Below are 144,179 nucleotides of genomic sequence, written 5' to 3'. Positions count from 1 at the left end.
AGTCAGGTACAATGGCCAGTGAATCCACTTTTCTGTTAAAAATCTATAACTTGAAGTGTCCTCAAGAGTGATGTTTATGTAAAGTTAAAGCAAATGAACAGTCAGTGATAAAACAGGTAGCACTATAAATCAAATCACAGCACTCTCTTTCATGCACTTTGTGTATATAAATGCTGGGTTGGGGAAAGGAAGGCAAAATGGTATTATGGTAGAATTGGTTCAGAACATTTTTCTTGATTAGCACTCACGTGTAAGTAGCATTTAGGTAAAACAGTAACTTGCCCTCTAAAAGCAACATGCACTCTTTTAATACATTTATCAGCAATACTGAAGCGCAGTGTGTTTGCTAGAAGCCATGAAAACAGCCCCAGCTCTGAACTGAATGGCTGCTTTTGTCTCCTTTAGAAGCAGAAAGATTTTCCTTATCCAGGGAAAGAAAGAAGCCTTTTCAGAGAGCAAGACTTTGTGCCAGGTTCTCCGCCAGGCATCTTGGGGTGTTTTGAATGACCTGGAGAGGCCACGTCGCATCGGTAAGCCTAGCAGGTGGCGAGGGCCGAGGGGACAGAGCACCTCTCTGCGGCTCCCGGCGCTGGCATCCACACTGCCATGCCAGGCAAGCACACCCTGTGCAACAGCTTGTCTCCTCCGGGGACGCAGCGTCCTCTTTTCTTCCCCAGCCCTCCGTTCACTTTCATCACCCGCTCTAAACGTCTCTGACAGTCCCGGTTTAACACCCCTGTCCTAATAAAGTCCCTCACTGCAGGTGAGAGAAGCAAACCTGAACTCTCTCCCGGGTCCAGCAACACTGGTTATTAATCAACCAGACAGTTCATGTCTGAGAGACTTAAGGGCATCCCTCTCGGGGGAGAACATGCTGCTTCCAGTGAGCTCTCTTCCACCATCTGCCTCTGTGAAATCTAGGAAACGGGATATTGGGAAGCAAATTCAGCACAGATGTATAACACGTGAAGGTCTGTTGACTTCGGGGTATGTTTGTATTGCATTGAGCCTCAGGAATTTAAACCACAGTCTTTCCCCCCCTTCCCATTACCGTTCTGATATAGATATCAGTAGACACAGACCATGCTACCTAATTCAGATTTCAGCATGATCGTCAGTGGAGTTGCATTATGTTTTGTCATTTGTTATTTGGTTGTTTGCTTCTGCAAGGAAATCATTTACATGGCACACGAGACAGGCAACCATTACATAAACTATGTTATTTTACCAGATTGAAATTTCCAGCCAACTGTGTGACTTGGGAGGGTCACTAAGCTCTACCTGACCAGAAAATACTCTTGATGGTACTGTGGGCTACAGGTGGGAGAGGCTGAAGGGACTGAAACAACACAAAAAGCTCATTAATATATAACTTCTGTAAAATGTGTTTGGAAGAGTATTTCTAAATGACTTCTTAATCCATGCATAAAAGGGCCAGAAAACATCACCCATGGCAATGTCATGCTATCATGGTTGGTGTATCTCTGGGTTTGATGTATAGAGTGTAACAGATCTTTGTTAGCTAATGCTAGTTTGGAAGAAGAAAGAAGGAAACTGCAGAACCTTCCCTCTCTCAGGCTGTCTATACAAGTCGTAAGAAGCATCCACCAGACAGTCCCTTTTTAGACAGTACTGAAGGAATGCCTCCAGGGCTGTGCTCATTTAGTCTACCACATCTGAGTCTGCACTCATTTACCTAGTGCAGAATGTTCCTCTTTTACCTCCCCTTCTCTCAGGCAGAGCTATATTTTTAAAACAAATAAAGGAGCAAATAACATATTCTTCCACATACACCGGCCCTGAAAAGGACAAAAAACCAAACAGCATGTGGAAATGTTAATCGTGTTGTTCGATGCACTTCTGGAAGAAGCTCAGATATGACAGTGCTGAGTATGGTAAAAGCACTTGAATAAATTGTACCATGAAGACTAAATCTAAGCAAATGTGAAGGGAAGGGGTTTTTTTGAAACATCCTGAACATGCTGGGTTTTCTTTGGTTAGCACCCACTGAATTAAAATACGTTGAAACTAACAGAGAAGTACTAGCTTTCTATTATAGATTAAGCCCCCTTATCCCTGCAATTAAATAAAGTAGTTTTTCCACTTCACCAGTCCTTCAGCAAAAACAAAGATAGAACTCAATATTTGCAATAGAACTTGGGTAAAATGAAGGCAGGAAAGAAAACCTTTCAGACTGATTTTATGGGTGGGAAACAAGTAGGACTGCATACCTTGTCTTTTTTCAACTCTTAATGGCACAGAGTGACTTCTGGTGAAGTCTGCTGAAGCCGATGGAGTAGTACCAGGGATCATTCTGGCTCATGCTCTGAAATGGCCAGTAAATAAAAGGCCAGATCCATATTTCTTCACTGTTTTATGTTAAACACCTTCTTGCATGTGACAATAGGAGAGGGAAGGAATCTTCCTCTTATGCATTTTCACATAGCTTCCTATGAGCAGAGAAACATCAGGGTTTAGCAGATGTTCAGCCTGGTGTCTCGGAACAGGAGAGGTGCAGGGCTGTGAGTAACCTCCGCCAGGCAAAGCAACTCACTCCATTTGTCTCTTTCTCACCCAGGAGTAGATGGGAGCCAGGAACCAGGCTGCCTGTCTCGCCGTCTGCAGATGGAGCGCATGCACCCCTTTCAGTGCCCGTGACAATTTAGCTCATACTGAGTATACACCAGGTGTACACGCTGTCTCTTGTTCTAAAATAAGGATTCACAGAAGCACAAGATTAATGGATGCCATCTATTCGCCTAGGACATATAGTACCCCTATCTCTAAAATGTTTTTTTTTTATATGACTTCTGACTGACTGGCAAGCAAAGTGGCACCTGATCTTCAAAAAAAGAATCAAGAAGCAACAAAAGGAGTTTAACTTTCAAAGTTTGTGTGATAGTAATCTTATGGGCTTTTTGGGGGGAACAGTGTCATTACAGTTCCAGAAACATTGGGAGTGGCACATTGCCTGAAATAACTGTAAGAAGCAGCAGAACAAGAGTGAACTTTCAGCACCTGAGATTTATGTGTCAAAAATGCCTCAGCCCTCGTACATGTTTTATGAGCGTTAAAATAGAAAGTACAGTCCCTATGTCTCAGGTGGTGAACGAGCAATGCTTCTATAAGATTTAGCTCTTTCCAGGCAATTCTTGAAATTCCTTAAACCCCTGAAATTATGAGCGATTGTTCCGGAGGGGTGTGAAGTCTATATCTGGACTTCAAGCTGAGTTACCGTTGTTGGCTGTAATTGCAGTGGAATTTTTGGTGCCAGAGAGATCCTAGGAAGCCATGGGGAAAAAGGAGAGAAAAGAAAAAAGCAGTTGTATTTTGAAGCATAGTTGTTTAATAAACATGCTTCTTTGATAAATAAGTCTGGGAACCTCTTCTGCTATACTGTGCCAGTGTGGGTAGGCCTGCATTTACACACGGAGGTTTGGCAGCATGGATGCTTGACTCACCAAATATACAGTATAAAATCTGCGATCTGCTGAACGTGCCAAGCTGAGAGGCAGATTTTGTCAGCTTTGCTCCTGATGAGTAGGACTGCGCTCTGTAGGCAGCACCTGACTACTTGAGAAGGAAACTACTACACAACAGAGGAACGTTGTCAGTGTTGACCAAAATGAGCATGTTTTTCTTTTTAAACTGCTAATGTGGGCAGAATTTCCTTAGAAGGAGGAGGTTTTTCAATGGTCTTTGAAGACTCTTTCATCTTCATTTGTTTCCCACGTCTATCTGATTTTAAGCAAACACCTGCTTGCTGCTAATCTTTTGCAGCCATATTCTTAAATACCCCGTATACAACGCTTGTTACAAGCATGCTGCTCTGGCTATCATAGAGCGCATGACCATGCGGAGATTCATTTTTAGAACAGGATGGTACTCCAGGAGCTGTTCTTTCAGCTGCACGCATAGGCTTAACCAGAGAACATGCAGGCTAAAAGAGGAGGGAGGGCTCAATTAACTGTCTCCAGAGAGCCTAATGTACTCCATTGCACCCATTTACGGCTAGTTTCTCTGCAGTTAAACAGGAAATCTTGTCCACTGTTTTATTCAAGCTCTTCAGTAGAATTTTATGGAGAATTAGATCTGTGGTTCAGCATTTTAAATACTAATTTAAGTTATAAGTTTAAGAATACAGTGTTGGGTTTAGTTCTATTAAGATCTATAGTACCTTTCCTTAGGACTCCTTATTCCTGGAAAATGTGAGGGCATGGGGATTCCTAGCTAAAAAATGCTTGTGTTGCTGGTTCACCTGAGGGGTAGAGGTGGAGGGGGCAGGGGTTCACGCAGTCTGACTGAATTCATCACAACTGAGTGATCCTTGCTTAGGATGTTAGGATGGCTTTCTGGGCATATTTCAGAAAGGATGAAAAGACAGTTAATGAACAGCATTTATTTTTCCTTAATGGGATACATAAAAAGAAACCAAGTTCAGGCTTCATCTCCCTGGGTCCCAGGTGGAGGAGAGAAGACATCTGCCCTGCCTACTTCATCTCTCCTCATTCCCTGGGAAACCAAAGTCCAGTTAAAGTCAGTTCTGCAGCAAATGGTGTTGACTGACCAGCGAGCACTTACTTTTTGCCTGATGTGCACACCAGGTTTCTTCATCTATGCTGTTTCAGATAGTAACAGTTTCTCAAGTGTCTTTGCAAACGTGATGGCATGTCCTTTTGTTTGTATGAGGTGATCAGCAGAGGAGGTGATACCTCAATTAATGATCATCCACTCACTCCTGTACACAGGGGCACTCACATGTTTGGGCCCTTTCCTGACTGGGACTCTTACTATGGAAAAAAGGAGGCTTTTCTTGCATGTTGAAGCGTAAGTTATTCTTAGATTTAAGGGCCTGGTATATTCTTTATATTCAAAGAGCAAACACCGCCACTATCATTATGAATCACTATTCCTGATGAGTCTAATTCTTTTTACTGCCATTACAGCAGATGCTCACATATCTATCCTCAGTGGCCAAATCAATCTTCCCAAACTCCTCATAAATATTCCAGGAAGAATACTAGATATTATAACAGCATCTCCTGGCCTTGGCAGGAGAAGATAGAGCTTCTCCTTCAAGTCGGCTTTTCAGACAGCTTACCTGCAAAGCCTAGGGGGACACCAGATATGGATCCCTTGCTGAATATTGCTGTTATACAGGCAGATATTCACAGTGACAGCATATTTCCCTGTTAACAGCCTTCAGTACAATATTTATCTCTCTGTGGCTATGTCTCTTCTTTCAGCTTCATCCATCTTCAAGTGTGTGAGCTCTGTTGTGGTCAATTATAAACTTTGGGGACTTTTAACATGGGGAATTTCTCAGGCCACAAAGCAAGTGAACAAACAGACATCCCCTGACAGACCCTGGAAAATAGAAAGCTTAGTGAAATAAAACATATGGGTTGCTCAAAACAGTAGATCTTTAAAAGAAGTCAGATTCATAATCTCCCAAACTAAGTGGATTATCTGCAAATAGATTTCTCCTTACCTGATAATTTCTTTCTCCCTGTCATCTGTCTCTTCCCTTCAGTTGCTATCCATCACGTAGCATGGCCATTCCTGTTTTCCTGTCTCCTCCTAGAAATCCTGTCTCCTATGGTCTCATTCTGTACATAGTAAGTCACAGAAAACTAGAAAAAAATTATTTCCCATAAACTTGTGGGTTCCTGGCCTTAGCTTCTACCCTTCCTGTAACTCTGCTGGATGCCTATTTGGTCTCATGTTTCCTTTGCTCTTGCATTGGCTCCTTTTTTCCATAGCCATGAGTTACAAGAGGTCTTACAGGAACTAAGGGTTGAGACTTATCTAGGAATGAACCTATGGACAGAGGGCAGGTACATGCGAATAGACAGTTCCATGCCCAGAAGGTTGTCAGCCTGTGCTGGTGAGGCTGGCAAAGGGTGTGACAGGAAAAACCATGGAGTCATTTGGCTAGGGCAAGGCAGCTGCCAAGTGGCTGAGTCTGTTCTTAAGTCAGTTTATTGTTTCCTATGTACTAGACAGAACTGCCTCTGAAATGCTTGGGGATAAAATAGATGGATGAAATGTTGCCATTCAGATCAATTTTTGCTTAGTATCTTCCATGTTCTTGTGTTTTTAAGTGTTTTTCAAGGCTGCCTGAAGCCTTCAATTGGGTGCTTTTTGGCATGGAGTTTGAATAAGATTGAAATCTAGTTAAATAAATATAACGGGATTCTGAACCAGTTGAGTTATTCTTAAGATTTGCTCAGGTTTAGCTATAATTCCATCTATAGAATACTTGTAAGTATTAGCACACAGCAGCCCAAGAGAAGCATATATGTCGTAAGATAGCAGTATGCTTTAAGTCCCATAGTTGCCGCTGGGAGATTTCCTCCCTCAGTATCTTTTTGTTTTGCTGTGTTTTCTTTCGGTCAAAAGGGGGCCTTTGCTGATGCCAATACAGTTTTCAGAAAGTAATCTTACCCAGTGTCCTCCTACAGCATGAAAGAACAGCACACATAACAGGTGGGGTTTGAAAGGGCATGACACTATGTGCAGCAAAAAGCATTTGATTTCTCTCTTTATATATCTTTAATAAAAAGAAACATAATTGGAAAGCAGAGCATCGATTCAAAGGAGATTGACTACTGCCCGCTGTTTAACTCGGTGTGTACCAAGGCCTATGCATTCAGAAAGTCCATCCAGTTTAGGATGTGGCACAGCTGGATGAATACGAGCACATAATGTATATCCAGTGGGTCTCATAAGGGCCACTCGAAGCCCCAGTGATCTCAATCAAATCTCCCTCTGCCACAGCCAAATGGATTTGAATCTTCATGGCTTAACGACATTGCACTTGGGCAGACAGTTGATTCACTGGAGTTCAGATAATGATGAATCAGCATTGGACCTTTTCAAGGCAAAGGTAATATTTTCATTTTGTTAAACCAGGGTGCTCATCATTAACTGAATAACTTTCTTGATTGTGTCACCCCATAGTGCCACAATAGCCTGGTTGTGGAGAGCAGAGGACCCAATATGTTTGGGTTTGTTTTTTCTCATACTGCTGCATACATGTCCCTTCCTCCCCATCCTACTGCCACGCAGCCTGACTCATTTTGCAGACCTATTGTCTTCCTTGGAAAGTGAATCCCTTCTTCTTCCTGTGATTCTTGTGTTTCCAAGTGTGTCTCTAGGATTGGATGGACAAAGTTGTAAGGAGTGTCAGGTGGGACACTAAAACTATAGCCCAGCAAGTTGTACCTACAACCAAGGGGAAGACTAAGGCTCATCTTTACCTGATACTGGGTGTGAATACCACACTTTCCATGCCTACACTAGTCTTTCAAAATAGGTTAATTGAAATATTCTCATAATACCTTTTAAAAACATACCTAGTTAAAACCACCCCTGTTTAGAAATTCTTTCCACTCATCACAAACATCATGGTTAGGGGGCAGGAGCTTCCAATGAGGATTTTCCATCTATTACTTTGGACATCTGAAATAATTTTTTGCCATTGACAGTACGGAATCTTTACTGTTGCAGTACAATACGATTTTAGGAATACTTTTACGTTCCTGGTGGTCTGAAAAGATTCACGGCTCCAAGTTAAATATGTAGGCTTCTTATGAGGTATAAAGAGTCTGTTGTCTAAGAATTAGATCCACAAAAGGCAGCATACTGTGGGGGGAGCAGGACTTATAACAGGAAAAGCCAGAAATGAGGTAGAGGAGGTAATGGTGCTGCCTTTCTTCTCGTAAAAATGCTCTAACCACCAGCACATCCTGAGCTAGGCGTACTTTCATTCTTGGGTGTTTCCTGACTTGGGCCACACACATGAGAGCGATGGAGGCAGGCCCCCGCCTGCCTGCACATATGCATGTGCAACTGCATGAAGTGTCAAAATTAAGGCAGACGAGCTCATAACTGTTTATCGGGGGCTACAGTAACTTTGTTGTAAAGATTGGAGAAACCTCCCATGGAATCTCTAGGCAGCTGAGGTTTTAAGGATTTCACATTTAGACTGAGACACACACAACTCTGTGTTGGGCTCCTAAGCCTTATCCAAATCTCTTTATGAATGCAGATCAAAGGCTTTCCCTGATCTACAACATAAACCTACTTCCTCTCAAGGGGACCAACTCATGGCATGCAGTGTGGGTCAATCAGCATGACTGAGACATTTCAGATGGCATTACCAGTCACAGCATATAGCCACATGAGCTCAAGCAGGATGGCAGAATGTCCATTTCAAGGAAACAATCTGTCAATCATAACAAGGCTGGGATTACAAATCAATATTTCTCTATTAATTTCTCGAGCAGGAGAGCTGAATTAAGACTGCAGATCCTGGAAATTAGTCTGTGGAAACTCTTTTCAGTTACCATCAGCATTATGAAATGGTGTAGTTATACTCCAAGTTACAGAAGGTAATGTAATTCAAACAAGTAAATATTCCACAGTCTATTTGTACCTCATCTTTCTAAGGAAGGCCAAACCAAGCGAATGTTCTTCACCAGGTGTGTAACCAATTTCACGGTATGTATGCAAGTAGGACCCCTTCCTCATTACTGTGGCAACCTTCTAATGTCCTAAAGCTTAGAGCTTTACAGCTCTAAGCTGTCTACAATTACAGCTGTCTACAAAACCAGTTGACCATCCCTTCTTCAGTGAGTTTATGAAATATTACCTTGGGACGATATTAATAATAGACTCAGTGAAACACGTAGAATTTGCCAACACCTCACAAATAGTTTCCATAGGAAATCCACAGCAATGAAGTTGATATATATTTATATTTACAGGTGAGATGGCATACACCATTCAGTACTTCTTGTTAAAGGTCCTCCTTTTTTCATTCTGTTTTTCCTAGCCTTCATTAAAAACTGCAATTCATAAAAAGGAGCAAAAAGCCAGTCTGAAAATAGCATAAACCAACAACATGCTACTCATGAATTTCAAAACATTCTCACCATCCAAAGCCATTGGGGACCATTTTGAGTCTTTACTGTCTCAGTCTGTTGCTAAACATAATCCTCTGTCCTGGTATTCATTTCCCAAGAGCGACACTCCTGTTCTGTAAATCAGAGAGTTTGGACCCTAAGTGGCCATACTGCCAAATCTTGTGGGGCAAGAACCCTCTTTCTTTGCAGAAGCACAGCTCCTCGTACTCCTCAGTAAAGTTCCAAAGGTCAGTGGAATAAACCCTAGGCCGCCAGTGGCTCCCTGGGACCAGAGTAAGACCCACAGCCTGCAAAAGACCTTTTCCGTTTAAGCATTCTGATGAGGAAGATAAGTTATATATTCATGAAATGTCCTATCTAAACAGAGAATTAAATAAAAAACCCATAGTAACAATAACAATACGTCTATATTTTTAAACCAAGAGCTTGTGTGTGGTTTCAAAATTTTTTCATTCAGTTATTCATGGCAAAAGAACTCCTTTTAATAATGTTTAGAGAACAGATAAAGGCAAGCAGGAGGCTGTAAGTAATGGATGTCTAGGAAAGCTGTCTTAAAAACAAGTACACCTGTGAGGAACAATTGGCAGACTGTTGGGACTTTTATGGATAATTACATTACACAGGCTCTCATAATGTCAGATGTAATATAATAAATAGGCTGCTCACTTTGGTGTTCTCTATAGTCAGAGCTATCTGGAAGACAACTCTTCATTTTTCTGGTTTGTGTGAAAATTATATCTTTTTGTCAGGAGCTCTTTACTTTGCAGAACACCACACAGCCCAGCAGTTGCTCATCGCAGTTGTAATTAGATTATATCAAACTGGCAGTGTTGAAACACTGGTGCCCGTGCTGTCTCACTCAGCTCTAATTCCTGAGCTCCTCCAAAGCACTGAGCTTGCCACAGTGATGCCTGCTGAGGATGATGGCGGTGATGGGAGGCAGGTGAGGATGGACCCCTCCCCTTGGAGGTGTTAAATACACCAGTCATCTCACCTTGAGGCTGATCTCTGTAGTTGGAGGCATTCTACGCTTTGCAGAGGGTATTTAGGATCTGGTAAGACTGGCTATCTAACCTGTTATTTTCCTACAGAACCAATGAAATGCTGCTGAGAATTTATTTTTTTTATAGCAGTATACAGATATCAGTCACAAAAAAACCCATTGGGAAATGCATATGGAGCCTATTTGCATTTTGCCCTACCCTGTGCACAGACAGGTCATTAGGTCTTTCAGGAAAGCATCGAAGGAAAAGAAGTGGCAGCTTTTGAGCTGCTGAGAATTGTGTTGGAGAAGCAAATCTCAGGCCTATGGGTCTCACTTTATTCTCCCTTGCATGCCCCAGTGGTGGGCATCCATGATAAAAAGGCATTGCTGGTCAGCCCTGCATTCACCTGGGCTCTCCTTCTCATCTGGGTGCTAAAGGCAGGCTCCTGGAGAGCTGCCTATCCCTGCAGGAAGGAAAGTGCAGCATCCAGCTTCAGCTGGAGGTCTGTCAGGGCATGCTGGTGCTTGAACTACTGCCCAGACATGCACACACAAAAGACAGACTTTGGGAGCAGAGGAGCAGATTTCCTCTACAGTGCTTCCTGCTCACACAAGACAGTGCTGGCAAAATGACGAGCAGTACCTGCATGGTCTTTTTCTCCCAGCTTCTCCAACACAGTCAAAATGGTCATGCTACCATAAGGTGGAGGATGAGCTCTTTCCTATCAAGTGTCTCTATCTCTTTGAAATGATGGTGCCGAGTCTGGTGGGTTAGAAATAACCTGGACACTTAAGCATGCAGTACTTCACTGCATTTATGGATACAGCTTGAAGCAAGTGCATTTTTCAAGCAGTGGGGTGAGGAGAGTTCTGGTGAGGTCTTATTGGTTGGGGTGGTTTTTGGTTTGGTTTTTTTTTTTTTTTTTGCTTGTGTGTTTTTTATCCCTCCCCCTCAACTAAATCTACAAGCCAAGTGCCAGTGAATGGGGTAGGTCTGCAAAAGGAGAAAGCTCCCAGTTTGCCCAATATTTACTAGGAATGGAATCTTGCTCTAGGCTTTTCTGGTAGTCATCTGAGGAAGAGAGCAAAATAAATGTAGCCATCTTTCAGAGTCTGCTTGAGGAGCTGATCTTTTTATGTTGTAATGACATGTGCATTTAATAAAGATATAGAGTATTCTGAGGAGAGTAAATCTACACCCTTATCTTAGAGACATTTAGAATGAAGATTTCATTTAATTGTGGCTCACTGCTGAGCACAATTTACCAAAATGGCAGTAAACTGCTATTGAACTGTAACATCTAAAGATGTCTAAGTGCTTGGATAATTTGTGGGTTTTTCCTCCTTTGGAAGATAGTAATAAAATAGATAAAATAGGAGGGAAAGATAGCAGCATGGCCTTCAAAGCAAAGAAAGAAGTGATCACATACTCAGGGGCTCTACTACAAGTACCACCCCCAAAAGTGGTACACCTTGACCCCCTTACCTCTGTTCACAGAGCCATTGTAACATAACGACCATTACAAATAAATAAAATAATGGGCTTGTATCCCAGAGAGATGCAATCCAGCACTACTAATGCTTTTGTCAATTTGAGAGCCCTTTAATAAATTTCCCATAGGTAAGTTACGGGCTTAGCTTTCCTTAATTGGGTTTCACAGACCCCTCAAAAGAAGCGTGTGACCCCCTCCTCTCCCTCCCCACCTTGTTCCACAGCCAGAGGTAAAAACCAATGGCTGTAGTTGCACAGGACTTGTGTCCACAGCTGAACCCTTTTATTGTCCTTCAGTGCAACTCTGAGTGTCTTGATTCTGCACTGGTGGCCCCGAGAGCTCCCTTTGATCCCTGTCCATTAGTGGAATCCCTGGGGAATCAGACCAGCACTTGGTCTGTGACTATTATTTGCCTATAATAACTGAGCCTTGTGGGACTGACAGAATCATTTTCATGTCCTAAGTGTCCCCAGTGGAGCGTTTGGTTCAAAATGACTCAGAAAAGATGTAAGTTGATGGAGCTGACAAGGTCCTGTTTAAGTATAAAATGCAAAGAGGCACTCCGCGCTTAGGCCTAGCAGAGTGGGCCTCAGCTTTGAGGTGCAACGACGAGGAAATGTGGCATCCAAGTGACCAAAAAGCATCAGCCTCCTCAGTAACAGAAGTGGTAGCTCCAACAGGAGAGTGGGAGAAGGTCCCAACAGGCAACCAGGAGCGGAGTTCAGGAACAGCACAGGCAGCAGGAAAGAAGTGGGAGAAACCAAAAGGAAGATGCTGGGAAGGAAAAAGAGTCCTGAGTTTTATCCAGGCTTTTCCTTTTTATAACAGCCTTGCTGGTTTAGATTTGGTTTGGGGTTTATGGTTTGTTTGGTGTGGGGTTATTGTGTTGTAGTTTTGGTTTGTTGTTTTTTTTTTTACAGTATAATCTAGACATCATGATGCAAGCTGTGATCTTTGTGTCCACTGGGCATGGCAAGCTGCAAAGATTTTGTTAGGCTAAGCAATAGGCTCCTCTTCCTCTGCGTGGGTAAATGAAGGATTCCCAGCAGTTGCTGCTCCACAGGGATGAAGCTCAGCGAGCAGAGATTTGATAGACTACAGTGTTACAGCACCAGTGCTGAGCTACCTGCTTACAGTGACTAACTAAATCGGCACCTGGGTAATGTCTATCAAGGGTATTATGTTGAAGCACAATTCCAGAACTGTGGATCTTTTCGTATTCTTATTAATAGAAAGTGTAATCTACCTCTAGGAGATAACAAATAAGTAAAGTTCATAGCTGTTATTAGCTTCAGATACATTCAGTGTGAATATTGCATGCTGGAAGTTATCTCACATTCATATAAATTACATTACTAGAAAATACTAATTCTCTCCCCAAGATAACAAATATATATGTAAAATATTCTAATCTAGTGATGCTAGAGTGTCTAGGGAGGGTTATTACAATATGAAACTTAGAAGAATCACAGAAGTTGAATGTTGGATGAACTTTCCAGGTAGTGGTGTCTTCGGCTGTGTGCCCAGGCAGGTGAATGGCATGCTGCAGAAATGAGGAACTCGCTCTGTCATAAGAATCCCTCTTTCAACCATCATCTAAAGGTAGAACTGTCTACTTTCCTCTGGATTTGCCAGCAGGATCAAGGAAACACAATAACATCTTTCTTTTTTTTCCCTTTTCCTTTAGAATTTCATTTTGTACATTTGTTTTGCTGTACATATTGAGTTGTTCATCTCTGCCACTTCTGTTAGCAAGGAATGAATAAATAGTCAAATGAGCTGAATGAGTTGTCTGAAGAATAGCATGAAATTTACTTGAAAAATCATTCAGCAGTTGTTTGAGACAATGAAGAAAACTGAGAGAGAAGTCAGTTGCATATTTATAGAGGTGGTGTCAGCAGCTTTCAGGTCAGTCTGCTGCTCCTCTCCTGTTCTGCACACATGCAAGCAGGAGAGCTTGCGATTTTTGCCAGGCAGCTGTGCAGCCAACCATTACGCTGAGGCTGTGCCGGCCCCAGGAAGACTGCTTCAGAGCTCAGGGGAAAGATTTACAAATGCATTTTCTTAGTTTAATGTGCTACTTTCTAAAATGAGTTTTTCACTTAATTTACCCCCGGGGCTGAGAGTTCAGAGCTCACGCCCACTAGCCAGGTTGTGAAGTAAAATAATGCCTAACCAAACTGCTGGGACAATGAGGAGAAATTATTCTCCTCCATTTCTTTGTGTGCAACTCGCTATATTTCTAGTGGAGATGAAAGGTACTGGGCTGGCATCCTTGGAGAATAAAATCCTTCACTGGTTTGTGTTAGTTCAGTGCAAGATTTCACACCAGATTCACCAATGAGCCGCCTTTCTGGCCAAAAGGGGCTACCCCAAACGTGCCAGAGTAATTCCATCATCTGCAGCTTACTCAGTCCTTGGCTGCCTGGAAACTCCCAGAGCTGTTAATTAATGTCATTTCTGGTCGTACTTTTTGTAATGTAGACAGCAGCTCCCCGGGACTGCACTGAACTCATCAGGCATTTCACACAGACCCCAAAAAGCTGTCACATGGTGACAGTGTTCAGTCACTGCTGAGCCCCGGTGCACAGGAGACAAAAATATTGAGAGCAAGAGAAGAAAGCTACTTTCAGCTAATAATGAAAGGCAAGTGCTATGAAAAATGCCCGAAAACATTGATTTCATTTCTAAATGCTTGCTTAGTTAACAAATGTAGTTGTTCATTCTTATTTGATGTTCACAAATTTGTGATGTTCTGAGATTGGCTTTGTACCAAAAGATACAGACATTTGAGTTTTCATATCAGCAAAATGGTAAAGGACTGAAGTCTTGGCCTGTTGAGGTCAACGGAGTTTTGCCATTAACATTTAAGTCAGGCAATTTTCTTCCCTGGGCACATTGCGAATTGAGACGAAGGCATTAATCCTCCGATTTAATTTTTTTTTTAGTCATCTGCTGTTCAGAAAAGATACTTATCAATCTGGGCCTTTAACCAAAAGGAAGCGGTTTACGAGCAACTGAAGCATGTTTCTCCAAGATTTACAAAAAGAATAAACTAGCAAAACTGGTATTTATCCTTGAATAATTTTGGCCAGACAAAAAGATGAAACAGAAAAACAGAACTCCCATTATTTAAAGGATGTATTGGAAATCTCCCCAAATTTCTTTAAATGCTAGAGCAGAACTTGCTTTAACAGCAATAATGTTTGCTGGGTTATTTATATGTTATTTCTGAAAAAGCTGACTCCATACAGCAGACATACATAAAAGGAATAAAAAACTTTTTAGTTCTATATCTTTTATGCTTTATATTACTTTTTGTCATGAATCATCAGTCTATCCTCTAAACTTTTCTGATGTCATTAATAGTGGAGAAGAATTAAAACATGGTTCTTGAATAGTATGTCCTACTCTTAAGAGAATGTTTTTTCAAATATATATTGTGTGACTTTTTTTTTTTTTTTTTCAATCTCAGGCTATTCACTGGTGCCATTTACTTTGAAGAAGCCTCCAATTCTTCCTTCTCTCATTTTTCTGGTTCTCTTAATGTTTTGACTACAGAGAGGGAAAGAGTTTTCTTCTTTCACATCTTTCTTGACTGACCCATGAAAATGATGTCTAATTAGAAGCATTAAAAAGAAATCTGTCTGTTATCCTTGCCTTTGAAAATTAGTCTCTTTGTTCTTACAGCTGACATTTTGGTTCCAGATCCGTGATCTGTTATGAGTGTTTATTTTAAAGATTGAATTGCCTTCCTTTATTCCCCTGCAATTCCCAAAGTCTGGAGTAGGACCACCAAGCACAGATGCAGGGCCCTGGCCAAAGATCAGTGATATCATGGGAACTATAAACAGTGTGTGCATGTGTACTCAGGCACACATTGACAAAGGAATGGTAACTTATTCTAGGGGCTTGGGCCAATGAAGAAAGCAGAGGATGCTGGAGAATGATGGCAGGAGCCAGCAGGGTGTTTATAAAGGTCTGGGAGTGAAAAGCCTGTGGAAATAATACTTCCCCCCCCCCACCTTGGACTGTCTTAAGCACTTGTTAACAGTTACACCCCTTCAAGGTGGTCAGCATGAAAAGATTGGTCTTCGGTAAGTATTTTCACCAACAATAACACTTGTGGTCAGGAACCCAGGCTCAGGATAAATTGCTGTAGAGTAGTCAGTAACTGCTTATCAGCTGAGTTGCAGCAACCATTTACCTTTGTGCTCATGGCCTGTGAGAAAGTGCAATGCAGCAGAAACTGGGGTTAGAGGTTTGTTGTAGAAATGGTTGTGTCATTTTTATATGTAACCACTGGCCCTTCTTTCACCTGACTGCTACCAAGTCTCTGCTGGATGTTACTGCTCTCAGGGCAGCACTTACTGCGCTGCTTGTGTGAGCACGCCTCATCCGCTCCAGTGCGAAGTCAAACGGTTTGCCTTAATCCATCAGTGACAGCACTGACTAGAGGAAAAACGCTCATGTAACATGTTCTCACTTTGCAGAAGGATAGAGACAGTGAACTTGAGCCATAATGCAATAATGCTATCTGTCTTCAACTGATTTTTAATTATTTGTATGTCCACTGCCAGTGCCTTTACACTAATTTAGCTGAATCAGTACAAAACGCTACCCAAGACATTTATTATTTTTAGGGTAAGCCAAAGGCAAATTTATCTAAAACAAGAGTGCTACAATGGCTTGCACATTAAATTAATTAAAATGTATTTTAAAATTTTCAGTTTTGTACATGATGAGGAGTTGAAGAAGAGTAAGAGAAATAAGAGAAGCAATGGAGAATTTTTTAAATTTGCCATTCTGGCTTTGAAGGTACCTCTCTGTTGCACCACGCAGTATGATACAGTGTTAACAAAAGTGGTCCTAGGATACAAGAGCCATTGCAGCTAATGAAATGAAATTTTGCCACTGTATTGCCGGAAACAGTGAAGACATCTTTAAACAACACAGCCAGACACAGAAGGCAGCACTTCTCAGCCCTCCAGGGGAAATGAGATGCACAATTACCTGTAAATTTTTAAATAGGAACAAATAGGCAAAGTAGAGTAGACAATTTCACACCTGACTGCAGTATGCATAAATTCAAGCAATTTTCCAATGCACAGATGGTTTTGGGCACCTCAGAATATTTATGAAGGTTTTTGGCCATTCAAAAGTCTGGTTGGTCTTCTCAGGGCAGTTAGCAAAAACCTCTTTGGTCCACCACAAAGCCTGAATTACTTACAGGAATTCTATGAATACATGTAATATATCTGGATTTGCCCTTTTGAGTCATCTTCAAATCACCACCAGCTGATAGTTCAAAAAGGATGCTACCGAGTCATGTTTACTTACAGTCAATTTAATTTTAGTAGAACCCATACATTTCAATGAATCTGCTTTTATTGCGGTTAGGCATTTGAAACCTGTCTATCCTGAGAAGCATCTATACTATTGGTCTCAAGAAATCCTTTGATATCGGCAGGATTCAGGACCAACAGAGAGCCAATACATGAAATTCATAGGCACTGATGCCTTTCAAACTTGATAGGCTTCTATACCTGTTGGTCTTGAGACTGATTTTTATATTGGTAGACATTGAGACCTATTAATAGCAAGACCTTTGGATATCAATAGGTGTTGAGGCCTATAAATTCAGACACCTATTTTTAGGCATGGACACCAATAGCTATTGATGGATAAATATATATCAGAAGGCATAGATACCTTCTGATATCAATAGGTAACTATACCTATTGGTCTCAAGACCGATTTTGATACCAGTAGACATCAAGACCTATAGAAAGTGAGACCTTTTGATATTGACAGGCACCGATGCCTATCAATTTCAAGACCTATCTGTCAGCATCAGTATCAATACCTGCTGATAAGCATTGATACCTTTTGATCTCAATAGGCATCTACATTTATCAGTCTCAAGAAATTTCTTGATATCACTAGACACCATGACCTATCAGTAGTGAGACCTTTCAATATCTGTGGGCATCAATGCCTATCAGTTTGGACACCTATAGATTGATATCTATAGGTATTGGCCAATAGCGGTAGGCATAGACAACTTTCTATCTCAACTGGTGTCTGTTCCTATCAGTCTTGAGACCAATTTTGATAGAGTTAGCACCAACATATATCAACAGTGAGACCTTTCAGTACTATTAGTCATTCATGCCTATCAATTTCAACACTTGCAGATGGACATCTATGTCTATTGATAGATATCAATATCTTTTGAGCTCGATAGGCATCTACACCTGTCTATATAGAGACTGCTTTTGATATGAGTAAGTATTGAGATCTATAGATAGCAAGACTTTTTGATGTTCATAGGCATCAATACCTTTCAATCTCAATAAGAATCCAAACACTTTGGTCTCAAGAAACTTTTCAATACCGGTAGGAATCAAGACCTGTAGATAGGGATACCTTTTGATGTAGATAGGCATTGAGGCCTATCTATTTTGACACCTTTCTAAAGGTGTTCTGAGGTGTTCTCATCTCAATAGACATTTATTTCTTTCTGCCTCAAAAAATGTTTTTATATCGGTACTAATCAAGACCTAGAGATAGCAAGACATTTCGATACTGATAGGCTTCAATACCTATTGATTGCTGACTTCATATTAGTTAAAGGATATTACATTTTCTACGAAATTTTAACTATCATCTTGTAATGTACCAAAAGTTAAAAGTAATACTGAATGCTCCCCAGCTAAATATGGCTGCAAATAGGTGTTGCCCCAAAACTTCAGGGCTTAATAAGAAATTATGTGAAATAATGAAAGTTATTCTTAAAATAAGAAAATTACAGAATATAGTCTGTAATGATCAAGTTAATGATCAATTTTTCTTGAAAAATTATTATCTAAGTGCACATGAATTTCCTGATAAGTATCAGTATAATTGTAAAAGATTAAATCATTTAACAGGTAAAAGTAATTGTAATGTAATTAACCACTGATCATTTCATTTCTTTTCCTCTGTTATGCATGTGTATAGGTAGACAGAACAATTAACAAGTTATAAAACAGTTCACATTGATTTGTACAGCTTTGGTTCAAAGCAGAGCAAAATCCCAGATGGGCAGCAAAATTAAAATTGCACTGTGGCAAAAAAATGAATTAACTTTGTTCCATTTTTTTGCCCTACTTTTTCTGAAAGCCTGTAAATTAGCTCCTACTTAGGGTTCTAATACAGAGCAAAGCATTTGTTATCCACTTAGCAGTGCTACTCATCTCTGCTATAGAAAATATCAATGTTAGTGCACTTCCACTAAAAAGCACTCAAGTATTTAAAAAATCCAGAAACAATTAGCTTTGATATAAAATCCAGCACTTATGTATACAAGAAATATAACTTGAAGCTTACTAATGCATTTTCTGTGTCCCTTTTATTTGTATTGAAATAAAAATAAAGTCACTTCATAGCAAATGCATTTATTAGTTTCTCTTGTAGCTGTGTTCTTTCCAGGAGGACCTTCATTTCTTGCTATTTTTGTCATGTTTGTTAAGGTTTGCATTTGCTGGGCTCCACTGACAATGTTTCAGTGAAATAATACTGAAATACTTTAACTCACTAGTTGTTCTGTAGGCAGTGATATTGTTCTTTCATACATCATTACAACTTGTTATTGAGATGTTGAAAAATCTAGAAAGTCTCCAGTACCTACACAAGAGGGTGAGAGAATTAGGTTGGATCCTGAAAAGTTGGGAGTGTCTACAACTGGCAGGGCTTTGCAGGGGCTCAGCTCCTTCAGGCACTAGGGCACTAGTCAGCTCACAACCCACCTGTGGGAATGCAAATAAATTATTAATTTAAACAACTGTTTTGGTTTCAAATAAACACTGACTTTTGGAGGTGCTTTCTTTCTCTCTCTCTCTCTCTCTCTCTCTCTTTTTTTTTTTTTTTAGTTCAAGCTATTTTTTGAACTGTGATGGAAGAGAGAGGGCCGAAATCATCTCTTACTCTCAAAATCCTAAATCTTGAGCTGCGTTTGTACTTGGGTAGATTTTCTTCACCATTTCTTTTTATTTCTCTCTCTATATCTTTTAATTAAATTAGGTGCTTGCTAGAGCTGCTCAGCTTGAAGGTTTTGACCCTAATATGTTACAGAAAATGGAACTTCCAGCTTATTGTCTCCTCAAATCAGTGAGCCTCAGCGCTGACTGGGAGAGATCACGTGCGGTGACCGTGGTTTATGGACCGCAAAGGCACGCTTCGCTCCCCGGTCTCGGCTGCGGCGGCTCGCCAGAGGCACGCCGGCAGGCAGCAGTGCCGGGCGCTGTATTCGCACGGGCTCTACAGGGATTTCCAGGGCACTTCCATGAATGCGGTCAGTCATCAGATGTCAGCCTTGAGCCACCGTGAACTCAGCAATTCAGATCAGGACAAGGTCTGCAGTCATCTATCATCCTCTCACAAAACTGCTTCCTAAGGATCCCGTTTGTGTCGGGGTACTGTGGAGGGAACGTGCATGCCGGTAGCTAACTATGTTTCCAAACAGAGGACTTGTTCTCTGCAGTTATAACAAGTTCACCAGGCCTGCTCTCTGCAAGCTCAGCTAACAGATCTGCCTACACGCTTAAATCAAGTGTGGTTTGGGGTTTTTTCCCCCCAGTCCCATGTGCCGACTGTGAATAGCACATCATCCTTACTCACAGTCTGTATGAACAGTATAAAGCACTTGTACATCAGTTTGAATCCTGAGTGGCCTGCTCCTCTGAGGATGTTACCTAATCCTCTGAGCCTTCCCATATTACTCATTTTATCACTTGCTAATTTTGACTCACTATCTCAATGCTCCAAGAGCATGGGTAGTCAGGCTGTATGCATATTCTTTATTTTATTTGAACTACTAAAACATTATCTATTCTTTCTCTCTGGATACATTACATGACAAAGCATAAGCAAATCATAGGTAATAAGTTGAGTATGGTATCTGAATGCCTTCTGCAAGGTTTCCTCACCATGTCAAGAAGGTCTCTCCACTTCATTTGCCCAGGGCATTTAGAGTTGCTCTAGGTTTATTTGTTAGGAGCTGTGGCAAAGTCTGTACAGCAGAAAGGTATACAGACTCCAGCACTTTGGGATGACTGAAGGAGAAACTGTTGCCTTCAATGGCCTGTTACTGAATGTGCACATGTAACAAGTCCCTTCAATTATAAAGAAGGTCATAAATAATGCAGATCTCTCAGGAGAACCTTCTCTGCCTTGCTTAACATTGCAGAGTGAGACACACATACACGTAAGAAAAAACACATTATGAAAAGCCAGTCTCTAGCTGACAGAAACATGGGTGGCTGTAGTGTGGTCAGCATCAGAAAGCCAAGTCCAAGCCTTTCTGTTCAGACACGTATGCAGGCACCACTCAGTCTGGACCTGTTTTCTTCAGCTGGTCATACAGACACATCCAAATGAACACATGGCAAGTCTAGCACTGCACATGGGCATGAACTTCCTAACTGGATAAGTTCCCCCAGCCTTCTGGAAGTGTGATAGGTCACACACATCCCACTTCCCTTGGCATATGAAGGTGTGATGGCTCTGAGCTCAGCAGGACACAGCCCTCAAGGAAGAGGAGCAATTCCTCGAGTTCATCCTCTAGGATCTCCCAGCAAGAAAGCCAGCAGGCAGTGATTCCCTTTCCTTCAGCCTGTTTGCAAGGGAGTCAAAATACATACCTACTCATTCAGGACTAATACTGAAGAATCCATGTGGCTGTGGATGCGTGACCTTTGCTTGTTGCTCCAATGAGGTAATCGTGGAGTCTTAATGTGCCAGATTGTGAACCGCTGTGAATTATGGTTACTTAACTGGTGCACCAGAGAAGCAGCTACTGTCCTCTGTCGAGCTGGGGAACCAGCAGGTGTTAGGTGTTGTATAAACACCTCAGGAAACAAAGTTCCTGCAACAACTATCTCATTCAGTGAGGACAAGTCATGTTATGCCTGCAGCTGAAAGCTACAGCAGCAGTTTCCAGCTTTTAGTGCTTCAAAATTTTTATTGCTAGTTAAATAAAAGCAAACCGAAGTTTTTATCTAAATGAAGCCTGTAATTTTGTGGGACCCAGTGGCTACATTTTTCACATGGTTGTAGGAAGGGAATGAAATCTCTGGACAGCACTTATTATCCATTCTCCTAGGCATTCATTCCATATTCTGATAAAGATCAGCCTTGGGCTTTCTGGTTATTGATCTCAGCCAAAAGGCAGATCTCTCAGCTCCAGCAAGTGTTTCTGCTAATATATTTTCCTTCCAACATTAATACTCTTTCTAATTTCAATCTCAAGAAGCAGCAATAAATTGCAGTCTGTGGCTTTAGCTTGTAAAAGCAGAGTGGACCATATGAATATGTGTTGGACAGCTTGTCACAGCCTGCTGGAAAATCCAATTAATTCTGAGGTTATTATGCCTGCCTTTACTACAGTTATTCTAACTGGGGGGGGGAATAAGGTTGAATGTCCACCCCAGTGTTAGAAAAACACTAAATCTCAATTAATTAGCTGAGATCCCATCAAACTTGCCTATAGTATCTGCTAAAATGCATTGGGGAATTTGAGCTTGTTATCTAAACTTAGAGGCAGAAAATGGTCAGTATTCCTCCCTAAGTCAATGAAAGCTACCTTTAAATATAACTGAGTATCTTAAGTGCCTTGACTGGGCCAAGTGCTGGCTACCATGTTGGTTGGGACTGTTATGAACTTGTGTTTCTTCTGGTGGGCTATTTCCTTACAGGCAGGGTGCCCTACCCACATGAGCTGTTTGTGCCGCAGGTGTTACAGGTCTGGCTGGGAAGGCAGCACAACTGGGAGTGTTGGCCCAACCTCCCCACACAGCCCTGCAAGGAGAAAAGGGTCAGTACCCTGCAAAGGGAAGGTGCACCCTTGCACCAGAGGTAGGGCAGAGGTGGTGTTGGCTGGAGACCAGGATACCAAATCAAGATATTATTGTTGGTCTTCTCCTGGCGCAGTGGTCCCTTTGTTGGGGTCCTGTCCAGATACATGGGGTTTTACTCCATCTCAAGTCTTAAGCAAATCGACTGAAAGCACATGAAGACAGGATGGAAAAGGAAAGAGCACCGGGCCTGCTGTTCAGTGAGTCTGATATAAAAAAGTACAAGCTCTTTTTCTGTTTTTAACATACAGCTTTCTGAATTACTTCTTAAATATCTGGAGGAATGTGTAGTACTTCCTACAGACAGATTTAAGGAGCAAATCACACCTTCCCAGCATACATAGTTTATTATGTGCACTACTATTATAAAATCTCAGTTAATTACTGTGAATTATTTGCTTATTGTTGCTCCTTGGAATTTATGGGACAAAGATCAAGTCTAAACAAATCTTTTTGATCTTTTAATGGATTTTGTAAAGGCAAGGGTAAGAAAACCCCATCTGTATTGCTACATACTTGAACATTATTAGAGTTGAGTTTTTCTTAAGCTGTTGATGTAGAAAAAAGGAAATTTCATTTCCATAAGCTACAGAGCAAGTATCAAACCTAGCATTAAATGTAGCTACACAACTCTGTGAATGATAATAACCTTTTGTTTCATTATAGAGCTGACATTGGTTTTTCTAAAAGATACTAACAGAAATGTTTCGGAAGCAGTTACTGTTAAACAAATGGTCTGGCTCTTGGGTGACATTAGCTAATCAGATATAAACGAGGGCTTGAAAAATAGGATAAAAACAACTTAATTTGTAAACTGAATATAAGTCAAATGGCTTTTGCTTGCCCTTTATATTCTGGAGGAGTTTTCTCAGAAACAAGCTAGCTAGATGAAGAAAGAAGACAATGACATTTGTCTGGAGCTGTTCATATTCACCTGAATCTGTACACACCATGTTTAATTTTTATTATGCAGTTCAAGTTCACAGTCTTGAAGCAATTGAAAGGCTGGAGCTAGCTTCTGGCCATGGGCTACCAGGTTAGCTCAGGGCCATGCAGACAACCTTGAATTAGCCACCTCACAATTGAAGGGCCAAGACCAGACCAGGCCTGGACAACTTCTGGTGTGGAAGAGAAGAGGCAATGGGCACAAAATAAAACATCGGAGGCTCTGTCTGAACATCAAGAAACACTTTTTTTACTGTGAGGGTGACCAAGCACTGGCATAGGTTGCCCAGGAATGTTGTGGAGTCTCCTTCCTTGGAGATACTCAAAAGCCATCTGGACACAGTCGTGGGTAACTGGCTCTAGGTGGCCCTGCTTGAGCAAGGGGGTTGGACCAGATGACCTCCACAAGACCCTTCCAACGTCAACAAATCTGTGATTCTGTGAAAAGGGGTAAGGACTCGGGCAAAGAGCCTGCCTCAGTTGCTGCTACCTTGGAGCTAGAGATACAAAATGCCATAGCTTGGCAGGGCGACTCTGCCAAGAGTCACTGTGCTGCCTCCAAGCCCGTAGTCCAACCCCCTCCTCAGCAGGAGAAGCCAGCCTCGTTATCAACGGCTCTGACAGAGGAGCCATTGGCAGAGACAAAAAAGTAGGCATAGGCAAAATCCCAGCAGTCTGCCACCCTAAGCAGCTTCCTACCCTGCCCATGGCCCAAGATGGTCCAGTCTACGGCTCATTCAGATTATGGTCTTATGCATCCAAATGCTGTTTCTTCTTGATTGCATGCCTTTTCACAGCCCACAGAAGACCTTCTCCAATCGCAATTTTTTTTTTACTAGCTTCAGAGTGTACTGCCTTAAAGACCTTCAAAATCCACTCCTGGATAATGTTTTTTTAACAGAATTATAACTAGAAACATATTATTATGAGGAGTGGCACATTTTTAAAACTGGAGTAACTAGAGCGAATGCTTATCCTGACAAGGTTCAAAGGGTTACTAACGCTTTTCTATAACCTGTAATTGGGTATCATATTTTCCACAAACTCATTATACCGTATCTGTGAAAAATTATTTTGCAGCAGATAACATGAGTCCTCTTCATGCTGAGTCCATGCATAATACAATGACCCCAGTCACAGCACAAGGTGCTGCAACTGTACTGAATTTGTTGCTGACAATTCGTGGCAAGCTGAGTTCAGATTTGTTGTGCAATGCAAGGAACTGATAAAAAGTGATCACTGGGCAGATGTGACCTTAAATTGAGCTTATTAATGTTCACATTTGAGAAGTTTTTCCACATAAGTATTTACAATTCTAAGGAGAAAGAAAGAGTGTAATCTATGGAGTGCTGCCAAATTGCTCAGTAGGCTGTTAGTGATTGAATGATATCTCCAGCCCAACTTCTTCATCATTTAGACCCTGTGCAGCTCTGAAGCCAGCCCTGCTTAGGCTGGATTCCTGACAGTTAGTCCTGTCTGTTGATGATAACCATGATAAGAAATATCCTTAATCTGGCCACATCCAAAAACTTCATGGGCTGTAGGTGGCATTTGATCCATGCACTTAATCAGCTTGGGACCTTCAACGTAGGCATCTACTTCAGGGACGTTTCCGTGTTGCTCTCAGCATGTCTGCCATGCAGCAAAAGGATGTGAGTGCATCTCGGTAGCAGGAAAAGGGCTAAAGAAATCTTGTTCTGCTTGCACTGTGCTCTGGTTTCCAAGTTCACTCATGTCTCCCACAGCTGCCTGCAGTTTCACAGTGATCTCCCATGAAAGTACTCATGTAGTTAAATATCATAAATCCTGGCCTTAGATATTGTAGACACTGAATACTCACCTGGGTTCAAAGACAGAGTGGCAAATTAATGGGCTCTCTAAATTCATACAAACCACAGACACATCAGGAACTCCGTGTGATATATATATATACTGGTGATGGGTGAAAAAGTACCTGAGGAAGAAGATTTATATATGAATGTCCTACTCTTTGGCTCTTCCCTAAACATCTGCTGTTGGCTGTATCAAAGACAGAGTGGTGGCTTAGCTGTCTCTTTGGTCTGACCCAGTATATCTGTGTTGGTGCTAAAGAAAGACCTTTGTTTTACTCAAGGGAAAGACAGATGTTCCTTATTTATGCACTTTCATTTTTTCCCCGGTGAATACACAGAGGACCTGGGTGCCGGTATTAGATGACTGAATTTGAAAGTGTGCCTCTACTGCAGGAGCCTTGGGGAATGAAGAGATGTCATAGCAGAGGAATGGATCTGCTCAGTTTGGCCTGGCAGTCTGATGAAGGTCTGCAGGAAATGATTTATCCTGGATTTTAATTGGTGGGATGAGACGTTCCTTCACTTTGTAAGCCACCTCATCCTTCTCACTTTAGACCTGCTGTCAAGGAGTTTGAGGTGAGCCCTGAGCTCTGGGTCTGTTTCTGTGGCTCCAAGCTGCAGGAACACCATTCATCAGAGCATCACCCATACCAGGGACTGAGAAGCCTCTTGCCTCTAGCCAGTGTGTCAGCTCACACACCCAGGTCAGGAACATGTTCCCCCAGTGATGTGTTTTAAATAAAAAATCTCATCTCCCCTCTTTAAGGCCATGCAGCAAGGTTTTTCACCACGGAAAGTTCAGATTTAGATATCTAAATTTGAATGTTTGTGACTTGGTCCTTTATAGGAACTATCTGTAAGTAAATTAATTTAATTTTTATAAAAAGTTAACATCCCGAGACAATGAATATAAAAGATTTAACCAAGATGACTTAGATGACATTATTTTGGGAATAAAATTCAGCTTAATTGTGATTTGTGGGTTTAAATAGAAAGACCTTTAAATCCTGGTTAATCTGATATAAACTTGTATTGCCATTCCCAAGCACTGTAAAATGTCGAAGCAGGCTCCAAACATCCCTGATGTAGTTTCAAACATTGCCAGCTCTTTGTTTCCTTAAATAACGGTTTATTTTTTAATTCGCTTTCCCTTTGATTGTTTTTACCTACAGAGATCATATTTTCATGCTCTTCTCTGATATCAAGAAAGTGAAAGAAAAAAAGGCCTAACTCTCATATTGGCAGCTGAGGTTTCTTGGGGGGAAAAGCAAGCTTTCCATGCTCCTCCTCCAAACTAGAAAATATGGCAAGATTTGTCACGAGCACTGAAAAGGATTAAATGTTAATGGAAATCTGACAGTACAGTTCTCCTCTGAAATGGAAAATTTCATTTTCTAGCGCTAGCATAAGTTCTCCTAGGGAGTGTGAGGTTTGCCCTTACACTAAGAAAACTATTCACAAAGTAGTCAACAGAGTAAAAGGAAGGAAGGAAGGGAGGAAGGAAGGACGGACGGGAGGAAGGGAGGAAGGAAGGAAGACAGGCAAACTTTGTTGTTTCTATCTTAGACATGGAGACCAGAAAGCAGATGTTACCAGAGGACAAACCAGTTCCTGGTCTTGACAGGCCACAAATAACAGAGGAGGAGAGGAAGAAAAGTGAAAGCGGCTCTCCTAGAAACAGCTATGATCTGTCTGCAGGCAGGCTGCAGCATGAGATGTGGACACTTTTTCTTCACTTTCTTTTTCCCTGGATGCAAGTCACCTAGAAAGCTGTGTTATTGGAAGCACTCTGTGCTTTTTACCCATACTTATTTAATTAGTTTATTTAGTTACCCATACAGTAAGGCTTATTGTTAAGTCACTTGCAGAGTATTTAAATACATGCCAGTGCAGCCTCAGCTCTCATGCTACCTTTGTGTTGGTTGGAAAATAAGAATAATAAGTCATTTTAACATAATTAAAGGGATGAGGAAGACGAAGGTGTCTTTTTTTGTGGCCTGCTAGAGGCAGCCCTGACACAGCCTTGACTCTGCAGGGGAGAGGATGGTCTGATTTCAGCACAGAATGTGGGTGGTTTCTCTGCTGAGATTGCCGCTGTGGCCGGTCCAGCAATTAATGTCCCTGAGGTCACCAAGCAGACATGAGGTGGTAACAACTTTCAGTTGCCACTGACCTGCCTGGATCCTAGCCAGAGACCTAGAAATTGAAAGTTTTGCAGGCTGCTACCAGTCCCCTCAGCTACCTTTTACTTAATGTATTTCAAGCTATGGAACAACAGAAGAGGAAAAAAAACAAAGGCAAGCAGATGTTGCAGGGATGATAGAGAAAGAGGCTATAGCAATGGGAAATTGGGTTGGCAGGCAAATGATGTGGAGAGATACAGACCTAGAAAGGAGTAGTTTCCAATGTCTGTCTGTCACTGGTTATCGATTGTGCACCCATCCCATATGGTTTTAATATCAAAGGATCATGCACGGTGTCTGGTTCTCAAATATATAGGATTCTTTTCTGCAGCTGATTCTCTAATCTGCAAAGCAAAAGATGTTTTTTGTTGTCAATTAGTAGTGCTGTGGTGAGTCACTCCTCTACTGGTGGTTGACTCCCTCCCTCTCTTCCATAAATGCTTCTAAGAATAGCTGCTATAGAAATATCTTTCTTCTAGGGGAATAGACCAAAATAGCAAACTCTATCCCTTAAAGTTAGGGTCCCCTAAAAGTCCTGGTTAGTGATTAGCAGACTATTAGACTAGAAAAAAAAAAAAGCCTGAAAGTACCTAACAAATGTTTTCCTTATCAGTTTATTTTTCACTATGATTTATGCTTAAAAAATACAACAAAATATCAATACACTCATGTTTCCATAGGGAGAAGGAGGCTGATTTCTTTAAGATCCTTTAACACATTGCTAAGATCATATGTTGACAACATTTTTCTTATAAGCAAATTACCATTCTGTTACAAGAAAGAAAAGATCTGAGACACATTATGTCCCGATCCTGCTGGTTTTTTTTTTTGAAAAGCAGTACATGAGCCAGAAAGAGGGGCAGAAGCTGTGCCTATGACAGTAGGCACGTGTTGCTTCCATGGTGCTGAATTTTGCTGTCAGCTTTGGTGCTGTAATAACTCAATTCACTCCAAACAGTGACACCAGCAGAACTGGCAGACAAATTTTGCCTGAGATCTCAACACACAAGCCCATTGTAATTTTTTTTTTTTTTTTTTAACTATAATATCAATGAGAGGAGGACAGAAAGTGTGCTTTATGCAACAGAAAGAGTAGTGCCCAATTGACGGAGCTTGTGGACACAGCCCATCTGGACCGATGTTGTTTTTCATGGTCCTCTGTAGCTCAGTGGGCTTGCCAGTCTCTTTAGATTCTGTGCTTTAGATAACAGGGATGATTGGCCACAGTGATGTTTGGCAACTGGTTAATCTTCAGAGATTTAAAAACAATGACTTTTTAGGTGGCACTTTTATTAGTTTGCTTACCCCCTTAATCAGGTTTGAAGGTAGCTAATAAGCCTGGATTCTTTATTTAGCTAACCAAGAATTTCAGTTATCTACTTTTCCTCTGGACTTTCACAACTAAAAAGCCCAGGTTATGCCCTCACATGCAGTTCTGCTGCGTGCGAGTTCAATTCTGCCTTATTTTGCAAGTAGCTCCTCAAAACCCAGACACAGTGAAGAAATAGCCCCATCTTCTTCTTAAAACAAGCAAGCTGTGTAGGTTATAAAAAAATTAACTATTTGAGTCAAAGCAGCTGATGCCAGGAGAAAAGTCTCTTAGACCAGAAGAGGTAGAGAAGAGCAAATGAACGAACATGGGTAAACACATTGAAAAATAGGCACTAGCCCATGCTATTTCCTTGCCACCTATATCCTACAAGGTGTATGTCATGTTCCCAGGAACCTGGGCTCAGGATTTTGTGGGAACGTTTCAAGCTGGGCGGGGGGGAGGAATCACAGCAGAGACATATGTATTTCTGGACTATTTTGCTGTCTCAGTCTCTTCTCTGAACATACTCTGAATTGTTGTCCTGCTTAGGATTGCTGAGTATGGTAGCAGCACTGGTTGTCACCAATTGCTCAGTTCACCATCCTGTGGCTTGCTGTCCCCTCAGGCGTGCCTCAGACACAGACTGGCATCATTCTGAGCAAACTGAGAGCTGAGTTTAATTTCTAACATCATGATTTATTCATTGTAGTCTTGGACAGTGGTACAGACTGTGAAGCCTGAAGTTTGCACCTTGTGGTGCCTTTTGGAGACAGATTTACTGGTTTTATGCTCCCTTAGCTTGGCAGCCCTGTTCACTGGGTTATACGCTCAGCCAGGCTAGCTGATGTGAATCACCAGCCAGTTTGGTGCTTTGCCTCTTGTTTCCTAAATCACAGTGCTTGCTGCTGTGACAAATTCTGATACAGTTTCTTCTCACAGACCAGATATGATGCTGTCCTGGCAGCTTCCTTGGTGCAATTTCCTGATACAGGAATGCATGTAAATTTGGTAAGGAAGGACTAGAGGGACTGCAAGTAGTAGGTGGTGACTCCCTCCAGAAAATTAAAGGACTGGTCATGGCAAGGGAAGACAAGGGCAGCAGATATGCTGTGATGTTGAAGGAAACTATGGCAGGATGAATAGCATTTGTTCAAGGTGCCGATAGCATCGATCCCAACCAGGGTATATTGGGTTATAGCTAGAGAGCAAAGGAAGTACAGTCGAGGTCATTCATGCCATCAGATTTTGTATAGGGGCTGTATAAAATAGAGTTAATAGGATCCTTAAGCGCTGTATCACTGCTACCATTTCATCACAGTTCTACATCCCCAAACTGGAAATTAAGACCTGTCTCTGTTTTATCCTTGGGGTCAGCGCTGACATGTTTGTTCTCTTTTAATTAGTCACGGCCAGCTCTATGTTGGGTCAGGGGACACTGGCAGTGAGAATCTCAGAGTGAGCATTTAAATCCAGTCTTACTGCATGGCAATAAACAGAAGGATATCTCTGACTCTCTGAGCTCCGACACTTCATGGACTCTCCTAAGCATTAATTCTCAATACGGCATTTGCTACAAAGGGATACGCACACCATTAACTCTCAAAGACAGAAGGGCAGTCTGGAAGTGACAGCAGACCATGTGTGTACATTTATTTTTGGTTACAGAAAAGGTGGGCCAGGCAGGGCATGGATACGCTGCTGCTTCCCATTCCCACTGTGCTGGTGGGTGGTTACCCTCGCTGCTGTCTCCAGCACAGTCAGGCACAGTTCCACTCACAGGTCTGTACTGGTACAGGGGTCCTGAGGCCCGTCACAGTCAACGGCAGCCAGACGTGCCACATAGCTGTCCCATCTCACCAGGCCTGCAGTAAGTGGAGGAACTGCAGTATCAACAGGCCACCAAGGGGAGCAGCCTTTTCAGTTGGCACAGCAAGTGCTGAAAAGGCCGTTTTACCTACGTTGTCCCATTCAGTATAAGGTCATCCCCACTGCTGATGTCACTGGTGAAGGGGGAAGGGCAGGGGAGCACATAAAAGGTTAGATACTGAAATCCTCTGCGAATGTCTGTTAGGTGTGGCAGAGAGGGGACCAAGTGGAAACTGCCCTCTGTGCCGTCCTTTGCACAGAGATAAATTTCAAAAAGAAAAATTAAGCGCTGCAGTGATTTGCAAGGGTAATTGGAATATAGCTTTGGTTAATGTCCTCAAATAAACAACTAGAATAGGGATTTTGCTCCACTTGGCTGAAGAAGATCAGGAACTATTGCAGTTACCTGAAAAGATCTGGCAAAGATTTCTTCAGGTTTTTAAATAAATATGCTTTGACAGTGTTTGTGTCCGTTTTATGTTTGCTGCCTATGAATATTCTGGCAGGAAGAATGTGCTGGCAAGAATGTGCTTCAAAACAGTCAATATTTTAAGTATTTACTGATAGCAGATTTGGAATCCCTGAAATTTGCACCAAACACATTTTCAGAGACATAATTATCCAGTAGAGGCACAGATATACCATGTGACTAACACATTATATCCAAAGCAGTTTGATTTTTATTTTTATTTTTGAAAATCTGCAAAAAGCTGCTCACAAACAACCTACAGTTTTTGGAAATTATCCTCAGAGTAAGTTAAAATTAAGAATAAGGTACGTAACAACATAGACTGTTCAAGGAGATTCATGGAGAGGAAAGAAATGGACTACATGCCCAAGTAAACTATTTAAATTTTTATTGCTGCAGACTTAGTCATTCAACTCTACTGGTAACTATACATCTGTGTAGCATTCATGTCCCAATATGGTAAGTGTTTCAAAATTATTCTTCCTAGTGTTTACTAGAGAGGTTTGCACTTAAAACAAAATGATGGTATAAATGAATGCAGAAAAAATAAAAATTAGCCCCCTGCCACCATTTTAGTGACACTATTTTTTCAGGTTTTTTCAACAGTGACTTTTAAGCTAAACTTGTTCTACAGTTGTGTTGTCATTAAACCGTCATATCACTGTTATTCCACACCATGCACTGAACAGCGCACACTCTCTGCTATGCATGCCCCGATCCTACCGGCTGCCCCACCATGGTCTTTGATTATCCTTCTAGTATTTGGACTTGCAACCAGTTGTTCTATTTCCCTTGCCACGTCCTTGACCCTTGTCGTAATGTATAAACATTACAATGGGTATTCTCTGACCTTATGTGGCTTCGGTATGGTTGTCATTATCTCTAGCTCGTAACTACTGTTGATCTCACAACAGCAATGCTTCCTTCTGTATACTGTTGATCATATGAGCCTCTTTCTCCCTCCCTCCCTCCCCACCCCCTTTCTCTTTCTAACCTTGTTACTGATTTACTTGTTCTTCCTTCCTGGCATACTAAAACAAGCCTATAGGCTGAGCCTCTTATTTCTGTTTCTTATTTTACAACTCTTCTTGTCAAGTTGGGCAGCCTTGACAACTGAAGAAAACTCCGGATTAAGGCTAACCACCGAAGAGAGGCTTCCGTACACGATAATGCATCGTGCCATTTGTGCCATAAGAGGCTCTTTGGGACCCTCTGCAATGTGGCTTCTCACGGAGTATGCAAAACGAACAAGACACATGAGAAATAGGATTTTGAAAAGCAGGCAACTTGCATCCAAGCAAAGTAATTGAAGCTGCCAATTTCAATAAATATATAAATATTTGAAAAAAATATTAGCTATATCTTCGCACAACCACATTCCATAAATGCAGACACTCACACACTTTATCATATATATTGCATGCTACTTTTCTGGCAAATAGCTGGGAATTTAAAATAATAAGTGAGTTGACAGTTTATTTTAGGCTATATACATGCACATAGGAGGCTAGCTATTGAAACTCTGCTCTTACCCAGCCACTCTGTAAATGCACCGATTAGCTGTGTACAATGCAGACAGTGACAGCATTGAACACTATGAATTTGAAGAAGCAGCCTACCTCATGGCAAAAATTGAGGGAGTGAGCTAATACAGCTTTGGGATGGATAGCACGAGTCTGATGCTCTGATTTCTGTTCTGAAAATTATTCTGACTATTAAAGCTATTTGTGCTTTTCTGCAGGTTAAAAAAAGGACAAAAAATTTAAACAATATGTCAAGTCCAATTCCTGTTTGACTTCTCGAAAGAAAGAAAACCAATCCTTTCTGTTTTCAGTTGCACAAGGTATTGCACACTTTGTTGTGAATTTACCCTCTCCCCATATTCCTGCAATAATTTCTGTGTGATTTGGGCTAGGGGTGGAGGGATTAGAGAAATAACCTGCAAAGAAAACTTCAGGTAAAGTGGCCAACAGAAGTCAATTCTGTGCCCCTTCTGCACAGGAAGAGCCCTTGGAGGGCAGAAAAGGAGAAGTTTCTCCTGCTTTTCATGGAATAGAATCACATAATTATTTAGATTGGGAAAAACCTTTAAGATCGAGTCCAACTGTTAATCTAATACTGCCAAGTCCACCACTAAACCATGTCCCTAGAGCACCACATCTACACATCTTTTAAATACCTCCACGGATGGTGACTCAACCACTTCCCTAGGCTGCCTGTTCCAATGTTTGACAACCCTTTCAGTGAAAAATTTCTCCTAATATCCAATCTAAACCTCCCCTGGTGCAACTTCAGGCCATTCCCTCTTATGCTATAACTTGTTACTTGGGAGAAGAGACCAACTCCCACCTTGCTACAACCTCCTTTTGGGTAGTTGTGGAGAGCGATAAGGTCTCCCCTCAGGCTCCTTTTCTCCAGACTAAACAGCCCCAGCTCCCTCAGCCACTCCTCATAAGACTTGTGCTCTAGACCCCTCACCAGCTTGGTTGCCCTTCTCTGGACACACTCCAGCACCTCAATGTCTTTCCTGTGGTGAGGGGCCCAAAACTGAACACAGTATTCGAGGTGCAGCCTCACCAGTGCCACATACAGGGAGACAATCACATCCCTGCTCCTGCCGGCCACACTATTTGTGACAGAAGCCAGGATGCTACTGGCTTTCTTGGCTACATGGCCACGCTGCCAGCTCATATTCAGCTGGCTGTCGACCAACACCCCCAGATCCTTTTCCACTGGACAGCTTTCCAGCCGCTCTGCCCCAAGCCTGCAGCGTTGCATGGGGTTGTTGTGACCCAAGTGGAGGACCCGGCACCGAGCCTTGGTAAACCTCATACAATCGATCCAGCCTGTCCAGATCCCTCTGTAGAGCCTTCCTACCCTCAACACTCCTGCCCAACTTGGTGTTGTCTGCAAACTTACTGAGGGTGCACTTGATCCCCTTGTCCAGATCATTGATAAAGATATTAAATAGACCTGGCCCCGAAACCGAGCCCTGGGGAACACCACTTGTGATCAGCCACCAACTAGATTTAACTCCATTCACCAACAGTCTTTGGGCCTGGCCATTCAGCTAGTTTTTTTTACCCAGTGAAGAGTACGCCCATCTCAGCCATGAGTGCCCCGTTTCTCCAGGAGAATGCTACAGGAAACTGTGTCAAAGGCTTTACTAAAGTCCAGGTAAACATCCACAGCCTTTCCCTCATCCACTAAGCAGGTCACTTTTTGTCATAGAAGTAGATCAGGTTAGTCAAGCAGGACCTGCCTTTTCTCTTCCTCTCCAAAGTGGCTTCTTGCCTTACTTGCTTTTGGCCACAAAATTAATGCATTCAGAGCCTGGCCTCCTGCCATATTGCAGGTAGGAAGAAGAGCTCAAATACATCCTAATTGTCCTCAATTTAGCTCTGGTTCTTTTGTTGGAAGGTTTTTATTTCCATAGCTAATGTTACGGTTGGCTCACTTCCGCCCTGCATGCTAGTCCAAGGCTTCCACAGTCCACTGGGCATATCAAGCTTGATCCTGTGCCATTGAAGTCAATAGGAGTTTTCCCATCAAATGAGCTAGAAGCAGGAGGCAATCCATAATTAGTCAACTCTGATTGCTGGATGCAACTTGCTCTGTAACGGCCACTGAATTATTATTCTCTGCTAATCTGTATCCGACTAAATGCTCTTGGCCAATGTATTCCTGAGCGTTTCCACCTTCCCAGAGAGGTTAATCAAATCACAATCACTGTTTTTTTATGTCAGAGAGAGGGGGTGAGATGACACAAACCCCACAAAACATAAGGTAAATAAAAGGCCAAAAAGATCCAAAACCAGGGTGGGTGTCTACCCTGCCACCACAGAATCAGTAGCACCAGGGCTATCCACACGCCTGAGTTTATCATGGGCAGCAGCAACTCAAAACTCCTTCAGCACCCTCGTTACCGCAGCACAGTCTGATCACCTCCTGCCTGTATCGTGTCTGATTAACAGCCAGCTGCCTCAGCCCTGAGCTCGAGAAAGACTGTCCAAAAATTCATTTAAACGAAATGGGTGCTCATTACTCTCAGAGTCCTCTCTCGGTGCAGTGCAGCATGACGCTGGGACTACGTATTATTTGGTTTTAATCAACATTGCCAATATTTGAGAGAGAAGGAGAGAAAGCAAGGTTTCCACTGCAGCCTTTAATGTGGCTTTTGTGAGATGTTGTTATATATTGGGCCCTGTCTCAGTATAGGGGCTTATTTGACAGGCCCTGTCATCACCTACCTCCAAGATTATCATTCATGCTGCTGGAAAGACAACTTTATTGGAGTAGGTATTGGCATGTGTCTGTGTGGCCCACACAGGTAAAGACTCTCCCCAGGCCTCATCAGTGTGTCTGAGTCACTGTGTGTGGGTGTAACAACTGCACTAGTTATTATTAATCTCTCTGAAACCTCTTTACAGTGATTAAGGGAGTACTGAATGAAAGCAGTCTGCTTTGTGGGCTCTCGCCAAGGAAGACCCACTAAGCAGATTTTGTTGGATCCTTCAGCCAAACTGCTCTTTTCTTGGCAACTGAAAGGCACATCAACATAGATGTAATGTCAATTTCCAGCGTTTTTTTAATGTACTTTATTCATGGTTTTTGGACGCTACACAAACCGCTAAAATCAAAGCACAGTACTTAACATAGCCAGTCACTTTTCCGATGTGCCAGTGTATATAAATAACCCTGAGCAGGACACAAGAGGTCACATTTAAAAGACAGAAAGAAAGGAAAAGCATGCGTGTTCTTGCCTCCAATCCCCTTTGTGTGAAGAAGGCACTTCAGCGAGGGACTTCAGCATGAGATGAGTGACAGGTATGTGTTGGCAGGTGCTGGACCTCCCCAAACTGTGACCAGAACAGCTCAGCAAATTACCAGGAATCTTCTTGGCCTTTTCTCCAAGCTGACTGCTAAGGGCTGGGCATTTTGGGAGCAGAAGAGCTGAGCTCTTCCTGAGCTATGCATGAAGATGAGATCATGCGGCAATGGCCTGCAGCTACATGAAGGTCAGGTAACCCTGGCTTTGGGTGAACATAATGATCACACAGAAGGTTTTAGCCTCTGTGTGTCAATAAACAGGGCTGGTAGCTAGTTTCCATGGCTGAGTCAGGGGGAAGGGGACTTGTATTCTCTAGAGGAAGAGTCTAGTACGCTTCATCTGACCCAAAATATAATATTTCCTTTGAGCTGTGGTATCTTTTACTTCTGTTTACTCCTGTATATATATTTTAAAAAAGCTCCCCCTTTTTCTCTCTTCCTGTCCCCATTTCTGGCAATTGATCAAAGCCTGGGTTTACTGTTCCACTATGTGCCTCATGACATCTTGTCCTCATACACCAGAAAGTGACTGTCTCTAAAGCAACTTTATGAGGCTAAGTAAAGTAGAGTAAAATAGCAGCAAACTGAAGTTTTTCCAGCTTAGTCTGTCCCAGGAGGGTTAGGCTGAGGAAAAACAAGACACTGTGAAGGAAGCAAAAACTAAGAATAAAAAAGAAACCAGACAGTGTCAGGAAGGGAGGGGAAAAAAAAGTATTTAACCTGAGGCAGAATGTCAAATAGATATTTGGAGTTCAGTGTGCTACCCTGACTATACTCAACTTTGACCACCTACAGCAGTTTTTATATCACCAGCTTTGTGCCATTAAGTAATTAATGTTGCAGTGATGTGCCATTTTCTCCTGTGTCACTGCACTCACTACACGTCATGTGGTCATAATTTCAGCTTCTGTTGCATTAAAATACTTAACAGGAGTGACTTCCTTTCTGACTTGATCTATTCTATGTACAAGGGTTGTGTTTCGGGGTTTTTTTTCCCCCCATTTCCAGAAAGCAAGAGATTCAGTATGCCCAGGAGGCCTCTGAAACTCATTTCTTACATCTATAAGGTCAGCAAGCTTACCCTTAAGAAAACAGAAAAGAACGGACACACAGGACGCGCTTTGCTAGCTTAATTTTGTGGCCCATGCCAAACATGCCTTTGTATACATAACCATAAAATGACACTGACTAAATGAGGTTATTTACGCACAGAGGGGTATTTGGCTGTATAAAACTGTGGATCCTTGAGTGATTTTTTTCAAAGAAAGAGGGCTATGTAGTCAGAATATCTCCCTGCCTCTACAGCAGGCATTCTTGCTTTACCATGTTTGAGATGGTGCCAGTTATCCTGGTTTAGTTTCATCTGTTCTGTTAATCTGCATCAAGAGGCTGCCTAATTATGACCTTGCCCCTCTCTAGTGCCCACAAGAGTGAGGTACAGTCGTTGCTGCAGCAGGGTGAAACAGCTTCTCCATTGCGGCTCTGGTCCTTGCAATAGGAAGCAAGACAATGTTGGGCAAACATCCTTTCTTCCCCCTAGGACCTCCACAAGGGCTGGAAACAGTAAGGTCTTTTACTGGGGCTTTGAATAGTTTATATTTAAATGAAAGACAATTTATAAACTTCAAATACTATTAAAGAAATAAGATGATGAAGACTTGGCTGAAAGAAAAAAAAAATAAATAAAGAGGTGTGTGTGAATGAAATCATAGTACCCAACAACACCAGTCTTTGCTGAGTTGGACTGTGTTAATGGTGATGGAGGAGGGGAAGTGTTAATGACCCCTCGACCTCCCCAATAAATCCACACTTGAAAGGGAGGGGATTAAAATGTCTTAAAAATCATGTGCTGGAAACTGAGAGAGCTTAACATTTTACTTATGCTGATGTCAGATGACTTTCCCAGCCCCTACATCAATTATACATACTCCAGCAGGTCAAAACAGAAGCACAGGAGCGCTGGTATGTTAAGGTAAGATTGCTTGTAGAAAAATTTAGGTGTCTTGACTTGGCATGGCTCCACCTTGCTGTCTTTGTTCAGGGACTGCTATGAAACCTCTGAACTGCCTCCACAGATTATTGTCATCTTCTTCTCCATTTTGACCACTTCTCTGTTTTGTGAGTGTGGGTGTGCACAAACATGTGAGCATCCCAGTGGAAGAGGCCTCTTTCAGCTTTGCAGACCAGTTGTGCCAGGCTCAGTCAGCTCTTCTTTCTGCAAATGGAGTAAGAGTTCAAATTCCTAGCTTTGCTTAGCAGCATGAAAAAAATTTTAAAAAGGAAAATACAACCATAGCTGTAATCCACCTGGTGAAAGAGGAGAAATATAAAACTCTACCAAGTAGATAAAAAAAATTAAAAATTTCAGTGTGGTAAAAGGAGAAGAGGTAATAATCAATATGCTGGAATGAGATGTGTTAACAATTACAAGGAGAAATTTAATAAGATCCAACAAAAATAAAATCTAAAAGAAGAACTCAAATTATCTAAACCTAGAGTCTCCCAGAAAGAAAATCCTTTTGTATGTTATTAACATATCTCTGTGTGACACTGATAAAACCTTGTCTGATATTACAATAAATATGAAGAGGAGATAGCATTACCAAAAAACATCAGCAATCTGCCTCGGTTCACTCTTCCAGTAATAGTTATAACTTCTGTGACTAACATGAATGACTGAAGATTTTTACAGCCACCCGGTCTGCACAAGACACAAGTGCAATGAAATTGCCTTCTTACTCCAGAGAGACACAAAATTTAACTTGCAGCCATCTGAAAACTGCCTGCAGAGCCACATTTGTACTGTGGAAAAAAAGAAAAAACAAAGCCAGCTTCACGCCCTTTAAATTCTTTAGAAATTATATCCACAGGAGCTTGGAAATGTCATTTACTACTTTATGTTACTTAATACATATAAATTATTATATTGTAATTATTATATAATTACAAATGAGTGGTAATTTGGTCTGATTCCTTGAGGAATCCTTCCATTGCCATCCACTGAGTCTGAAACCAGCAGCTGCTTCCTCCCAAAATTAGAGGCAGATTCAAATCTTGGTTGCCCTAAACATATTCCCAAGGTAGTACCAACTACTCCAAAACCTTATGAGGAATTCATAGCACCCGTTGGTCCCTTCTGCTGTATACAATGTATGCATCAGCTTGTGGGCTGTTATGGCTCACTGGCTGGTACTTACTTAGAGGTAGTTCTGCCATCCGTAGTCACCCTGAATAGCATCTCACTGTGTGAATAGTCTCCCTGCAGCAAAGTGACCACCTGTAGGCTCTGGAGCAGTGTTTGCAGAAACCTTGCTCAAAGTCTGATTGCAGAGTCTGAACCAGGAAAGTCCATGGGGTGAGGTCACATGAGGCTACGTTGTGAAAAAGGACTGCGCAGTGTGTCAACAGTTCTAGGAGACAAAACAAAAATGGGTTATATTTTATGTTGCTAACTTTTGAGTATGCTTTAAAAGCTGTTTTATTTAATTAGTCTCACTAGTGAGGTCAAAAATACTTTCAATATAAATGTAATCTTCCAAACAGAAAAGTTATTTATCCTTCTGACACTCTCTATCCATAAGCTGTTTGTATTTCTGAACAAGGCATTATAACATACAACATGCCAGAAACAGTACGTGTATCTCAGTAAGACTGCAGGACAACAGGCTTCTGAATTCTTCAACGCATCCTAGAGCTCATTTTTAGGGTGCTAAATATTTTTCCTGTTTGTAAACCCAGTACATTTTGCTGTATGTGCAAGGGAGATGTGGGGACTGGAAATGGCTTAATTAGCCACATTTTTTACAAGTAACCTTTGTCAACCATGAGAAAAAAACTCCAAACCCAACACCCTAAAAAGTAACACTATTGTAAATTGTATATTTAGCAAAAATGAAAAAGTAATGGTGCCTCTTTCTGACAACCATCCATCTTCAATATTAGTCATCCTCAAAAAGTCACACAGGAGTGATTTATCTGAAAATCCCTTGAAGAGCCTCTCTCTGTCCTCCCACATGAGAAGACTTGGCCCGCTCTGCTATGCAAGTGCATTGCAAAGCAGCCTGCACTTGTGAGGAAATCAGTGAGTATTACTTTAGTTTCTTTGTGTACTAACACCACCATTGCCTAGTGATATTCTTCATTTTGCCTAAGGACACATACATCTCACCTCCACGAGAAATCAGATTACAGCAGGGCCTTACACATAATTTAAAAACCCCAAGAAACCCTCTTTAAGTGAGCAAGATGGAGCCCCGTTTGGATGGCGCCCAAATGTCCGAAAGTTTGAGAATTGGCTCCCACAGACTGTAGAAAGCTGGGAAAAGTGTCTTAGGGCCAGCCACAGCCATCTCTGGAAGAAGGATGGTGACAGCCCTGGAGCACTGGGCTGTGTGTAGCCCAAAGGGCTCCGGCTCCACCTCCATTGCTTCCCCTGCTGCCTGGGGAGGAGTGGGCAAGAGCACCCTGTATGTACAGCAAAACATGATGGAGCTGATATTTTGACTGCTGTGAGGACACACAAGGCATGAAGAGACTCTCTGTGCCCAGTACCCTGCTCTACACCAGTGCCCAGCTTCAGCTCCATTCCACCTTGTGCTGTTCCAGTGCACAGTAGCTATGAAAAAAATGTGGAGGATCCTGCAGGAGGTAAACGCTTACCACTGCTGCTAGTCTGAGTTGTGAAAGCAGGCAGGAGTCTTTGTTTTTAACCTGATGGATATGCAGCTCTCTCATGGAAAAGAATTGTAGGAAGACCCTTCCAGCTACAAAATTGTTAAAACTCCATAGGACTTCCAACTGTTCTTTTTTTTTTTTTCTTTTGAGGTCTGAATTTCCAGTTTTGTTCTCAGACCATCACTATAATCTTATGTATTGGAATCTGTTCATGTCTCTGGGTCTCTTGCTGTGTTTCATTTGCAGCTGTATGGTGTACATGGCAATTAGCTGCTGATGTACTTTTATCTGGTCTCTAGTCTTTAGCATGCTTTATAGTACTTCCCATTCTCCATATGCCATAGGAAGTCGATCAAAGTCCTAATCTCCTTATACAAAAAATAACTTTGAGCTGCAAAGCCTGACACTGGCATTAAAATGCTTGATGGAATTTCTGTGCACTTACACTTGCATGTGTGCATGTGTGCATGTGTGTGTGTATGTGCCTGTGGGAGGAGGAGAGGGGAAAAACATTCTTTCAAATCCACCTGAGCAATTCAGGAGAGCATACTTGTTAGTGTATTTGGCAAATATGCTAAAACAGACTGAAGAAACAAATTTGGTTTGTATCTGCAAGTTTCAAACAGTCCACTTTTTCTGAAGGCAAGTTTTCATAATAAGCATGCATATTCTTCCACAGCAATGTAAGCAAACATCAGCAGAGCCCCAGTCTTGTCTTAATTTTTGTGATACAGTTTTTGTGCCTTGTAAACAACTATTTATTGCTCTGTTTATACCAAGAATGTGGGAACATGAAACTGTGACTGATTAAAAATTTCAAAAATTAGGAAAAAGTAAGGCTAGAATCTTAATAATGAAGAATATGGTCAACAGGATGACTTTCACGAACAAGGTTTTAGAGCAAAATATAACATTCAAACAGACACACTCAGTAATTTGGATGAACTCCTGATCCCATCAAAGCAAGTAGCAAAACTAATTTCTTAATGTGTCATGTGAAAGAAAAAAAAAGATTTCAGCACAGCTTCCTTGTATTGGGAAAAGAAATATTTTTAAAAAAGGGGGGGGGGTTCAGTAAAAACATTGCTTTTTGGCAAAAATAAAACCTCCTACTTATAACACAAACTGAAAATATATATAGTTTTGCTGGAACCCTAGTTTTTTGTGTGTGTGATAGAGATAAACGTAATCAAAGTGAGGCAATTCAAGTAAAAAGGAATCAAAAAGACACTTTACATCAAGCTCCCTTTCCATTGTCTCCCGTGACAATAATTTCACAGTATCTCTACTTTCTGCCAAAGTATGGGTGAAACTTCTCTTGAGGAAAAGGCTGAGGTTCCAGCAATGAACCATCTACTTCATTACCTACACATGTTACTAACAAGTCAGGAAGAAGATGAGGACACAGACGTGTTCCCTGCATTTCTGTTGAATGCAGGTGCCACAGCCAGAGGAACTCCTCCCTGACAGCCTTTGAGAGAGCAGCTAGTCATGTTCACCGTTTGATAGGCATTCCCATGCCGTTCTCACCTCCCCATGTAGATGCCACACAAGCATTACTGGATTTACAACGTCTCTGCAAAAGGAAAATGACTGTGCCACCTTCGCATTATAAAGCATAACTGAAACACAGGACAGGCTGCACGTACAATTTATTTGGTTAAAGGTAGCTACCCATAATATAGATACCCACTACAACCATGGCCACCCTGAGGTGGCCAGAAATAAGCAGCTGCCTCTGGGGGATATTTATCTCATCCTACGATAGGAACAAAGTAAGTCTGATGCCCTGCACTCTTGCCGTGTCCATTTCTTTTCATTTCTAGCTTCTGGAAGGAGACAGAAGTGATTATCTCAGATGTACAGGGTAGTCGTCTATGGTGAGGTGACATCATTTCCACCCTACATGCCAAACTCTTACAGAAAGTTTACATCCCAAGTGAGACTCACATCCAGGTCTCCCAAGTCCCAGACAAGCTAACCAAAAACCCAATCATCTCCATCCAGTACCACTTGGCACAGGCATGAACAGGCCTCTGTGGGTGCAGTGTGGCGTGTTAGGAAAAAAGAAGGACAATGGTGGGAAGAGAGGAAAGGGGAGGATGCTATTTCAGCAGTAGGACTTACTTCAGAGGCTCTTGGAAGCCTTTGCCCAGGGGAAATGGATGTCTCCTCTTTCAGCCTCACACACAGCAGAATTCAACGTGTGCAACCTGGAAGCCAGGGTGAGTTTCCAGTAACATTTCCTACAAAGGAAGAGGAGAGCATTGAAAGCCTCCTGGCTGCTATCACAGAAGCTTTGTTTCAAAAACCAGAGCACCGAAGAAAATCAGGGAGCTAATATTTAAAGGCCTCTCTCTTGTCTCTGCAGCCCTTTTAACAAAATGGGTGGAGAGAGTTTGCGGCAGGGAGTTTGTGCTGGGCACAGCCCTGCTACCCCTCACAGCGTGGCCAGGCAGGAGGGAGCTGGTCCACCCATGTGTAAAACCAGGCAGAAGTTGGTACTGTTCTCAGCAGATGTTCCACGTACCCAAATTCCTTTCTCACTTCTAAATTGGTCTCCTGGGACTCAGCTGAGCTGTTAGCAGGAGATTGCAGCGCCATTCTCTCCACCATCAGTGTCCGACACCAACGGTCCCCAGGTGCCCTCAGGAACATGAGCGTTACTGTAAGCACAGACAGACTGAGGTTTAGGAGTTGGATTTTTTATTATTTTGTGTCTGTAAGAAAGGCTGTTTGTCATACTCAAGCAAAGCAGCCACAAGAGGTTGCTTAGTTATATGTCAGGATCACAAGCTACAGGCACAAAAATGGAACCCCCAGCTCTGCTTTTGTCACTAGCCCCTATCCTTCTTCCTCCTGATATTTTTTATTTAGATCATCATTAATTTTCTCTTTTCAATCACTCCACGTTTTTTCCCACTCTTTTTCTTCCTGTCTTCCCTGTTGCCAGAAGAATGTACAATTTTCAGATGGAGAAAACAAATTTTCAATTGCAAACAGCAGGAAAATCCTGCGTGGGCTCATCTTTCCCTTTCCCAACCAAGCAGAGCTGACAGGAAGCATGAGTCACCCCACACCTCTTCATGGCTGTGTCAAGCCTACCTGAATTTGAGGCATGGTGCAGAATTTGTGCCTTGTTCTCCTGATGTTCCCTCGGCAAATCAATGGGCAAAGAGGCAGAAAGCAGTTAGACCAGCTTGGTCCTCATCTCACAGCCAGAGTGTCGGGCCATACCTCTCAGGAGAGCCTTGCCCTGTCTGGGGTCCTAGTGATGTTCATCGCTCCCACTTGGGAGCAAGAGGAGGTTTGAGGAGGCACCAAGGGCCACCTCTGAATCTTAGGTCCCCCCAGGCACTCTAATCCCTTCTGTTTTTGCAGGATTTTCCTGCCATCATATCTGTCTGTCATGTTTTTTCTTCTCTATCCCTTTTCTTTCTCTCCTCATGCACCCTCCTAGCACCCTCTTCCCAGTAAAATGCCGCAGAGGGAGGCAGAGCAGGCTGGCACTGGCCTTTCAATATATTTAAACACTCGCAATTCACTGAGCTGGAAAATTGTAAATCTGCAATTTTATTGAAAAAGGTGGTCACCCTGTTCTTTGGAACCATGTTCAGAGACATAATTAATGGACCCTTATGCGACACAGAGGCAACGAACGACAAGTTTTAATAAAAATGGTAAGATGATTTTTTTAATTTCTAAGAAACACACTTTCCATGTGTAGTTTCGCTTATTGTTGCAAGAAAAGAAAAGCTGTTAAAAACATCCTGTGCAGGTGAAAACATTGTCACACAACCTTTTTTTCCTCTAAACTAACATGGAGGACAGCGACCGGGACTGAGGGATTAGTAATGTCTGCTAACTGTGTATGCGGTGCCCACCCTGCACCGTGTCTAGACGCCTTCCTAGCATTTCATGTAACGGCATTTCAAACCAGGACAGAGACAGACCAGAGCTGTCAGCACAGCTCATTTTAGTTATAAAAAGTGCATCCTTACTTGATGTGCTGCTGGGAAAGTTAAGACAACCAACCCAAGTAAAAAAGCTTTCAAGTGGACAATATAAGAGGGGAGGCAAAGGCCACCAAAGTGGAAAATAAAGGTGAAAGGTTTCAAAGGTAGGACAGGAGTCTCTCGCACAGAGGGGGAGTATAAATGAAATGAAACAGTTTGTCATCATCCTTTTTATGAAATGTGGGTGGACCGATGTAGCTGCACTGAATTATGGATAGTGTGAATTATGTGCACAAAGAGCTACTAGACAGATGACATAACCCCAGTCTAGAGGATAAAAAGGCCACAGAGCTGTGCAGGCTAGCCACAAAAACACAGAAAAGGTGGTGAGAGAAGAAGCACCAGCTTCTTTAGGGAAACCCTTTTGAATTAAGGACATGGTATGAACTTAGAATGGAGTACCTCCTCCAGGATAACTAAATGTGCATGCCTCATTTTTTGGAATAAGAATACTTTTTCTGAATTAGTGAAGCCACTCTAGCAGGAACATGTCTTCCAGAATAAGTCGTTAAGCAGCTAAGCCCTGTGAGAAAAGTAGTACTCTGCAGAGAGGATGGGGAATACAGCAGCTGTAGAGCAAGCTCTTGGCTGCTGATGGTCACTTGCCTTTGTTAGATAATTAAGATTTCCTAACACCCAAATGCAATGGTTGGCTGGGGCCTGAGCCTTCAGCGCTCTTGGGAGGAGCCCTGCCAAGTAAAGATAACTGAAATGCCAGGTTAAAAACAGACTTCTTCCACCCTTTCTGTTCTCCTTATTCTGCCAGCTCTGTCATTCAGTCTCCTTAACATATCCATCATTCAGGAGCTGAGTCATGTGCTTAGTCCCTCATTTATACAGCAAGCCCTGCAAACATCGGGCATAGCTGAAAGGGCGTGAGCTAGTGATATCTGTCAAGAGTAACTATTAATTCAACCCCATGATATGTAAAAATAAAGTAGAAGAGCATATCAATTTGTTTCTCTACTTGTGTTAAGCTGCATCATTTATGAATATAGCCTGTGTACTAAAAGAAGAGCATCTGCTGCGAGCTTGGAAAACAAATTATTATTGCCCGTTAACATCGTTACATAAATATTTGGGGAATTTGTATATTAATGTTGTATTTTGTAAAGGATTCTCTCTCCTGTTAGCCGCACAGCCTCTTAGGGTTCTTATTTTCTGTGCTCTCAGCAGTTGCACATAGTTATAGCAAATCAGGCCTGATGAACCACAGACACTTTCATGCTTGTTTCCATAGCTGGGTGCAGCACTCAGTGAGAGGAGCCATTCAGGCATATGGCCTGTAATAAGCTGAGCTCCAGCGAGTTGGAACCTCCTGCTTCAACAGCTATTTGGCCATTTGTTTTCTTGCTGCAGCTCTTTGATTATTTCCCTCCCTTTGACAGACTGATGAAAGCAGCCACAGGGTTTATGTGCCACCTTCACCAAATGTTGCCCATATTCCAGTAATCAGGCAGAAAACAGGGGAAATGGGCAGAGATAAGGCGCTCACTGACTCTGGAAGTCCTGAGGATTGAAAGGCACGTATTCCGCTGAAAGAGAGACTAACATACATCCAGTTAAAACTTCCCAAACCAGTGGTGAGCTTTCAGCTGAGGTTATCCATGCAGCAACTGGCAGTCCCAGTTTTCTCTCTTACACCAAAACTGGGATAATTATTTTTTTACAATATATCTCCTCAGTAATTATTACAGAGTTTTGTTTAGAGGCACATCAGCTTAAAGGTATTTGAATACTTTAATCCATCTCAGTGAAAAATATCACTTAAAAGAAACAGGCAACATGCCTAGTGCAATGCCAGAATTGGAAATAAGGCTGAAAATCTTCAAGCAAATGAGTGAACAAACATAGGGCTTTGCACAATGTAAACATCCAAGGAAGAAACAAGCAAGAAGAAAAAGCTTCAGCCCTGGCCTAAAGAATGGCAAGTCATACCATTTCTGAGAAGAATTCAAGGGGACTTTCAGCAAACTAGGCCTTGTTTCCCTCCTCTCAAGCCTGTTTCTTGAGCACACAAGCTGATCAAACATTTATTGCTACTGAAGGTATGGGACAACAGCTAGGTTGCCTTCTGAGCTCCAGGACAGCACAGAGCTCTACCTTCGTCCTAACTGGAACCAGCTGAAAAGTTTTACATCAAACTGTTTTGCAACAGAAAGTGGAGCTTTCAGTGGTGGTGAATTTTTCATGAAATAGTTCTGCTTTCCACAGAACATTTCAAGTTTTCATTGAAAACCTGCGCAGGCAAACCAAGAACCTAGATGAAATACTTCCGTTCCAAAGGGCCATCACAGCACTCCAGAGGTCTCAAGTCCCATTTCAGTTCTTTGTTGGGGACTTTACCCCTCAGGCAAACTACATCTCCCAACAATGCTCTGGCCAGGTAGCAGTGCTGATGCACACCTTCCCACCTACACAAGAGAAGAATACTGTTCGTTATGGAAGATGCAATGAAGTCAATGAGTCACCACTTTATGTTTATTTGTTGGGATTTGCAGTCCTCTACCACCTAACTCAGTCATTGTTGAGGGGATAGGGAGGAAAAAAGCATGAGTAAAGGGCAACACGGAAGAGAAATGGGCATGGATCCTCTCAGCCTACTCAACTGCAGCAGCTATTTTGTGTAGGAAATGAAGCAGTGCTACAGAGCCCTCCAAAAATGAACAGGACAGTCGCTGAAGTATGGAAAACCAATTGAGCAGAAAAAAAGGCCACTCGGTCTTGCCCAGTGACAGCCGTAGGATGTGTCAGCCAGCTTTCATACAGAGATCAACTCAGCACCCAGTCTGAAAGCCAAGGTAAGAGAGAAGTGAGTATGTTGGGTGAAGGAGAATTTACACCAAAATAGCAGAAAGAGAACCACAAAAAAGTACAGAGAAGATTCAGGAAAACGGTCTTTGACATCCTCAAGCCAGAAGTGTGCACTGACAAGGAAAGTAAAATAAAGTCAGTTGGTGACTGTACTTACTTTCCAGAGAGGATTGCTTTTGATTTCTCCAACCAGAGTCTCAGCTGGTGTAACTTAGATAGCTGATTTCAGTAAAATCCACGTCAACTTACCTGTTGAGCCTCTTGCCCTTAGAAAACTGGCATGTTATCTAAGGTGAAAAATACATGCTTTGGCTATGCTTAAACTTCTGTTCAAGCAGAAAATACCATGAGCTGGACGCTTCAAAACTGACAATGCTTCCTCCCAGCTATTCAAAAAACAGAGCTAAAAGTCGCTTTCACTCCTGAGATCAAAAAAAAATCTGGCATTTAGTTTTGAAAAGAGAAGGGAATCTTCTGAAGCCAGGTGAAGAGTAGGGATGTTAATGTAGGAAAACTCTTAAACATATCTGCAAAGAGGATCAGAAATAAACATGCAAAAGGAACTCGACACATTTCTCGAAGGGAGAAGGTATGAATTATTGGATGTTTGAAACTTGGTGAGATGACTTTCAGAACTGAAAGATCAAGAGACTCTTGATCAAGGGAATCTAGGAGAGGCAGAAAGAGAAGCAGAGGTGAAGGAATATAAGCCCATAGCAAAAAGTCTTTTTTGCTGTGTTTCAGGCCCTTTTTCTTTCTGGTTACATCTGTGGTGTGGAGGAAAGGAGAGAAATATGTGAGCACCTGTCTTTTAAAGCTGGGTAACATCCACTGAGCCTCAGGAAAAGGTTTGATTCGGGCTCTGTTTGAGGAACGAACTCCAATCAATTCTCATCTGAGTGGTCTTCATTTACTCATCCTTCTGTACAAGGGAAAATAATTGTTGAGCTGATCAGATAAGGAAATGCCAAACAAGGTACCTGATTATAGCAGAAAGCTGATCTATGGGAAGAATTAGCCTCTTGATTCTCTGAGTCACGTAGAAAACTGGAGAAAGATAAAGAAAATTATCAGACCCTGATGAGGAATTTACTGGATTGTTTTGACTGTGCCAAGTGGTTCGTAGGGGAGGGTGTTCAGCAGTGCTTCTAGTGCTGCTCCAAAAAAGCCTGGCATATGGTCTCTCCTGAGCTTAACATCGGTGGGCAAGCATGTATGCGGATAACATGGGTGACTCTGTCGTTGACGGGAGCTCAATGATCATACAGAGAGTAGCACAGTTAGCGATCCATGACTGCCCTGCCTTTATCCATTCCTGTTCCCTCAGTGCTGGCGATGCAGAAACTAGCTGTAACAGCAGAGAAGTGCCTAGCATGGCTGGAAGGGCATGCACCATCCCCATGTGCTATTGAGCTCTTTTACAATGCTGATGCTGTGGGTCAGTGCCGCCTGCCTGGCTGTCACCCATCAGGTCCATCCCGATGCGAGGGCTCACTGGCTGAGCTGCTGCAGCTGCCTGCAGCCGCTGCTGTGCTCATCTTTGATCAGGCGAACTTAAAATACAAGTTGCTATTGAGGCAGGCAGCAACTCTTCTTTCTCCAGGATGCAGATGCTGGCAACTGTTTTAAAATTCCATGTTGAATATTCTTCTGTGCGTGCGTGTGTGTGCACTCTATTATTTGCAGTATCCGCTTAGAAGCATTAAAGCAAAATGCCTTTGTCAGCTTTGTCTTTTTCTATTTGACAACTGCTGATGTCATTTTACTTTTGTTTGTGACTCTCAGCTTGCTTGCTGCTGAGTCACAGAAGAAGGCAACAGATAATAAATACAGCCCCTTATCGAACCAGAAAGCTGTGGACCACTGGAATGACAATCAGAAAGGGAGTCTTTTTTAACCAGCAATAGCAGAACAGAAGGATCTGTTTCCTGTGCAGATTTCCCTGTCACTCACAAGCTTTAACTGATGTGGGCTGCATCCTCCAAAACAGAAATGTGAATATCAAGTGTCAGTAGCAGAGACTGCCCTGTCTGTGGGAATAGGAGCAGAGAAAGAACAGCATTCCCCATACAGCCCCCCTAAAGCAGCTGTCTGCTGCTAGAAATTATAAAATGCAAAACAGGAAGCTGAAGCACAGAAAGATCACTGAACTTTTCACATCTGTGTTCTGATTTCCAGAGGATTTATCCCTCATCCAGCAGTCCTCAGTCTTTCAGCTGGCTTGACTGAGGCATGAAATACTCAAACCATTGTGCACATTTTTAAGTTTTAGGAAAGTTCTACTACTGCTAAGACCAGCACATTTCAGATTCACTGGAGGATGGCAGCATCACAGGAGATGACTGTGTATCCACACAATGCTGGAGTCATAGCTACTTGATTCTCTGAGACTGAGAGGACAGGTCCACATAGTGTGTGATGATACAATTCTTAGAAAATCGGCAGGTTATAGAGGCCGCTGACGCACACCACCATTCTTGCAACCACAGAGTCAAGTGAAGTGATAACTACAATGGGAACTTTGAGCTAATGCATGAAAAAAACTGAGAGTAGGACCCTACCGCTGTGTCATGGTGGCTATTACGTGGTTATCCAGCTGGTAGCTTGAGAGATGAAATGAGACAAGATGTATCTCTTCTATATGAATGAAAAGCTTTCTGAGACCTCTACAATGAGAGAACAATATGACTAATCCATGGACTTGGAGATATCTATCAGCCTTATTCAAGACAGAATATAGACCCTCCAATATTCTTCACCAACACAGTCCAAAATATTTTCATCAACTGTAATGGCTTAAAAACAGCCACCACAAAGTCCTGCCTGCTTTCCTGGGAGAAGCGGTATTTCTGAAGTACTGTGGGGAATCGCAAGAAGGATTGTGATGTGCCCCTGAAAAAGGCTGGTCACAACAGGGCAACTGCTGGATCAAAGTATAAGATATAAGATCAAAGCATAAGATCCCTGGAATTAAACTCTCACTAAAAACACAAGTCTCTTCATGGGTGTTTTGGCTTGAAAACATTCTCTGTTTCTCATGGCCAGGTTTATTTTGCTATAAAGGATTCACTCAAGCAGGCAGCAGGGTAATGCACAGAGACTTCCCTCAGGGCTCAAAGAGCAAGGAAGTATCATTTCCAAAACTGTGATTGGCAAATCACAGCGGTTGAAGGTTGCAGTGCTAATGCAGACTCTCCTACATGCACAGCTAGCAATATAGTGTGTTTGGGAGGCTTCCACTGCCTGCTATTCCCAGCTTTCTCCTTTCCTCTCTTTTCAAAGTTGCATCACATACAATACAGTGCTGCTACTTCCAAAGTCCAGTCCCCTGAGGAAGCCCAAAAAGTCATTCTGTTGTTCCCCATTTTATTTGCATCCACACTAATTACTCAGGCTGTAATTGAAGGGACTTTGAATATTTATTAAAACTACATCAAAGGTGCAGCGCTGTTTTCTCTTTTTACATGACCTGTGAGGAAACAGAAAAAAAACCCCAGGTAATTCCATTCAAGTCCAGGCTATTTACTCCCATAGCTTTCATCTGAGTATTCTTTCTAAGGGGTTATAGGCTGGATTTTGTTGTTGTTCTTGCCATGGTTAATTTAGTTCGCTGTATTTGTTTCAAGCATTTTGCTAAGAAGCCACATTGTTTGTAACGACATTAATGGTGAAGGAACATCAGCCCCTCTCTGAGGTCCTACACTGGCTGAGGGGAAGACTCCCGGATTCACCATCTCCTTGTCAGGCCAAAAGGTACACTATAACCCATTTATATCAGACAAAAATGCCAACAGGATTGAAATCTGCAAGTTTGCCTGCTCAATGTGAGCAGTAAAGAGAGGCTGATCCCCTGCCAAGCAAGAAAGTTGAAGCAATGAGAACGTTAGCCCTCTAAGCTACAGCGCTAGACTTGATTGCAGACTTAACAAGGATAAAACACATTTTATTCACTGCAAAGTGATAGCTTCAAATAGATATTCAAAATATATGGCTGAAATCATTTCTCCTACTCACACTCTAAAAAAGATGTCATTGCCTCAGTGCCAGTGGAGCATACTGTGTTACATACTTACCCTTTTCATGGGTTTGACGTTAATGCAACAATAAGCACAGGATTGACAGATTATTTATTTATTTATTTATTTATGACAATTCCATGCATTGAATAGAAAATCATTAGCATCAGCTGGCCTTGGGGCTTTCTAACTGTTTATCCTTCTTAAAAATATGTGCACTTTCTTAAAAAAAAAAAAAAAAAAAAAAGAACAAAGAAAGGAAGTGTGGTTTTGTTGATCAGTGTGAGCAATGATTTTCCTTTGTTATGGGTTATGGCAGCAAATTTAGACAGAAGCCCTCCTGAACTCAAAAGGAAAATAAAATGACAGCAATTGAAGGTTTTTCTGGTTTCAGGTGTGTCAGTGACCTCAGTCCAACTTGTCTGGGGCTCAATATTTTGCTCATTTCATTCAGTGGTTAAAACCCTTTAGCTTTCATGGCACAGAACCAGAGATTTAGCAGAAATGCTTACCACTATCTGTCTCCACCTTCCACAGCGCCTGGTGTTGTCGTATTTTACGAAACACAAGGTGTTTTATTTCCCTCCTACCCCAACTACACATAAATAACAGAGCATTTTGGCTGTTCCAGCATGTCTGTTGTGCGAGAGCACTGTCCTTTTCTCATGAGCATCAGCCTGGGTCGTAAGAGGGATTCATTTCATGTTACTGCAGCTGTGGAAAAAGTAAGGAGGTATAATCCATGGTATTTGGTTTTGCTCCTTTGGGAGGGCAGTTCTTTCTGGTTTAAGCTGTCTTCCAAATAGCTGGGATTCATTAAACTCTGGAGCTGCCTTTTGTGCTGGTGCCTCACTGTACAGGAGCCTGAGAGATTAGTGTAGACCAGACATCTAGCTTTTTGACAGCTGTGACTAGTGGAGATGAATCCCACTGTGGGTAACATCCTCTGTTGTTTTTATCAGTCAGGGCTAGTTCCAAATCACTTCAGCACACTGTTCTCGCTCACCCTGTTTTTTGTCCTGCACCCCAGTCACAACCATGTCCCTAACAAGAAACTCAGCCCCCAGAACTTCAAAGCCACATCTTAACCCTCAGAAAATTGCACTTGTGTGTATTTCACGATTATCCTTTTCTTACTCCTCATTAAAAAAAAGAGTGTTGTCAGGGTTAATTCTGCACATGGCACATTCTCTCTGCAGTTCTATATTGCATTTTCATAGCTAGACTTTGCTGCCTGCACTAAATGAAAACTATTAAATCCATCAAGTGCTTCAAAACAAGCAGGTGTCAAAAAGAAAGCTCTCTTCTAAGTATCTCCCTTGCTGCTGGCAACCATTACTTGCAGTTACAAAGCAGATCATTTAAACATTGTCTAGCTGTCTCCTACATTTCTAAAGCATCTCCTTCCTGATGGAGCTTTAGCTTTAGCTGTCCTATTCTTTCACTCAGGGTATTTTCTTCACGTTACTCCTGTTAACATATCTTGTTGAGAAATCACTCAGGGCCAAGGCATCTGACAGAGGTCTGCTGCTGTCAGTGCCTGCATCCTAACTGATCGGCACTGGGTTACAAGAGTTGCATGAGCTTCTGCGACACGACACAGCGCAGCCACCAGCAGCCACGGGCTTCGCCATCTCTGGCTCGTTAGTCATAGGTATGCCAAGGACTGCAGAATATACTTTTTGAAGTTGGTATTACCAAGTAGCAGGTGGTATGTTCCCTGAACGGACATTGAAGTTTGCAGTTTCATTCGGGTATATTATGTGCTTATTAAATATTTTGGTGCAGATGTCACAGCGGGGAACTAGAAGACGAGATGGATGTTGAGACCAAACCGTTTGAAATAGCACCCACCCATCTGCACAGGGCTGAGCTGCTATATCTCCATTGCAGTCCTTGATCCTCTGTTTATCTGAACTGGGGAACTTACTGCAGGATGTTGTGGCTCCCTCTCCACTCCACCCAATTGTTTTTTATTTTTTAATTTTTTTTTTTTTAAAAGAGGCAACAAGAGGATGGCAAGTACTCAAGGCTCATCATGACATTCAGGGAGGGAGGAATCAGGCTACAATCTAAGAATGGAGTGTTTGGGTGAAAAGTTCTGTCCTGTGGTGTAGACATCATTGTTGGGAGCAAATACACAAACTGTTACCAAGTTAGCCTTGTGACTCTTTATAATACAAAACTTTTGAGTTTCTGATACTTGTTATGTGATGCAAATCTGCATCAAATCTGTGATGCAAAACTGTTGACCTCAGTTCTGGGGGTCACTGTCAGATGCTGATTTTATATACAATCGTAGCTTTTTGACAACTTAGGGATAAATCTTATGCTGGCAGAACCGATGGGTTTACACAGAGTAGTGCAAATTATTTCGGTTTTGCACTGCCAATGAATGATATACAGCAAATCTTAATTGTTACTCTAATCAGGTTGCAGTACATTTGATGTATAAATCCAGTCCTCCATTTACACCACAGCATACATCATTGCTACAATTGTCCTCATGTGTGTGCATATTTATATTCATAAATATGCATGCACTCAAACTATATATACATGTATATTTATATATACACACAAAAACTCTCTTTTATACACACAAGTGTATATATAAATATATACACACAAGCATATATATATATATGAATCTGTGAGCTCTTGTGACCTACAATAAAGAATTACTAACTGGATAGAGGATAAATGCAATATTCTTTTTTTTTTTCTTTTTTTTCTAGAATGGGTTACACATCCTGTGAATGGAGCTAAAGTAAAGCATAATTTGCAGCACAGAAAGGAAATGGTTTTGATGTTTATGAATCACTGCTGTCAAATTTGTACAAGTAAAGTACAGTACACTGGATATATATACACAGCAGCCCCCTTCATGTTTAAAACATTCTAGAGAGCTTAACAAGTGATAACCTAAGATAAAGCTACTGTTGGGTCAAAGAATGAATTAAACAAGTGTTGCCTTTAGTCTTGACATGAAAGCATTTACAGAGCCAATGTTCTAAATCTCTGCTGGCAGAATATTCAGAGGTGGAAAACGAAAGAGCACTTAAGATGCACAGGCTCTTTCAGCTATGGATTTATAATGATATTCTTGTAGAGCATTTGTAGAACACAAAACCTGACTTGGGCAGTAAGGAAGTAATACCTCAGCTGGATATGTAGGTCCTGGAGATTAGGTGAGCACCTGGAATACCCTTAAGAGCTAACGAAAGCCTTAGAATAGATCACCTTCTGGGGCACTGACAGCAATAACAGCTAACTTGGTGACCCTTCCCTCCCCCTCGCTGCTTTCTTAAATTCATGCAACTCCAAGTTTTTTCTTGCTTACATTTTGCAGGTACACTTCATGATCATGCAACTGCCAGGCTGAAAGCTCCTACATGGGTATCACTGGCACAATGGCTACAGACATAATTTGTCCAAGAAACTACTTCCCTTCTGTCCTGGTTGAATCAGCACGAAGCAGGGGAGAGGGAAATTTTCCCTCTGTGGCTGGTCACTGAATTTGGCTGAGCAGTTTGTTGTGTTGCTTTCATGATGTGGACACCTGTCAGCCAAGATTCAGAGAATTGGTAAGATCTGAGTGGAGGCTCCTTCCCATACAGCATCGAAATGCTGATGGACACTTACGACTTGCAGTTGTTCCTCAATTGATACCAACTCAATCCAGCTCTCTGGTGTGGACCATACTCCACCATAGTCTTGGTCTATTACATTGTATTGGAGTGAACCATTTGTCCCCTCCTGAACACCAAAATGTCCTTTTAAATAAGTTGCGTTCACTTTGGAAAAACCTCTGGTTCATTTTAAAAAAGTATCCAGGAAAACCAAGGGGCTAACAACGGAGATAATACTCTGAGGACATTTAGAAGTAGCCAAGACTCAGGTCCCGGGCAGAAGCCTTTTATCATTATAACTTTTTCACATAAAGTGCAGTAGACAGAGCCATAGACTAAATTGTCCCTGACCCAAATTTTATTTTGTCGTATGTCCTGCCATTTTGAAAGAATGTGTTTCAGGAGAATTCCAATAAAGACTGAAAGTGCCTGAAATTGGAAGAAAGTGGATTTTAAGTGCTTAACTCCAGAATTGCTATCCAAATCTCCCTCGTTGCACACACTCCATCAGTGTCTTGTATTTTGTTTTCCTTTTCATAAGCTCTCGAGATGCCCAGGGTTCTGTTTTCCTGACTACATGAAAGCACCTTCTGTCTGAGCGTCTCCAATCTAATAAAAGAGTCTAAAAACTACGCAGACAAATACTTGTCATAGAGTACACCTCAGCCGCAGGGACAGGATCAGACACCACACAAAAGGGGCAAGCACCTGCATTTCCTATGAGAGCCTGCTAGTTAAGAAGTGACAGGCACAGGGTCTGTGCCCTCTGCATTCTGTCGGGGTTCAAGCACACGTCTCCACGCTGTGGAAGGGGTTCTAACCTTGGCAGGACAGGCTAGCCTAAGCAGAGACTGTCTCCACTGGGCTTACTGCATCTGCACAGGAAAAAGAATACAGTAATTGTGGGATGAGAGACAAACGAAATGCGAGTAGGGCTCAAGCAGTTAGGGCACTCACCTGCTCTCCTGGAGACGTTGGGAGTTCAGGCCCTTACATCCCAAGGATTACAAATGGACCTGCTACCTTTGAACAAAAAATTGAATTTCACAAATCCATTCCTTTGTGTAGTCCCCGTTTATATCCCCAGATCTATGTAAGGTGCAGTAGCACCTTTACTCAACACGTCATTTCATTTTACGTTTGTAAATGGCTTTTAGAGTGCTCACCTGAAGAGCAGGTGCTTGCCAGGGGACTGGCAGCTGATTGCGGTAACTCGTTAGCACGGCAAAGGGGCTGCAGGCACAGGTCGTGCCAAGGAGCTCACCTCTCAGCTGTGTGAGAGCACACCCCTCCGCAGCCACGGAGCTAAACGTCTCTGTATGTAAAAACTGCTTAAAAGGCTGCTGCTAATATGTATTAGAGGTTAATTCTAGAAGTCAGGAAAGCTGATGTTTTGTCTGAAACCAAACACAATATATGTTTGTATTGGAAGTTGTAAACAAGGAGGCATGCTGGGTAGGTAGCCTCAAGCTAGCAGAATTTTTTAAAAATCCTCAGACTTGTCTTTACATTATTTATAGGCTGGAGAAGATTCATTGTTTGTGAAACAACAGGCAGCCCTTGTGCTACATCTATTGACACAGTGAAACCTTCTTGGATTGAAATTTGCTTTGATACCCTGTAGAGATTTCCTCCTAAAGTCTGAGTTTCTTAAATAGGCTGCACTCAAGCTCACCCCTTCTCTCACATGCACGCTCTCTCGCTGTGTCTCGTACACTGCGTGCAACACTTCACTGTGAACTGAACCCCATGTGGTGGGAGAGAATTATCAAGGGTGTATGGTATCTTTAAAGAACAAATTAGTAAAACAATGATTCTTATTAACTCAAATAAAAGCAACTTTCATGAAGGCATTAGCAAAGAGTGAAATAGCTGTTATGTACACAAAGTTGGTGTGTTCTCTGCAGAACCCAGCATGAGATAAAGATGGTACTTTTATAATATTATCAAAAAGCAGGGAACAAAGCAAGAAAGAGTATTGAAAGACTAATTCCCCCCCCAGGAAAAGAAGACAAAACACTCTGTCCTAAGAGAATAGTCTGTACTCACTGCCATCCTTTATCCTTCATGGCAACGCGAGAGCAGACAGCAAAGGCTCAGTGGGCCAAATTCCATTGCATGTAACTTCTCTGAAGTCCAAGATAGTACACTAGAGATTAATACAGCCCGTATCAGACTCAAAACCGGGTTTGCATTTTATTTATTGTTATTTATTGAACTGCAGTAGCCCCTAGAGGCTCTCAGTAGGACTGCTGGCCCATTGTGCTCCAAGAGCTAACAGGAAAGGACAATGACGGAACACTTGGGCACTCACTTTGATTTCACTGGGGTCTGGCATAAGCTCAGAAGTCATCTTCTGTACTTCCTTTTCAGAGATCAGCTTCATGTCCTCTTTTTGTATGTATCGCTGAGTGAGCTCCTCTGATAGAAGACCCCCAAAGTTGGTGGAATTACTACTACACACAGCTTGCTATTTTCTGTACCAACTCACCCTCACCTGTTGCAAGCAGTAACTCATTTGCCAGAGTGAAACAATGTCCCTGCCACATCGTAGATGGGCTTCACAGCAGAGATCTTCTATTAGCCAGTCCCAAGAGCTCCAGAGGAAAAATTAAAAAAAAGAAAAAAGTCAAAGTTAGCAGTACAGCTGTCAGAAAAGCACTGGGATAGTCAAACAGGAGCTTCAGTCATTCCCCCTGGGCTGGAAAGAATGATGTCTTGTCATGCGGAGCTGTTAAGAGAAAAGTAATTAAAAACTAAGGAAAAAAAAAAAAGGAGACCCGTAGGAGTACCCCCTCTAAACCAGATGTTTTAAATTGCTAAAGACTGCCTTTTCTTTATTTGGGGAATATTCTCTTTTTTGCTTGTTTTGTTGGTTTTTTTTCTTCTTTTCCCTAGCCTAAGCCTTCCATCTATAACATTGCCAGAGAAAGTAGCTTCAGTACTAAATAGGCTTTATACGATATGAAGATATCACTACATACTGCAGGGACAGGCAAAGGATAGAAGTAGATATGACAGTAATGCTGGACCCCCACCCATTAAACATATAGGAAAACAGCCTCTGGTGCAGCTGGCCTTGGCTAATAGGCAGTTTAACTCACTCAGCACACTGTTGAGTCCTAAATCCACTTCGTGCACCACTGTAAGTGGTCTGAATATGGCTCTTCCATCCAAGGTATCCTGACACGTTTTGTATAGGTAACATTTTCTTTTTGTACTAGGTTTCTTTTAAGGATCCTAAATTGTTTTGCAAACTTTATAAAGCTCATTAAGGTCTTGCAAAATCGGTAAATATATTTTTAAATTAATTACAACACAGTCATTGAAGGCATCATTGCTTCTGTCACTGAGATTCATCCCAAAGGTGGATGTGCTGTAGCATGTTTGAAATCCAGAGGAGGTTTGACATTCCAGAGCAACACTACTCAATCAGCTGGGAAAGGATGTGCATGACAAAATCACATGTATCAAAAGGACAGCAAAGGCGGCTCTTGTTTTCACAAGATAATCTTCAAAACTAAAAATGACCTGTAACAAGAAGCCTTTCTGACTAATCCAATTTGTCTGAAACAATCAAGGGATCTTGGCAAGAATCTGAATTTTCTCCATAATCAAAAGACTGAGCCTTTTAGCACACGCCTGTGTCCTGGTCCAAAGGGATAGTCACCTGCCAACATCAGTTCTGCAGAGTTTTCCTCAGTGACTTCTTCTATTGCATGCCTTTGCCTATCAATACCTACTGAGGCTGGATGGAGCTCATACCTGAAGATACTCTGTTATGGCAATTTAGCACCAATTCCTCTGCTGACTGTGACATGAGGTCCTCAGAGGGAGATGCAGAAGGCATCTCTTTGTATCTGTTTTTCTCAGTAGCAAGCCAAGGCTGGTTTCTGCTCCTCAAAGATAAGTGGTGAAAGGAAAGGATATGGCAAACAGGAGTGGGCAGGAAAAATCATCCAAGCACATCCATGGGAAGGTCGTAGTTAATGAGGACAAAGTGTGAACAAAAGGATGTGGCAAGTACAGTCTGACAGAGCAGCGTTTGTTAGTGCATTACTGCCGCAGGTCCGATATAGACACCTAGGAGATTAAGGAGACAGGATATAAAGCAATCATAACCACTTTTTCCATAGCTTGCTTTTCCTTTCAGTTAAAGAAACCCACTATTTGCCAATTTAGCTCTCTGCTAGAGGCTGTGGCCTGTCTTGAGTGGGCAGGGATGCCAGGGCGTCCCCTGCGGACTCCTCCCCGGGTAGCTGCATAGCTCCTAGCACCAAATTCAGCCCAGCAGCGAGGGGGAGGCAGGAACCCCACCGCTCTGCTGGGGCCCAGACCATCCTGCTAGACATGGAAGAAAGCACACAGACTGCCTGGCAAGGGTGCTCGTATGTGTTGCACAAAGCCCGCTGCATGTTCGATGACCAAATTTCATACCTTGAACCACTGGGCTCAGCCAGGCATTTGTTCTTGCTGAGAATATGATTATTCAGCTTTTCCTCAGGTCTGACAAAGACCACCTACAGAAAGGTAGGGGCTCAAGGCAGGAAATGCTCATAGGTTTCGCTTATGTATGAACGGAACAGAATATAAAATAACGCAGAAGAGAAGCTATACAAATAATCATTCTCATGTCAATGTGTGCAATGGGTAGTATTAATAGCATGCCTAATATTTTTGTTAACTCAGAAAAGATGCTCTGGAGTGCTACTACTAATGACAGTGCTGCATTCTTATATACATAAACCTTCAGGCCAAAAAGATGAGTGGTGCTGTTCATGCTACCCTTTTGCAGAAGGCAAATCTAGCCTTCCTTTTAGCCCCTCTATAGGGCTGTCTTTTTTTCATCCTTTAGATCCAGGAGGATGAGCTACCCTTCTGCCTGGTATGACCAATTTAAGTTTAGCAACAGCAGTCACAATGTACTTAGGAATGTAGGGACAACATTAGGATCCAGACTTTCTGGATCCTTTCTCATGTGCTTCTCACTGAAGGAAATCTGGCTTGCCATAGTTTTTGCACACAAACTGAGCAAAAACTAAGTATTACAGTTCCACCCCCACCACTACCCTAATGCCTCCACTGGGCTTCATAAATATACTTATTTCAAAAAGATGCTGTCAATGGGAGCAGAAACCATTTTTCCTCGGTGTGTGCTTAGAACTAGCCAAGAGCTAAGCAAAAGAAAAACCCCCAGCAGCTGGTTAGCACTTGGGATCTGCATAGTTTCCAGCTCAGAGGAAATTCACAGGGCTCCAAAACTGTGCCAGAATTGATTTGGTGGGCCACTACCACTTGAAGTTGAGAGCAGCACGCAGTGTGTATTCATAAACATGTGTTTTCCCTGGGAGTTTAAATTTTCCTTCAGCTCAGGCTGTGGAGCTAGCTTGCACAATGCAATTAGCAGAATTTGTTGCTGCAATAGGAGTTTGCAGTAGTGGTTCAATCAGGCCATGTGACCCACAATCGAATCTAATTCATTTTTTCCTAAGTGTATGGACTCCAATGGTAGTGCAAGTAAAGGATTGTAAAAATCCATTTTTTTGTCACTAAAGTAAAAGCTCTGCCTATGAATATGTACGCAAAGCACCCCTGTTGTAAAAGCAGCAGCCATTTTACATTGTCACTTCTAGAAAAGAATTTGACTTCCCAGAGTGAGAAAATGCAACACAGGACGATCATGGATTTTATTCGGGCTAGCATCTTCAGCGATAAAGTAGTGGGTGTAATCCTTAGAGAGAGGTTCTACCATTTTAATCACAGCGGTAGAGTGGTACGACTCTGTGTGTAGGCAAGCGATAAAATAAATTTTGAGAGCCTGTTGTGAGCTATGGCATTCCTATGTTCTCGCTTTATACTTTTTTTCGCAACCTCCATGAATTAGGATGAGTTATAACCTAATGTTAACTTAGATGAAGGCAGAGTTTGCAAGTGGTGCATGCAGAAAGGGGTTTGTATATTTTTCGAGGGTGCTCTGTAGCTCAGATATATCCATTCCTTCATTTCTGACTTGTAAATAGCAAAACTATTTGTTATTCAGTTTTCAAAGACAGCAAAATGTGTTGGCCTGTCACACTCTGTAAGTTGGCTGTCAACAGGAACTTCTGAAACAGCCCATCTTCCCTTCATGGCTAGCAAATAACAACTACCAAAAACTAACCACTTGCCTTTTATGTTTTTCGGGAAACAAGAAAGCAAGAACAAAAAATTTGAACATTAGCCCCTTCCATGGAGATTCTTTTATGTGCTGGCACTTACAAACTTTTGGAATATTACCTTATTCTGGCTTCATTCACTATATCACCATTAGCTTTGTGTTCTGGATAGCGTGGTTAAATTATTGTGAATGCTACAGTTAAATTATTAATGTTGCCTTGGTTGCTAATCCAGTGCTGACTGCTTGTTACCTTGGATTGTGTGGCTGGTTACAGTTCACTGCCTTTTGTCCCTGTCTTCCCAGGGTACTATCTCTAACCAATTACGAAGTCTGATGTTTTCTTTTTATTCTTGCTAGTTATTAAGCAGCTCTCTTAGCTTTTCCTTTGGCATCACAGTGACAGTGCTAATAAAAATTGGATTGGACCCTGAATATGGAAGCTATATTTTTATCCACAGAGCAAGGCCAGCTCAGCCCGCAGCCCAGTAGGTTTCCCTGCCTTGCCATGTCAGACCTTGGCTGAGATGCCGAAGTGGACTAATTAATGCTATTTCTGTTGCTGTCACCTACACCCAGGGAGGTAAACTCATACCACACAGCTGAAGTCATGCTATCAACTTTTCCTTGTTCCCACGCAGACCCTCTGGATTTGAACCAGCAGCCCACAACTGACTCTATAGCCTGCACAAATTCCTAGAGCTATCTACTGCCTTTGCCATGGATTGTTTCAGCAGTGTCCAAAATAAGTCAATAAACAAGTGGACAGAGCCAGCTGGGAACTGAAATTTTTGTTTGCAGGCTATTCTGCATTTCAATAATTCTAGTTCCCAGTTTGCGTAAAAGCTATTCCTAAAATAACCACTTTCTGAAATTGTCACATCTTAAAAAAAAAAATAATCAGTAAAGGGCCATTTTAAAATATTTTGCTCTGAACCATTTCACTTTGGTTTTATGACATTCAGTGTTGCAATAGTACATCTTTAATATGCCTAATATCATACAGAGATAATATATAGCCATCATTTACAATACTTTAAACAACCCATCAGAATGAAATGCTCCAGCATTATATTTTGAATTTTCCCCATAAAAAGTCAAAAACTGAACTTCTGCAAAATACTCTGATTTACGTGAAACCACATTTTTAATGGAGAGTTGGTTTTCATCTGCTGCTACCAACAGCTACAGGCAATACCACAATACATTTATTTGGCATATCAGAATGCACTTGGACATTGGGGGCTTTTATATCACTCGGTGCCTTTGCTAGCACTCACAGGTTAGCCATACATACCTGAACAGAAAAGGCTACTTACGCTCTGGATCTGGAGCTTCTCTCTTTTCCATGTTATCCTCAGGCTTGGTTTGGCTGGTTTCTGACTGTGTTGGATGTCATGCCTCCTTCCCAAACACTACAAGGCAGAAGCACAGATGTGCCCATCTCAGTGGGCTGGCAGGGACCGTCCTGCCCCTGGGGCACTGGACTGGAACCGTGGAACCCAAGAGAGCCTACAGAGGGGAGGTTACCCACAGCAACCTCCTCTTTGCAAGGAATTGCTTGTGCTAGAAGTGTTGCTTGTGTTTTGTGGCCCCACGTAATGACTGCTTGTTCCTTCCACGTGCCAAAAACTCATGGTCTAAGTGGAAGAGACTTACCATGAAGTAATTTTCCTACATATGTACATACATATGTATTTCTTTACTGTACATATATAGAAGTATTGATGTAAAATGCTCATTGTATTTAGAAGGTTTTGCCCATCTTTGATATCGAAGGAGAAGGTGTTTTAGTGAAACCCCAAATCGGCTTCTTTCTTTCCTAGCTCGTGATGTTATTCCTTGGTGTACTTGGGAAAGAAAAATTGGCAGCCTTTGTCAAACTGGGGACAGCTGCAGTGCCAGGAAGGAGGATAACGCCCGCCTACCAGAGCAAAGAGCACATGGCTGTCCACCCACTAACATCTCTGCTGCCTTAGAAAGCCACCCCAAAACAGCCCATGCCAAGCCAGCAGAGGCATCACTCTTCTTCTCACCTGCCCTCTTGCAACCTCCCTCTGGTGCGGGTTGGTCTCCTGTCTGCTCTTGGCAGCAACCTCAGCAGGGGAAGCTTTCGTACCAACTGCGTCAGACAGGCCAGGCTGCTTTACTTCAGAGTTTGAGCTGACATGAAAATTAGCAAAAGACAGCAGACAGATGTATTGCCTCCAGCTACTAAGACACTATCAAAGATCCACTGCTTGACATCTGTGTCCATAGGAAGTCCTTTGCTCTAGATGTTGAAGCTGATGACAGGCCTTCTTGGATCTTTGGCAAGAAAGGAGACCTTTAAACTTGACTGCCTCCTATGTCTTAGATGCACGTGCTTATCATCTTGTCTCTGCAACAATTTACTGCTTTATGAGGGGTAATAGCACCAATAAGTCAAGTAGCTCTTTGCTTTGGCTTTCTCTGTGGAATGATTGTCATGTGAAGCCCGCTACTTTCTACAGTCTTGGCAGAGCAGCTTTGAATGCTGGGAAGGAGCAAGGAGAGCATTTACTTGAAGAGAGGCAGGAGCAGGGAATACTTGTTTTGTCTACACCACAGAGAAGAGCCATGCTGAAAAAGATGGCTTACAAGGTACAGCTGAATTAACGATGAACTAAGTTTTCCTCAGTGACAGGCAGGAGCACATGATATTCGGTATGTCTCAGTCAATGTTAGAAGCTACCTGGTAGTAAACAGTTCATTCCCATCTATACGTACAGACCAGTACTAGGTCCAGGGAGCCATTCTGATCTCTGCGGCAAAAGACACGAAACTTCTCATTGGTGCTAATGAGCTGGGGCTCCTTGTTAGCCCATGCCATGCCAGGTCAACTCAGGAGAGGTCAAACAAGAGGTCTGCGCTGGTGTCAGAGGAGGGAGGAACATTTCTTTGTCTCTCTGCTTTTTGAAAGAAGAACAGGCTGAACTTTATGACAGAAGAAAATGTTCCTATCCAAAAAAAAGAACTCACTATAACATGGCATTCAGCTATATTTTGGCTAAATTTTACAAGAAATCTGAGGCAAAATCGAAACACTGAATGCCATTTCAAATGGAAATTTTCATTTCATTTTTACTCATGAAAACTCATGATTTATAGAATCACGTTGCCTGCAGATCGGTTTGTGTCTTCCTTCCTTAAATTTGAATCTCTTTCCTGAGTTCAGCCAAATTTGACAAAGATACAGAGTCCTCAGAAATAATGAAGGCTCCACAGATTTCTTGACTATCTTCAGGAGAACCTTCGGGTGGCTATGCAGAAAGAGTGAGACCCTGTGAGCATCTCTGGGAGAAGAGGCAGCAATATGAGTTCACCTATTATACATCAAAGAGTTCACACAAGAAACAGACATTATAAAATGTTCCAGCACTTGGAGATTTTTCCATCAGAGCTCTAAACAACCACAAATTCAAATCCACAGGAAAACAGCCACACTAAATCTACAGCTTACAGAACTGCTTTTCCCCTTTTCATTATATTTTTTTGCTTTTTATCCCTAAATGTATAACAAAAATGAAACGCATGTAATGTTCCCTTTTCTCCAATTTTCTTTCTTTCTCCACTCATAGTTTTTCAAAACTCACCCAGGGACAAGTTTCCAAACGGACAAAGGGAGCATGAAGGTCTGTAACTGATACTTTCTAACTTTTCCAAAAGCAAGGAATGTTTGTAAAAGAAGACTTAGTAAAAAGTAAGCTTTGTCTTCCAGGGAAATTTTTAGAGTAAGAAAAAGGTAAAATTTCTAGGAGAAAGAGAAAAATAAAAATCCTTCATTTCCAAAACAAAATGATAGTGGAAAAAAAAAATAATTAAAAGGTCCATATGAATTCCCCGAAGTGAAAATAATTGAAAATGTCTATGTTTTGATGTTTTAAGCGACAAAACTTAAAGGTCCAAGAACTTGGTCATTACGTGAAGGTCTCATTTCCCATACAAATACAGAAACAACCCCTATAGTATATTTCCTGTGATAAACTGCTCTTTTAACACATATGCTTATCAGTGACACCTGAAATATGTGACTCCAGCTTTCAGTCCCTGAAGGCAGTTTGTTGCAAGTATGCATGTTGATAACGGCTAACATGTATTTATATCTTAATTTTCACTGCCCAAAAGGCACCTAAATCTTTCCCTATAAACAACACTTAAATACAGTTATTGGATGCTAGCAGCTGTTTTGCCATTAACTTCTCTTGGGCCAAGAAGGCAATGAAGATTTTAATTACACAGGTCATTTGTGGAAAGCCTTCCCAGAGCCCAGCGAGATATGTCTCGCTTATTGGAAATTTCATGTTTTCACACATCTGAATACGAGCCAATTTTTTTTTCCCTGCTATGAGGATAGCTTATTCACTTTTGGACCAAGGGGAGGACTGGGGTAGCTTGGTGAGTTTATTTTCTAGGAAACAACGAAATGCAGAGCGCAAATGGAATTGCTTTAACAGCTAGCAGGACAGGATCTGCGTGAAATTTCCCCCACTGTCTCAGCTGTTCTCACTATATGCCAAATCACAGTTTCAGATGGCTGAAATAGATTCATCTCTTCAGACTTTGATTTGACTGCTACAGAACCCTGTCCTTCCTGAAAACAAAGGCTCCTTCCATAGTCTTATACAAATTCCAGAGAATTGGGATTTACAGGCTAAAACTGTACAAAGTTTCAGAAAAACAAAGGTATATATCATTGAAAAAAATTGTCCTGTGCCAACTGGCATAGCTGCTGCCAAGAACTGTTTTTTGGGAAAGCAGACAGTGTGACCCATGGCTGGCAGTCAGAAGTCTCCCCCTCTGATGTTGCACTGACAGAGGGAAAAAAAAAAACAACCAACCAACCAACCAAAAAAAAAATTAAAATTGCTGAGTGCCAGGTGTAAGCAGTTCATCTGTACCATCTGGGTATACTTCAGCCTTACAGGTTTTCTTTAAACTATCCTTCTAGAGCACATCTTCTGGTAGGTGATGCCCTGTACGTACCTTTCCACTCACACGGCCTCATCCGCACTCCTCCCTCGGGATAAGTTCAACACCCCAAACCACGGGGGCACTGGGACCTCCCAGTTCCCTCTTGTGGTCTGAAACTCCAGATTGGTGACAGGCAATATTAATCCTCACACCGCTGCGAGATTACCTGGCATTCAGGAAGCCTGCAGGATAAGGCATGCCCTCTCCTTCCGAGCTGGCAAGGAGCGGCTGGGCGTCAGAGAGCTCCCGGAGCCCAGGGGTGTACCAACCTCCTCCAGACCAGTGAGGAGGAGTGGTGTCCCGGGGGCACACCTGGACCCAACTGAGCACCGGGCAAGAGCTGTAACTGCAGGTGAGTAGCGTGGACTCCCCAAGAGTGTGTAATCTTTGGTGCAGGGAGCACCACTGGTGACCGCCCATGCAGACCCCTCTGTCACAGGCTCAGACGTGTGGCCCCTAAATGACGGGCACGTCCCAGTTGCACGACAGCACGTACAAACAGCCCACGTTAAGCTCCAGCGTGTCTGTGAAGTTTTGCTCAGCCCTGTTGAGCACTCTACTGGCTATGAGGCATGTGAGTTTCACAGATATTCTCGGGTTTGGGTTTGGTTTTTTTGCAGTGTCCATGTGTTCACCAGCTCCATTTCAAAAGCCCTCAAATAGCAGTGACTTTTAATTGCTACCTATCCATATTGGATTTGAACCAGTGACCCAGAGATTAAAGGAACCGTTCCTGATCCCATTACCCATCTCCTGAGTCCACCGGTCCCTGAAGAATGTGATTCATTAACTGAACTGCTCTTTTGCTGACTGTATTTTTCCAGCGCCTCATAACCTACATGAAATTACAATATTTTTCCCATTCTTACTGTATGTATGTCAGATACTTACATATCTCCAGTTATTTTGCTAGCTAGCCTCATAGGAGTTGTGTAAATGGCATTATCAAAATTGCATCTCCCTGATTCATTATTTCCATTTTATAAAATAGCTGAGTTAGTAAAGACATTATCAAAGGGGTTTTTAAATAAACATGCTTAATCTTCTGGAGATTAAAAGAGATAGGATGGGTGACATATAATGATTATTTTACCCCAAAGCCATCAGAAATACAACGTACAAGAAAAACACATCAAACAAATAGGCACAATAGAGAGCATTTCAATGAGAAGATAATCACACTGCAGGATTTGCTTCAACTCAGTGGCCTAAATATTGCCCTATGTGAAAAATAAAATGAAAGAAGAATGTTAAAACCCCCCAGATTTATACCCCACAGTCTGCTTAAAAAAAATGAACTGCAACTAATATCTGAACTCATTTCTTTTGAAATTAATTCCTAGGATTTAAATTTGCCCAACAGACAAAAATTGAAATAATTTAAGAAGCTAAGAAGAAAAAAAGCAAGGTGATCAATTTCTAGCATGATGCAAATTTTTATTGATAAGAGTAAAATGATTAGGCAATGTGTCTCTAACCAGACATCAAGAAAATTACACTGACTGTCTGATTATCTTAATATTTTTCACAGAAAATGTATGATACATGGAAGAAACACATGGCCTGCCAGTGTAGAAACTCATGGGAAGCAGTGTAGATTCAACTCTGTAGAAAAGGAATTAATTTAATAAATCACAAATCCTTCTGCTATTCATCCTGGCTGCAAAGGGATGGCTGATGCAGAATAATGCCCAATTTTCATACACCGTGCTGGGCTATTAGATGTACAGATGCTATTATGTTCTGTCCAGATCCTCTGTTGGTGTAACTGGCATAAATCAACTGAAGTTAATTGAGCTATGCAGATTTACCCAGGTAGCTGGGAGAAAAATCACGTATTCATTTACAGCATGCCTGAGAATCCCAGAGAAGGGTATTTTAAGGCATATTGTGTTCTTTGAAGTTAGGAACCTGATTAACTCTTTCCAGCAGATGCAGCCTCTTTGTGACTAATGGCTTTTCCACTGACTAAATATTTGGACTCATACTCCATAGGGCCCAAGCTTCCTGCCAGATTTTCACTGAGACAAGATCTCATTTCTACTCTGTAATTATTCTGTTAATTAAGTTTTCACACATTTCAGTCATGTGCACTGTGGCATTTCATCTGCCCCCAAATCATTCTACAAACGTAAAGAGCCAAAGTAGGAAAAAAATCAGAAATGGTAACTGGCTATATACTTTCACTACAAATTTTGAGTCATGCCTCTTGCCAGCTGATCGTCCGTATAGCCACCTGACTAGCACATAGCCTAACTTAGTAAGACCCAATGTTTTCCAAACAGCCAAAGCCAATGGCCCAAAAGAGCCACTGACCGCTCACAGCACTTGGAAAGGGAAGAGCTTTGCTCGACCCATCTAAAAGACTGGGCTGAAATCCATGCCCTCCCTTCCTCCCTCCCCAAGGGTATATTTTGCTTTAATAAATTTTGCTAAGATAGCTTCAAGCACTCCAAACTCAAACCCATTCCTCTAATATTGTTTGCTTACCTGGCGTTACAATCAAAACCTCACGTCAGGTAAGGAGCCCCACCACAGATATCTTATCAGTCACCACCTACGAACAGCACATGCTGTGTTCACACCAGTGTCAGGAGAGGAGAAATAAGCGGTTGCCTCCCTTTCGCTTGAAGCTACAGACAAAAGATTTTTACCCTGTTTGACTTTTTTCAGCCAAGGTTGTACGACAAATGCATTTCGTATTAAGCAGTGGGCAGGCTCGCAGCCGCTGCTGGAAAGGCAGCAGTTAGAGACCACTGCAAGCCACTTTAATGCCTCAGATCTGTTCAACAGCTCTTGGCTAGTTCAGACGCCAGATTCATCTCTGCTGGGCTACGAGGGTGTCCCCTCTAGTCAACTGCACATATTGACATTGAGCAAGTGTTGGATTAGGGCGCCAAATACCCAGAACTCCCAATGTGCGTTTGGGCTTAAATACAGGGAGGACACAGAACCTCATGGCTTTTGAACATTACTTGTTTTAGTTTCCAATACATCTAGAAAACACAAAGTTCTTCAGACTTGAAAATGGCTCCTTGCAATCGGTGGTTGGACTATACGTACAGTGTGCTGGGTGTTTGATGTAATCAGGCCAGACAATTCGTGATGGCTAGTGCCTTGCTCTCCTAGTAACCGGAGGAAATAGTCATATAAACTAGAGGAGGCCCTTAGGTTTAGTGTAAAAATTTAATTTTCCTGTTGTTCTCTAGCTGTATAGTACCAATGGTACTTCTCAAAAGTAGTGAAGTACATCAGATTCTTGTTGGCATGGAAAAGAAAAAGAGAATACCAACTGTTCAATATTCAAACACGACAGTCACATATTTGCATTGACATGAATGAGAAAGGTTTCTCAGTCATTTCAGTAGGAGCTTGGATGAAAGAAACAGATCTAAAGGTTTCTTCCACTGCTTTTTTTTAACACTGCCTGCAAGGTACTTTTCTGGCTTCTCTTTTTTTTTAGCTTATCAATATGTATTTCGGAGTTTTTTACTTTTATGTTTAACACATCTTTTTTAAAAGGGAGCACGATCAGTTTCTGAGGATGCTACTTAGAGGTACAGTGGTACAAAAAGGCAGCCACAGACTGGGAGCAAAGCTTTCAAAAGCCCACGGGAAGTGACAGGGTTGGAAAGCTGATCTTTCCACAGCAAGTCAATCCCTGGCACCTTGCAGGTTATCCCCAGCTGGTGTATATTGTAGCCTTTCATAGGTGCTAGGCAGTGGCCTGGACTAGGATAGATGTCTGTTACCAGTGCTGAAGACAAGCCCAACGTTGTATGGTATTACTGTCACTCATCAAGATGAGAGCCCTGAGTTCTGCTTTTCCCTTCAGAAAGCACTTGAGTTCATTTATCCCACCTTTTAATCAGGCACCACTTCTCTTTTGACTAAAGCTTAACCTAAGGGAAAATCTGAGTACAGGCTGAGGGGAAGAATCCTAACTGACTTTAGTCAAAGAAGAGTGGTTTTATTCTTGATTTCTGGCAAGAGGCAGTTTGATCTTAATAATATTGTGCTATAACCTCCTCTCAAATTAGGACATTAAGAGTTCTTCCACTTTTGTTTCTGCAGGTCTTCGGTAGGTGATTCGGGTTTGGAACATGATTAGCAATCTGTACAGAAACACGAAGCTAAGAATAAAAGAGGCAATTAGGGTTACATTCAGGTGAGCACGCCACTCTAAAATAGTAAGAATTCAAATAATTATACAGTTCAAGGACAATACATACTAGTGCCTCCCTTGAGAATCTTCAGTTCATCTCCTGGTCCTTATTTCTAATTAATCCTTGAATCCTTTTGCAGGTTAATACAGTTAACAATAAGGATAAACCCTCTGTAGTGTTTAGTCAATTGGATTTGCAGAACTTGCTTTTCTTTGCTGTGACCAGCAGGGCTCTGAGCAAACCCTGCCACCCTCTTCAACCTTACTTAATTCTGGCATCAGCCAATGAGATGCACACTCAAACACCTCTTTTTAACCACACTGAGGGTACCAGAGAGGGAAAATCAGTTTAGTTTAATATTTCTTCAAAAGACTACTACAGATACCAATGTTTGTCCCCCAACATCCCCCCACACTTGCTATCTTCTCATTGTACTGTGACTATTCAAAATGAATACTGCCAGCATGTCCTTGAAGGCATAGAGTATTCTTGCAAAAACTCAGCATTAGATTTAAAACCAAAAATTAATATATAAAAATAACGTTTTCCCCACAGGAATGTGAAGGGGGAAAGGTTCGTTAGGGTGAGACTGTATTTGGCATAAGAGATTGATTTCTCTTCTCCTCTCTTCTCACCTTTCTTTTACTAGCCTGCTGCTGTTTCTAGCTTATTCAGGTCTTTCCAGCTGCATGTGAATCAAAAGCACATGGGTGCTGCTCTCCCTGCCTCTGTCCATTTCCTTGCATGTTCATTAGCTTTCTCACCTTCATATTACAGGCATCGTAGTTAAATATACAATTTAGATTTTCCTTTTAATCACCCACTAATGCATAGTCAGGACCTGGTGTACTTCTCTTCCTGATCACAGATAAACTGTATATGCAATATTGGCTCCTCTGCTCCCTTTCATCTCTCCTGTTTTAGTGTCTTCTCCTTCCATGCTCATTGGGTTGTCCTGTCCTTGGTTATCACACCAAGGGCCTCACTGGGGAATCTCAACACTAACTGGCAATGGGTCCTCTGGTTTCCAATGTCCTATTGACCTCAGCACCACAGCTGAACCATTTGGCTTTCCACCCACTATCTGATGTTCAAAGCTTCTTAAATCATGTCCTTCTCCTCTAGATAACTGCTTGCAGGTGAGTATTTACTTTCCATTGAATATGTCTCCATCGACAAAAGATAAGCATTGATGGAATACCTCTGTGAGACTCGTGTTTCCCAAAGAGACTGGTATCCTGATCGCATCCTGCAGATGTCCTGCGAGTGCTGAAAGAGCCTGAAAGCCTGCACTCAGCACTAGATGTTATTATTTTTCTTTCTGCAGAATCTCAGGTAGTTTCCAAAGGGATGCTTTTGTTTTCCAGGCCCATGGAGAATCCATGGGGTTTTTAGTTTGAAATTAAAAAAAAAAAAAAAACAAACAGTAAAATGAGACCAGCTATTCTTAGTAAAAAATTGGTTATGGAAAATAAATACTGAAAATTGAGAAACAGAGACACATTTTTAAAGGGTTTTTGATTAAATCTATATCCCCACTGTCCTCTATCGCTGTGTGTCCATACCTTCTGTGGTTCCTTTCTCTATTTTTGAAAACATCTGTAGTGCGGTGAAGGACTTATGAGGTAAAAACCTTCATCTGCGTGGTTATACATTCAAAATATGTGACTGAAGAGTGGAAGCCTGAAATGAATGGGCTTATTAATAACATTTTTTATTCATACAGCAGTAAGAAAAGGCTTCATTTGTTCATCCCTTGATCGTCTTTTTCTTTTCAATTACCTTTTCTAAAGCGAAGTTTAATGTCATCTCTGGATTCCAGCAGGTCTCCGGTTAAAAAGAAAACAAGACAAAGCACTTTCAACTTCAGGTAGGTTTTCCTGTGACTTTTTCCCCATCATTTTATCTATTTGTTAATGAAGCACCTGGTTGGTATCTACTAACCTGAATTGAGAAAAGCTAATTTTAGTGGAGGCCAGCAGAGCTCATGCCGCCTAGCCCTGGTGCCAAACCCCCACACTGGCTGCCTAATACCTGGACCTCCCCCAGGTCAGAGACCTCAGAGGGGCCTTGTACCTGGCCTCACCGAGTGCGAGAAGCTGTGCCTTCTGGTGCTCTCCTGGAGCCTTATTCTCAAGTGTGCCCCGCTTCAGAGCTTGCCCCAGCTGCAGGGTTGTGCCCCAGCTGCCCTCACGGGTGGTGGTGCAGCAGGAGGGCACACAGGAGCTCGGGGTGAGGCTGTGGGGCAGACCTAATCTTATTCTAGGGTGTCCTTCTCCCCATCCTCCTCTGTTGTGCTGCTCCTCCTTCTGCCTCCACCCATGGTTTACACTCCTAAGTCCCCAGCAGTGTTCCCTGCAGCATTCTCCAAGGTCTCACGTTCCCACAATACTGACTGTGCCCCATCTTCTTCTGAGCTGGGGCAAAACAGTCCAGATTTTGTGAGGCTATCACAATGAGATGAGGGCTTCTAAGCTGAGTCAAGCCTAAATTGAAATAGGAATGCAATCTCCTACCAGAATCCAGCAGAAGAATATCAAAGAAAGGAATAAGTCCCACCTACACAAGTCTTCTTTCCAATCAGCATGTGTGTAGGACTGCCCTATAATTATGGCTCAGAAGGATGTAAAAAACTTTGTAGTGATGTAGGTCATGCACTTCAGGACCCATTGAGAATGTACGGCACTCCAAAATCTAAAATACATGAATGCTAAATCTTTCCATGATTCTTGGCCCTTGGCTGGTGTTGGAAAGGAGACTTGAGTAGAATGAGAGGAACGTTTCCAGATAGTTTTGTACAGATGGTAAATGATCCTTAACCCATCATTTCAAACTGAATGTACAGCCCAGGGCTGAACATTCTGGCTGTACACAAAGAAAAGCTTCTCCTTTTACTATAACATTGGAGCAGATCATCAACGTTAATTAATTTATCTTTGCAGTATTTCTTGTCTAGCTTTACTGTTTATATGGAACTGACACTAATAGCAGTTTACACATGTATTACAGGAGATCATCTATATTTCAGCTCGGAGACAATGTTTCTGGTAGTTGGGTTTGTTGAATGCTGATTAACAGTAGCCCCCAGCACAAAACACTTCTTTACAAAAAAAAAAACAAAACCCAACCGCCCAAAAAAGTAAATAATATGGTGTTTGATAGGTATGAGAGGAAATGGCACTAATTTTTTAAAGCAGGATTATTGGTAAAATAATTGTCAGAAGCTTCTTAAATGCACTTTCAGAAAAGCAAACATAAAAGTCAGAAAAATAGGCAGCTATAAACATGTAAAAAGTAGCAATCATTTGGGTGGTGCTGTAAACTCTCCAAAGACAATTTACCTTTTCCTTATCTGTAAATGATCTCCTTACTGACTGGGATCCATCAAGATAACTTTGAGATACTCTGCACTAGGAAAATAAATGCTTTTTAGCTCTGCGAAGTATATTATTTCCTGATTCCTACATACCAAATGGAAGAACAGTCCGTTTAGAGAAGAGCTGTATGCTTGTATGTATGAAGTCAGATGTTTTCAGTACACCTCAGTACCTTGCTGCTCTTGATCCAAAACATAACTCCGTACACTTGGCTGGCTTGACAATGTGCTTTCTCACCTCTCCCAGAAAGCTGATTCATAAGTCTTTAAAATGTCCTGAGGGTCAGCATGATTGGGGAGAAAAAGGGGCAGAAAACCAGCTGATTTGCGATGGGTTATATAAAGAGAAGAAAACTAGTTTTAACATGGACAGGTTTTCTCACTTTACCTTGAATGTGGCTGCATAGGAGAAAATTTTACCCAGGCCATTATTAATGAGCACTGGCTGAACAGAATAATTAATTTTGGTAAGCTGACCCTGGCTGGATACCAGGTGCCCACCAAAGCCGCTCTATCACTCCCCTCCTCAGCTGGACAGGGGAGAGAAAATATAACAAAAGGCTCATGGGACGAGACAAGGACAGGAAGAGATCACTCACCAATTGTGGTCATGGGCAAAAAACAGGCTCAATTTGGGGAAGAAAGAAAATCAATTTAATTTACTACCAGTCAAATCAAAACAAGGATATTAGGAAGTAGAACCAAACCTTAGAACACCTTCCCCCCACCCCTCCCTCCTTCCCGGCTCAACCCCACTCCCCATTTCTCCACCTCCTCCCCCCAGCGGCGCAGGGGGACGGGGAATGGGGGTTGGGGTCAGTTCATCACACCTTGTCTCTGCCGCTCCGTCCTCCTCAGGGGGAGGACTCCTCACACTCTTCCCCTGCTCTAGTGTGGGGTCCCTCCCACGGGAGACAGTCCTCCACCAACTCCTCCAATGTGAGTCCTTTCCACAGGCTGCAGTTCTTCACAAATCAGAGCATGGTAATATCATCAAAAAATCCCTGCACCTTCTTGTTTCCTGACATTGGGTGTCATTGGAGTTCTGTGTTCACCTTGCTTTAAGGAAGCAGAGATAAATGACACTGAAACATCAAATTAATTGCTTTGCAGTCAACAGTCCCTCTGCCAGACATATTGGATTACTTATTAGCTGACCATAATTTCTAAAAGACTATGCTTTCTAGACTTACATTCGATTAATTGCAATTATCCTTAATTTGAATCTAAGACCCCTCTCCTCAAGACATTATCCACTAAATGAAAAGAAGTTTTGACACTAATCTCCCTGTGTTTCTTTTCTTTATGCAATAGTCCTGCATAATCCAAGCAAGAGTGCGTCATTATACTAATCTTGGACACACAAATCTGAATCTATATTGAATTAGCAGGTAAGATTAGTGTGTCTCATTACCACACAAAACCCCTTCTGCAACTGTGTTTTACACTTGGGCAGTTAAAATGGCAACATTTTTGACAGGGAGAGAAAACAATTTAAATACCAATCAAAGCATTTGACATAATTAATGTAGTCTGAACATCTTGGCAAGATCATTAAAAATGGAATTAGTTGTTGAGTGATAGCACAAATGTGGTACTCTAAAGGACTTCACATTTCTGGAGCTTATCTCATGCTCCACTGAAACTCATTAATGTATCTATACTGAAAGCTATGATTTTAGAGAAACTGAAATTAAAATTTTGCATGCCTATTTACATGCAGATTATTGCAAAGAAATTGAATTACCAGGTGTTCCAAGAAATTCAATTTGGCCAGGTATTCATATGCAAGTTAAACAACTGTACCTGTGGTGTGTTCTGTACAAAACCAAGGCAGTTTTATATCAGAGATTTTCCAGACAACTCAGATTATTATCTCTAATCCCAGGGTAAGGATTAAGAACCTATAATGGACCTCGGTGGCTAGAAATCAGGCACAACAATATTTACATTTTAAATGCCAGATTCTCACAACCTGTCTGTACTCTGTATGGGGAACTAGAAACTTCAGACTAAACAAAAAGCGGTCTTCTCTTGTTGTGGCACTATGCACCAGCAGCAAAGAGAGACATGTCATTTGGAGCCTGTTCCTGAAGCAGGGAACAGCCTGTAGTTTTCTTCCTCAAAACCCATTCAGAGCTCTGTATTTCCTTTAAAGACCTGGCAAGAGAAAAGTATTAATTAGGTATATAGTGGTGGTGATGACAGTGGCATATATTATTTACTCTGCATTTAATACAGAATGCATCCTATAGAGTAAGTACTGGTACCCAAGACTGTCCCCATTTACTGTTGTCCCCCTTTTCTTACCTCTAGCATTACATTCCTCTTTTTCCATGCCTTTCTTCCCACTTCTCTTTCACTCCCAGAAAATTTTCTTGATTTCTCCTTTTTGCTGTAAAATAACTTCAGCATGACAGGCAGAGGGTACCTCTCACTCCCACATGGTATTTAGGACACCATCCTTGGTGGTGGCAAATGTAGTTTTGAAAGTCCTCTGATCAAGGAGTGAAGTCAAAGCCAATTTCCCAGTTCCATCCATGAAACACTGCTTTCTCACCATTAAAATGAGCTGCATTTTGGGGAAGCCCAATACTCCTGGTATATACTACATGAATTACGAGAATCTCTATTAGTCAGAACCACTGAGGATGCTGAGGGAAAGTTTGGAGTTTTCCCATAGCTATCCCTATTTTCCTTCTACCTTTCAGAGACCTTTCCACACCAAGGATCACATAATGTTGCTGTCCTTTGAAAAGCCACTAGTTCATCAATCATTTTTAATTACCACTCTGTAGGACCAAAAGTCATCTGTAAGGATGGGGAACTCATTGCCAAAGGCAATAATGAGAGCAGTTTACATCCACATGGCAGTAAAAATGAAGTGGTATTGGGCATTATCTTTCATGATGGGGTGGATGGAGACATGGATAGATGAAATAGCTTGAGTACAGTCACACAGGACGTGTAAGACAAAACTGGAAAATTAAGCCAACATTGAAGTCCCTGGCAGTGCCTTAGCCCCTAGCCCTTGCCTCATCTGTTGGACTGACCTTTGCTGAACCAAAGAAGATCTGTAATTTTTCTGATGCTGAGGCAAAGAGTGTAAAAAAAACCAGGGGAGGCAGAGAGCAATTCTGTCTCTAGAATCCCATCCCAGTTTCAGGCATAGTTGTGGTGCCGAAAGACGAACTGCAACCTAAGATTCAAATTCTGGCCTCTCCCTATCTCAGGAGTAGAAAAGTGAGTCCACACTAGACTTCACCTGACTAAAATGACCCAGTCTGGGTGGCTGGTGCTCTGAGGGGGAGCAACATACTCAGTTCTGCCCATGCTCTTTCCCACCCTCCATGTGCACCTGGGAAATGACATGAAATAGTGGCCCTGTGAGTCCCTCTCTCTCCTCCGCACTGACACTTGCCATGCCGTTAGTGATGAATGCACTGGAAATGCTGCTCGCCACATGACACCTTTTCCCTTCTTTCCCTTGTGCTTCAGTTTTCCCATTTCTTTGGAGCACAGAGGAATCCTCAGACTGATGGTGACATATATGAAATTACATAAACTTTGTAATCTATTACTAAGAGAGATATATATCACACACATATATGTGATCTTAATATCAAAGTGTTTTTATTTATTCTACTTCATATTTCATTTGCACCGTACAGATTTCTAAATCTATTCTCAAATATTTTTTGACTAGGTCTCTGAATGTCCCCTTAAATTCAAATGTCAGTTGTCCAGGCATACTTGCAGAACCAGCCAGCTGAGAAATGGAGCATGAATTCATTAGCAAATCATACCCACCAGAACTGACCTTACAACCTGCATGAATCAAAAAGAGAGACTTAGCCTGGCTGACTTCTGTGAAAAAATGGAGGCTAACCAGCGCAGTCAAAGAGGGCAAGATTCACAAAGAACAAAATGTTATTATCAAACTTGTAACATCAAATCAAAAACAATGGAAAGGAAAAATATAGAAATAGGTCTCTGAGACTATTCCAGTGAATGTGACAGTTGCTTATTAGCTTTTAAAAAAACAAAAAAGCACAGGTAGCCTTTATCATTGTGGAACTGGAGAGTCACATAATGACAGCCTATGCATTTTCACTCTAGGGAAGAAAGCGTTTTACAGCATAAAAGAAATTGCTGTAGTGACCCAGGGGAGTTGCCAATGTTTCTTGGATGAGGACAATTAACCAAAACAATATTGTTAATTTCGCCACAGGTTTTAAATGATCTAGAAAGCAGAATACACACTTTGCCTTAATACACCCAACTTAAGCTCTGCAACAGAAGGGAATTTCAGTAAAACCCTGCAGCAGCAGGGCTGCAAATGAGAAACCAACACACCTTTTAGGAATAGATATGCACAGATCTTAACAGTGCAATTGAACTTGTGTTAGCTGGGTTCAGAAGGGAACAGCCTAGACCAGCACAGGCCAGCGCTGGGATGCAACCCGTTTGGCACCTCTGTCACCACTAGAATTCCCAAGAGCCAGCAACAGCAGTAATCACCTGCACACAGTGCCTTTTCTTCCTGGAAGGGTCTCCCCACACACATTTGCATCAAAACAGGCATTGCCCTAAGTAAATATTAGCTCCGCACCACAGATAAGGAAGTAGAGGTCCATGGCTTATCCTTGCTTACACAAGAAGCCACTGGTACAACTAGTCTCCAACAGCGGTCCCTGCTGAATCTTGATTCCCACACAACTGCACTTACAACAATTTGAGAAGTTAGCAGCTTTGTGAGCCCCTCAGCCTCAGACGTGGTGAAGCAGGAGAACAACCCCTTGCTGCCTGCAGTGAAAGGGCTCATGACGTTCAGGCTGGTGGCACTCCAACCTGTGACGTGGAGGCTGAGGCATACGCACATCCTGGCTGGTTATAGCAGTAGTGTTTTAGGCAAATACTTGTGCCAGGGAATTGCTGCCTGCTGCTGCTGCGTGCCAATGGAGGACGAAGCTGTGATGGACGCACGTGCCCCATGCGAGGGCACGCGAGCCAGCCAGCACACTGCAGAGCTACAGCAGCAAAACACCACTTGCAGAGAGCCTTGTTTCTTTGTCAGGAGCATTTCTTCTTTTCTCCTTTTTAACTAGATGACAGGGACCAATTAAAGTAATGAGCCTCACAAAGTATTTCCCTTGGCTAACAGCAGCCTGTATTAATGTTTGCAGAAGTGCAGCATTTGGGCCATAAGCTTTCTTGTTAGATGTTAACACTTTGCAAGATGCTTTAACATCCTGTGAAGTTCTCCATCTCTTAGACTCACGCCTTTGGCAAGTGTAACAACCCCTCTCCCGTTTCCCATGGCTGATTGTGTCTCAGCACCCCTGCAGATGTGAGCACCCAAGCAGCACAGCTGTTACAGCCCAAGGCCCAGCTCCTCCCGGAAAAGCCACAGAGGTATGAATCCCAGCCAGGCAATTTCTCTTCTGTGAACAGAGCCTAATTTTGCAATTGTCTCATTTCATGTTTTTGTTTGTGGAGTGGGGGTTCTTTAGTGTGAGAGGCTTAAGCTAAAACAAATAATCCCTTCAAGTTTGATCTCCCTCAACCTGCTAAATCAGTTTTGGAAAGAAAGCCACAGGGTTTTTTTTTGACATAGCTTGTTTTCATAACTGTTGTAATAAATGCTTATGAAGAAAATTTCTCTGTTGAACTTGACAAGCTTCTGCTTACACACAAAAAAAAAAAGGTAACTATTGACTTTGGCTTGGATTCTTCCAGCTTGTTCTAATTACCACTCTTATTATATTCTTGTAAAATGCCAGACTTTCAAATGTGTTGTAAATGCAAACAGTGAAAAGAAATTAAACATGGAGATAGTGCCAAAAAACCCAAAGAGAGTTTATTAACTTCTTCAGTTCCTGTTTCAGTGCACAATCAAGCAGGTGCCATGTCACGATGGATGCAGGCCCTGGAATTTGGATCCAGATCTGAATCTGCTTGACTTCCAGACCTGTGGCTGTCCTCCAAGTCTGTCACTGAAGCTAAAACTAAGGCACTGTTCCATATTCTAGACTCAATTTTCATAAATTGTGGGCAATTTTTTCGAATTTTGGTGCCCAATGTTAAACCCTTGGGGTGATAAATGAACATCACTGAGGTTGAAGGACTGTAACAGACTAGCTACGTCAGGCTCCAATTGTAGACTTGTGTTGTAACTTTCCTGTATGACTTGGGCCTCTACTTCAGTATTACAATATATTCTGGTCAGCATCACTGCCAGTGAAAACTGCCTGAACATCTTGGTGGGAAGTTAGTACAACAACGATCCAAGGCTTCCCCTCTGCCACCAGCTCTTGTTCGAGGACCGCATGAGAACCAGGACGGACAAAGGAGCAGACATACAAAAGGAGCACTGCATTTAGGCAGAACAAAAGGACAGAGCACTTTAAGCATAGTCCAGCACCATGTGTGAGAAAACCAAGCTAAAGAGAAAAGAGGCAAGAGTTCAGCTTACCCTTGAATATGGGCACACCTGCAAATTTCCAAAAGGGTTGAAATCAGACTGAAGATGGTATAAGCCAGCATTTTGCTCTTTTCATGAGGCTTGTATCTTGTGCTATATTTCAATAGCAAAGTGACTAGAATCTACGTACTTCTTCAGAGCAGGAACTTCCAACTCTTTGGAAGAAAACAGTTGACTGAAATCAGATTTCAGACTCCAAGGATGCAAAAGCAATGTGAACAAGCCTACATGACTTTAGCAAATTCAAGAACTGTACCAGTCACTCCAGCTTTTCATCTTACCTTAAGGTGCATAAATATTCCTCCATTAATCATCATCATCCCCTCCTTTTTTCACTACCCCTCAGTTTTAGACAGAGACTGCTAAGCACTTTGAGAGATTGCTGCTGGTAAAACATTACACCGGAATGGTCCCCAGTCCTCCTCTACCTTGGAGAAGAAGAGACTTAGGACTTATATAAAAAGTGCTGAGCTCTTGACCAAATAGAACAATCGGAAGTCAATAACAACATCCAAAACAGAGAACTGGAGTCCTAGCAAGCCAGATGACCTTCACATCTGAAAATGATATGTCGATATCACAGTGAAACCTTGCATTTATATATCACTTCATCTCCAAACACACCAGACCATATGAAAAGATTTAACTTCATAGTATCTGCACCAGGTCATCTTGGCATTATTATCCCTGTTTTAAAGATGAAGGTATTTACCAAGGACCCGTAAGGAGTTGCCCGGATGACACTACCCTGACACCAATGGCAAGAGTGTATGTCACTTGGCAGGACAATGCCCTAACTGATCTTGCCAAAGACACAGAGGGCAGTGCCCAGAACCCAGATTTTAACTCCAGAAAGCAGCTCCATTCAGGAAAGCAATTAGACATGTCCTTAAACTTGAGCATGTGTGCTTTTCTGTTCCAGGAACAGAATACAGGGCTCCTGATTACCATTTTTTTGCTCAAAGCATTATTCTTGTCATTAAAAATAATGTTGTTAAAAACTTGAAGGAAATAGTTCTTTTCAGATCAATCTAGAGGGCAATTTCATCTTGGATTCCACTGTTGCTATTGAAGTCAGTGAGAGTTTTGCCATTAATTTCAGTATGATAAGGATCAAGCTTTTAATGCACACATTAACTTTTAATTGACTAAAGTAAAAGAATTTGGCTATTGTTTGCTTTGCGCTCACCTGAGACTTTTTGCAAAACAATACCTTTCATTTTACTTCAGTGACTGCCAGGTGTTCTGAACAGTCTGTGCTTTTCCATCTTAAAACTAAATATAATGCCAATTACAAAAAACCTCTCCAAAGACATTTGCCAGGTTTGAGACTCCCTTTAACAGACATTTCGTTACAGTTACAAGTTGCTCACAACACTCTGAAACAAGCTATAGGCAATGATTGCTTTTATTGAAGAAAATAAAATGACCACAATTATATTAAATTGCATTCTCTTATGCTTGGAACTTGAAATTGGAGCTGTGCTGAAACGAACAGATAGTGCACAGATGCTAATGTAATATAGACTAACACTTGAAATTAAAAGCCACAAATTACACCAGTCATCTTTACTTGCATAAGTAACTATTGGTCACTTAATGATTTGTTAATGATCATACCAAGGCAAGACAGCTACATGGCAAACACTATATTATTGCCGTAGGCCTGTCCAAATCCCAATTTAGGTAAACTAACGATACTCCACCAAGTTAAATTCCCCCTGTTTTGATATGATGTGCTGTTTTCTTCATTTCAGCTTATAAACTGTTATGGCATGTTGCTAAGCATTATTAAATACTTTGAGATGCTGTCCTCACATCGTCATAGCAGGCGAGGTCCTCCTTAGTGTAAAATTACACCACACTGCTGCTGTCTAGGGAGCTACACTGAGTAGCTTCAGGCTGAACATTTGACCCACTGGGTTTAGATACACAAAAGACTTAATTGGTAGAACGTAATAGCAAAGAGAGTAAACAAACGACAAAAAACCCAAACCATGTTCTCATAGTAACTGCTTCTCACCCTCACTACAAAGCAGACGCATTTCTGGCCTGTTTAGGAAAGTAAGCATTAAGATGCTGACTGTAATGCCAGTGCTTGGGGTTTAGTTGCTAGTCATGTGAGAAATCACAACTTTAGCAGTAACTTGCTGGAGAAATCTTTTTCAAACAAAAATTAGATACATGATATATATTTGAGCTGTCGTCCTCAGAGCTTGCTAGCACATGAACTCCCTGAAGGATGGAGCGATTCTGAAGCAAGCTTACACAAGACCCCACAACTCTGCAGGGCAGGGAGCACTCTCCGCATGACCTGAGGGGATGCTGAAGGCACTGATCACCCTGCAGGTATATTCTAGATTAGAGCATAATGAGACAGTTTACAGGATTCTTTATTTCAAGTAAATTACTGTCTCACAATCCAGTCTAAACCTTTCCACAACCTGTGTATCTCTACACACACACAAACTCTTATATGTACCTGTCAGCAAATTAAGCCACAGACCTACAGTGTTTATCATGTACTGCAGAAGTCATTACATGACCAATGTATATGATACAAGGCCTGCCTTTTCTGATTATATACCCTCCCTGCTTAACTTAGCTCTTTCAAAGGATAATTTCTTCAAAAATATGCATTTCCTAGCACATTCCTATTTAAAAAAAAAAAAAAAAAAAAAGAAGAAACTTTGTTAGAAACAGTTAAGTTTGAAACCATGGTAAGAGAGACCAGAGAGCAAAAAGCAAAACACCTCAATTTATTAATAAAATACAATAGAGTCTGCATATCAAGAGAGGATTCTCCACTTTTCTCATACAGTTGCCTAATATCCTGCCTTGCCGAATTCTCCTTCTATGCTCCCTCTACTGTCAATGGGGACAAAGAGGCAACCAAGCAGAAAATCCACCTCACCTACTTTAGAAATTTGTGCCAGGGAGAACAGATCAATTGATTTTTAAAGGTGCTTGGCTCTCTCTACTGGTCACAGAGGGAGCTGAGATAATTTACTTGGACTGGATAGTCAACTTTCACTAAGTTTGTAAGGGAAAAGCCCATCCCTGAAAGACTTACTAAAAGAGTCGCCATTTAGATGAGCTTAAGTTTCTTCAAAAAGGCAGTAGATAGATATACTACATGAAACTGCACACAGTCAGTACCATCCCTCAGGTGTGCTTTCTTTTTGTCTTTGCTTGGGAAAGGAAGTCCAGTAAAATTGCTTAGTCAATATCACGTTTCAGTATCTCAGCCACGAGGCTGGGTCCTTCAGAAGATTAGGAGGTTAAAAAGAGCCTGTTGGCCTTGTTTCCTCAGGAAAGGATGCACAAAGGAGCAGATTTCTCCTCAGTACATGTTCACACCTTAAAATAAGACTTGTTGGAAGGCTTTGCCTGCATATTAGATAGACTGTGCTACCAAAGGTGAAAATTGCATTCCTGGTTCCCTTTTAACACTTTTTTTGAGGGGGCTGAGAGAGGGAGCCTTTAGAATACATTGGTTGTGAAACTTCAATTAAGTTATTTTCTCATTATTCTATTTGCTTTATAACTCACTGGTTTGTGATATACACACCTAGACACTGTTTGGAGAGACCAAATATTATGAGGTCACCCTCTCAAGGAAGCAATGTCTTGTATAACCCTGTTTTCTCTGATTTCCTGCAGAATCCCTCAAATCCCCCTCTTCAAAGGTATCATTTGCTATTGATCTCTGCTGCAGCAGGAAGCATACCCTAACACACACACACTCAAAGAAAAGCTGAAAATTAGAGCAGGCTGAAAAACAACAATCCCCTTTTGCAAAACAGGCTGAGATTTTACCATCCGAACTTGTTCTGTACCCAGTGAAAGAAAGAGAGGAGAAATCATCCCACCAGCCAACGTTAACAAACTGCATTTGAGATGCACAAGAGCCAACCTGAAGTCTGTAGCTGGCCTGCCCACAGCAGCTTCCTGAACCTCTATTGCATGTCGCCTGGTAGCTCTGACTCCCACACTATGGATTCAACTGCTCTCAATGCCTCCCATTACACTTTTCCACTTCATACAAAAAATTAACTACTTCTTGGCCCAGAAACAGGATCACGCAATGCTTGGATTTGGTCTTTGATCTCCCACATCACAGGTAAGAGGCACAGACTTGGCTGTGTTTAGAGAAAACTCCAGAAGAGATTAAGAGAAAGGCTGACTACAGCCTGCTGAATGAAGACACTATTTAGCATTAGGAAGATACAGGTAGAAAACTGTCTTCTGGTTAGGATTTTAATGTCAATTTATTATATTTCAAACCTAAACAGTGGAGTCCTGGTAATGTTGGAGTGAGTCCATACCTCTACCCACACATCCAAGACCCCACTGAAAAATGTCCTGTTTTGCTGGATCAGTGTTTTTCAATGAGTGTTCAAAGGTTGAAGAGAACAGGATACCAAAATTTTGTGAGCCACCATAGTGTGGTTTTGAGTAGCCTCCTCTGGCAAATTGTATATCTCTATGTAAGTTGCCTAGAGCAGTGCAGTACCAGTTCAACAGCACGTGGTAAAAATGATGTCAGTCCCAGGATTTACATATGTCACCCTCCCTTCCCCAGTCTTAAGCAAATGGTTTCAGGGAGCCAAGACACTGGGAAAAGACCTATGCAGTTTATCCAGATGTCCCAATACAAAAACAGAAGAGAAACAATTATTACCTGCTGCTGCAGTCTGTTTTGGAAGGAATTTCTTGAACTGAGGTGGGCTGAAACCAGGCGAGGGCAGGCAAGAATACCCATAGTAACTTCAAATCCTCACAAAGTACCTTGAGGAACTTTTGTACCTTGATGAGCAGCATACTTTTTAGAAGGCTTTGCGTTTGTTGTTTGCCTTGTTCAAGATCTCTTTGGATTCTGGTGGCTGCGGTTTTATTAAAAACTACCCCTATTATTGTGAGGGCTCCTGAGCTGATGGCCTCAGGTTGAATGCATGCCTTTACAAGTGGCTTGAAATCACTCACTGTCACACCGACTCTTCTGTTTCATTTTCTGCTTACTGAGCACAGAGCGGAGATGGATGCTTTCACTGGGTCTGTCACCTGCAAAGCCTTGGAGGGAGTGCCCAGAAATAAACATGGTTATTTTTCTTTCTGCCCTACTGATCCCAGTGGAAGTCAACTTTTTCCTAATCCTCCCAGAATATTCTGTGGTTAAAAGAAAGAGATCATCTCGCCTATCTTTTTGCACATTAACCCCATATGCATACTTTCTGTGAACCCCGGGTAAGGAGATGGCTCTTTCACCTGAAGGTAGCCAGAGGCACATTGTGCCACTTCCCAGGTTGCTGCAGCATTTGTGCCCCACTGTGCTCCAGAAGGGTTCAGATCTGCCTGTCTGACAATGGGAACAGAGACCCACTCAGTGTTACCTTTGCATTAGCCTTCCCAGTTCCTCAATTTATCTCATATTTTTCTTTACTTGATATTTTTTCCTTTGAATTTGTGTGATGCCAGTGATCAAAGCTGGCTCCTCTTTTCTTCCTCCCTATGACATCCTATCAGTGAATGACCCTGGAGGTGTACAGCTCTCAGAGCACATACCCATCAGGTGCCTCTATGAAACCAAGAAAAGCCAAGCAACTTGTCTAGTAGATGTTCATCAGATGGTGTTAAGATCAAAATGAGCAGAGAATAGCAAATTTGATTTTCTCTGGGTATGCAGAGTTAAAGATCTGGAGCTCTGTAAAGAAACGGAAAGTGAGAGAGCCCTTCGTAGACCCCAAAGATGGAAAGAAATGGGAGAACAGTGATGACTCCTCTGAGAAATCCCGAGTAAATAACCTGTTGCTCTGGATAAGGCCAGGTCAGGAAAGAGCCACTCTTTATGCTGACATGCTCTTTACCAAGAGGTACACCAGAGTCCTTGGTACTGAATCCATGGTACCAGGAGTGGTGCTACCTCTATGTTGTGCCCTCATTGCAGAACAGTGAACTACAAAGTCTTTTTGATTTCCTTAAACATAAAGTGCAGCCAGAAGGGGCAAGTTTCCTGCAGGGTTAGGACTGCCTTTTTCCATGTATTCCAGTCTGCAGAAATTTTAAATGTTGCCTCTGTAACACTTCCTCTTTCTGAATATTTTTTTTTTTAATTTCTTGTTTTACAAACATTGCATGGATCATGAGATCAGAACTCCAGAATAAGTCAAATTATTCCAAACTGACTGAAAACCCCGCTTTGTTTCATACCTTAACAAAGAAGAAGGTAGTTTACTTTCTCGTTTCCTGTTCTTCCTCTTCTTCTGTATACCATCTCCTCATGTGGCAGTTGCTACTGATTGTGATGCAGTGTTTGTTGTTATAGGGTTTTCTTTTTGGTGATGTATGATTTTTTATTAAGATTAAGGTGAAAACCAAGAAGTACTTTCACATTAATTAGCAGGTAGCTTCCCAGTCTCTTCCCATCTGAGTCACAATTTAGAAGCAAAACCCTAAAAATCTTGTGTCCATTCACATGAACTCCTGGGTCCCCTAGATATTTCGCACTGTTTCTCAAGCTGGTCTTAGTCATAGTAACTGCATAATTGATCATGTCTGACAGCTAAGGTTTTGACTTTTTTTCATAAGAGTTCATCTTCCAGTTTACCAAGCAAAAAAGACATCAAATTTAAGTAAGAAATTAAGCAATTGGATAATATCTCACAATATTTTTTCTTTGATAAAGGAAAAATTATCCCAAAACTAGTCTCAAAGAACATCAGGGACCAGGGAAAATGCTCATATTTTTTGATTTTAAAAAGCATCTTTGCTGAAGTTCTGGAAACATTGAGAGAAGAGTAGTGATTGGTATGCAGATGGAGGAATGAGAATCATAGAATCACAGAATCATTTAGGTTGGAAAAGACCTTTAAGATTATCAAGTCCAACCGTAAACCTAACACTGCCAAGTCCACCACTAAACCATGTCCCTAAGCACCACATCTACACGTCTTTTCAATACCTCCACCACTTCCCTGGGCAGCCTGTTCCAATGCTTGACAACCCTTCAGTGAAGAAATTTTTCCTAACAGCCAATCTAAATCTCCCCTGGCGCAACTTGAGGCCGTTTCCTCTTGTCCTATCGCTTATTACTTGGGAGAAGAGACCGACCTCACTACAACCTCCTTTTGGGTAGTTGTAGAGAGCGATAAGGTCTCCCTTCAGCCTCCTTTTCTCCAGGATCAACAACCCTGGTTCCCTCAGCTGCTCCTCATAAGACTTGTGCTCTAGACCCTTCACCAGCTTCATTGCCCTTCTCTGGACACGCTCCAGCACCTCAATGTCTTTCCTGTAGTGAGGGGCCCAAAACTGAACACAGGTGCCGAGTACAGGGGGACAGTCACTTCCCTAGTCCTGCTGACCACAGAATGCAGAAGCCCAAAATTATGTTCATTGCAACTACAAAGTGGGAAAAAGGTAGGAGAGAGTGAAAAGCTGTTACAGGAGATGTTTTTTAGGCCACTAGATAAACTAAGCAAGAAAATAGTCAAGATGAAGTGGTAACTATTTAGAAATCAAACTCATCATAAAGGTACTTTAAATAGCTTCAATGTTTTGGCTTCTGTGTAGCCACCCTGTCCCATCTGCTTGTTTCAATGACAAAAAAAAGGAGCTCCTGCTTCAGTTCATACTGTAGCTCTACTGCAGCTGTGGAAGAGCAACTAGAGTCTAACCTGCTTCATGCATCATTGACAAAGTTGTCAGCTAAGCCCCCGCCTGCAGATTCTTTATTGGTGGTGATAATGTGAGAAGCAGAAGGGAACACAGCTTGACTTGCAGGGCCCAGGCTGAATTCCCATTTAGAAAAATAATCCCTCTACTCATAAACTGAGCAAATCTGATAATGAGTCATCAATAGAAAACAAATGGGGAACCCCCACAATCAGCCATAAGGGGGTCCATCTGACTCCACAGAATCTGCAGTAAGGAGTAAAGAGATGAAAGGAGGGTTCAGTGGGATCAAATTTAGAGGGAAAGTACAGTTGGTATGTACTTTCTGTATGGTAAAATACTTTAGAAAACTGTGGAAAAATCATCAATTATTAGTGTGCAGTTGGTATGAGAAAAACAAACAGTGGACACTGCTGAGACGTAAACCTGCCTTGCTACTCACCTCAGAAGGTCAGTAGTCAAGGATGGTGACTGTCTTCAAAGTGAGGAAGAGACATGGGAGCTTGACCACCTGGTCTATGCATAGGGAATTTTTAAACGGGGAAAAAAGGGTGAGTTCATCTGTAGCAAAGAGCATACATTTTGAAGTGTCTTGCAGACAGAAAATCTGAACAACATCAAAGAATTTTATTTAGCTACAAATATGCAACGACAAAAATGTTGAATTTTGAACTTTTTGAGTTGAAAAAGAGCTCTTCCAGCATCCATGGTTCAGATGCTCAAAGTCACCACTGAACAGGAAGCCTTAGGAAGTAGGGATAGAGCAGAAATTCTTAAGGGACAGGTCCCCATTACAGACCAAGGGCTAGAAACCAGGAGTTCCACCTACAGGCTAGTCTCTTGAGTCCAACTTTCCATAAGGCTTAGGAGTGGTCAAGGGTTTTGTTGTGGGAATAGGAGTGAAGCCCCAGGTAACAACCACATTATCTGGTACAAAATGGCATGTGCAGCTATAATCAAAAAAGGTGAGATTTTTGACTCAGTTTTCCTTTGCTTTTTAGCTTAAGGATGGCAGTTTCAAATCCATAGTGCCATTTTACTCCAACCAACTTTTCTTCCTGGAATAGGAAGTGCTACTACACTGTTAAGTCAAAGTTTGTTTAGCTGCTTCTCAGATTGCACCTCAATGCAGTTAGCAGCCCCGCATCCTCAATCCATTGTTGCAATGCTTGACATGACAAGTGCTGTATAGAGACCTGACAACTTCAATAGCACAGAAAAACAGTCTAAAACCTAGCTATAGTTATTTTCCAGATAAATATCATCCATGCAGTTATTGTGTTTTACTGGCTAACGTTTGAATGGGCAGAACTCTGTACAGCAGAGAATTTCCATCATAAAGCTCTGTCCTGTACTGTACTTTGTATTTATAATCCCTACAGAACTGATTAATTAAACCAGGAGAGGTAGAGGTTAAAGTCTATTTTGTCCTACTCCACTAAGATGCCATACATATGCACCCTTTCCCTCTTACATTCCAGGGCACTCAACTCAGGCTGGACCTCATGCTCCTCAGCGCTAGGCAGAAGTCCCAGTTAACAATCCTAGGGTTATATACTGGACCTTGTTCTCGGGGATCTGTAGTCATTATAGACAAGTTGTTGCTTGCTGTATAAAATACTATAAATCCTCTATAATGACTTATAGTGTCTAAGAAACAGGACTCCGGACTGCACACTCTAAAGCTGCAGTCCTGAGTGACTTCTCATGTGTCTACACACTAGTGTTTTAGTTTGGAGCATGGTGCACTTTTGAAGTGAAACTCCAGATCAACCCCACTTAGTATGTTTTGCTTCACATCGCAGAGCTGTCCTGGCCCTGAATCCCCTGCAGAGGAAATTAAATCAGGTGAAGTGCTCTGGGAACTCATCAAATGTGCTCCAGCTGCTGATCAGCATTCAGTTCATGGGAGTAGACTAGAGCTACAGCAAAACGATCCTCCCCCCTTGCCACACCTCTGAAAATGTGTGTTGTGCAGAGCTCACAGCACCAGCCATTCATCTTTCTGAACCTGCTTCTGTTGTGGCACAATACTTTGTAATACAGGCACAATCGTTGTGCTCCCCACTGAGCCCACAGGCATATCTGGCAAGTAAGCTTAAGGAGGACTGTAGCATGTCTTGAGGATAGCTGTCATCGAGGATGCATGTCATACATGTCTCCTCCTACTAGCAAGCAGGCAACAACCCTCTTCCCACAAGGTTTTAGATAACAGCCAGAATGATAACAAAGCCCTTTGTCTTTACTACCATTCTTACCAAGGATGCTGGTAGAGACCACAAACACGCCTTCATCTGCAGTATAAACATGACAACAGCATTTACACAGACAATTTGCTCCTTATGCCTGCTCCAAATTTTTTCCAGCCTTCCTTAAGCCAATAAAGAGGAGAATTCCTCTCCACTTTAGAGTGACTTCCTTACTGCAAGGCTAGGTGCATGTCAGAGTTTGATATTTTAAACTGGATGTTTGGGGAAATGGACTTTATGCTCTTAGTTTTCTGTGTTTTGGACAAGTCACACAGATCCTATGCATCCCTTTTTCAGCTCTTTAAAATAAAGGTAATCATTCTTCTAAACCTCTGTAAAGCAGCCAAAAGCTACTCTAGCAATGTTTAAGTGTACCAGTATCCCAAAGGTTTGCAGCCTCCCAATGACAAAGTTAGCTCAACTGATTTTGGAGCCTCCTAGTTCTGTGCAAAAACTGCTTCAAGAAAATTACCTAGTAACAATAAATCCATATTTTCAGTACTGAAAACTTTGTCCTGGCTTGAAGACAAAAGAACAACATTGTGCCATAGTGAAAAACATTTCAGGCTTTTAAATAAAAGAACCTTTTCAGTTTTCCCGTGAACATTATGGAGAGGTACTTTTCCCTATTTAATCTCAGCCAGTTTGCCCATTTCTCAGTCAGAACAGACACACACAAGATCAATTCACATCTGTGCAGGATCTTTCTACCTACTGTGTTTAATTTTTCTGTCCAAAGCCATCATTTAAATAAATAAGTAAAAACCTTTCTTCCTTCATCTGTGTTCCAAGCTACAACAGTTTTCATTAAAAACAGCAAAGGTTTTTCTGGGTAGGTTGCACCTTTAAACCTAGAAATTAATTACTGATGGGCACTCCTGCTGTCAAGCCACCCTGTGTTTCCCTAGCTGAAGCCCAAATAACACAAAATCCATTCAGAGGCCATTATAAAGCTGTTTTGAACTCCTCATTGGTGTATATTGTTTACCTTTTTCAGCTTTAACCAAGTCCTTTATCATTTTGAATGTTTCTCTAAGTCACCTTGAAGTCTTCCCTTTTGCAGAGAAAAATCCGTCAGCACTTGCTTTTCCTCTCTTCGTTTCCCCTGAACAAATATTCCTCATTTATCTCAAACCGCCTTTTTCCAATCAGTCTCACAAAAAGTCACTCAAAAAGGTATAGCGCAGATGTTCCACAACAAGCTCTTTGTTAAAAGATTTTTTACTTTCTTCTCTGATTCTGAACCTTCCCAGAGCAATTTTGAGGGTTTTGTTGCTATTGTAGGGATATTTTTTCTTTAAATTGTGCCATAAGTTTTTAAGTAGGTTCTTAAATGAACTCTTTGGAAAGTTCTCCCAGTGACTGGCCCTAAGCCTTTGTCATTCATTGCATTTTCACTGCCATAATCTGCTTGAAACCTTCCAAGTTAGTTAAGACTTAACTAAGGCTCCTTTCACACATTGCTGTCTCTAAACAAATTGTGCTTTTTGAATTGTAAGGTGTTCCCTCCCTACAGCCATGCAAATTGTTTCTAATACCATAACTGCAATTGGTACTTAGGAAGATACTCCATGATTACTGGACGTGTACTGTAGATCTCCTTTTGTATACAGTGACTAAATGACACCGCCAGCCAGTAAAAATCTGACTCATACTTGGAAACTTTCAAAAATTTCTGTTGGGAGTTTTACTAATTTCCATTCTCTCTCTTCTCTCAGAGGGGCGATTTGTGTACCATAAACACAGTTGTCAGAGCTCACTGGAGATGAAAATCTGAGCAGAAGCAGGACCCTCTTGCATCTGTATTTTTCCTCTTTGATTCTTATAGAGGAAGCACATGAACATTTATACGTATGCATGCGCGCGCTCACACATGCATACATGCCCTACAGTAGCTCCCATTTCAAAAAGTAACATTTATATACTAACTGCAACAGCCTACTACTTATAGTGCAGAGAATTGTTGTGTTATTTCTAACATCACTGTGTGGCAAGGATGGGGAGATGAAGATTTCTTAATGATCGCCACCCTATATGTGTGTACAAAACAAACTGGATATAATTATAAATGGTTATGTACAAATAAGAAAACTATTTTGAGCTTAGGTCATTCCATTTCAGGAGTTTGAAATTATATTAGCAACACCTTACAGGTAAGAAACACAGACAAGGCTTAGCAGATGCTACAAAGTTTTGCTGGCATCTCGCTTACGAGCACGAAGCTACTTTTTCCTGTAGTTTCCCATAGAAGAGGCTGGATAGATCCTTAAAATCAATAACAGCAATGCACACTGGGGCTGTGTCAGGGCAGCTTGGTTTCTGTGCTCACTCAGGCATTTCACCTTTCTAAGGGTCTCTCTAAATTGCCATGATGTGCCTGTGGAGAGAGTGGTACCCTTCACTAGGAACTGGAGGGAGAGCTTTGCCTCTTTGCACACTGCTCAGCAAGCACGTATAACCAAGCCACAAGCTGAGAACAGCTCCCATTACTGCTGACTTGCTGTGTGCTTTCTTGAAGATCAGTTTGGAAGGTACTATCAATCTTCACATAATTTCCTGTTTTAGAAATGGGAAGCTGCTCTGAAAAAGCTGGTCGTATAATTTTTCGTCATCATGGCTCTCTTCAATCCCTTCCATTGAAACACAACTGGTTCGTAGCACTTTATTTTTTTCCTGTTTTGTGGCTCCTGTGGTGTGGGCACCGCCTTTAACCATATTAAAAAATTTTCATATTCTTTAAAGTAAAAAAAAAAAAAAAAAACCCAAAACCAAAACCCCCAAACTTTCTATTGCTTCTTTTCTCAGTTACTGTTTTTTAAGTAGATAATGTCATCTTTTAAGCCGCTTGCTCAGATGAATGCCCATTAATATGTCCAAAATTGCTTGTGATTTTGTAGGTTGCAATTAAAACAAGTGGCAGAAGGAAGCGATCCTTTAAATAACTACAGAAATGTTCTCCCCTCTTTAGAGTGCTCATAGTTATTATCATAAGCAATGTCCAAGTCATTAACCTCCCCCCCCCCCCCCCCCCCCCCCCCGAGATCAAAACTCTCACCTTAAAAGCTTCTTTTTTCTCTAAAGACCTTTCTGATATACATGTCCTAACTGCTCTGGGGAGATATAGAGGAGTCTTAGCATAACCTGACTATATTTATTGTCCTGAATTTCCACCAAGCTGTCTACATTGGGAAGAGAGCTAAATTATACACCTTCTTTCACCTTGCAAATCTCATGATATCTTAGTAGGGAAAAGCAGGCTTTGGTTTTGTACCACATTTCTTACTCAAGGTACCTTAAAGGTTCTTTGCAACAAGAAGCTGAATAGTGATGACCCAGTATCCATGGCAGCATATGAGTTAGAAATTCAATCTCCAACTGAGGTCTGGTAGCAATGGTCATCTGAGATCCCTGGACCCTGTATCTAGACTTCTTACCGAAGACATATTTGCCATAATGGTACTTTTCCAATATTCTTCTTTTCACAGGGTTTTTAACATCAGGTGAGTTGCTTACAAAAGGCACTTGGAAATGAAGTCAATTTAATTACACATTGAGAAGATGCAATCTTTAGCAGAGCAGCACTATGACTCCCTCTTTCCCAGTGTTTTTCGTTACGAGCACCTGACGCTGAATCTGAATCCCAGTATAAAAAATGAAGCCACAAAACTTCTGGTAGGAAAAGAAGAGGAAAGCAGTAACTCAAATAACCATTTAGGCCACTGTTCCCATTCTTCTCCTATGTGCTCAGTTCATCAAGCCCTTTGTCAGACCTGTATAAATCAGTAGATTAAATTATGACATGGCACAACATATAATGATGTCTGCCATTCCAGTCATAACAAACTTATCTTTGAAAACAGATCCTGACCAGAAATTAGATCATGATTGCAACTACCACGGTTTGGTATAACAAAATAGTTTTGCTTCTCCCTATTGACTTTTCTTTGGTTTACCTTCTAATCATTTCCTACAATGCTAACCGTTGAATACATTACCAATACCTCTAAATTACCTCTAGAGTTCTCTTTTTTCCCTCTTAGATATTTATACACTGAATTAAAATCACAGTAGGACATCTATGTCTTTGCTTCTACTTGCTGAGATTTAAGTTGCCTCTCTCATCTGTTGATAGATGCACGTAGCCTAATGCAAGCAGGATATTAAAAAGCTAATTCTTTTTCTTTCCCCTCTTTAAATATCTTGCCTTTTTTTTAAGGATCAACTTACTCAAGTAGCTCTTTTGTATTCCTTTATTAGCTTGCAGCATGCTTTGTTAAGCATGACATGGCAACACAATTTAAAAATGAACAAGAGTGGCCATGATGAATGTGTTTTTTAAAAAAGACTAATCCACCATTTAGTCTGATTTCCCCTTTCTGGTTGTGGCTTTTTTTAAGTGGGCAAATAGCAAAATTACTTAGGAGATTTCTGGAAAAGCAACAATTAAAATAGCAAGAACTCAACTTGTGCCTATAAAAAAGAGACTAGAAAGGTTAGGTTGATTTTTATATCTCAAAATAAACTGTATTTCAAGTGACTGTGCTATAGGGAGAATTCAGTCTTATCTGGCCACTACATGGATTTCCACTAAAGAGAGTCTTACTGTCCTCCTCTCCCAGCAGGAGAATGTGAGATACAAAACTAGTGGTGATCCAGCATTACCATCCATGCTAGGTCAATAGTGTTGCACCTGTGCATGGTGAGAGTAAAGCACCATCAGTTCAAAATAGCAGGACATACAGTACTAGGCTCGCAGCTGGGACTACACAAAATGATGGGCAATGCTGGATCAGTCTCCCCAGGCTTTATTCCCAGATGTTTCCATTCATGCCAACAACTCTTCTCTGGTGTAAAAGTGAGATGGCTCCACCAGATATGATTTGAGATGCACAGATCTTCATCAGCAAAGGATCTGACACGATGAAGTTAAACATGGGAATAAACAGAGGAACTGAAGAACAGATAACAGTGCTGATGTTGAAGGTCATCTAGTCTGACATTCCTGCTCAAAACAGGTCAGCTAAAGCAGGTTGCGCAGGACCATGTCCAGTTGGATTTTGAATACCTCCAAGGATGGAGACAACTGCTTTGTGCAACCTGTTTCAGTAGGACACTTCAGCAGGATGTCACCTTGTACATTTGCAGGCATGAGCAAATAAACAGATAAAGCACCAGAAGTGTTTCCAAGCATGTACGTGGATTCTTTTCTCTGGGAAACTGTCCTCACCCAGACTATAAAAATCTCAAGTTTAATAGTTAGAGATTACACAGGAATGCCATCCTCAAATTTGTTCCTGGTCTACAGATCATTTGCAAAGAGTTTGTTCCACTGCTTCTCCATTCACAGTTCATGCTCTGATGCTTTGTTACACAACTCAACCTCTTTATTTCTGGATGATTTGTATAATTCTTCATCCCGGCACAAAATCTAAATAGGAAATTTTACACTACATGAAGTATTCTCTTGGTAAATCTTTGTGCATTTCAGCCTGACATTTGCCTTACGCAGTAACAGAAGACCTCAAGCACTCAAATGATTTGTGAAAGGCAGACACAAATGGCTTGCAAATAAAACCATTACATCTGAATTCACACTCAAATGTGAACAAACGTTCACAGAAAAACTGATCCTAACATTCACTGAGCACTCGCTAATTAATATTTGGGAAGTGTATTTGCTTATGGTCCTCTCTGGTCAGTGTGTGATTTTGAAAAACACCTTGCTTTTCTTCCAGTTCTGCTTCTTGTAATTTATGGCAGATGAGCTTATTAACAACTGCTGTAGGTTTGCCCCGAGTTGCTCCTGCCTCCTCTCCCACTCAGAGACCTTAGCTTTGCAGTTGCTTTACTTCCCAGCGCAAGAGGGTTGGGAAGTTGGGAATTTCACTGAACAAATTCCCTGTATTTTGACAAACTAAGACACATCCCGTGAGCATTCCTGTTTGTTCTGGCTGCGCAATATAGCTGTGGATTTTAGTCTTTTAGGCTGTGACTTTGTTTCGAAGCATGAGGCGGTGAAGATGGTGCTGGCACACGGAGCATTTGTGTCCTGGCAGCTGACCTGAACCTCCACCCCATGCCTGCCACAGCTGTGTTAGGCAGGACCCAGCACCCAGGGCTCTGGACAATGTTGCCTCATGATATTTTGGGCAAAGTGTTTCCTGGTCCAGTTGCCCTTTTCTGTCAGCAGCACCTTTTTAGAATTTAATTCTGATTTGCCCTTTTAATGAGCCCATTGCTCTCTATTTTGCTGCTTATCTTCCTAGCGTTAGTAGTCTTCATGCATTTTTATGGAATTGTTAAGTTCTTTTAATCAAACTTTCTTTTTTTGTCTAAATAAATTGAGCTCTGAATTTTTCCTACCTCCCTTTATTAGGCTGTTTACGACATTTCAGCCCAGTGCGGCTTTTTGATTCCTCACATTTGGTATCTGTTATGTTCTCCTTGAATCTCCAGCCACAAAACAAGCCTGAGGTACCTACCTTGCACAAGGCTGAGTCCCTTCTGCAGAGTACCGAGAGCCCTCCCGACATGGAGAGCATCTCTGCTCCCTGTAGGACTGAACCAGGGCTCCACTGGTTCTGAGGTCATGAGCTCTCATTCTCTATCTTAATCCTTTCCTTCACCTTATGCTCATGAACTGCACAACTCTTCTGATTCTCTACCACCCATTTGATGGGCCTCACTGCACTTATTTTCATTTTGTTGTTTTCTCCTCCATAGTTAGAAAAACTTTTTTTTTCCCCTTCAGTTTGCAGCTTACTCACTTCTGAGGCAAAAAAAATCCATACCAGTAAATAGAAATAAGAATTCTAAATGGCACTTAAGATAGCTAAATAAATAAATAAAAAGATAAATAAATAAATATGTAGACCTGCACTCCCATGTAAAACTGACCCAAATTACTAAGTGATTAAGTGCTGAATGCTCTTACTCTAATTGACATTAATAGAAGCTGCTAGATGTTCAGATCTATGCAAACGTAAGCCTAACTTCAGATATCTGTTTTTGACAAACTCAGCCAAGCTCTCCAATAAGAGAGAGAAACAAAGTGAACTGAAAAATGGACTGTTAGTGAATGTAACATTCCATATTTGCAATAAAAACAGTAGCAGCTACTTCACAACAGGCAGGAAGATTCCTAAGTATTTAAGGGCATATGAAGAAAAAAAGAGACCAAAGGACACTTCTTTCATTACTGTGTTACTCCAACTACAAGTTTCAGAGGGCATTTTTAGAAGGCTTCTACAATATCACACGGCATTACTGGCAATGTTGACTGACATCATTTAGAGTTAACACAGCAAAATGGGAACTGACACATTTTTTTCTGATTTCTTCACATAAAAAATAATAAACCTATAGATCAACAGCATTTCCAGAGAAACACTGATATTGGCTTCAAATTCACAGATGATATTCAAGTGCTGTCCTGAACTATCTAAATATTTTGACAGCAAGGCTGGACTGGAAATATCATTAGGTCAGCATGGCTTGTAAAACTTCACATTTCCCTCCTTCTGGTCATTTTGCAAATAACTTGTTTTCCTTCACAGCTTATTGAAATCAGTGAGTTTTATGCCTTCCTTGAGCTTAGGAACAGCCACAGAATGAACTTTCTCCTTGATATTTTGACACTTGCATTTCTGTTCTCAACAGAAACTCAGAATTATAGATGTGCCTTTACAGAGGTACCCATAGAGATAACTTGCATTTTGGAGATTCAGGAAGGCTGGACTCTGGTGGGTGATCATATCTGGGCTAGGCAGTACATCCCCCATTGAGAACACAGAGATAAAACAATGAAAAGAGGACACCCCATTTCACATTTCTGCTAGTACCTGTAAAATCTACCTAGCCAAGTTCAGCTGTTGAAGAACATGGATGGTCTAATTGTAATTTACAGCTCCATCCTGGGGGGACTGAACAATGCAGTGACTCAGTCCACACACAGATGGGACTTCTGTCTTGCATCAGCTGCTGCAAAAATACACTTACCTTCTCTAATAACATCTTACCTTTTACTGAGCCCCCACAAAAGAGTGAAGAAATTGCATCTCAGACACTGATCTTGTTATGCGACCAAGTCCCGAGTGTCCCATATCACAAATGAAGTCTCATGAACTCCACAGCCAACTGGAGCTAAATTCTCTGGCCAGGTAACCCTGTTACACTTCCTCATTACAATGTGATGTACTTTGCTTCACATCCCTGCTGCGACTGCAGGCACGGGCAGACACTTCGGCATCAGCTGCCTCCTGATCTCAGGCAGGTTTGCCTTGCAAATGGTAAAGACCAATTAGCTTTTCTTCTCTCATTTTTTTCAGTGAAACCTTATTTCATCTGCTTAATCCATCATTAGAAAGCATATGAAATATCTTGTGCAAGGAAGAAGGGAAGGCAAGAAGCAATTAATATGTGGAAAAATTAAAGGAGAAGGATTTTTTTAAAAACTTGTTTCAAAATACAAGGGGGAAAAGACCAAAGGGAAAATGTGGTAAACACAAAGCACATAAAAAGCCATATTGAGGTAGGCAAAGTATAACTTACTTCTGGAATTCACTGCTGCAGTAAGTCCACAACTGACTTTTAAAGATTAGTATTTTGAATCTGAGAGCTTCTTTGGAGTGAATCACATTAGCTCCTATGAAAGTTCACACTGGGGGGAAAAAAAAAAAGGAAACGGTGATCAGGAATCATGAATATGAGCTTAAAGACTTTCTACAAAGTTGATTTTTCAGGCCCGTTGTGTAGATTTATTTCAGTTCCTGGATAATTTAGCAGATAAAGGAGTTCTGACCTTCTTTCTCATCAGTTTAGCCGTTAGAAGTGTGTGCTTAATTCACATGCTAAAAATCCTAAGGACATTTTTATTGAGTATAACAACACAGCAATGCAGCCACAGTAACTAGTTTTTATACTGCAAGAGAATGGCTGCCTTAATTAATTTTCTCAAAACATTACCAGATATCAAACTTTTTAAACTAATCACCCATTTGTGTTATCACTCAAACCCACTTTAAGTTATACAAATGTAATTTTAAAGTCTCTAATCTATAATGCTCTATTTTAATTAATTTATTTATTTAGTTAGAGACACGGAGAAGGCTTATAGTTTAAAGAACTGTAAGAATTTCAGAACTAGTTTCTACCGAGAAAAAAAAATCCTAGTTTTTTTTTGTTCGGTTTGGGTTTTGGTTTTTTTTTTTTTTTTGGGGGGGGGGGGGGGCTTGCTTTGCCAATCCCCTTCATATACTACTCGCTTTAATAAAAACAGCAGATGATCTCCCCTTCCTTTACAGTCAGAATGGTTTTTACTGTCTTGATTTCATCCAGGTTGCCTTGTATGTGAATATATGGTAAAAACAGCTTACATATCTCTCTGTGGTACTAGAAGAGAGACCAAAACCTGAGCTGGCATCGTGACCAGTCTCTAAAATAGTTGCTCCTTCAAGTCCAGAGAGAGAAAAGCAGGCCAGAAATGCTTCCATTGCTGCTGTCAATGCTGTTTGCTTTTGTAGATTATTCTAGGGTAGCTTTTTAGGGGGTCAGTATTTAATTCCTTTGTGGATTATTATCCTTATTTGAAAGAAAAGGTAAACCAGCTTTTTTAAAATTAAATATATTTAGTAAGATTTGCCATGCTTTGTTAAAATGCACATGCTGTGTGTTAAAGAGAATCAAACAAAATACAAGGCAAAAGCCTTCTTGGTAAGAGATTGGAATGATACATGAAATAAAGCAATGGAGATGATGAACCCACTTTCATTCTTGCATTAAAATTACTTTTTTCCCCACTTTCTTTAAATTCTTCTGAAAGAGACTAGAAAGTTCCCAGAGAAACAGTTCTCAACCTAACAAACATTGTGTTATAGTATTTTACTGTATTTTGGGTCATGTCACTGACTTCTATGGCTCAACATTTATGATGGAAAAAAATTCCAAAATTTTAACCAAGTCCAGGCACCCAAAACTTCAGTGTTCAGAGAGGCTTCCTGATTGTTTTCTTAGGCCCCTGCTCTCTATTTATAAGTAAGAAGCTGCAGACTTTGTACTCTATCTTGCGTTGTACAAGCCACCAACAATGACATATGGTTTTTGAGCTGCAGTTAGCAAGATAGCATAGATTGAAACTCTTTCTTTTTATTATTGCTTTTGATGCACACAAATCCTTTAAGAGGAATTTTAGCAATTGTTCTATTATTGCATGTCCCCTCTCCCATTCAGATGAATTATTCATACTTTGTTGTCATAGCAATCCTTTTTCTCTCTGAAATGTTTAATAACTAGTCTTGACTCCCAACTAGACAATGAATCAAGGTGTAACAAAAGCTTTATTAACTAATGTGCCTTAAGGCAGATGCATTGTTTGTCTTCCACCTACACTTGCCTTGAGCTGTTGCCAGTCCAGTCCGATGATACTAATGATGACAGCAAAGACACCTGTAAGAAACACCCTTTACATAAGCTAGTTTCTTCAATAGTGTCCATCTCCTTTGCAGAATGATGAGCCTCTACTTTTCTGTTAGCTTGACTCTTTTCAAAGTGGCAGTAGGCAGCCACTGTTCTCTGCAGACGACACCCTGATTAAGAATCACAGGAAGTGTCAGGTCTTAACAGGGAGAAGGGTGACAGCGGCATTTTTTGCCACTGGAAGCCTGTGTCTACGTTATGTACCTGTGTTGGTTTAGTCTTTAACTGTGTCCCACAATGCAGACTAAGTAGATGTTGATCTAACTTGCCTATTTACTCCAACTGCTATGGTGACCAGCATGACCGATATTTTACATCTGAGCACTGTATTAAGAGAACATCGTAACTTTTCCACCTACCATACACCTGAGGAGGAAAAATCTGAGTGCAAGAAAGTATTCAGTGAATATGCAGATTTGAACTTTTCCTACTGTTTTCACAACAGGGCCTTTCTGAATTTTTACTTTGCCTAGCAGAAAGATGTCTGCTTCTTTAGCAGTGGTGTCACCTTATACAATTGAAGACCTAAAAGTCGCATGAAAGAAGACATTTTCCTTTGATGAATGCTGGAAAGCCAGCACAGGCGATGACCAGCAACAGAGCGCTGCTCTCCTGGAAGCTCAGCTTCAGCGGTTCCTTGCTTCCAAGACCAGTCTCCATCCCAACACATTTCATTCCCTGCATGCTTTTTTTTGAGGTCAACGATAAGATACTTCAAAACTGATTTTGAGTTCTCTGTGTGCATTCTGTAGTCATTTAATTCAGTCTATTATTCCCCTGATTTCATAGTTTAAGAGAGCCCTGGTCTTCTGCGTGCCATTCCTAAACCTGAGAAGGTGGTACTGTCCACAAGAAGACAGGGACAGCCCTGGTATTTCAATTCAGTTCAGTTCAGTGCAGGTAACTTTATAATCCCTACCCATACTCACTTTGCAGTTTCATACATATCCTGTACGGGTTTCCCCTTGGCAGAAACAGTGGACACTGTTGGTCTTAAGCAGCTGACATACTGTACTGCAGCCAGAGCTGTGTGTAAGGGGCGGACAAATGTTCTATAGGTTGAGTCATATGGATGTATTCTTCTGTAGTGTTCTGAATGGGCAGTGAAGGGCCTAGCTCACAGTGTCAATATCAGCCAAAATCTACCCAACAGTCAATAGAAGCATTGTTCCAAAAATTCAGTGTTTGGCCTGAAAGAGGAAAATCAGCTAATGCAACAGTCCTTCTGGACGAGACGCCTGACAAAAGTATAAATTACTAGAGCTTCTGATGCTGGTTCTAATTCAGGAATAGCAGACCATTTTCTTGGAAGAGACTTCATGGGAATAACAAAGGCTTATATTTTAGGACACCGGCTGCCCTCAAGCTTGAGTAAGGAATTTGGGATGAATGCCTTATTTTTGTCCAGTCTGCTGGGATGACAAAAAACATCCTAGGCCAAAAAAGATTTGCTTCCAGGGAGGAATGTGGAACCAGTTGTGTTCTCCAGCAGTTCTGCTATGGTGGCACAACTCCCACGAGACAAAAGATATCATTCAGGGAAGTGGTGCCAGAAGCCAACAGATGACCTCCTTTTTCTTCACTTCTACTTACGGTGCGTGTAGCGGAGAAAAGGAGTGACTTTACCAATACAGATATTAAATATAAAGCAGAATATGCATGACTGGGTTTGAGAATATTTTGTGACACTAGTGTTCATTATGGGGGCCCTATACTAAAAACTACATTACTTGAATATTTTGTCATAAATCATCATTTGTTGTTGTGCATCTCTTTTACTTCATAAATGTGTAATGAATGGTCTCTGGGTTAGACTAAATTTGACTTTTTTAGCACATTAAAATCAAAACAAGTGATGTAAAAGAAGAACAATATTTAAAAATAATTCCTCTGGCTCAGAAAAAATAATGAAAAAGGTGCAGAAATTTAACAAAAATGTCTGGATGATTTAATAGACATTTCAGGATTGTGAAGCAATCATTTTCCATGCAAAATAAAATGAATAATACAGTATGCAATATGTGGCTGTGCGTCAATTTGCATAAAAATCATGTTGTTTTTTTAAATCACATAAAACTACAGGTTTGTCCAGCCAAGTGTACTAGCTTGTGAGTCCCCTAGATGAATTCAGCTAGCCTTACTCAATCACCTGTCATTACAAGAACACATTCTTAAGTTTCGTTGGCCTAGACTTACCTGAAGAGCCAATGTCCTTCTTCCAGCTCAGTCCCCTAAGTTGTTTTTTGATTCTCAGGTCTTCTTCCAGGCCTCTCTCGTTTCTTTTTTTCTGCCAGGCTTGCTTTTTTGTCTTCCCCTCTCCCCCCACCGCCCCAATCACTTACTGAATAAAATACCAGAATGGTTTTACAATTCGACTTGCTCCTATTCCCCGGCACTCCAACATTGCAATATCTTGGAACACTGAGTGGTTATGAGATTTTTGTGATTCAGTGAATTAAAAGGAAATTTCTCTTTCTTGGAAGTCAGGCTTCCTCTTGCTTCCGTGGATCCCCACGGTATCTTGAGGATCACTACTGTGAGAAAGGACTAAAAGTAATCTCCTTTGCAGTGCGTCAGATGCAACCCGTCAATACCTTGGCCCTTGTTACAGCTGTAGGATTGAGCTAAGAGCTGAAGTCTGAAAACAAGGCAGTCACTAGTCTCATATCATTCTTGTGCTGCCTGCGTGGATGTGAACGTGGGTCTACAGCAGGGAACAGCCCTTCTGTGGTCTGAAATGCTCTTACCTCTCAACACACACTTCAAAATATCTTTTATGCCATTTTTGTTTCCAGGAACCAACAAAGAAGCTCCCCAGAACAATTTTGGACTTCACAGCCTTCTAAATGAGTAACAGAAACAAGGTATACTTCCATGAGAAATGTGTGATCTAGGAGTCAGGCATACACAGCTTTATTCTATCTATTTACCCCATCCCTGATCAATAATCGAGGCTGACTGCAAAAGACAAAGCAGCCGCAGGCTGTGACCCCAGGTATCTTCCTTTGCCATGCTGTATCTCCAGGGTGCAGCTTCTCATGTATGACAAAGGCCTCTCTCTTTTTCCCCCCACGTACCTGGAAGTGCCTAAACCAGCACCAAGAGCTGCATTTTCGAGGTCCAGTTGTTCTTAACACCACAGCAATGACACTCCAGGGCTTAAATTCAGGAAACAATGTCATCCTTTCAAGCTGCGTTTACCTTGTCTCTCTATTATTGCCTCAGACACAAAGCTTTCAGTTAAAAGCTGCTAAACATTTCCTAACTAAGGGACAGCTTAGTTCAGTGCCTTAAAAATTCCTTTAGAGAATGGACTGTTTGTAAAAGTAATATCAAGAAAAGCACCACAGACTCTGCATTGAGTGCCTCTGTTCTTTGGACAGACTTATGCTTTCCCAGCCTGAAGAGGCTCCTATCTGCAGCAGCACCTTATCTATGTGTGCTGGTTTTGGCTGGGATAATTTTCTTCACAGTAGCTAGTATGGGGCTCTGTTTTGGATTTGTGCTGGAAACAGTGTTGATAACACAGGGATGGTTTCGTTACTGCTGAGCAGTGCTCACACAGAGCCAAGGGCTTTTCTGCTTGTCACCCCACCCCACCAGCGAGGAGGCTGGGGGGGCACAAGGAGTTGGGGGGGTTTCAGGACTTTTTCTCAAAACTTACTCATTACTTGATAAAGGAAACCATATTGCTGTTTTTAAGAGGGAGAGAGAGAGAGAGAACAGGAACCCCTTGATTTTGTTGGCATTTCACACCTGTATTTGACATGTCTTAAGACTAGCATCTCTGGAAGAGCCAGAGTGCAGCCTGCAAAAGCTGTGTGGCCAATTATCAGCGTTAGTGACTATAACCCACGAAGCAATGTTTTGCCATGGGCAATCAAAGACTCAACCGTAGGAAGACTACGTCACCACTGGTTATATCACTACAGGGTTGTGGGTGTGCAACCCTCAGCTCCCCTGTACTTTTGGAGGACTCACAAGTATGCTCGCGTCCCAGGAGAGACTGCCAGCAACAGCAGAGGACAGCAGGAATGCCAAGCTGTTGCCAACCAAAGTGTGCTTTGGCCCCGGGGCAGCTGACCTCTCCAGCCGCTATCACCACTTGGGGCCATCTACATACCTGTCCCTCCCACAGGGTTTGGATGTAGACTTTCTTCCTATTTCCAGTAAAGGAAAAGGCTGCAGGCAAAAAAGGTGCTCATAAACATAAGCTTTAGTCCTCAAGTCCCTCCTGAACTGACTGTTCTTATGGCTTCTGCCTGCAGGATCTCCGCTGTCCCTTCTTCTCTCTTTCTCTTGCCTCAAAGAAAAGCTCAGTATTTTATACTTCTGAGTTAATGAGCCAGCCTGCCTGACCCAACTGTCAGGATGAATCAGCAGGCTAGCTCTGTACCTCTGTGCCATACAGACATTCTCGCTCAAGTGGATTTACCATCATTTAAAAATATTTTTTCCTGTATTAGTCCAGTGGCAACTCTCTCATACCTTAGAAGCATGTGTTGATCATTAATATTATTTCACTTAAGGTGGGTCTCACAGTCCAGCTTCAGCCTAGGTACAAGATGGATTTTGTTCTTTAATAATATAATGTAATAATCTGTATCAACAGCTACTGGTGAGTGGGTAACTCTTTCTGTCCTTTTGCATAACTCTGTAAAGGGGATTCCACAGTGGAAGCCTATGTTCAAATCAGATTCCTAATCTAAATTTCATATATTTTTGTTAGCAAACATATATAAAATTAAAACTTAAACACTGGCAACTCACATCCATGCCTGCATTTGTTATAATTTATGAAATTATTTGTATTAAATAAACAACAGTATCCCCATAGTATACGTGAACTGCTGAAGGCAAATCCCTGAACCAGGTAATTCAGGAGTTATGGAGTTCTAAATCTAAATCTGCAAGTGTACTGAACTAGTCAAAAAGCTATAGCCTCTTCTGTAACTGCAGGTATGATGTTTTCTGCATTTCTGTTTGTTTAGTTACTTAAATACAGTGACTAATTGATAGCTGAGAAATTTTTGGCTGCTGAAATACTGGATAGCTTATTATCCCCTTCCAATCCATAAATATAAATGAGGTGTAACAGGATGAGATCTGGTAGTTCTAAAATCATGACAGACACGATGATCAGAAACTATTAGTACAATTTGTTAACCATGGACAATACTTCCTTTGTTTAATGAATCAATTAGTTTTAAAACCCATTTCAATAAATGAATGTTTTCCCTAAGTAACCAGCTATTTAAGGTGGTTTAATTTAACTAAAACAAACTACTTTGTAATGTTGGGTTTGTGCTTTTAATTGAGTTGCAAATTCTATCCAACTGCATCTTGACAAGAGACACAAATAAGAGCATTATCATAATAGGGTAAATAGTAAATATATCTTTTGCCATCGTTCTATATTACTTTATAATCATAATCTGACTAAAGGTATATCAAGCTGTACACTGGCTAAATGCATACAATATATTCACTTCACTAAAATAAGTATGTTATTTAACATACAGGTTGTATTTAGGTGAAAATCAACACATTCCTGTCGTTACTAACCAGGAGGGTCCAATATTCCTTGAGGAAGATGACTAATAAGTAAAAATGCAAACCAAGATTAAAATTGATTATTTAAAAGTAAGTTTTCTGTTTGCTGGTTTAAATTATGATTAGAATTGGTAATAGAAATCAACCCACAGTGGGCAACTCCTGCTTTTTATTAGAAACACAGCTTTAATTTTTTTTCTGTGGCAGAATATATCACAAATGAAGAGAAAATCACTTTTTGTGATCATTTATCTATGTGGTCATTTCCTAAGCACAAAGGACCCTTTTACTGAACTGGGGAAATTCTGCAGACTGGAAGTTAGTGAGTAAGCATCTCTTAGGAGTGGCACCAATCCAACACAATATCATTCTGCTGTAGACTTCTAGCTTAATTTTAAGCCACCTTTAAGATCATTTACATGTGCGTAATTCTTTAATTACCAACAAGAGTACTTTGTAACGTTAGCATAATATCCAGCAATATTATTCACATTTCTTTCATCAATATGGATGTTTACAAATACCATAGCATGTGGAAAGCTGCCAACTTCACTTGAGCCGCTGGATTGTTCTACCCATCATTCAATTGTCTTGGCATACGTTCACAAAATAGAGGCATTTTAAAGGAGCATATAATAGTAACCTGCATAGTACTGTTTGAAAGACGAATCTCTTCATCTCATCTGTCCCCTGGTCACCTCTGTGTGGGAATGTCTTCAGCATCCTTTCTCCTCTTTCCCCTTGCTCTTGTGAAGTGAAAGACAGCCAAAGTCTTGTCAGTTAAGGGTTGAAGTGACAGCCCTGAAGACCGTAACCTCCTATAAACCCATCTAATAAGAATAACAGGGTTAACAGAAATTCAAACTTACGGTTACAGTCTTGCCAAGAGACAAATTATATGGGATGAACGGCCTGTTCAGATTTCAGCTTCCTTCCTCAGAACATTCAACGGCACCATTAAATGCAATGCTGTATAAGGCTGGGATTGTTCATACAGAAGACATAACTGCAAATGCAATACAGAAAAGAGGCAAATTCAGCATACTCCACAGGGTCAGAATAAAACCCACTGGCAAAGCAATCACTACATCCCTGCTGTGCAAGGAGTGGAGGACACGTTAAATGAGGAAGGTACATGTGCAATACGCACAGATCCTCATCGTGCCTGCCCATTTGCCCTGCCTTTTCCTGGCAGAGTGTAGGTAGCTGCAGGGAGCACAGGGACCTCACATGTGGGTCCTCAGTGTCCTCGGTGCCATTGCACTCAGGTGCTGCAGAACAAACTTATATCTGCTACTGCTCCATGGGCATATTTCGCTTTTCCTGTACCTAGCCAGCCTTGGAGAGAGACTGGCATTTTGGCTTTTCTGAAATGGAAGAGAGTGAAAAAGAACGCCTTAATTGGGGGAAGACATCTAAGAATACCATGTCAAAATGCCCCAGTATTTTTCCCATTGCTCCCAGCAAATGATCAGGAGGGTCTTGCATCAGCAACTAAGGGAAATCACTGAAGCAAAATTGGAGTATCAGTCATAATCTCCCTCTCCATCACAGCCATCTGCAGCCAATGCATGCTTAAACTATCCCTTCATTACATCCATCCATGTTCTAGGTAGAGGCACATCTCCTACATTGTAGGAGACGGTTCCTCTCCAACAAGGACTCAAATGCAATTCACTGAAGCGGAAAAGAGGAAATTACTTCCTGGATATTAGATGCTTTAATTTTTCAGGAAAAATTATTAACATTTAAATAATCTTGCCCTCTAGGCCATATGCAACTGCACTTCAAAGCCAAGCAAACAAGAGGCTGCTCCACAACTTGCATCTGAATTCAAGGAAAGAGTAGTGCATGGTCTCTGCAGCTCTGTGCTGGTGATATTTAATTCTTAGAGTTAAGGAAAGAGACAGTTTTGTCCACATAAAGTTACAGCCCAGTCCGGGTCATAAATTAAAAGGCAGCCCCAAGAGTCCTTTACAATGCTATTCAGATGGGCCTAATAAAAACAGTAATGGCTTTTGCTGTGATCTATCTGTCTCGGTAGGAAAGAAACAGAAATGTTACTGAATATAAAGGATTTTGAGGTGATGTGGTCCTGTACATGTCATACCATACCTAAGAAAAAGTTCAGAATAGGAGCTATTTTATGCCAAATACTTCATCTCCAGAAAAATCTGCTTTCATCCTCTGTCTCCTCTATCTTTCTATTCTTGGTCTTATACTTAACAGAATTCTAAATGAAAACCAGAACATTCTTCCCATAGGAAAATCCAGTATTTCGATACCTGGTTTGTTTATAAATACCTGATGAGGGGACAGGAGGGATTAAAGAAGAGGGAGGCAGTGGTGGCCAGCAAGAGGACAAGAGGACAAGAGACTTCCAAGGGTCCCTTCCAACCTCACCTGCTCCATGATTTCAGAGTTTCAGCAAATTTCTAAGGTAACACAGCAAAATGTCCCACTGTGAGATTTACAATGAAATACTTACGTCAGTGTTCTTGTACAGAAGCATTCCAGTTTGTTGAACTTAACTGATAAGTTTATTTTCATATCTGTTTGGCATTAAATTACAATTGCCTCCTTTACCCATGATCATCTTGGGGTAAATTATTCCCCATTACTACCTACCTTTACCAGTCCATCCTTTACTTTCGTATCATGTGTCTTGTCAACATACGGCACAGCTAAGATGTGGGAGAAGAAGAACATAAGTGATAAACAACCCAAACTGCAATTTCAAGAGCTTGGCAAACTCTTCTGTGACTCAAGAGTAAATATTTTTGTTTGCTTCAAGAAACTGAAATATTTTAAATTCATCATGCAAAATGACCAAAACTATATAATTTCAATATTCCTGATAGAAAAAAAATTTTTTTTTTTGGAAGCATGATTCTATTCCCTCTAGTTTGTAGAAACCACATTTCCCACAGAAAAAAAATCCACATAGATACAAACTACCAGTAAGTACTGGGTTAACAAAGCATAACTGGAGACTCTGTATTGTGCTTCACAATGATCTTTGAAATCCTATTGCCTACTCTGCAGTAGAAAAGGGGCCATTCCAAATTTGGTAACTCCCACAGAGGGCTATGGAGAAAAATATTGGGAGTGGGGAGTCAATATCCCGACCCTACTGTCACCCCAAAGTGTCTGGTTACTGTTGTATGTGGCAGAAGTTAAGAGCTAATAATAAGCTACATGCATCTATCCCTTCTAGCAGCTTAGATGCAAAATCTTTGCTCCTGTACACACTGACATAAAACCTAAGGATCAGTAGAGGATACACATTCCAGTGAAAAATGACAATTCAAATGGCTCCACAGCCAGATAAGTTGTCGCAGGCCCGCTCCCCCTCTGCCACTTTGTAGAACGCCGCTACCCCTTGTGCTGCTATAGCACAGGGGAGCTGACCCAGCCAAAAGCAGCCCTGCAAAACAAAGATGAGATAATTTTTCAAGCTGATCCATTCCCTGAACTGCGACTGCCCATTCACAAGGAAGTCAGCAGGACCACATGGCCAGGGAGCGCGAGGAGCAATGACAGCCTCAAATAGATCAGCCTAAGTGGCCGCTGAGCGGGTCTGTGGCTCATAAAACTGTGTGTGTGTGTGTGTGTGTGTGTGTAAGGGAGACCTTTATCTTTTCAAAGCAAAGAGCTGTTAATTAACTGGGCAAGTACTGGCGCTTTTTCTAATGGAGAAAACTAGCACCTCCTAGGAAAAGAAACAATGTCTAGTTCAGTCAAGAGAGAAATTGTGGAGAGGAAGATTAAATCCGTATGTACCTCCTGGAGGACTTTGGATGAACTATAAAAGCTAGCATCCCCAAGGGGTTCTCTCCACAGCACGCAACAGAAGGTGTTAAATACACACAAGTCCGGGATCCCTAAGGAGGTGTACATGAGGAAAAGCTGCAGCGGGTTAGCTGGACTGAGGGACAGACCTTCCTCGCTGAATCTTGCAGGAGGCAAATTACACATAGCTCCTCTGCCCCTGTCTTTTATAACTGTGCTGCTTATCTTGGATATGCACAATCACTGCATTTTCCTTTTACCTTGCCCAAGCTGTTCACGATCTCAGGGCTCCTGCACAGCAAGGTATTCCTCACCCAAAGGCATGGCCAAGCTGCAAACTGTGTTGCAAAACACCCGCATGAGCATCCTTGCTCTCAGTCTCTTCCCCAGAGCGAGCAAAGGGCAGCAGAGCAGCTGCTGCTGTAGTCCTGTCGGCACAGTGTGCGACTGTGGGCATTTTTCAAATCCTTGATGAACAGTCCCTTTTTCAAACGGCAGAATCCCTTATTCTCTGTGTTCATACAGTAGATACAGTTTTTTGGAAATGGAAAAAAAAATCTCTAAGTACCTCAGAGAGACAAAAAATTCTCAGCAATTGATCTGTTGTGACATTTATGTACACAAGTAAAGATCAGCTGCCATATATTAAACATAATATACATTGTTGATATATTTTATTCCCCTGCTGTTCTTGAGGAATGAAGGTGCTTCTGAGGACAGGTGTGAGAAATGAAAAGTGCTGCGATTGTGTAGGGAAAGATGGTTCTGAATAACATTAAAGTTTTAATAACTTGCGTAGTTGTGTCATCAGCAGAGCAGCAGTAGATGTAAGAAAGTAGAAGAAAGAACCACATGGAAATCTCTCCACACATATCGCTCCTGTTAATTTTCATTTTTCCCCCCACTAATCTTTTTGAAGGATGCTGCTGACTCCAAGTCTTCTGCTGTTATGAGACATGTTGCACTGATCACCTGCCGGCGCTCAGGAGATCTCTAGGCAAGAGGCATATGCAGGCTGGGAATAAGATCTGTTTGAAGGGAAAAGCCAGCCTCTCTCATAATTATTTTTCCTCCAGCAAAGCAAGCAGAAGTAGTGGTGATTTCTCTCTGGCAGAGGTAGCTAATTCAAAACACATCTCCCTTTTTTCACTGCTTAATAATAAAGAAATACAGTATTGGTCTGCTTCCTAGTAGAAATTAAAACAAAAATAGGTTGAGGCATCGATTGTTCTTGTATAACCAGCTGCTACAGTTATCTTCTCTCATCCTGTTAATCTAAAGAGAAAAACATGCAACCACCTATTATACACTACTGATACAGAAAATGTGCACAACGTGGGATGCAATATTCAGCTCACACAGCTGGAGTTCACTTGACCAGTTGTATGCTGAGGATCAGAGTAAGCTGACAATTGTTTAAACACATCTTCTTGCTCAGCTGGTCAATTATTCACAGGTACAGCAGAGCAGGAAAACAGCTTCTGTTAGTGCGAAATGTGCATCTACATCTATCAATGACTTGCTGTGAGATCTTTGGTCATCTCTTACCTTCTCTGTGCCTCTGGCTTTCCTCCTGCTTCTCGCTCTTTGCTAGCCCAGGTTTGCATGGTCTGACTGGCCGCCTTTTGCTGCGTAACATGGAGCGTGAGACCCTTAATCTCAGTCAGGACCTCGAGGTGCTGCTGTTCACAGTTAAGTAACAGCTGCTTCTTTATTTCCCTGTTGTAAGCTACAACATCACCCATTGCTTGCAGGAAAGGTGCTAAGCTGGAGCTCAGGGTAAGTTAAACAGTCCCCGTGCCACCACAGCTCCTCTGCACAACTGGGGGCAGCCCACCGAAGGTCCAGCCCAAGATAACAGAAGATCAGCATCTCAGTGTCTTTATGTACTCAGTAACTCTTGAAAACAGAGCAAGAACCATAATCTGTCTTTCAGCCCCTGGCCCAGCCCTAACTCTCATTCAAAAGATCGATGTTGTCTGCTGCCTTGCTTAACATGGCTTTTATAAGTTCTTTAGTGTTGCAGTGTTCAGCTTCTGCAACGATGACAACCAGAGGTTTCGAGGCCAAAAGTGCCAAAATACCAACCTATGTGGTTTTTTGAAGGCCTGTTTTGACACAAAAAATCCCTATTAATTCACAATGATAATTTATTGCAGTCTCACACCTCTGCAGGAGGTCCTGTCATATTGATAGGACTAAAATCTCACATGCCTTATATTTGTTTGAAGGGTTTGCAAAGCTTTTTATCTGTTTTATTTATTATTTAGGGAATACTGTAAGCGTAAAAGATGCTTTACAAAATACAGTAGAAGGCAAGGTCTCTGGCATCAAAAGTTCTGTGATCTACTTCAAATAAAATACATGTAACAACAGTTTAGATGCAAGTGTCTGTAAAGGTATCAGTTACGTGGGAAAAACAATGTACAGGTTTTCATTAAAAAAACAAAAAAGACTTAAACTCTCAAAAGACCTCCACTGATCTTTTTCCTTTGAAATCATGCAATGATACATACTCACAATTCTGTTTTTAAACTAAAGCAGTAATGAAAGCTGGCAGCGTAGTACATTTGTGCAACTTTAACAGGCCGAAAGTTGAGCCTATTAAAAAGAAGAAAAATCTATACTGAGGCAATAGATTTCATATTTAAGTGTAGTATGATTATGAAAACAAATAAAAAAGCGTTCATGTCCCACATACATACTACATGCAAGATTCCTAGAGGAAACAAAGATCCCGGAGGTTTAATTGCCTTTGTTCGCTTAAAAGAGTAATCTCACAATAGTAAAACGTGGAAACTGCTATTCTAACTCCAGACCTCCGCAAAGCTCTTTTCTTTTCTTTTTTACTCTCTGCAGACCCATAATAGATAAGATACTTCTTAGCTTCTCTTGCAAGAGGTTAGGATTTGGGGGCATGCATGTGCTGCTTCTGTTCTTCAGACTTTTTTCACATCATAGCACAGCTAATGCTGAATATTAATTGTGAATGTGCATTGCACATTTGACCCTTAAAGAATATAACTCTATGTTACATATTACAATATGATAAATATATTATATTATTATATATAATATATACTATGATACATAATATATATACTCACATATTATGTACGGTCTCATCACAACCAATGGGAGCACTGTCACATCCTGCAGAACACAGAGGAAAAGGGAAGAGACTGGGCAGAGAAACTGTTGTAATGCACTGCTCCTGAATCAGAAAAAATGCACTGTTAAATAGTCTGATACTATATTAAAACCATTATTGAATTAAAGATTTGGACAATTGAAATCCCTTCCCAAGACTGAAAAATGCATATGGCAAGAATACCAATAAATGACTCTTGCCAACATATCTTTATCTGCTCTAAGTGAAAAAAACAGACATTAGATAAAGTACTAATTGCTTCACCTCTCATATATTGTTGAGATCTTTATTTGTTTGCATTTGGATCAAAAGGAGATTGCTTGGGAAAAGACTGCATTATGCCCACTATTCTGGAGCAGATTTTCCTGGATTTCATACGAAGCAGCAGGCTGCTAGGAATTAAGTTGCTGCGAGCTCCAAAAGTCACAAATACTTCAGTACTCCATTCAAACTAATGATGGGCACTGTTACAGATCAACATATTTAAAAAACCCCACCTTTCCCTGCATTAGAAACAACCATTTTCACTTTGTGTTCACTAGCGGTGCATCTTCAGTGTTTTTGCACGAGAAATATTTTTTATTTATTTGCATGGACACCAGGGACCAGCACATTAGAGCAGCAGCAGTGCAAGATAATGCCACTGAAGTTAATCAAGTAAGTATAGCTTCCTACTGATCTAATACACACCCTCATAATAAAAACCTGTCTGCAGATTGTTATCTGTTCTTTAAATTTTATTACACAGAAACATATATATTGAAAAAAATTTCAGCCATAAGACAGAACTAAACACTTTAGAAAGAGTCAGTTTTATCTTGCATCTAGCAATTACTTTTGCTGATTGCCAGTGCACAATTACATGAATGCACAAAAACTTAATTCTGTTCACGCACAATATTGGGCAGTTTGCGTGTAAATGAGCCTACCCACATATGCCGTCTCCACACATTTGTTATCACTAATGCTACATAGTGGTTTGCCATGCCAAAGTGAGTATTGGATATGGTCTGAAAGAGGATAGGGAGCAGAGAGAGGAACATCTATTTTCTATGTCTTTACCAGGTTAGGAAAAAAAAAACAAGGGAAAAAAACCCAAACCACATTTCATTACTAATGACTGAAACTAAACCCATACAATTAAATGCATAGAACAGATTCCAGTGAAAATTGAAGGCATACGAAAGGTAAGAACTTTCCAAAGTGTCCTGCATTAATTAAAAACCAAAAAATCTAAGAAAATGTAAGTATACAGTTAATAAAGCTGAGTAATCCTTTATTCTCTGAGCGAAATCAAATCTTGAATGTATGTACTGTAGATACATTGCAAGGTATTACTACATGACAAAAAATGTGTCAATTATGCTACTTGAATGCAACCTGAAGATTTTGATGCAAACCAACATAAAGTGTGATTACGTGATATAGCTGGACTTCTGACCCTTTTGTGACAATAATTAGGCTGAAGACAACATTGGAAACAAGGAAGGGAAGGGCATCTGAGGTATAATTTCATGTTAGACTTAATGCAACCAGCTGTATAAATAAGTATAAGGTTCCCTTCAGTATTTGTTCTTTTTTGTTAAAAAAGCAGACAGTGTCAGAAAAGCAGTAAGCTGTGGGGTAGCTGCATTTTACCCAATATTTTGAAGAAGATCCAATAAAACACTCTTTTACTTCGTATAGATCCAGGAAGACACTGACGTGTGTTCTTGGCTGTCTGGCATGGAAACGATCTTATTGCAGCTATTTGAACTTTTCACATGTTTGCCGTTACACACGTACCCATTTGATTTGCTGGATTAGGGCCGTTTACACAGGAAGCCAAACTACCTGTTTACCTAGAACCAGCTGCCTGATCAAGGGAATACTAAGGCACCAGACCTGTATAACAAAATTTGGATGAAAAAGTTCTAATTCTCAGGTAGTATGTTAGATGCACACCCCAGGAGTTGGGACCAGTCCTAAGAGAGAATATGAGGTATCAATCTTCTGATCTTGTACCATTTAAAAAGAGTAATCATTTATTCCTGATATGTGTTTTCTGCCTCCCTGCTAAATTGTTATAATCAGTTTCTCACTCTCTAATCCTTAATTTTCTTAATAACCTCTTGTGAGAAACTCTGCCTTGTCTTAATGCCATCTTTTTCATCTACACAATTAAGATTAAATTATCAGATTTAATCACATATTACTCACATTAGGCAGATTTGGATATCATTTACAGGGATCCCAATCGAATCTAAAAACCCTACTGAAATCAATGGAGTTAGGATTTTTTAAGTGATAACAAATAATGCCACAGGCAGTGCTGACTTGGTGTGGAACAACAGTAGGCACCGGCTGGTATTAGCCTTCCTGATGCCTTGAGCTTCTGACCTTGTTCATCCCACTACATTTTGACTGGCTGGCCATTTCGGGGCTTCTGCTGCAATTAATGAGGTTGTTAAATAGTGGGAGGTTATGGGAAGCTGAAGAATTTTGAGAATTTCAGACTTCAGAAAAATTGTCTTTCAAATTTAACTGACAGCTTGATCTTCTGGGGAAAAGTTAGTAACCAGAAACAGTCAGGATGAGACATGACCTGCACAACTCATTTGCTTTGTGACCTCCTTGAGTTTCATCACTAAAATTACAGGAAGAGGGTTTTTATAAAATTCTGCTGCTCATAGCAAATGGTTTTAAAGGCACTGAAATCATGCCGAGAGAATTCTGCTCTCAGGTCTGTAAGTGTAGTGAGAAAATCAAACCAGCAAAAAGTTTCTAATCTGAGTTGTAAAATCTAAGGACTGACTTTTTTCCCCCTTTATTTCCTCCTAGAAGACAGAACAATGGTGAAAATAATAATTTTTCAAGCGCCTTCAAAGGTCTGAGTTTGTTAACTTCTTAATTTTTCTTGTGTAACTGAAGAGTGAAGCGCATTCTCTGTATCAAGCTTTTGCATCTTAAAGAACCACATATAGATTTTTAAAAGGAGTCTTATAAAGACCAAGTCTAGTATTATTTATCATGTTTTAATTTCCCCTTTTAAAATAACACCAGTCAACATCAGTATTGAACTATTAAATGTAAAGTATTTCATCTGGTGTTTTCACCTTTTATCATGGTACTATGGTTCACCAGTGTGTTAATAAAAAATTAAGGACAAAGCAATCCCAGAGACCCATAGTAGCATTTTATCCATGCAGAGATTCCTGCAGAGATTAAGAGAGCAAAACATAGAATACCATTTCTACTGGGCAAGTCTGAATTTTTATTAGATTTTACCATTTCTGTGTACATTTTAGAGCAATAACAGTGCTAACAGAAATGCAGCACACAAAGCCTTATGTATCTGGTGAGGACGCCCTCACCAGTTTCGAGCAATTCTGCACACAGAGTGCATGTTCACTGTCCTTGAAGTGCCAAATCTAATCTAAGGTCTATATTTTGCTCAACTTCTAGTTAGTTTTGATGTATCACAGCACACCAGCAGGTATCACTAAAACACAAACCTCCACAAATTACGTTCTTAGCAGTTCTGCTGCCTGAAACAGAAGATCCCAGGGTGAGATGAGATTTTTATTCTAGATTTATACACACTCATCATAGTGCTGTAATCTGTAGTTAAAGGTTTAATCTATATATTTTATCTTGGCTTTTATACAACCACTTGCCCACTAAGAGCAAAGCCCTTACCTCTCAGATGGATAGATTAAGAAATGGACCAAAGGGTGGCTGAGCTCTGCAATTATATCACTACATCAATACCAAGAATGAAATAAACTGGCTTCAATAAAATAAAAATGAATTTTTAGTTAATCATCACACAAAGTTTATGATTCTTAAGTATTTTATTTGAATTTTCCTATCCTTTAAGATTTCACTTTTTTCTAGACCTAAAAGAAAGCTTGTCTGTATATTATTTCCAACATACGCAAGTCATGAGCTACTGGAAACATCTATTACATTCTCATGAAATTTCCATCTCAGTTTCCAATCCAAATAATTTTAGACAAGTTCAGATACATTACCTTAGATATGCTAAGGCATATGAGCAGGTTTTTTTAAGCTTCAGATTGGAAAGACTAAGACCGTCTTAAAACACAAATTAAAAATTTGATAAAACTGCCACAGTTCATCTTCCTGAAACAAGCACTTTCTCTTCTGCTCAGTAAACTGCTGGCTTTTTATGATATGCTATTCAAAAGTCAAGATACTTTCCAGTTCTCACAGACATCAGATATTCCACCATATTCATTAAACACATGAAGAGCGTAGAAATACCTTTTGTCAGCATTGTCCTTCCCTTCCTCTAGCAAGCTCTTTAGATTGACCGTTCACGTGGTTTGCCTGCACAGCTGCATCCCCCAATTCATTCCTGCCGACACAGCTTCTTAACTTACTGTAACAGAAGCAATGCTGAGTCTTAGTTTGAGGTGCAGGTACACGATATACATTCGGTGTATGAGGTACGTTTGGAGTGGGGGTGTACACACAAAGATTTCCCCACCCCTACCCGCCCCCCAAGATGTGTCATAAATAGTGTTGTAAAATGATTTGGACTGAGAGAGCAAAAAGAAAAAGGAAAATAGCATCGCTTGAGCTTTTCAATAGTTACATCAAAACCAAACAGGCTATGACATATGAAGAGAAATTATATGTGTGTGCATGTGTCAAAAAGTCTTTGAAGTGTTTCTAGCAAACCCTTGTGAAGGAGATCAGTACTGAGCAGCAAGGATGGAGTTTTCAGTTCTACTAACGCTTTAAGCTGATAATCCATTTGGAGGAAAAGTGTGTCTAAAATTCTATTCTAGTTACGTAGCCCTCCTCTCCTGCTGTGTAGGGCTCAAGTGCCAGCTGCCCTTACTCCAAACCAGCAGACAGTCCAAACCTAGAAAAATCTCTTGTCCTGCCCACTCTGGATTCCTGGGAATTTGTATTCTGAAAGTTGGACTTTTCAGTATTGCTTCATACATGTCCTTACAGAAAGCACACTTCAGGGTCTGGAGATTTCACTTAAGAACTTTCTTTATAAAGAAATTTTTCCTCCAGCCCCTGAGGTAAATCTCCCATGTTTTGGAAACTGCCAGAAGGCAAAGTAGCAGAGGGATTTCATATTTGTATATGGCTAGAAAATCTAGTTTGTGAGACCCTGGTGTTCTTTTGCTATTTCTGCTTACTGTTGCTATTTAATAAGCAAAACAAAAACCCACCCAGCCATCTGGCAGAACTTTTCCATTTCTTCCAGATTACCACATTTTGTTTCTCTTTCCTGCCTAGTTTTTCCTGAAAGTCACAGGGCCTCGCTGAACTTGAATCTTTCACAAGTCTCTGTTTCTGAACAGTCTGGTGGCATTTCTCCCTTTTCCCATCCTCCTGTGGAACAGTCCATGCACACACCTCTCAATCTGCAGCCTTCAGCCTCATTGCTTCTGTGTGACTTACCGCCGTTCACCATCTCAGACTTCTTTAACAAAACATATTACATTTATTTAACATCTTCCTCGCAAAAAAAGCCTCTAAGCAGATTGGCTGGGAATATTTCTCTCATGACTTTCCACGCCAAAAACACACACAAATGGAAATGACGGCTTTTTGAAAATTCCAGTCTCTGGGATTTAGGATAAGCCAAGTAGAACAAAACATTTTGCTTCAGTTTTCACAAAGGAAAATTGAAACAAAATTTGTGATCTTTCTAAAATTGAAACATTTCTGTTTTTCCAGCCAAACTGAACTGTTTTGTACGGCGTCAGCTCCGTGGTGGTCTGTCTGCCTGTGGAGTTACAGCTCCTCCCTGGAGCAGCAGGCTGGTTGGCTGTGGCACATATTCCTTGTCTCAGGTAGGGCTTCCTGATTGGGCTATTGCTTCTAAGATAAACAGCACTGTTCCATCTGCTTTCTGCACCAGTTCAAATATTTTAATTATAAAATTATTTAAACCAGATTTTAGAGACATTCAGTCCAGTAAAACACTGAAGCCCACTCTTCCCATAGTAGGTCAAAAGGCAGCTTTAGAAACTAGTGAAAGCAGTGGAGAGGCCTATGTGTAGACTGTTATGCCAGCACAGTATTTTCCCTACAAATAGTTAGGAAGGACATAGATACTTTTTGCAAGGGTAAAAAGTCTTTACATTAAAAAATTTGCTATAAATGTCCTGTCTGAGGAACTGGCTTTGAATGCTTTCTGGGCCAATTAGTTGGTCTTGCCAGCTCACAAAACAAGCTCTGAATAAATAAGGATCAAAGAGCTGTTTAATGGCATTGTTATTGTTATTTACTAAACGGATTCTTTAACTGCTGAGTTACACAAATGTCTGTTTATCTTTTAATATTGACTGTCACAATTTTCCTAGTATTCATTGTGAGAGTGAATATAGATGAGTCCATGGAGAAATCAAGCATCTCCATTTCCACAGATGTACTCCCTTTGAATATATACCTTTCCACAAGATTTACAAAAAAACTCTTGGGTTTTTAGGACAACTTTAGCTCAGCACAGTGCCCAGGGCACTGCTCCCCACCACCATCCTCTGTGTTTGTGGGTCAACAAGTGTACAAATACCTGAATCCCCTCAAAAGAAATTCTACAAACCAAGGCCCCCCATGCTGTCTACCTCAACATGAAAGGAGGGAGCAGTCTTACGGGGTCCTGGACATGTTGGTCCTTTGCAACATAGCAGCTGTAGATCAATTTAAAGATATTTAAAATTAAATCAGAAATGAAATCCCTCCTCAGAGTCTACCTACAGAGAAGCTGTGGCAGCTCTTAAAGCGTAGAAACATGGGGTATGAACTGGTTGACCAGCTGATGCAACTGTGCTGAGCCTGCCGAGACCAAGTGCCTTAGAGAATTTCATGGTGGGACATTGCTTCCCACTATCCCATACAATGATTCAGGGCAAGGTTTTCATATTAGAGTAGAAACAGTTTGGAAAATGTATTAATTAAATTATTTGTAAAGATATCATCAGTCTGGTGAGTTTACCACTAGTCTAGAGAGAACCACAATATACTTAATTACAAATGAATAATAACAAGGAAAAACATGTTTTCCTGAAGAATATTTATTCAGTAGTGTATCTACCTCACCTCCTTTGAATGAAGCTAGCCCTAGCTGGGTAGTATATAATACTTTGGTACATCTTGTCGGAACCATTCCTTTTACAGAGATACTTTTTCCAGAAAGTCTGAGCAGCCAGTCTGACTCTGTGTTTGAAAGCAGCTTCAAATACAAGGTCTGCAAGGTAAGTAATCACTAGTCAATGAGCATCAGACAAAAGTATCAACCTGATGCACTGAGGACCACTTTTCCAGAAAGCAACATGTCATCCTCTGCTGCAGTCAGTCACAGAATTAGACAACAGAAGTACAGTATCCTGCCACTTCTGTTCAAATGTATGTTCTTTTAAATCATAGGGTAAACTTTTGCTTCTCTTTCAAATAATCTAACACCAGAAATGAATGTTAGCCCAAGGAATTGTGTGGACAGGAAGAATCAGGCATGCTCCCTACCGCTTTGCATACCACCTTTCATACAAAAGGACATATACACTGAGTATTAGTAATTCCCAGTTACATATAAACTGTGTACAAGATACTTTTTGTATTTGAAGGATCAGGACGTCCCAGTGTGCAGAGGAGATGCATCATATTCCCAGGGCTAAACAAGATCCTTCCACCTTAGTCAGGCAACTACAGTGAGTGGTAGCTGCAAATGGAAGGAGCTGGGTGACCTCTCACTGGTTTTTCCTCCGCTTGCTTGAGACTTTCTAATTTCCATTTCTACAACCATGGGGAGATTACTCTGATCTCATGCCGGCCCTGTAAAAGGAGGATTGGGCACTCTTTATTTCTGCCTGACATATCATGTACCCACATAAGGCAAGAACAGAGCACAGGTGAGGTACCTCATCAAGAGCTATTGACATTTATGATCAACACCGAAAAGTACGCCAGATGTGACTTTGATTTGGACACTCTGTTTAAACCTCACCATGTCTCTGATTTAGTGTACGCCTAGCACAGAGAAACTGTTACAATTCCACATCCTGGTTCCATTCCACTCTCTCACAAAAATTCCTTTTCAAGCAAATACTTTAGGGTGATATTTAAGGTGTACATGTACATACATTTATGCAGATGGCAAAAGCACTTGTGAGAACTTTAAAAATCTCTTAATTCCTGAATGTCTTCTGAATCAATAGGAATTAGACAGTCAGGAACTTCAAACAAACAAACAGACAAACAAAGAAACAAAACCCAACCAAAAAACATGCCTGCTTCTTTACACATTTAAGAGCATAAAGATTAAAAGCTAGGCAAAATATTTTCTGTTGGTTTTTCAGGAGTAGTACAAAAAAACCTGGATGACTGAATGGTCACTGATAAACACTTACTGGCTAGGGCAATCACCCACTTAGTGGAAACCCTGGATTCAACTTTCACAGCCTATTGAAGCTGTTTGAGCCTTCATCTTCCACCTTCCAAGAGGGTATCTTGTCTGATAAGCTACGGCATATGTTATTGTTGTGTGGGATATGTAGGTGTCAATGTGAGAAGGAATGACCCTCTCTTAGCTTGATTAGTATGCTCATTGCATAGGTAAAAACAATGAGTTTAGACTGTTTCTCTTTCTCAAGTGGAGGGAAAAAAATGAGTCTCAGCAAAGCAGAATGAGAGAGGGGCTATCTCCCCAGGATGCCCCATGGCCTCTCTCAGGAAACACAGGCTCAGAGCCTGCAGGAAAAAGGGAAGAGTGAATCAAGGAGCCTGGCACCAATTGTGAGCAATTTCTTAGTGTAAAAGGGCAATGACAACCACCTGATTCAAGTCCTTTACTGCCTTCCTTACATGAATACAAAAATATAATAAACACTTCAGTTCAGGGGAAACTGGGGACTTTGTTCAACACAAAAGGAAAGCTTGCAACATTTTGTCCTTGTGAGAAAAACTGAAAACTTTTCTATTTGATTTAATCACAACCAATTGCATTTGGTGGTGTGTTGTTGTTTTGTTTTTTTTTTTATTTGGCAGCTGAACTAAGAAATCAATTATTGTTACACGTATTTTACAGTACAGCACACTGCTGCACCATTCTAAATATCTTTTAAGTTATGGCCCTTAGTTCCTAAGGTAGATTTCCAGAAACAAGAGGTTGTATTTTCCTTTCTAGGTCAATAAAATCCCAAGGGAAAGAAGAATGTTTTATGTGACAGAAATTCCCAGACTGAAATCCCTAAACCGTTCCATTAATTTATCAACCAAGCAGAATTTATGAGGTATCTAAATTGGAAATGAGATGTGTATCTTAATGGTCTGTTCCCCCTGTAAGCGAATGAATAAATAAATAAATCACACTACTGTTGTGGACAAAATGCAAAGTTACTTGCATCTTTCTATTCAAGCTTTAAGTGCTTGCAAATCACGATGTGGACACAGTGGAAAGAAGGATGATAGAAAATGTGTCATATGCCCATGATGCAGTGTGCAAAAAAAAAAATCCATTTGTTGATAAGATGGAAAGTAATAAAGATCATTACAAGGATAAAACACTTTCACTAACAAAACACAGATTTTAGAACACCCCATACTGCTGTGGCTTAAGATATAGAGAATATTACTCAGCAGGTGTAGAATGCTGCATGTCTCGCATTGAAAAAGCAATGTAACTCATTATTGCCACGGGGCTTTCAGGTCAAATCAACTTGGTGTATTAAGATTTTCATGAAAATAAATAATGAACGAATGTTAGAATTGAAACCCCAAGTTTACAATGATGTGCATGATGACTTAACCAGAAGAAATGATTGCAGAGATCCGTAGCAGAAAATCATTTCACACCTATATCCCTGTAACTCATAAAAATAAAAATATCACCTACTTTTACACAAGAGCTGTTATTCCAAAATACTTGCTACCTTTTTTTTAATGCTGGCTTTCCAGGAACATAATCTTTAATACTATAGCTGATCAAATGTAAGTATATTTCTATAACTAGGCTGCTTGGAACCTGCTCAAAATTGACCTCTGACCTCCCCTTATGAAAACTGGACATGCTTGATTGCTCCACACCAACACAGAGCATGTTCAATTAATGCTTACATTATAAGGATTGTGCTAACAACACAAATGGAAATTAAACCTTTTCACTACCCATCTGCATCTGAACATTCATAAATTGAAATAAGTGTAGAAGAGCTGTACTCAATCAATTTCAGCTCGAGTCCCTGACCTGATTATGTTATGCATGTCAATATACATTCTCTTAATTAAATGTGGTTCAGTGAACATTAGTAGTAAGAAAAAGGGAGACTATCGTCCACTTATTGCTACCCAAGATATTACCGGGAAAAAAATAGAAAGTAAATTAATGGGAAAAACAACACAACAGCTTTGTCTTTAGCTGATGTGTTATCATAATGTTCTCCTATGCTGAGTATCCAAGCAGGTAACACTATTTTTCCCTCGATGACCAACTGTGGAGCTTAACAACTACACAAAAAGACATTAGTGTCTCTGAGGAAAACCAAATGCTACACTTAACTGTGTATCACCAATCATCTGCTGTTGCAGACAAAAGGAAGGCACCTGCTGGAAAACTGCAATTTAAGAATGGAAGAGTAGCACTGAGCCCAAGGCTTCCTACCACCCTCAGCTCTCTCCATTTCACATCAGCTTGATGTGGTTTCTGCACAACACAGCTGGCTTTGTGTTTTGGCTTGGTTTTATTTTTTCACCTTCTTTCTTCTCAATTCTCTCCAGTTTCCTGGTCCCTTTCTACTTCTTCCCTAACCAACCTGCCACGGTGACACCCACAGAAGCCATCACACAGTGGCTGCTGCCACACACAGCACATAAATGGTTTCCACAGGGGAATATTTTCATCAGTATCATTTGGTAATAGAGGGTCCCACGCAAAGACCGAGTTTGCAAGGTTGCAAAGAGCTGATAATGATGTTCAAGGGCATTAATTAAGTTTCTGGCAAAGATAGCTTTTTACTCAGGGTTATGCAGATCCTTGGAGGAAAAGAGGTGACGGACTGGAAGAGTCACTAAGCACTGGCATAGAGACTGATTCAGGAGGGGAAAAAAAAAATCTACAGTTGGCTTGTGTTATTCCTATGGTATCATTCTCTTCCCTCTTAGAGTCAGGCTATGGATTACACAGCACTTATGATTCAGAAGGAATAAAACATCCTCTGGTGCGCTAATGACAATGTGTTGCACTGCACAGATGGGAGTTAGATGATCCCAAATATCTATCCCCACCATAGCTGGATGCACGTGGTAGACAGCCTCTCATTTTAGCCCATTGTGATGAGCTAATTGATTCTGGACCTGCGAATAATATTTAGAAAAAGACCACTTAAGTTCACCTTCCTGCAAAAAAGCAAATTAAAACAAACAAATGAAACATGTTGAAACAAGCTATTTGGAGCAGACTACACTGAACACAAATCTGACTCCAGCACGGTGTGGCAACTGCAGTCAGGCTTGCACAGATAAATATGATGACGGCTCTCCATCTTGCCTTCCAGAAACCCTGCCAAATCCTACTAGTACTCTCTGCCCCCTCTCCCCCTGGGCTCCTCCAATCTAACAGCTCTGAAATCCAAACAGATTAGAGAGGTTTCAATTGCATCTGTTGAAGCATATAAATTTTTGTCTTATTCAGCTCTTTTTTTTTCCCCGTTCATGAATGGTCTTCAGTAAGACAACAATTGTATCTTATTTATTTGCACAATGATTTCTGAAAACACTATAGGCCTGACATTTTTCTCACAGATATAGTGTGATTTTCACTGAACAGCAAGAAAATTCAACACTATTTGCTTCTGAATGAAACTCAGAAAGATGGTCCCAGTCCCAACTCGAAACAGCTGCAAAAAGCAGTACATGGCCAAGAAAACACAATATTATCTGTGAAACAAGAGCCACAGGCGGTAGAAAGTAAATGAGTAAAGCTTAGGGTATACTTATGTTCAATACAGAACTGTGAAGTGAAAGCACAAACAAATAAATGGGAAAATAAAAAATTCATTAAACTACCATGGGAAAACATTTTGCCTTTTGGTGTTTAACAGTGACTGATATTTTTTACTCCCATTGTGGAAGATAGGGACCAATTAATGGAAGAGAAGGAAGTAAGTTTCTATTTTAATCAGTGCATGTTTCTCTAAGTAAACTCCTTTACTGAAATATGTTAAGACAGCAAAATAGCAGACATGCAAACTGAGATCTGGAAAATTCTATTTTGGCTAATTCAGCTACTATAAATGGAAAAACTTTGGGTCTTCAACCTTATTTCTTTGAAGCAGCAGAACAGCAGGGAATGCTTGTCTAACACACCAGTAACATTCACATCTCTACCCTGGCCCTTTCCCTGCACTAGGGAGAATATTAATGAAAAATTATCTAAACCCTCACTAGCATCTCCTTTGTACAGAAAAGCCACACACCACTGAGGACTTGACAATGACCTATTTTTCCAGCAGCCCAGCTCTGTATTGTGGTATGGTCTTTATTTTCATTTTCTCTCAAGGGCTCACTGGGTGGAGGGGTAAGAAGGGACAGAAAGGTCCTAGAGAAGACATTCAAGGTAAATTCGTCATTTACTAGCTCTGCTGGGTCTGTGTTCTCACATTTCAGTTTGACTCAGTGATGGTGGAGCAGAAAAGCAGCTATACAGACACCTGCCCCACTGTCTTGTCAGTAGCTTTTGATCTTGCCAGGGGCAGGAAAATCATCAGCAAATACTAAATACGGACCTCATAACCAGCACAAGCTAGGAAAAAGCCATATATTCAATCTTCAGTACTCAAGCAAGTAACTGACACAGATAACTTGCCTCTAGTTCCTCAGGCTACAAAATCACGTTTAACATCATGTTAGTTCATATGACTTCAGCTGTGAGCCATCTAGGTTTCCCACCACATTCATCATACTAAATCTAGAGCAACTACTTCTCAATCTTCTAATATGACCTACTTTTCCACATAAGACAAACCTTTTGCAAAGCAGTTGATTAAAGGTGATAAGGTACTTCAGCCTTTGCTGATGTTGTCAAACGGGATGCTAATTAAAGCTATTTCTGGTGATAGCGTTTTCTTATTTTCTTTATTCTTTCTTTCTTACAGTCAGTGTCAACATTTAGTCACATAAAACCCAGACTAAATGCAAACAATCTTAATCCAATGCTAACATAGAGGCCCTCTTCCCCATCAGCTTTTCAGGGGCTCTGAATGGCAGGCAAGTTCCTAGAATTTTAATAGCTGCCATGGTGGTGGCCTCTTCCAAAAATTTCCCCTGCTTCCTCTGAAAGCTCTGCAGGCACAGTACTGTAAGTAAAATCAATGACTACTCTGATAATTGTAAAGCTGTCAGGCTAGCACAAGAAGGGTCCTTTTTTCCCCTATTTTTAAAATCAGGAAACCATGCTTTTCCGTTGACTTTCCCAGGTTAATCCAAATTCCCCCTTTGCAAGAACATCTGGAGGAAATTAAATGCAATAACACATCTTTCTAAATGGTTTGAGTTGATGCTTCCATAAAAGTCCTATTTCATTTATGTTCCTATATTTCCCCCTGTCTTTCTATTCTCTCACCTATTCAGGGACAATAAAAGATATTACTCACATCTATCAACAGACACTTAAGAGCTAAGGAAGTAGAGCAAGTCCACCCAGTCTGGCCTATACTGGTGAAGCAAAAATCCCAAACAAAACAGCGCACATGACTTATGTAAACTGTTACATTTTAAAGCCTGAGGTTGGCTCTGGGACACACAATCACATAAAGATCCTTCCATCTTTTCACACAAACAGCTCAGCCTTGGTTAAATAATTTCTCTCTTCCATCATGAGTTTTCTCTCCCAGTTCATTACATGTGCCAGCAAGCTTCCTCAAGACCTTCCATTGGTTCTGTCTCCTCTTCATCCTTTTGTCTCTCTGCCTGCCTCAATCCATTAGTCCATCACCCCCAGCACCTTACTGTTCTCTCGGCCCAACTGTATTAAAAGGTTTGAAATTTGACTTAAAAAAAGTTAAGAGCCGTCCAATGTTAAATGCATACTGCTTCTCTGTCTACATCCCTGCTCATGTCTTTACCTAGGATATCAAATAAAACCTGATCTTCTATATAGAAAATTAGTAACCCATGAAGTTAAAATTTTTTTGTATGAGATGCATTACAAAAATTATGCAGATAGCAACACGGTTTGTCTTTTGCCATTTAGGAAACTTGCCGTTGCTTCCCCTGAGAGAACAAGTTTAATAGCTTGACTATAACAGTAGAGGAAGTACCTATATTTCTCTTTCCCCCTCAGCCACACGGCCGCCACAGTGGCATCTAAGAAGCTCCACCTGCAATGAATGGCACCGGTGTTATACTGTGACAGATCAACGACATATCAGTATTATAAATTTCTTATTTACTGGTTGATAGTGAAGCAGATGCTTGCAACTGATGGTTCCATATTTTGTCTTTAAGGGCTACTGAATTGATATCTGGAGGAAAGCATCCTTGCTGTTGCATTTTCATAGGGATGCCATGACATCTGGAATACAAGTCAGTTAATTTCACTCTTGGTTAATGCTCCCCTATGGCAATCTACCCAAAAAACCAGATCAATTACAATTACACATTTGTGCTAAAAGTCTGTTAGAGGGATGTGTGACCTGGTAGTTGAAATCAACAAAAATGAAGCAAGAAATTTTGTTTCTGGTGATGAAGCTGCAAGCCTTGGAGTTCACATGAAGGATAGCTTTTTTGGTTCCCTCTTGATATTATCTCCTCCTTTTGCATCATTATTAAGACAAGGCTGATCACTTCATCCTGAAGCTTCTATTGCAAGACCCAGCTCATGATTAAGTCTGCATTCAGTCTCATGGCCTTCCAGTTTTCATGCTACTGGTCTGAAAGCACCAGGCTAATTGCTTGCCTGTGGATGTATGGTGATACATGTGTTCGTGCTCACATGCAAAATTTCAGTCATAGATTTCTAAGAATGAGTTGGAGTGAAGCCAAATATTCAGCACCATTTATAGGTTCTTACAGTCTTTTTTCTGAAATGTGCTGGTACCCTACAGTTCCGAGTAGAGAATTCTCCATTTAGGAAAAAGGTAGCAATAACATCTAGGCAGGGCAGCACTGCACAGATCTCCTTGCTGATTTCAAAACTAGTTTTTCATTGAAAAAGGCCAAGTGGTATTTTTCCAAAATTAAAATTTTATTTAAGATTTTTTTCTGCTAAAATTTTTCAATAATGCCCTATTTTTAAACTACTGGATTAATTTAGGATGACACATCAGTATCTGTAGAGCCAAATAGGCATTGTAAAGATGCAATTCCTATTTTTTTCACTCAAATTATTTTTTAAATCTTTTTCCTTTCTTTTTTATCTTTTTTTTAATTTATTTTTCCATAGTCAAATTATTAATAGTTCTATAAAAATGCCACGGTGATTCAAAAATAGTTGAATTTACATACATTTTAAATGTGTTAGAATTATTAAGTCAAGCTACTTAGTACAAATTGAAATATTTTATCTTCTTTTCTGCAACAAAATTTGGGGAGGTTTATGTGTTATGTTTCTGGTTTTAGCCTCAACACTGTCACATTGCAATGAGTTTTGCAATCTTAGAAAAAGCTTTTCTGTATCTCTTTTATGGAATTAGACACCTACTGAAGCACAGTGACTGCCCCAAAGCTTTCTACCCAAGTTCTGCTAATATTTGCATTTATAAGCATGTGATTTGGTAGGCTGATGTGTCTAATATAAGGACAGGACTTGGTAATGAGAGGTCAGCAGCCATGGATAAGACAGTATGATTTTGTGGTGGGAAACTGATGACCACATTTTTAAGACACACAATTATAGATTGAGAGTCTTTTGGAGGGAAATGTCAGTATCACTATTACATGGTCAGTAAATAACAAATATGACAAAACCATGTAATCCTGTAATCCTTTGAATACCAAGGTCCAGACCTGCTCTTTCTGAAGGCAGCAAGGACTTAGGTTCCACTTCCAAATACTTTAAAGAAGTTTCATCTCAAGACAGAGGAACAACTTATGCAACAACTGCCACCATTTGAGAAAAAACTTGTAAGATTTCAATGCACTTAAACCTGAACTGAATTTAAATCTAAAATTAATCACTATCTCTTCTGCCTCCTCTCCTGAAAATAAGCACTTGAATAATCTTTTTTTGTTTTGTAACACAAGCTGAATCGGAGGCTCACAAAAATATACTGGGTTTGGGTGGTAGTACTGGAAAAAGAAAAGATTTTGAACCTGAAACAGATAATTTGGCCAAACACCAGGTACATAACTTAAAACTTCTGAAAACATTCTTCATCTGGGGTGCTTCAAATAAAAGGAGATTTTATGAATGTCACATCACAACATAATTATCAAAAAGTAGGGTGGGAGCATGCACACCTGTAGAGAATGTATGGATCAAATTTGAGAGACTATTAAAAATGAGTTTGGAACGTTTAGATTCAGAGTTTAGAAGCCTTTCCTCGCCATTCTGCAGAAAAGCTTTTGTCACACCATCATTTCTTTAATAAGTCTGCCTGAAGTATGTGGTACATCTTGATGGGAAAAATCTAAGCCAGATGAAAGAAAACTGAGTGGACTCACTCCTTGCATATTCTTGGTTGTCCCCATAAGAACCATCCATCATGCTCCAAGAACCTCCGAACAGCTCAGCCTTTTAGAAGCTGTTACAGATTGGGGGCTTTCTTCATGCCCCCCCCCCCCCCCCCCCGGACCAGTTTATTATTATTGATTAATAACTTCCTGTGTATTGGGATTGCAATACCACGTTTATTGTATCAAGTAAGTCTCAGCACTTAGAGTGGAGCCTGGACAAACTGTAAGGTATTATATGAGAAAAGGCTGTAGTGAAATCCTCAGCTCCAAAGCCTGAACAAATAAACAGAGCAAATAAGAAGTGGTTTTCTTGCTCCTCTGTGCACTCAGTGGAAAACTATCAAACTTTTGCACCCCACTGCTCCAAGATGCATTAAAAATCTCTCTCAGTTGAGAGCAAAATGTGTCAACCACCATTGCTATTCTGGCTCAATTTAAGGGGAAAGAAATGTATTTTTGTAAAAGCTGTCAGTGAAAAACTTTCATCTAAGCATTCATTCATGCCAGAGAGTGGTCCTGTATTTCATGCTTAATGGGCCAAGTTTAGAGAACCCAGATGCTGATAGCCAGCACTGACCCATGCCACGTGTTGACAAAAGGCACGCTTACGTGGCACTGTTTTTCCACTAACGTAAGAATGCAACTTAATTTAGAGCACCTTCCAAGCAGTTTTGGTTTTCTCTGTTGAGCAGCTGTAGGGTGCGAGTACACGGTACTTGTCGTATCAGATCAGATCAATGAAGCCAGTGAGCTCAGGGCTTTCCTAGGCCACTACTGGAGGTTTCTGAAAGAGGTGCAGACTCCCAGCATTTGAAAACAAAGCATATGTGATAGGCACGGGGATGGAAGTGGGGGAAGTCAGGAGCCGAATCCCCTCTGCAGCTTACCCTGAAGTGAGAAGTTTCCTTATTGCTAGCGCAGCACATGGCGCTTACCAGGGTTATTTGCAGAAGCCTCACACGGTTCCTCACATGATAACTGTAATTACATGTGACGGCAGCACCTCTGATCAGTTAGAAGCAGCAAGCATGCAATGGTCATGCATTAATATTTGAGGAAAAGCTGTAAGTGAAGAGAAATGAAGGGATGGAGGGAGAATATGACCTTTAAAAGATTAAAGAGACTATCACATTGCTTCTATCAGCATGTACTGAGACAAAACCTGTTCCTTTTCAGATACCTCTCTTTCCTTCTTTTATAGTAAAACACTGAAGCTGAGCACTTACGAATAATACTTGGTGCAAAACCAGGATATTAATTCTGAGCAATAAACTCTAATGTGAAACCTTGCCTAGGAGCACTGTAAATACTTATACATTCTCATCTAACCTTTTCTTACAAACCTCTGGTAACAGCAGGGAGTGAATATTCCCATTTTAGCCTAATGCTAAATATTTACTTGATAAGAGTGCTACATGCAGAACTTTTTTCCCAGCTATGAGCTTTTATTATGAGGCTAAAATAGCGAGCCAAATCTAAGGAACAGACCAGCAAAATACCCTTCTTGAGACTGTAATCAGAAGTTAATATTGTATTCATGTCCATTCTTGTGGCCATCTTGTGGCCCAGAAAAAAGGGGTGGGGGGACTCGTTTGCACCATGTATTTCTTTTAGTTCAATCTTTCTCTGGAAATAAGGTTTTGAAATTCTTCTAATTGATTTTGTTTATAATATGACCACGATAAGGCATTCTGTCCTATCAGATGTGTTTCATTGATTGACATTTTAAATGAGATGTGACAAATTTACAAGGAGCGGTACATGCCAGCTGCTAGGGAATGAACTTCATTTACCATTAAATCAGTCTACTTCTAATGTTCAGGAAGACAGGGTGCGTTGGGTGCCACTGCCTGTGAACAAGTATGTTTCAGACTCCCATTATCATTAAACCACGCCTAAGCTGGGCTTGCAGTTGTCCTTGGCATTTCCCAGCACAGTGACCTCAAAACCACACACAGTTGGACACCACTTAGCATCAAAGTGGACCATAACATTGACACACAATGATAAGAGTTCATGTCTAGGGATTACTTGATTCTGTAAAAAAAATATAAAAATTTAATATTTGTATTTTGCATTCTTATTTTCACACTTTTGTGCACTTTATTATCTGGTTTCTAACTTTTAATTCATTTAATTATTTTTACTGCCTGCCTCTGTTCTTTCTTCCTTCTCATATCCAAAAGACAATAACCCTGCCTCCAAGTCCCATGCATGTGAGCAGCCACTTTCCTAGAGACACCAATGACACTGGCCAGCAGACTCTTGTTGGAGGTAAAAAATGTTGCTTGCAAGAGCTCTTCCCTGTCACCAGCTGCATGGAGGCCAACATGCTAAGGGGCCACTTGTTATCAGAAGTGCACTGTCTCCACAACCTACATTCTGTGTACGTTTTTCTTTTACTGTCCACCCACTTCTAATGTATACCTAATGTCCATCTCCAGTGCCCATTCATTAAACTTTCAAATAAATAACCCTCACCTTTCCCACCAATTGCCTTTAATATTTGGGGTGAACTCCCCATCAACGGTTTGTCAAGGTGAATTAGCTGAGACAGAGCATATCACCAACATGGCATATTATTCTGGGAACTCAGGTTACCTAATTTACAGCTAGCTTTTTCCATCTTATGGGATACACAAATCCCCAGGCACCTGCAAAAGCATGTCTCTGTCCTCCCTCAAACTCTCATGATGTTTTTAGGAAAATTTTGGTGACTGTGAAGCTGTAGAAACTGTCACCCCACAGATCATACTGACCAAATATTGCTTGTTTCTTTTACTCCCCTAACTCACTTTTCTCTATCTCTTTTTGTTGATATACTTAGGCATTGTACTTAGGTCATAAAGTTCTCTAGGGCAGAAACTAGGGTTGTCTGCTCTGTAGGGCTCCCGGGTAACATAATAAGGCAGACAGTAATTTAATTAACTATGAGCATCTGTGCAGCAATATCAGAAGGTAGATCCAGGTAGATATAAGTTGCGCACTTCCTTACCCATCTAATCATATTTTATCATCACACTGGCCTATATCCATATTTTAACCCCAAGTCTATTTAAAGTCAAAAAGTGTTATTTTGAGATGTCATGCTGTCCAAATTTTCAACCAAAGGAATAATTAGAGAGCTTTCCATACTTGCCAGGTGAGATGGTGTTCTGTATCATGCCTTAGATGGTCTTACTCTTATTTATTTAAAAATACCTGGCCATCTCAGTCCTCCCCTTTGAGTAGTTAAGAGGGATTCATTGAACTTTGCATCCATGGGAAATGCAGACTACTGAGATTTGTGAGATCCAAATACTGAAGCCGCTTGGTATGCTGTTACATCATTAATTCCATGGCTTTAGCAGTTAATATGATGGATGGTACAGAAGAAATCCTATACTTAAGCCATACAGTTGCATAGATTGTAGGGATGTGCACACCAGGTGCACTGACACCAGAATGTTTTGCACAGATTCTAGAAGCAAGCACAGAAAATAACAGATTATTTCATTTTCAGGGGTAAAAATCATAGGAGAGCAAAGAAAAACTCTACACCTTCACCTTCACACACCTAATCAGCGATTTGACATTACAATTTTACTGCATTTCCCTTTTTGATAAATTATATATGATTATTGGAAGTGACTAAACAACTGTGTTCAGTAGAAAGACTGAAGATAGTAGTCAATTTTTTATATATTATACACAGACACAACATCTCCTACACATAATCTTAGATATGCTGTTTTGGAGCTCCAGAGGAGAAACAATTTTAAAAAACCAGCAACACTGAAAAAATAATATATCAGTGCACTCATCACCACAGTAGGAAGTGGGGAGCAGAGGCAGCAATAGCAACAGTAAGCATGTGCCTAATGGCTCAGCAGCAACATCCTCCTACGTCTGGTAGCTCTCCATACACAAAGCTATTCAGTGCCCTTTGAACATATACACAGTGTTTTCCAAACTAATTATGATGCTGGCATATGGTACATTTACCAAGAAAGAAGAAGACAGACTTTTTAAAAGCACTGTCATGACCATTATGGCAGAGAAAAAGTTGGCCACTATTGCAGGGCCTGAGCCAACATTTATTTAAATCAATGCAAAGACTTTCACTGACTACACTTTGGATCTGGTCCACAGTAAATGGAGAGTCTTGCTGAGATTCCTGGCCTCATAAAGGGCCAGAGGCTACTACAGCACCACCAACACCTAGCTAAACAAAAACTGTTCTTATAAAAAAAAAAGCCTATAAGGCATATTAGGGGGGAAAGCAAAAGGTTCCTTAGGAATTCAGGAGGCTTCTGAAAATGAATGATACGATTCTTAGAGAATTTTAACGAACCTGTGTTATTCAATAAAAAAGCTGTAAAATTCTATCGATCAAAATTACTGAATATGACTTAAGAGCATTCTCCAGTAAATGCTATGATAGTTTTCCACAAAACTTTAACAATATAAGACAATATGCAATGGCTTGTTAAATCTTGTCTAAGCAGTCCCTAGAGAGATTTCTGGTTACAGCATGGTGCTTACAGTCCTCGTAGGAGTTCAGTCTAGAGTCATCCCTACAGAAGTGTCAGTTTGCCAACTAGGCTGTAGTCTCCTGCAAGCCCCTCAGCTCGATCCCAAACAACAGTTCGTCTCAGCCCAGGAAGTTCTGCAGAAGCCCCAAGGCTGAGGTCAGTCCAGGGTTTCCTCACCTCCAATCTCCCCTCTCTCCTGGCAGTGTTTCCACCCACCCTGCAGGCCTCCAGCATGGGAAATCAGTGACCAGCAACCCCACAATTCCCTGTCTTGACTTTCCTCCTCTGTGTCCCCTTCTCACACTCCTGAACCCTCTGCCAGCCCTAGGCAAGGGCAACTTCGTGGAAGCAGACAAGGTGCCTGCAGAGTGATTGCACTGCTTTGTGCAGTGCCACAAAGCTCAGGGGATATCTTGATGCCGTGTTTGAGATGCAGTACAGATGATTCTGTTGGGATGGGTGGCGAACATGAGACAGCTTGAGCTCATTCAGGAAAACACTGAGAGCAACAGTAAACATCACAGTAGACACAGCCCAAAATGAGACCATCAATACATCTGAGGCTGGCATTCGGAAACATTTGCATTAAGAAGGTTTCTGTCTGGGTACAGACTTTCACGTATATCCCCAAAATGGAATACCAAACCGATGCAGCTCCTTTCTCCTCATTTTAACTACTACAGATCAAACCCTCAGTTATAAAATACATACTCTACCAGGAACTTCCACTGCAACCCCAGTTCCCATTAACTCTTAAACTGTAACCCGCATGTTTCTTTTTCACTCTTGCAGCTATTAAAATGATGCAAAGCCCTGCTTTCAAATAGGTGTGCAGCTCTTGCTCTAAGCAGCAACATTTTTCTGAACAGCCTTAAGCTCCATCATAAGCTCACACAACCAAGTGTGAAAAAAAAGCTACCACAAAACAAAAATATGATGGAAGCAAGTGACAAGGTACCTGGGACAGTGCAGGCAGTAAAAGCTGTGACAGGGTGCTAGCACTGGTCTCATCCTGTGCTAGTAGAGCGACAATCCAGCACAGACATCATGTATTCCCTAGGGTTGCTAGTACATGCAGCGTGCTCGCTACAATCTCTCCTTCAGTTCTGCTGCGCAGGGTTGCTTTCTAACTGAAGTAAAATGAAGCCTAAGAGTGTTTTGGATGAGCACAGAACATAGATGTGGCATCTATAAAACATGACCTATTCAGTCCAAGTGCAAAGAAAAAAAAGCAGTTTAAGAAAAAGCTTCTCTAAAATAAAATTTAAACAAACAAACCAACCAACCAATCCTCAAAGGGCTATGGAACAGCAAGATTTGTAAACCTTCTTCTAAACATTCATTTTTGTGGTTTCTTTATTATTTACATTTGAAATTTATCCAAATTTTTGACACAAAGTATACTACAACAGAACTTAGAACCGTTAATTGAGAACTAAAGTGACAGAACAGTTTAGAAAAAACATAAATTCAGCAGTACTATGGCCAACAAATCTGACTGCACTGTGAAACAGGCACCCAGTGCAGAGCTCCTTACATCATCCAAGCATCAAATGTTGCCAATAAAAGAGTTTAGGCTGCATGGAATATAAAAACCAGAATGACTGTACAATAAAAATAAATGAGTGTTCAGAATTTTATATGGATTTCAAGAAAGCACTTGGTATTGTATCAGCACAACAAGAAAGATAGAGTGGTAAAAAGAGAGAAATATTATATTGACTTAAATGCTAAAAAGCGTATCAGTAGAAGATGGTACAGTTAAATTACATACTCTGCTTATTATATTGTATATTATGGTCTCCAATGAAAAAGCCAACACTAGTATGCAGGAAAGTTTTTTCCTTGGAAAAATAAACTCCTGTCTTCTCATTCTGAGAAAGTAAGTCCTCTCTTTTAGAAGTGACATGTCACCAGTTACTTTAACTCTTAAATGCCTCAAAATCTTTAATGTCTTCATCTTCACATGCCTCTGGAAATTATGCTATTCATGTTTCACAGATTATTAAGCGTGTTTTTTAAAGACTAGTGAGTTCTTTTATTGCCTGTTTCTGGTTAAGGAAACTGTAGGACCCCAGGTCTCACTGACTGCAAAGAGATCTAGGATCCTATCTGCATCACAAACTTTAAAAATCATTTTGGACAGTTGGCATGACAGGGAACTAAATACAGATTTCCCTAACCCCAGGCTGGTACCTTAACTTCTGAAGCACTTTTTTTCTGTTACAAGATGGGCACTAAGCCAACAGGCAAAAAAGTAGAGAACCAGGACATATTCTTAAGAGGTGAAAAACAAAAGCTTTACTTCTAGTTAAGCTCTCACAAGGATAATTATATGGCACATACCAGTTTGATTTAGTTTTTGTCTTATTTCTAGAACTGGCGTTGCTCCACAGCAACAGGCTTTTTGTTCCAGAACTTAGTATTTACAGAATTACGTGAGACATCTTCAGCTTTAACAATAACAAGAAGAAGAAGAAGAAGAAGGAATACCAGAGAGTAAGAGAGTGAACACCCTAAGCTCTTCTAACAATATATATAGACCTAAATGATCACACACCATCAGCACTGGTCATGTGGACTCACACAGCCCACCTTCCCCACCCCCAAAATAATTGCTTAATTAATTCTTATCATGCTTCATCATATTCATAGACAGCTCTGACAAGAATCAATAGCAAAGAAGTTTGTTCATTTAACTTAGCGGACTGTCTTAACTCATTTAAATTAATTATTTTGAATGAACATACTTTATTTAGCAGGTTAATTCTTACAGCAAGTACCCTCCATATTTGTGGGGAAAGAGGTAGGGAAAGACACAATTTTAGGATATAAATTTGGGATATAAAATGGTAAGGAAGTAATTGGACAAAATAAAGAGGATAAACATCATCCACTAATCTTATAACTCTTCTTCAGTTTAAAAAAATAAAGAGAGGCGGAGAACTGAAGCAGCAAGTACAGTCAGAAGAACTGATTAGAGAGAGTTAATCTTTACAGTGATAATTCATGAGGGTTGAGTGAAGCAGAGATGACCCAGACTGATAATCAGAGGTAGGGTGTAGGGTGAATCACCCGTACCTTATCACCTGAACCTCCAGGACGGTATTAAAAGAGGAACTTTCCTATGTGGAAAGAAACTAGCAAAACCTAACAAAAGAACGCTGCCTGTTTGGCCTCTTTCTGTCACTGATAATGGTGATGAAAGATGCAAAGAGAGAGCGACAGCCCCTGAATAAGTCTGTAATTACTTCCATTTAAAGATGTTACAGCTTCCAAGGCACAGTGCAAATAGTTTTGAAATGAGTGACGTTGTGTACATCTGGCACAACGAGCGCAACATTAGCCAGACAGAGGAGCTTAAGCTCTAAAAATGTCAATTTTCAGACTAAAAAGGGTTACAGACTTTAATGTCAGTGATTTATTCAGATAACACCCATGAACGTTAAAAGGGCATGAGTTATGCTCATAACTTCCCATGCGTCAAGAATGACAAGACTATTCCTCAATCTGCTGAAGAGAGATCTATCAGAAGCAGATGGGAAGTCAAATTTTGCTGAAAAACAGAAGATTCTGATCTCATCAACAGAACATACGCATTACTGTATGAGCCCTATCAAAGTAAGAAAGCCCATGGACAAAACCTTAGTGGAAAAAAACCCACCCATCAGCAGGCGTGCATCTGAGCTGCAAATAGCTGGTTCGTGTTCCTCATCATCTGTGCTCTGTGGCTTTGCCTGCACTTAAGTTTATGAAGCTTGCTGCCTATCACTAAAATCATGATATACATCTTCCACAAGACAGGGTTACTCTAGGATGCATGATGGTGCAGTGCAGAGGGTTACATAGAATAGGTCAGGATGAACCTTGAACGTTAAAAACAAAACACAGGAACAAAAAGTATTGAACAAGTGTTATTTGTGCACTCATTTGTAAACAACCTCTGCTCAGCATACCTGGTACTGTGTTCAGGGACCACCTCCACCTCTGAAATAAACAAAGAATCCCCAGGGAAGGGCAATTCTCCAAGATCACTCTGTCAAAGGTAAGGAAACTAACCGCTGCACGGGCTCTGTGCACGCTCCCCGCATGGGAATCTTACCCAGCCCAGGGTAAGACTCACGTCTTGAGTATTACAGATGCAAAGGACTCTGTGCTATAATCACTGCTGGGTACTCTCGTGCTCCTGCGTGTATTGCAAAACTGCCTTCCTCTGGACTGTGCTACACAGACCAACTTTCAAGTTCTCCTAGGACTTTCTGTCTGGAATGGACCAACAAGGAAGCAAAGGGTTGGAAGACCACCTCTGAGTAATCAACCAGCTACAAAATTCTGCCTGTATGAAAAATGCAGCAACTGATAATTCTTAACATCTCCTTTTATGGGACCCTGCTTTTCACTGCTCACTGGTTTGTTAAATTTTACCTGTACTTGCTGAAAACGGAACTGTTTAAAGGAAGTATCACCCCCACATTAACCTATGCAGTGAGATGGCTTTACTCATGCTGAAACCACTTTTCCAATTGGTGAAACTGGGATATGAAATGGCTATGTTTCAAGGCCCTGCTCTTGAAAATCTTTAGGGGTTGGGTTGCCTGTGTCAAGTGCCAAGCCTTTTCCCATTCTTGGGGGAAGTCAGTCAAAGTGTAGCTCTATATGCATTTTAAAATCTACAGTTGACGCAGTAGAAGCTCACCATTTAGAAACAACACTCTTTCTCTCCCATATAAGAAAAAAACACGAAGTCCTTACAAGGGATGTTCTAGCTTAGATCAAGTGGAGTTTTTCCTGCAATTGCAAACATCTGAACCAAAGGCATTTCTCTTTCCACCACTGCTGGAGCTCAGGAGCTTCCCAGGAACTGGACAGAAGAATGCCCAATGCTACAACTAAAGGTGGGGAGCAGATGTGGACTGGAGGAGGCGTGACTTGGGCCATACCAGAGAGATTTGGGACTGGCTGAATAAGGCTGGAAGATTAGAGGAAAGGACACAGATTTTCTGGATTTCAGACCAAGTGTGTCTTGGGACGTAGCTGAGACCAGCAGCGCAAGGCAACTGGGAAATGGGAGCCAGTGCTGCAGGGGAGGCATAATGAGTAAGACCCCGGCGTGGAAGACCAGACCTGAATGAGCCAAGTGTTAGGTACTGAGAAGCAGCTGGATGAGGAGCAAAGTCTTCAGGAAGAACAAGCAAATTCTGGAGGCCATGCCAAACAAAATAACCTGGAAAAAGGGAAAAGAAGAACTCAAGAATGGATGTAGACAACCCAAGGAAGAGGAGTAGGTAAATTTTCTGCCCAATAGGATAGGTACAGGTAGACAGGCAGTATCTGCTAGAAAAGGAAACAGAACTGGATGGCAGGGCAGATGAGACTGGATATGGAGGGACTTAAGCAGGCTAAAGGAGGATCTGTGTCCATTAAAGCACACTTGTTTCCAGAGCGTGGAAGAGAGCTAACGAGTCCAAGTCTCCCCTCTCCCTCTGAAACCAGGCATTGTCCCTGCACATGTCACCCACAGGACTGTTTCAGTAAGCAGGGGTCTTGGCAATTGTTACCTCTAGTGATGAGTTAGGTGAATAGTGACCAGATCAGGTTTTTTCCAGATATTTTGATCATTAATTCTAGAAGCTACATGCACCACACAGGTAGTAGAATGATAAAATTTAAATGCAAATGCTCAAAAATCAGAAAATCCCCAAATTAAATTTGGTTTTGCCGAATTCAGTGCACTGGGACTGTACACAATTTGCCACCATTTCAACTATGCAACCATAGGCAAACTGTCCCCAAATATGTATCCCTACCCATATTTTGTAGGATTGGCTCTAATTTGTAGTTTTCAGAAGAGCCCTAGGAATGAGGAAGCAGCAATAGAAGTAAACTGCTTTCCAGAGTACAGATCTTTTAACTCTATCTTTTCCTTTATGTACATAAGAAGTCCTACTGAAGCCAAAAAAAAAAAAAAAAAATGAAGACCCATTTGTAAAGGAGCACATTAAACAACAGACAACCATTCACTGTACTTATGCTGAGGTTGTTTTCTATCAGCTGACCAGACCACTTTCCTGTCTACCTGTATCTGTCCTCTGCCTCAGGTTTCTACCAAACCTAATTTAAAAAAAAAAAAAAAAAAATAGCATGTGCTTTACTGGAAAATGCATCCTCAGCTCTGCTACACGCACTGCATGGGGCAACACTGAGGTCAATGACCTTCCTTTGCAAACTTATGAATAGATGCCCACCTCACAGAAGAACAGTGTGGTCGGACTTACAGCCACTTGGGAAGATCCTGGAGGGAAAGTGCTGTTGCAATACAGAGAGCATGATCTGTATGTAAAAACGGTACTGTGGAGAGGGAGGTGCTGAACTCTTCTTGCTGGTATCCAGTGACAGGGCGCATAGGAATGGTTCAAAGCTGCACCAGGGGAGGTTTAGACTGGACATTAGGAAGCATTACTTTACTGAGAGGATGGTCAAACACTGGAACAGGCTTCCTAGAGAGGTGGTCGATGCCCCAAGCCTATCGGTGTTTAAGAGGCATTTGGACATGCCCCTAACAACAGGCTTTAAGATTTGCTCAGCCCTGAATTGCTCAGGCAGTTGGACTAGATGATCATCGTAGGTCCCTTCCAACTGGCATAGTCTAGTCTATTCTGTTCTATCTTTTGCAAGGCCAACTTAACTGGAAAAGAAAAACAACAAAGTTTTGGACACACTAGCCCTTCCATCACAGCTACAGCAGCACTACAACTGCTATGAAAACACAGTATTATAAAGCAAAGCTGTTAGTTCAGACTAAGAGAAGTCCAAAGCAAAGAGAGAAAATGTGGACAGTATCCAATAACATGCTTTACCAGGCCAAACCCTTTATCACCTATTTTCATCTCTGCTATGAAAGTTCCTGGGTTTGTTTTCTTTACAGAAGCAGGGTAGCTGCCATTACAAGAATTTCAGAACCTCTTAGTTCTTTTTTTGTGTTCATCAATTTTTTTCTTCACACATCATTTCTTGGGTAATACATCATGCTCTCCACCCTTTGGAGCCACTGGTGTGATATTTCTGAATAGATGCAGCACATTGATTCTGGACTGCTGGGAATTACCAGCTGGCACAGTGGTAACAGGATAAGTATTAACTGTTGCAGATAGAGTTGTTTCTTCTGTACAGAGAATGGCCCCCTTCAGTTAAAACTAAATAAATATACTCTAAGCATTTCCCCCTCTTTGCATTTTTCTAATTTCCAGGACTTTTGAAACGGATCTCTATAATTTGTCTTCCATATGCAACATTAGCAGATAATGACTATAGAGGTTGTGCTGCTCTGTATTTATATGCCTGATCTTTAGTTCAAAGCTCCGATCTTCACAACACTCAGACAGATTCAGAATTGATTAGTGCAATGTAACATCTTCCAAATTCCACCTACATATAAGAAATGCCACACAAGCTTTGCAGTATTAGGATGAATAAAGCACAGTAATCCAGGCTGCAACAGGAAGAATTCTCAGTATCACAATCAGCTCACATTGTTGTAAAGCCCCTGTATTTGCTGGTTTACAAACAGTGCAGATGGCATCACAAGCTTTAACTCTGGCAAGCATGTATGAGATTAGATATTGTTTTTGCCATAATCTTTGTGAAGCTTGTCTCCTCATAGAAATAAAGCTAGCAGAGGGCTCTGAGAGAGTGTACAAATCAAGTCTTACAGGTAACGAGAAATAAGGAGCTTTAAGATATAGTTTAATGTATTCTCAGTAGACTCCTCCTCATGCCAAATTACTTCTCAAATGTTTATGGTGCTTCCAAAGGGAGTGTCGTCACTCTGACAAGAGTATGTAATCTGGACGTACCGATAGTGTACACTGATCATCCAATCTTAATGACATTTGTAACAAGACATTGGGATTGTCAGTCATGAATATCCTGTTGCAAAAAAAAAAAAAAAAAAATAGTAACAATAAATTGCAGTGCCATTATCTGTATAAGAAAGCCTCTTTATTAAATGCATCTCATTAGTGACTTCAATATTTTACTAGTGAGTACAAACATTATCATGGGAGGCTTTTAAATTGATTTTTTTTTTCTTTTAAGTTGCTTGAATATGATTAAGGATCTAAACTCTAGAAGATGTTCTGACCTTTGTGGAGCTTAACTTGGAAGCGACTTCAGAAAAAGTAAAAATTACTCAGGTTTAAATTCAATAATGGTGAGCCAATGCATATCGCTGGAAGGACAAAGCACCAAGGGGATGGTGCTAAGCAAAAATATGGTTAATACCAGGAAAATCTGAGCTAAAATGCAGGAAAATATAATAAAAATTATGAAGGATATCAGAAATACACTTCATAATGAGCTCACAAGGAGATGTAGCTAAACAGGTTGAAATGGCTTTTCTGGTACATAAGAAGAGGAACGATACTTGTAGGGAAGTCATAACGCCTCATTTCTTGAAACTGATAAGGCACATTCAGAACAAAATTGAAGGTATTTAAGTAAGACAGTGATGTTATATATTGGGAATTGAAGGCAAAGGTTTCTAAGCTGATGTAAGGCACAGACTGTTAGACTAGATGAGCGGGTAAAAAAGATATTAAATTATTCCTTCTTTATTCCACCTATTCTTTTTTACGATCTTTTTTTCCCCACACACTTCCCACAAGCATCAAGCATCTCTTAGCAAGTATAAAGGCCCTAAACCAATGTACTGATGTGTACCTTACATCACTTTACACATCTTAATTTGACAATTAGATGAGGGAATGTGAAGAGGAAACATGAAATAACCCTGCAGGGTGCAGTTTCATGACATAGCTAAATTATCCTAATGGCATTCTCTGCCAGTTCAGCTACCAATACTGTCACACCAGTCAGGTGCGTGCCAGAGCCATTGCAAGTAAGGAGGACAGAGGAGGGGCAAAGCCCTTTCCACCAGCAGTCAGTTACAGGATTAATGTAGCTGTAATGTAAAATGCAGCGGTTTGTGATGGAATGCATACGTGTTGGCAGGAGTTGGGGGAGACAGGGAAGGGGCTGTTATGTTTTAATACCTCCTCCAGATCAGATCTCTGATCTGGCGCTTCTCACGGACATATTAGCACTACTACTAACATGGGTGGGAGAACCAGAAAAAGTCGTGGGGAGAAAAGGAAGGCAGAAGCTTTAATCTGGGTGCTTCTGCTGCTGTGGAACTGCCTCAAGTTCAGGAGGTACCGAAGTCGGACATGGAGCAGGGAGTCCTCACTTTTAGCAGAATCTTGCAAGATGTGGTTGAGAAAAGCAGCTAGGTATTTGACAGGTACACCAGGCTTGCCACACTTGATCAGGTCATTACTCCATTTGGCCTCTGGACTTCACAGTAGCTGAGTTTTCAAAGACAAATAGCCCATAATAGACTGACTACTATTTAGAAATAGTACGTACACATATATGTATATTCATAAGAAAATTCCTGCTCCCTCGGTGAACATTTCCTTTATGCAATGAAGCTTCAAGTTTGAGTCGTTGTCTTAGCTTGCATAACTGCAAAAATTATTCATGATCCTAACATTACCAAATGCATCTACAAGATTTGTCTGGCTGACCTCCTAAGGCTCTGATTTCCATGACGCAATGACTATGCATTAGGCAAAAAGGTATTTTCTTTTATTAGCTCTAGATTTACTACCCTTTGATTTTACTGTCTGTTTTTTCCCATGTCTCTAAGTAGGTGAAAATGAAGGGTTGATCTGTTTTCATTATGTTCCTCATACCGCAAGAACATGGGAGAGCAATTATACAAAAGGAAACATCATCACATAAAAAAAAAGTAGGGAAGAGCACTTTCTCTCATCCTCCACTTAGGCAAAGACAGTTTCCCCATGTTTCAATCTATTTTAACACTAGATACCTCAATGGTAGCTTTGGGTTTAATTCATTATTAACTTCCTCAGGGCCTGCCACACCATAGCTTGAGTCCATAAACTTGGAAAGGCCTCCCTGAATCCACTCAACCACACAATCCCACCTAGATCTTTGAAATCCTGTTGAAGGAGCTCTCTGATGAAAACATTTTCCTGATCTTTCCGTTTGTAA

General features: G+C 41.1%; 1 long non-coding RNA gene across 1 annotated transcript; it reads right to left on the bottom strand.

Annotated features, from left to right (window-relative positions):
- Positions 1-35,480: 35,480 nt before the first annotated feature.
- LOC115345256 lies at positions 35,481-39,141 on the bottom strand. Its single transcript, XR_003924779.1, has 2 exons — positions 38,938-39,141; positions 35,481-37,955 (listed from the first exon to the last, which is right to left on the bottom strand). It is a non-coding gene; the product is annotated as an uncharacterized LOC115345256 (long non-coding RNA).
- Positions 39,142-144,179: the final 105,038 nt, after the last annotated feature.

Source organism: Aquila chrysaetos, chromosome 8 (genome assembly GCF_900496995.4).
Source record: "Aquila chrysaetos chrysaetos chromosome 8, bAquChr1.4, whole genome shotgun sequence".
In the NCBI taxonomy this organism is placed as follows: domain Eukaryota; kingdom Metazoa; phylum Chordata; class Aves; order Accipitriformes; family Accipitridae; genus Aquila; species Aquila chrysaetos.
The sequence above is the reverse complement of the archived record's forward strand: the minus strand, read 5'-3'. Positions and strand labels throughout refer to the sequence as shown.